Source organism: Pongo abelii, chromosome 7, assembly GCF_028885655.2.
Source record: "Pongo abelii isolate AG06213 chromosome 7, NHGRI_mPonAbe1-v2.0_pri, whole genome shotgun sequence".
Classification (NCBI taxonomy): domain Eukaryota; kingdom Metazoa; phylum Chordata; class Mammalia; order Primates; family Hominidae; genus Pongo; species Pongo abelii.
Genome location: NC_071992.2, coordinates 55,783,556 through 55,927,734, shown reverse-complemented (window position 1 = coordinate 55,927,734; position 144,179 = coordinate 55,783,556).

Genomic DNA, 144,179 nt, shown 5'->3' with positions numbered 1-144,179 from the left:
GCCGCCACTCCCAGTCCCCGGAGACCCTGCCGCCGCCCCTGGCGCCTGTGCCCATCCCTCTGCCCCTCCCAGACCTCTGGCCTTCCACCACTAGCCTCCCCCAGCCCACCTGGACTTCCCCGGCCTCTGACAACAAGGCCAGCCCCCAGGCCCACCAGCCTCCTGATCGTCTTCGTTCTTGGGCCTCTTCCCCTTCTGTGGGGCTGTCTGAACCTCCCCTCCCCCACCCGATTTTTCCCCCGCCCCCGGGGCAGGCGCAGAATAAATGTCTGTATGAAGTTAAAAATTAAAAATAAAAAAAAAGCTAAAAACAACTGAAAGTCCTTTGCTTTTGAATGTGCGCTTACCTGGTTTTCTCTAGAGGCACCACTGTGAGGTGGCTCAAGCGCTTAGGCTCTGGAGTTAGACATCTGGGTTCCCATTCCAATTCCACCACTTACTAGCTTTGTCATATTGGACGCATAACTTTTTGGCGCTTCTACTTCTTGATCTTTCAAGTGTCATCAGAAGATAATTAGACACCCACACAATAGCAATGGGAGATTTTAACACCCCACCGTCAACATGAAACAGATCAACGAGACAGAAAGTTGGAAAGGATATCCAGGAACTGAACTTAGCTCTGCACCAAGCAGACCGAATAGACATCTACATTAACTCTCCACCCCAAATCAACAGAATATACATTCTTCTCAGCACCACATCACACTTATTCCAAAACTGACCACATAGTTGGAAGGAAAGCACTCCTCCGCAAATGCAAAAGAACAGAAATTACAACCAACGGTCTCTCAGACCACAGGGCAGTCAAACTGGACCTCAGGATGAAGAAACTCACTCAAAACCGCTCAACTACACGGAAACGGAGCAATCTGCTCCTGAGTGACTACTGGGTACATAGCGAAATGAAGACAGAATAAAGATGTTCTTTGAAACCAATGAGAACAAAGACACAACATACCAGAATCTCTGGGATACATTGAAAGCAGTGTGTAGCGGGAAACATAGCATTAAATGCCCACAAGAGAAAGCAGGAAAGATCTAAAATGGACACCCTCACGTCCCAATTCAAAGAACCAGGGAAGCAAGAGCAAACACAATGTCTGAATCAGTCAGTCAACTTCCAACAGGGCTCCAAGAGAGAATGAACCACCATGCCTCTTTAAATCCACGTTTCTATTTGGAATCTTCAATGAGAGATGAGACACTAAGCAGCTAGTTTTGGTGGAATGGCTGATTTTGTCAATGTTTTCGGTGTGTGAGTGTGTGTGTGTGTGTGTATGTATAGATAACTAAATTAAACTGATAATCTGGATGCTTACATTGCCATTCATTTAATTTGTGTATGTGAGCCCACGCACACGTATATACACACACACTAACACTTCCAGAACACTGACTTAGTGAAGAACTGGATTTCCAGTGTGTCAGACAAATTTCAGAAAGCGCTGAAGAAGGGCATTTCTGATGGATTTCACCGTTCCTGGAATTTTACTTTCCTTTATAACTTCGAGTTCTTCTCTGGAGATTTAATAGATAAAAGTCTTTTGCAGTGTACGTTATTTCATTTTATTTTTATAATTTATTTAAATTCTCATTTTAAATTGACAAATAAAAATGATATATATTTATGGTGTACAACATGATGTTTCGTATATGTATACATTGTGGAATGACACAAAAATCAAGCTAATTAACACATTCGTTTCCTCACATACTGATTTTATGGTGATGAGAACATGTTTCAAATCTACTCTGATAGCACATTTCAAGTATACAGTCCATAGTTACCCACTGTAGTTGCCGTGCTGTTCAACATATCTCTAGAACTATTCGTATCTGAAATTTTGTATCATTAGACTAACATCTCCCAATCCCTCCCCGGCCCCTGCCTCGGGTAAGCAGCGTTCTGCTCTCTACGACTCTGAGTTCCACTTTTTTACATTGCACATAGAAGTGAGATCGTGCAGTATTTGTATTCCTGTGTTTGCTTTTTAAAACTTTATGATGTATTGATGTATTTTTTCAGACAGTGTCGGAGTCTGTCACCAAGGCTGGAGTACAGTGACACAAACACGGCTCACCACGGCCTCCACCTCCCGGGGTCAAGAGATCCTCCCACTTCAGCCTCCTGAGTAGCTAGGACTACAGGCGTCCAACACCACACCTGGCTAATTTTTGTATTTTTTGTAGAGATGGTTGATCTCCAACTCCTGGGCTCAACTCTTCCTCCTCCCTTCTCCTCCCAAAGTCCTGGGATTACAGGCCTGAGCCACTGTGTCTGGCCTTTGCTTTATTTCACACAGTAGAACATCCTCTAGGCTCATTCATGTTGCTAATGATAAGATTTCTTTCTTTTTCAAGGCTGAATAGGATTCTATTGGATATATATACCTATATAGATAGATAGATAGATAGATAGATATACATTTATTATTATTGTTTTGGGGGGGATATGGTTTCGCTCGTGTTCCCCGGGCTGGAGTGCAGTGGCATGATTTCGGCTCACTACAACCTCTGCCTCCCAGGCTGAAGTGATTCTCCTGCCTGAGCTGAGATTAAAGGCATGTCCCATGATGTGCGGCCAATTTTGTGTTTCTAGGCGAGATGGGTTTTCACCATGTTGGCCAGGCTGGTCTCGAACTCCAACAATTCTACTTCAACTATTTATTGGATACAAATATTTATGTGTGAGAAACAAGATTTTCAAGAGTGAAAGATTTAAAAACGACTTAATTGTACATCAGTAAGAGGCTGGCTAACTAAATCAGAGTACGTTCATCCTTACAGAAGAATACTATGCAGCTAGAACAAAACCAAATGGAGGAAACTCTTCCAAATGGTAACTTGGAATGATGTTCAAGACTTATTGTAAAATAAGTTTACAGTAAGGTGTAAGGTACCTTATGGCAAAATTCTCTCAGAAATGTGTGTGTGGATTTCAAGTCATCCCAGTCCTAGAACATTGTGCTCTTTAGAGATGCCATACCTGTCTTTCCCTTTGTAATATCAAAGCAGTAATATCTTCTCTGGAGGCTTGTTGGGTGAATTGAATGGAAGAAAGTTAAGGAGGTACCAGAACCATTGCTGTTTCCCCTCCATAGCCCTGCCACCCACTAAAGAAAGTTGGATGAGATTACTTAATGATTTCCCATTAAGTTGTATTTCCAAATATCATGATTACCATTTGAATGTAGTTGGTATGGAGCTTCGTGAGTGTGTGCTTCGTTTATTATGCATCACGTTCAGCTCCTTGTTATTTGCCTCCTAGTTATCATAGTAAAACTCTACTCCTCTATTCCGAGGAGCCCCTACCATCCGTATCGTCACTTTCCGGCCTAGCACTCTTCATGCTCGTTCGTTTAAAGCATTCTACATTGGGCAAATGAATCTTGGAAGGCAAAAGCAACTGAATTTAGCGAGTTTGTGGAGGCGTTCCCACCGATCAGCCAGGTGGAGTTCCACACACCCGATGACTGCACAACTCCTATAAGGCAGCAATATGCTGCAAACCCAGACGGCCACTCTTCTCACCCCTCGTCCCTTTGCTGTTCTGGATAATGAGGTCAATAGTCACCTAGGCAACTTGCAAAACTAACTGAAATGGAGAAAGGCCTTCCGGCTGGTGACTAGCCGAGGTCCACCTGGCCCCAATAAGCTGCTGAACAAGAAGGGCTGCCAGAAATTTCCCCCTAGGGAATTTGGTGGAGACGAAGACCTGCTCACTGGACAACGGTTCCTCCCAGGATACCCCCAAGCTGAAGAAGCGGGCTCTGAGCCACCCCCTTTCACCCTCCTTTTCCCCACCCTGGCCTGCTGAAGGTGCGCGTCAGGATGCGGACTACTGAGCCCTAAAGAAATAAGTCCTTCCACTTTGACCCCACGGAGGATTGCCTGTGCGGATCTTCAACGAGTCTACCAGTGTCTAGACACGGGAGCAGTTCTGTCTGGCACAGCAGCTCCCTCAAGGAAGACAAGAGTGAGGAGAAAGGAAACTCAAGTCTGACCATTCTGTCCTGGGAGACAAGAGGAGGATCTCATCTCTCATCTTTCCAAGCAAGGCAACGAGGCTTTCTCTCATCTTTCCAAGCAAGGCAACGAGACTTTCTCTCATCTTTCCAAGCAAGGCAAGGAGACTTTCTCTCATGAGGAAACAAAAAGAAGTTGGAAGGAACGAAACCAGCCTGGAAGGTGAATTCCTAAGGATTGCTCATTGAAACTGACAAAATGGCCCTTGTTTGATGAGAGGAATGAGCAGAGCATTGATGTGGTCAAAAAGGACTCGAGTGAGACTTTCCCAGCATGTTTCTACCAAAGCTTTGTCTAAGTTTCGCAAAACACTCTCCTAATAAGCATATGTTTGGCTCTTCAGAAAGTCAACATGCAAAATGCCTTGAGCGTCCCATAACACTGATGCCATGATGTTGCCTTTGGTCTGCCCTCCTTTTCCTTTGACTGGACCACTGCCATCTCTTGGTAGCCATCGCTTTGATGACGCTTTGTCTTCAGGATCATATTGGCAAAGCCATGTTCCAAATTCCGGTTACAATTTGTCAAAGAGATGCCTCAGGATCGTGATCCCTCCTGTTGAAAATTTCCACTGATAGCTCTCGTCGTCACTGCAGCTGATCTGGGCACAATGGTTTTCACAGCCACTGCAGGATTCATCTTCCACATCTTCTCATCTCTTCTTGAAACAAGCCATACCTCCGTAAAGAGTTGATTTCTTTGGGCTAGTGTCCTTAGAAGCTTTTCTTCAAACATCAATGATTTCTTCATTCTTCCACCCAAGCTTCACCGTCAATTGGATGCTTGCTCTCGCTGCAATTTTAGCGGAATTCAAGTTGCACTGATAGGAGGCCTTTTCAGTGGATGTCTCATCCTTCTTAGTGCCTCCAATGAGATCCAGTTCAGAAAGGTTGTAAGAAGTTAGTACATGTTTATTTTAGTGAAAACGAATTGAAATCCATGCATAGATTTCTCACCATGTACATTTTCTATGAACTTTCGGAAGACCCCCTGTACTGAATATTGCCCAAATCCTGGGAGAGAAGTGGATGCGGTCCACTTCCTGTCTTCAGTTTGCCCACAGTGGAGGAGTGCACAGAGCAGGGAAAGGCAACCCCAGAGAGAGGCATGCCCTCCAGCATGCAGCAGACTGCTGGCCCAGTCCTGGCTCCATGGGTTGCTGTGTGGGCCCAGCAAGCTGACCAACCTCCCTGAACCTTAATTTAATCCTAGGTAGCCCAATTCCACTCGCTATTATAGGACTGCTGTGCAGGGACAGTCAATTAACTTAAGAAAAGGAACCTAGCTCCAAGGTTGGCAACCGGGAATTCCAGTTGATTCCATGGGCGGACCCCCTGAGGAATTCCCAAGCTGAAGTCTCGTGGAAGATGAGGTTCAGTGTGACTAGACTGAAGCACCAATCCAATGAAGGGGAAGTCCCACCCACTCTGCCCTGTGCCTGTATAAAGGTGAGGCGGGGCGGCCGCGCCACTCATTGAAGCCGCCAGTTGGGAGAGGAGCAGAGCCAGGCCGGTGCTCCCGAAGGCAGCAAGATGTTGCCAGCCACAGCTCCCTGCTGGTTCCCACCTGCATAGCCAGAAGCTAAGAAGGTGGCCGAGGAGGCGGCCCACGAGGCAAGCCGCCATTTGGGAGAGGAGCAGAGCCAGGTCGGTGTTCCCGAAGGCAGCAAGATGTTGCGAGCCACAGCTCCCTGCTGGTTCCCACCTGCATGCCCAGAAGCCAAGAAGGTGGCCGAGGAGGCGGCCCTCGAGGCAAGCCGCCAGTTGGGAGAGGAGCAGAGCCAGGCCGGTGCTCCCGAAGGCAGCAAGACGTTGCGAGCCACAGCTCCCTGCTGGTTCCCACCTGCATACCCAGAAGCTAAGAAGGTGGCCGAGGAGGCGCCCAACGAGGCAAGCCGCCATTTGGGAGTGGAGCAGAGCCAGGTCGGTGTTCCCGAAGGCAGCAAGATGTTGCGAGCCACAGCTCCCTGCTGGTTCCCTCCTGCATACCCAGAAGCCAAGAAGGTGGCCGAGGAGGCGGCCCTCGAGGCTCCAGAATTCCCACTGCCCTCTCATCAGCCTGCCCAGAGCTTCGGGCTCTGCGTGCCCCAGATGCACAACCAGGCCTCAGCACTCGTGGACATCCGGGCGGAGCCCCAGAATAGGGGTCCGGCGGTGCCCCCAGCGTGGCCCAAGATGGCGACGGAGGCGTGGTACTTCCCCGCGCAGAGGGGGTCGGCCTGCTGCTTGCCAGCCGCCCCAAGGCTGACAGAGAGGCCCTGTGGAGTCCGCATCTCAGCCCCCAGGGAGAGGAAGAGGATCGCCCACTTTCCCAGCCCCTGCTTGGTCGCAGGTCGCACCGATGCCAAGAGAACCCGGGTGGCCGGCAGCAGCCAACGCTCCAATGGCTCCAGGGTCGGCACACAGCCACGGAAGACTGGTCGCAACAGACGGGGGAGGGCATGCAAGACCTCCACCACACTCAGCTCTAAGCGAATCGTCCGTCGTCCATCCTTACCGACTTGGAAGAAACCCATTCTCCTCCGAAGGTCTCGCTGCCAAGTCCCCACCGTCATCCGCCGAGGCTATCTCCAACTGTTCACCAAAGAGTGTCTCAAGTTCTGCGCCTCCAAGCAGGAGGCCGAGGAGAAGGCGCTGAACGAGGAGAAGGTGGCCTACGACTGCAGCCCCAACAAGAACATGTACCTGAATGTGGTCCTGAACACCCTCAAGAGACTGAAGGGCCTGACCCCCAGCTCCATGCCGGGCCTCAGCAGGGCCACCCTGTACAGCCGCCTCCAGGAGTTCCTGCTCACCCAGGACCAGCTCAAGGAGAACGGCTACCCCTTCCCGCACCCCGAGCGGCCCGGAGGCGCCGTCCTCTTCATTGGCCAGGGGAAGGGGCCCGGCGACTCCTCCTGCAGGGTCTGCTGCCGTTGTGGCACCGACTACCTGGTGTCCTCCTCGGGCCGCTGTCTACGCGACCAGTTGTGTTATTATCACTGGGGGCGGGTCCGCTCCAGCCAAGTGGCTGGAGGTCGGGTTAGCCAGTACACCTGCTGTGCAGGTGCTTCTGGCTCAGTGGGCTGCCAGGTGGCAAAGCAGCACGTGCGGGACGGCCGCAAGGAGAGCCTCCATGGCTTCGTGAAGACCTTCAAGAAAGAGTTTTCCACAGACGCTTATCCAGGAATCTACGCCTTGGACTGTGAGATGTGCTACACCACGCATGGCCTGGAGCTGACCCGCGTCACCGTGGTGGACGCCGACATGCAAGTGGTGTACGACACCTTCGTCAAGCCCGACAACGAGATCGTGGACTACAACACCAGGTTTTCCGGAGTGACCGAGGCCGACGTCGCCAAGACGAGCGTCACGTTGCCCGAAGTCCAAGCCATCCTGCTGAGCTTTTTCAGCGCCCAAACCATCCTCATCGGGCACAGCCTGGAGAGCGATCTGCTGGCCCTCAAGCTGATCCACAGCACCGTGGTGGACACGGCCGTGCTCTTCCCGCACTACCTGGGTTTCCCCTACAAGCGTTCCCTCAGGAATCTCGCGGCCGACTACCTGGGACAGATCATCCAGGACAGCCAGGACGGCCACAACTCCAGTGAGGACGCAAACGCCTGCCTGCAGCTGGCGATGTGGAAGGTTCGACAGCACGCCCAGATCCAGCCACGCCACCGGTCCGCCTCTCCCGCCGCCCTGGCCTGTCCTGAGCCCCAGGCCTCTTCCCAAACTGCCATCGATCCCGAGAGCTAGCCCTGTCCACCTCGCCGCAAAGCGAAAGAAACTGGAGCAGCCGGCGGCAGGAGAGGGCCAAAAGCCAAGACTAACCCCGACCCCGGACTACCAGTCCCCCGGAGTCCCTGCCGTGGGCCGTCGTCCCTGTCCCCATCCCTCTGCCCCTCCCAGACCTCTGTCCTTCCACCAATGGGCTCCCCGAGGCCCCAGCCGCCACTCCCAGTCCCCGGAGACCCTGCCGCCGCCCCTGGCGCCTGTGCCCATCCCTCTGCCCCTCCCAGACCTCTGGCCTTCCACCACTAGCCTCCCCCAGCCCACCTGGACTTCCCCGGCCTCTGACAACAAGGCCAGCCCCCAGGCCCACCAGCCTCCTGATCGTCTTCGTTCTTGGGCCTCTTCCCCTTCTGTGGGGCTGTCTGAACCTCCCCTCCCCCACCCGATTTTTCCCCCGCCCCCGGGGCAGGCGCAGAATAAATGTCTGTATGAAGTTAAAAATTAAAAATAAAAAAAAAGCTAAAAACAACTGAAAGTCCTTTGCTTTTGAATGTGCGCTTACCTGGTTTTCTCTAGAGGCACCACTGTGAGGTGGCTCAAGCGCTTAGGCTCTGGAGTTAGACATCTGGGTTCCCATTCCAATTCCACCACTTACTAGCTTTGTCATATTGGACGCATAACTTTTTGGCGCTTCTACTTCTTGATCTTTCAAGTGTCATCAGAAGATAATTAGACACCCACACAATAGCAATGGGAGATTTTAACACCCCACCGTCAACATGAAACAGATCAACGAGACAGAAAGTTGGAAAGGATATCCAGGAACTGAACTTAGCTCTGCACCAAGCAGACCGAATAGACATCTACATTAACTCTCCACCCCAAATCAACAGAATATACATTCTTCTCAGCACCACATCACACTTATTCCAAAACTGACCACATAGTTGGAAGGAAAGCACTCCTCCGCAAATGCAAAAGAACAGAAATTACAACCAACTGTCTCTCAGACCACAGGGCAGTCAAACTGGACCTCAGCATGAAGAAACTCACTCAAAACCGCTCAACTACACGGAAACGGAGCAATCTGCTCCTGAGTGACTACTGGGTACATAGCGAAATGAAGACAGAATAAAGATGTTCTTTGAAACCAATGAGAACAAAGACACAACATACCAGAATCTCTGGGATACATTGAAAGCAGTGTGTAGCGGGAAACATAGCATTAAATGCCCACAAGAGAAAGCAGGAAAGATCTAAAATGGACACCCTCACGTCCCAATTCAAAGAACCAGGGAAGCAAGAGCAAACACAATGTCTGAATCAGTCAGTCAACTTCCAACAGGGCTCCAAGAGAGAATGAACCACCATGCCTCTTTAAATCCACGTTTCTATTTGGAATCTTCAATGAGAGATGAGACACTAAGCAGCTAGTTTTGGTGGAATGGCTGATTTTGTCAATGTTTTCGGTGTGTGAGTGTGTGTGTGTGTGTGTGTATGTATAGATAACTAAATTAAACTGATAATCTGGATGCTTACATTGCCATTCATTTAATTTGTGTATGTGAGCCCACGCACACGTATATACACACACACTAACACTTCCAGAACACTGACTTAGTGAAGAACTGGATTTCCAGTGTGTCAGACAAATTTCAGAAAGCGCTGAAGAAGGGCATTTCTGATGGATTTCACCGTTCCTGGAATTTTACTTTCCTTTATAACTTCGAGTTCTTCTCTGGAGATTTAATAGATAAAAGTCTTTTGCAGTGTACGTTATTTCATTTTATTTTTATAATTTATTTAAATTCTCATTTTAAATTGACAAATAAAAATGATATATATTTATGGTGTACAACATGATGTTTCGTATATGTATACATTGTGGAATGACACAAAAATCAAGCTAATTAACACATTCGTTTCCTCACATACTGATTTTATGGTGATGAGAACATGTTTCAAATCTACTCTGATAGCACATTTCAAGTATACAGTCCATAGTTACCCACTGTAGTTGCCGTGCTGTTCAACATATCTCTAGAACTATTCGTATCTGAAATTTTGTATCATTAGACTAACATCTCCCAATCCCTCCCCGGCCCCTGCCTCGGGTAAGCAGCGTTCTGCTCTCTACGACTCTGAGTTCCACTTTTTTACATTGCACATAGAAGTGAGATCGTGCAGTATTTGTATTCCTGTGTTTGCTTTTTAAAACTTTATGATGTATTGATGTATTTTTTCAGACAGTGTCGGAGTCTGTCACCAAGGCTGGAGTACAGTGACACAAACACGGCTCACCACGGCCTCCACCTCCCGGGGTCAAGAGATCCTCCCACTTCAGCCTCCTGAGTAGCTAGGACTACAGGCGTCCAACACCACACCTGGCTAATTTTTGTATTTTTTGTAGAGATGGTTGATCTCCAACTCCTGGGCTCAACTCTTCCTCCTCCCTTCTCCTCCCAAAGTCCTGGGATTACAGGCCTGAGCCACTGTGTCTGGCCTTTGCTTTATTTCACACAGTAGAACATCCTCTAGGCTCATTCATGTTGCTAATGATAAGATTTCTTTCTTTTTCAAGGCTGAATAGGATTCTATTGGATATATATACCTATATAGATAGATAGATAGATAGATAGATATACATTTATTATTATTGTTTTGGGGGGGATATGGTTTCGCTCGTGTTCCCCGGGCTGGAGTGCAGTGACATGATTTCGGCTCACTACAACCTCTGCCTCCCAGGCTGAAGTGATTCTCCTGCCTGAGCTGAGATTAAAGGCATGTCCCATGATGTGCGGCCAATTTTGTGTTTCTAGGCGAGATGGGTTTTCACCATGTTGGCCAGGCTGGTCTCGAACTCCAACAATTCTACTTCAACTATTTATTGGATACAAATATTTATGTGTGAGAAACAAGATTTTCAAGAGTGAAAGATTTAAAAACGACTTAATTGTACATCAGTAAGAGGCTGGCTAACTAAATCAGAGTACGTTCATCCTTACAGAAGAATACTATGCAGCTAGAACAAAACCAAATGGAGGAAACTCTTCCAAATGGTAACTTGGAATGATGTTCAAGACTTATTGTAAAATAAGTTTACAGTAAGGTGTAAGGTACCTTATGGCAAAATTCTCTCAGAAATGTGTGTGTGGATTTCAAGTCATCCCAGTCCTAGAACATTGTGCTCTTTAGAGATGCCATACCTGTCTTTCCCTTTGTAATATCAAAGCAGTAATATCTTCTCTGGAGGCTTGTTGGGTGAATTGAATGGAAGAAAGTTAAGGAGGTACCAGAACCATTGCTGTTTCCCCTCCATAGCCCTGCCACCCACTAAAGAAAGTTGGATGAGATTACTTAATGATTTCCCATTAAGTTGTATTTCCAAATATCATGATTACCATTTGAATGTAGTTGGTTTGGAGATTCGTGAGTGTGTGCTTCGTTTATTATGCATCACGTTCAGCTCCTTGTTATTTGCCTCCTAGTTATCATAGTAAAACTCTACTCCTCTATTCCGAGGAGCCCCTACCATCCGTATCGTCACTTTCCGGCCTAGCACTCTTCATGCTCTTTCGTTTAAAGCATTCTACATTGGGCAAATGAATCTTGGAAGGCAAAAGCAACTGAATTTAGCGAGTTTGTGGAGGCGTTCCCACCGATCAGCCAGGTGGAGTTCCACACACCCGATGACTGCACAACTCCTATAAGGCAGCAATATGCTGCAAACCCAGACGGCCACTCTTCTCACCCCTCGTCCCTTTGCTGTTCTGGATAATGAGGTCAATAGTCACCTAGGCAACTTGCAAAACTAACTGAAATGGAGAAATTCCTTCCGGCTGGTGACTAGCCGAGGTCCACCTGGCCCCAATAAGCTGCTGAACAAGAAGGGCTGCCAGAAATTTCCCCCTAGGGAATTTGGTGGAGACGAAGACCTGCTCACTGGACAACGGTTCCTCCCAGGATACCCCCAAGCTGAAGAAGCGGGCTCTGAGCCACCCCCTTTCACCCTCCTTTTCCCCACCCTGGCCTGCTGAAGGTGCGCGTCAGGATGCGGACTACTGAGCCCTAAAGAAATAAGTCCTTCCACTTTGACCCCACGGAGGATTGCCTGTGCGGATCTTCAACGAGTCTACCAGTGTCTAGACACGGGAGCAGTTCTGTCTGGCACAGCAGCTCCCTCAAGGAAGACAAGAGTGAGGAGAAAGGAAACTCAAGTCTGACCATTCTGTCCTGGGAGACAAGAGGAGGATCTCATCTCTCATCTTTCCAAGCAAGGCAACGAGGCTTTCTCTCATCTTTCCAAGCAAGGCAACGAGACTTTCTCTCATCTTTCCAAGCAAGGCAAGGAGACTTTCTCTCATGAGGAAACAAAAAGAAGTTGGAAGGAACGAAACCAGCCTGGAAGGTGAATTCCTAAGGATTGCCCATTGAAACTGACAAAATGGCCCTTGTTTGATGAGAGGAATGAGCAGAGCATTGATGTGGTCAAAAAGGACTCGAGTGAGACTTTCCCAGCATGTTTCTACCAAAGCTTTGTCTAAGTTTCGCAAAACACTCTCCTAATAAGCAGATGTTTGGCTCTTCAGAAAGTCAACATGCAAAATGCCTTGAGCGTCCCATAACACTGATGCCATGATGTTGCCTTTGGTCTGCCCTCCTTTTCCTTTGACTGGACCACTGCCATCTCTTGGTAGCCATCGCTTTGATGACGCTTTGTCTTCAGGATCATATTGGCAAAGCCATGTTCCAAATTCCGGTTACAATTTGTCAAAGAGATGCCTCAGGATCGTGATCTCTCCTGTTGAAAATTTCCACTGATAGCTCTCGTCGTCACTGCAGCTGATCTGGGCACAATGGTTTTCACAGCCACTGCAGGATTCATCTTCCACATCTTCTCATCTCTTCTTGAAACAAGCCATACCTCCGTAAAGAGTTGATTTCTTTGGGCTAGTGTCCTTAGAAGCTTTTCTTCAAACATCAATGATTTCTTCATTCTTCCACCCAAGCTTCACCGTCAATTGGATGCTTGCTCTCGCTGCAATTTTAGCGGAATTCAAGTTGCACTGATAGGAGGCCTTTTCAGTGGATGTCTCATCCTTCTTAGTGCCTCCAATGAGATCCAGTTCAGAAAGGTTGTGAGAAGTTAGTACATGTTTATTTTAGTGAAAACGAATTGAAATCCATGCATAGATTTCTCACCATGTACATTTTCTATGAACTTTCGGAAGACCCCCTGTACTGAATATTGCCCAAATCCTGGGAGAGAAGTGGATGCGGTCCACTTCCTGTCTTCAGTTTGCCCACAGTGGAGGAGTGCACAGAGCAGGGAAAGGCAACCCCAGAGAGAGGCATGCCCTCCAGCATGCAGCAGACTGCTGGCCCAGTCCTGGCTCCATGGGTTGCTGTGTGGGCCCAGCAAGCTGACCAACCTCCCTGAACCTTAATTTAATCCTAGGTAGCCCAATTCCACTCGCTATTATAGGACTGCTGTGCAGGGACAGTCAATTAACTTAAGAAAAGGAACCTAGCTCCAAGGTTGGCAACCGGGAATTCCAGTTGATTCCATGGGCGGACCCCCTGAGGAATTCCCAAGCTGAAGTCTCGTGGAAGATGAGGTTCAGTGTGACTAGACTGAAGCACCAATCCAATGAAGGGGAAGTCCCACCCACTCTGCCCTGTGCCTGTATAAAGGTGAGGCGGGGCGGCCGCACCACTCATTGAAGCCGCCAGTTGGGAGAGGAGCAGAGCCAGGCCGGTGCTCCCGAAGGCAGCAAGATGTTGCGAGCCACAGCTCCCTGCTGGTTCCCACCTGCATACCCAGAAGCTAAGAAGGTGGCCGAGGAGGCGGCCCACGAGGCAAGCCGCCATTTGGGAGAGGAGCAGAGCCAGGTCGGTGTTCCCGAAGGCAGCAAGATGTTGCGAGCCACAGCTCCCTGCTGGTTCCCACCTGCATGCCCAGAAGCCAAGAAGGTGGCCGAGGAGGCGGCCCTCGAGGCAAGCCGCCAGTTGGGAGAGGAGCAGAGCCAGGCCGGTGCTCCCGAAGGCAGCAAGACGTTGCGAGCCACAGCTCCCTGCTGGTTCCCACCTGCATACCCAGAAGCTAAGAAGGTGGCCGAGGAGGCGCCCCACGAGGCAAGCCGCCATTTGGGAGTGGAGCAGAGCCAGGTCGGTGTTCCCGAAGGCAGCAAGATGTTGCGAGCCACAGCTCCCTGCTGGTTCCCTCCTGCATACCCAGAAGCCAAGAAGGTGGCCGAGGAGGCGGCCCTCGAGGCTCCAGAATTCCCACTGCCCTCTCATCAGCCTGCCCAGAGCTTCGGGCTCTGCGTGCCCCAGATGCACAACCAGGCCTCAGCACTCGTGGACATCCGGGCGGAGCCCCAGAATAGGGGTCCGGCGGTGCCCCCAGCATGGCCCAAGATGGCGACGGAGGCGTGGTACTTCCCCGCGCAGAGTGGGTCGGCCTGCTGCTTGCCAGCCGCCCCAAGGCTGACAGAGAGGCCCTGTGGAGTCCGCATCTCAGCCCCCAGGGAGAGGAAGAGGATCGCCCACTTTCCCAGCCCCTGCTTGGTCGCAGGTCGCACCGATGCCAAGAGAACCCGGGTGGCCGGCAGCAGCCAACGCTCCAATGGCTCCAGGGTCGGCACACAGCCACGGAAGACTGGTCGCAACAGACGGGGGAGGGCATGCAAGACCTCCACCACACTGAGCTCTAAGCGAATCGTCCGTCGTCCATCCTTACCGACTTGGAAGAAACCCATTATCCTCCGAAGGTCTCGCTGCCAAGTCCCCACCGTCATCCGCCGAGGCTATCTCCAACTGTTCACCAAAGAGTGTCTCAAGTTCTGCGCCTCCAAGCAGGAGGCCGAGGAGAAGGCGCTGAATGAGGAGAAGGTGGCCTACGACTGCAGCCCCAACAAGAACATGTACCTGAATGTGGTCCTGAACACCCTCAAGAGACTGAAGGGCCTGACCCCCAGCTCCATGCCGGGCCTCAGCAGGGCCGCCCTGTACAGCCGCCTCCAGGAGTTCCTGCTCACCCAGGACCAGCTCAAGGAGAACGGCTACCCCTTCCCGCACCCCGAGCGGCCCGGAGGCGCCGTCCTCTTCACTGGCCAGGGGAAGGGGCCCGGCGACTCCTCCTGCAGGGTCTGCTGCCGTTGTGGCACCGACTACCTGGTGTCCTCCTCGGGCCGCTGTCTACGCGACCAGTTGTGTTATTATCACTGGGGGCGGGTCCGCTCCAGCCAAGTGGCTGCAGGCCGGGTTAGCCAGTACACCTGCTGTGCAGCTGCTCCTGGCTCAGTGGGCTGCCAGGTGGCAAAGCAGCACGTGCGGGACGGCCGCAAGGAGAGCCTCCATGGCTTCGTGAAGACCTTCAAGAAAGAGTTTTCCACAGACGCTTATCCAGGAATCTACGCCTTGGACTGTGAGATGTGCTACACCACGCATGGCCTGGAGCTGACCCGCGTCACCGTGGTGGACGCCGACATGCAAGTGGTGTACGACACCTTCGTCAAGCCCGACAACGAGATCGTGGACTACAACACCAGGTTTTCCGGAGTGACCGAGGCCGACGTCGCCAAGACGAGCGTCACGTTGCCCGAAGTCCAAGCCATCCTGCTGAGCTTTTTCAGCGCCCAAACCATCCTCATCGGGCACAGCCTGGAGAGCGATCTGCTGGCCCTCAAGCTGATCCACAGCACCGTGGTGGACACGGCCGTGCTCTTCCCGCACTACCTGGGTTTCCCCTACAAGCGTTCCCTCAGGAATCTCGCGGCCGACTACCTGGGACAGATCATCCAGGACAGCCAGGACGGCCACAACTCCAGCGAGGACGCAAACGCCTGCCTGCAGCTGGCGATGTGGAAGGTTCGACAGCACGCCCAGATCCAGCCACGCCACCGGTCCGCCTCTCCCGCCGCCCTGGCCTGTCCTGAGCCCCAGGCCTCTTCCCAAACTGCCATCGATCCCGAGAGCTAGCCCTGTCCACCTCGCCGCAAAGCGAAAGAAACTGGAGCAGCCGGCGGCAGGAGAGGGCCAAAAGCCAAGACTAACCCCGACCCCGGACTCCCAGTCCCCCGGAGTCCCTGCCGCGGGCCGTCGTCCCTGTCCCCATCCCTCTGCCCCTCCCAGACCTCTGTCCTTCCACCAATGGGCTCCCCGAGGCCCCAGCCGCCACTCCCAGTCCCCGGAGACCCTGCCGCCGCCCCTGGCGCCTGTGCCCATCCCTCTGCCCCTCCCAGACCTCTGGCCTTCCACCACTAGCCTCCCCCAGCCCACCTGGACTTCCCCGGCCTCTGACAACAAGGCCAGCCCCCAGGCCCACCAGCCTCCTGATCGTCTTCGTTCTTGGGCCTCTTCCCCTTCTGTGGGGCTGTCTGAACCTCCCCTCCCCCACCCGATTTTTCCCCCGCCCCCGGGGCAGGCGCAGAATAAATGTCTGTATGAAGTTAAAAATTAAAAATAAAAAAAAAGCTAAAAACAACTGAAAGTCCTTTGCTTTTGAATGTGCGCTTACCTGGTTTTCTCTAGAGGCACCACTGTGAGGTGGCTCAAGCCCTTAGGCTCTGGAGTTAGACATCTGGGTTCCCATTCCAATTCCACCACTTACTAGCTTTGTCATATTGGACGCATAACTTTTTTCCGCTTCTACTTCTTGATCTTTCAAGTGTCATCAGAAGATAATTAGACACCCACACAATAGCAATGGGAGATTTTAACACCCCACCGTCAACATGAAACAGATCAACGAGACAGAAAGTTGGAAAGGATATCCAGGAACTGAACTTAGCTCTGCACCAAGCAGACCGAATAGACATCTACATTAACTCTCCACCCCAAATCAACAGAATATACATTCTTCTCAGCACCACATCACACTTATTCCAAAACTGACCACATAGTTGGAAGGAAAGCACTCCTCCGCAAATGCAAAAGAACAGAAATTACAACCAACTGTCTCTCAGACCACAGGGCAGTCAAACTGGACCTCAGGATGAAGAAACTCACTCAAAACCGCTCAACTACACGGAAACGGAGCAATCTGCTCCTGAGTGACTACTGGGTACATAGCGAAATGAAGACAGAATAAAGATGTTCTTTGAAACCAATGAGAACAAAGACACAACATACCAGAATCTCTGGGATACATTGAAAGCAGTGTGTAGCGGGAAACATAGCATTAAATGCCCACAAGAGAAAGCAGGAAAGATCTAAAATGGACACCCTCACGTCCCAATTCAAAGAACCAGGGAAGCAAGAGCAAACACAATGTCTGAATCAGTCAGTCAACTTCCAACAGGGCTCCAAGAGAGAATGAACCACCATGCCTCTTTAAATCCACGTTTCTATTTGGAATCTTCAATGAGAGATGAGACACTAAGCAGCTAGTTTTGGTGGAATGGCTGATTTTGTCAATGTTTTCGGTGTGTGAGTGTGTGTGTGTGTGTGTATGTATAGATAACTAAATTAAACTGATAATCTGGATGCTTACATTGCCATTCATTTAATTTGTGTATGTGAGCCCACGCACACGTATATACACACACACTAACACTTCCAGAACACTGACTTAGTGAAGAACTGGATTTCCAGTGTGTCAGACAAATTTCAGAAAGCGCTGAAGAAGGGCATTTCTGATGGATTTCACCGTTCCTGGAATTTTACTTTCCTTTATAACTTCGAGTTCTTCTCTGGAGATTTAATAGATAAAAGTCTTTTGCAGTGTACGTTATTTCATTTTATTTTTATAATTTATTTAAATTCTCATTTTAAATTGACAAATAAAAATGATATATATTTATGGTGTACAACATGATGTTTCATATATGTATACATTGTGGAATGACACAAAAATCAAGCTAATTAACACATTCGTTTCCTCACATACTGATTTTATGGTGATGAGAACATGTTTCAAATCTACTCTGATAGCACATTTCAAGTATACAGTCCATAGTTACCCACTGTAGTTGCCGTGCTGTTCAACATTTCTCTAGAACTATTCGTATCTGAAATTTTGTATCATTAGACTAACATCTCCCAATCCCTCCCCGGCCCCTGCCTCGGGTAAGCAGCGTTCTGCTCTCTACGACTCTGAGTTCCACTTTTTTACATTGCACATAGAAGTGAGATCGTGCAGTATTTGTATTCCTGTGTTTGCTTTTTAAAACTTTATGATGTATTGATGTATTTTTTCAGACAGTGTCGGAGTCTGTCACCAAGGCTGGAGTACAGTGACACAAACACGGCTCACCACGGCCTCCACCTCCCGGGGTCAAGGGATCCTCCCACTTCAGCCTCCTGAGTAGCTAGGACTACAGGCGTCCAACACCACACCTGGCTAATTTTTGTATTTTTTGTAGAGATGGTTGATCTCCAACTCCTGGGCTCAACTCTTCCTCCTCCCTTCTCCTCCCAAAGTCCTGGGATTACAGGCCTGAGCCACTGTGTCTGGCCTTTGCTTTATTTCACACAGTAGAACATCCTCTAGGCTCATTCATGTTGCTAATGATAAGATTTCTTTCTTTTTCAAGGCTGAATAGGATTCTATTGGATATATATACCTATATATATAGATAGATAGATAGATAGATATACATTTATTTTTATTGTTTTGGGGGGGATATGGTTTCGCTCGTGTTCCCCGGGCTGGAGTGCAGTGGCATGATTTCGGCTCACTACAACCTCTGCCTCCCAGGCTGAAGTGATTCTCCTGCCTGAGCTGAGATTAAAGGCATATCCCATGATGTGCGGCCAATTTTGTGTTTCTAGGCGAGATGGGTTTTCACCATGTTGGCCAGGCTGGTCTCGAACTCCAACAATTCTACTTCAACTATTTATTGGATACAAATATTTATGTGTGAGAAACAAGATTTTCAAGAGTGAAAGATTTAAAAACGACTTAATTGTACATCAGTAAGAGGCTGGCTAACTAAATCAGAGTACGTTCATCCTTACAGAAGAATACTATGCAGCTAGAACAAAACCAAATGGAGGAAACTCTTCCAAATGGTAACTTGGAATGATGTTCAAGACTTATTGTAAAATAAGTTTACAGTAAGGTGTAAGGTACCTTATGGCAAAATTCTCTCAGAAATGTGTGTGTGGATTTCAAGTCATCCCAGTCCTAGAACATTGTGCTCTTTAGAGATGCCATACCTGTCTTTCCCTTTGTAATATCAAAGCAGTAATATCTTCTCTGGAGGCTTGTTGGGTGAATTTAATGGAAGAAAGTTAAGGAGGTACCAGAACCATTGCTGTTTCCCCTCCATAGCCCTGCCACCCACTAAAGAAAGTTGGATGAGATTACTTAATGATTTCCCATTAAGTTGTATTTCCAAATATCATGATTACCATTTGAATGTAGTTGGTTTGGAGCTTCGTGAGTGTGTGCTTCGTTTATTATGCATCACGTTCAGCTCCTTGTTATTTGCCTCCTAGTTATCATAGTAAAACTCTACTCCTCTATTCCGAGGAGCCCCTACCATCCGTATCGTCACTTTCCGGCCTAGCACTCTTCATGCTCGTTCGTTTAAAGCATTCTACATTGGGCAAATGAATCTTGGAAGGCAAAAGCTACTGAATTTAGCGAGTTTGTGGAGGCGTTCCCACCGATCAGCCAGGTGGAGTTCCACACACCCGATGACTGCACAACTCCTATAAGGCAGCAATATGCTGCAAACCCAGACGGCCACTCTTCTCACCCCTCGTCCCTTTGCTGTTCTGGATAATGAGGTCAATAGTCACCTAGGCAACTTGCAAAACTAATTGAAATGGAGAAAGTCCTTCCGGCTGGTGACTAGCCGAGGTCCACCTGGCCCCAATAAGCTGCTGAACAAGAAGGGCTGCCAGAAATTTCCCCCTAGGGAATTTGGTGGAGACGAAGACCTGCTCACTGGACAACGGTTCCTCCCAGGATACCCCCAAGCTGAAGAAGCGGGCTCTGAGCCACCCCCTTTCACCCTCCTTTTCCCCACCCTGGCCTGCTGAAGGTGCGCGTCAGGATGCGGACTACTGAGCCCTAAAGAAATAAGTCCTTCCACTTTGACCCCACGGAGGATTGCCTGTGCGGATCTTCAACGAGTCTAACAGTGTCTAGACACGGGAGCAGTTCTGTCTGGCACAGCAGCTCCCTCAAGGAAGACAAGAGTGAGGAGAAAGGAAACTCAAGTCTGACCATTCTGTCCTGGGAGACAAGAGGAGGATCTCATCTCTCATCTTTCCAAGCAAGGCAACGAGGCTTTCTCTCATCTTTCCAAGCAAGGCAACGAGACTTTCTCTCATCTTTCCAAGCAAGGCAAGGAGACTTTCTCTCATGAGGAAACAAAAAGAAGTTGGAAGGAACGAAACCAGCCTGGAAGGTGAATTCCTAAGGATTGCCCATTGAAACTGACAAAATGGCCCTTGTTTGATGAGAGGAATGAGCAGAGCATTGATGTGGTCAAAAAGGACTCGAGTGAGACTTTCCCAGCATGTTTCTACCAAAGCTTTGTCTAAGTTTCGCAAAACACTCTCCTAATAAGCAGATGTTTGGCTCTTCAGAAAGTCAACATGCAAAATGCCTTGAGCGTCCCATAACACTGATGCCATGATGTTGCCTTTGGTCTGCCCTCCTTTTCCTTTGACTGGACCACTGCCATCTCTTGGTAGCCATCGCTTTGATGACGCTTTGTCTTCAGGATCATATTGGCAAAGCCATGTTCCAAATTCCGGTTACAATTTGTCAAAGAGATGCCTCAGGATCGTGATCTCTCCTGTTGAAAATTTCCACTGATAGCTCTCGTCGTCACTGCAGCTGATCTGGGCACAATGGTTTTCACAGCCACTGCAGGATTCATCTTCCACATCTTCTCATCTCTTCTTGAAACAAGCCATACCTCCGTAAAGAGTTGATTTCTTTGGGCTAGTGTCCTTAGAAGCTTTTCTTCAAACATCAATGATTTCTTCATTCTTCCACCCAAGCTTCACCGTCAATTGGATGCTTGCTCTCGCTGCAATTTTAGCGGAATTCAAGTTGCACTGATAGGAGGCCTTTTCAGTGGATGTCTCATCCTTCTTAGTGCCTCCAATGAGATCCAGTTCAGAAAGGTTGTGAGAAGTTAGTACATGTTTATTTTAGTGAAAACGAATTGAAATCCATGCATAGATTTCTCACCATGTACATTTTCTATGAACTTTCGGAAGACCCCCTGTACTGAATATTGCCCAAATCCTGGGAGAGAAGTGGATGCGGTCCACTTCCTGTCTTCAGTTTGCCCACAGTGGAGGAGTGCACAGAGCAGGGAAAGGCAACCCCAGAGAGAGGCATGCCCTCCAGCATGCAGCAGACTGCTGGCCCAGTCCTGGCTCCATGGGTTGCTGTGTGGGCCCAGCAAGCTGACCAACCTCCCTGAACCTTAATTTAATCCTAGGTAGCCCAATTCCACTCGCTATTATAGGACTGCTGTGCAGGGACAGTCAATTAACTTAAGAAAAGGAACCTAGCTCCAAGGTTGGCAACCGGGAATTCCAGTTGATTCCATGGGCGGACCCCCTGAGGAATTCCCAAGCTGAAGTCTCGTGGAAGATGAGGTTCAGTGTGACTAGACTGAAGCACCAATCCAATGAAGGGGAAGTCCCACCCACTCTGCCCTGTGCCTGTATAAAGGTGAGGCGGGGCGGCCGCACCACTCATTGAAGCCGCCAGTTGGGAGAGGAGCAGAGCCAGGCCGGTGCTCCCGAAGGCAGCAAGATGTTGCGAGCCACAGCTCCCTGCTGGTTCCCACCTGCATACCCAGAAGCTAAGAAGGTGGCCGAGGAGGCGGCCCACGAGGCAAGCCGCCATTTGGGAGAGGAGCAGAGCCAGGTCGGTGTTCCCGAAGGCAGCAAGATGTTGCGAGCCACAGCTCCCTGCTGGTTCCCACCTGCATGCCCAGAAGCCAAGAAGGTGGCCGAGGAGGCGGCCCTCGAGGCAAGCCGCCAGTTGGGAGAGGAGCAGAGCCAGGCCGGTGCTCCCGAAGGCAGCAAGACGTTGCGAGCCACAGCTCCCTGCTGGTTCCCACCTGCATACCCAGAAGCTAAGAAGGTGGCCGAGGAGGCGCCCCACGAGGCAAGCCGCCATTTGGGAGTGGAGCAGAGCCAGGTCGGTGTTCCCGAAGGCAGCAAGATGTTGCGAGCCACAGCTCCCTGCTGGTTCCCTCCTGCATACCCAGAAGCCAAGAAGGTGGCCGAGGAGGCGGCCCTCGAGGCTCCAGAATTCCCACTGCCCTCTCATCAGCCTGCCCAGAGCTTCGGGCTCTGCGTGCCCCAGATGCACAACCAGGCCTCAGCACTCGTGGACATCCGGGCGGAGCCCCAGAATAGGGGTCCGGCGGTGCCCCCAGCATGGCCCAAGATGGCGACGGAGGCGTGGTACTTCCCCGCGCAGAGTGGGTCGGCCTGCTGCTTGCCAGCCGCCCCAAGGCTGACAGAGAGGCCCTGTGGAGTCCGCATCTCAGCCCCCAGGGAGAGGAAGAGGATCGCCCACTTTCCCAGCCCCTGCTTGGTCGCAGGTCGCACCGATGCCAAGAGAACCCGGGTGGCCGGCAGCAGCCAACGCTCCAGTGGCTCCAGGGTCGGCACACAGCCACGGAAGACTGGTCGCAACAGACGGGGGAGGGCATGCAAGACCTCCACCACACTCAGCTCTAAGCGAATCGTCCGTCGTCCATCCTTACCGACTTGGAAGAAACCCATTATCCTCCGAAGGTCTCGCTGCCAAGTCCCCACCGTCATCCGCCGAGGCTATCTCCAACTGTTCACCAAAGAGTGTCTCAAGTTCTGCGCCTCCAAGCAGGAGGCCGAGGAGAAGGCGCTGAACGAGGAGAAGGTGGCCTACGACTGCAGCCCCAACAAGAACATGTACCTGAATGTGGTCCTGAACACCCTCAAGAGACTGAAGGGCCTGACCCCCAGCTCCATGCCGGGCCTCAGCAGGGCCGCCCTGTACAGCCGCCTCCAGGAGTTCCTGCTCACCCAGGACCAGCTCAAGGAGAACGGCTACCCCTTCCCGCACCCCGAGCGGCCCGGAGGCGCCGTCCTCTTCACTGGCCAGGGGAAGGGGCCCGGCGACTCCTCCTGCAGGGTCTGCTGCCGTTGTGGCACCGACTACCTGGTGTCCTCCTCGGGCCGCTGTCTACGCGACCAGTTGTGTTATTATCACTGGGGGCGGGTCCGCTCCAGCCAAGTGGCTGCAGGCCGGGTTAGCCAGTACACCTGCTGTGCAGCTGCTCCTGGCTCAGTGGGCTGCCAGGTGGCAAAGCAGCACGTGCGGGACGGCCGCAAGGAGAGCCTCCATGGCTTCGTGAAGACCTTCAAGAAAGAGTTTTCCACAGACGCTTATCCAGGAATCTACGCCTTGGACTGTGAGATGTGCTACACCACGCATGGCCTGGAGCTGACCCGCGTCACCGTGGTGGACGCCGACATGCAAGTGGTGTACGACACCTTCGTCAAGCCCGACAACGAGATCGTGGACTACAACACCAGGTTTTCCGGAGTGACCGAGGCCGACGTCGCCAAGACGAGCGTCACGTTGCCCGAAGTCCAAGCCATCCTGCTGAGCTTTTTCAGCGCCCAAACCATCCTCATCGGGCACAGCCTGGAGAGCGATCTGCTGGCCCTCAAGCTGATCCACAGCACCGTGGTGGACACGGCCGTGCTCTTCCCGCACTACCTGGGTTTCCCCTACAAGCGTTCCCTCAGGAATCTCGCGGCCGACTACCTGGGACAGATCATCCAGGACAGCCAGGACGGCCACAACTCCAGCGAGGACGCAAACGCCTGCCTGCAGCTGGCGATGTGGAAGGTTCGACAGCACGCCCAGATCCAGCCACGCCACCGGTCCGCCTCTCCCGCCGCCCTGGCCTGTCCTGAGCCCCAGGCCTCTTCCCAAACTGCCATCGATCCCGAGAGCTAGCCCTGTCCACCTCGCCGCAAAGCGAAAGAAACTGGAGCAGCCGGCGGCAGGAGAGGGCCAAAAGCCAAGACTAACCCCGACCCCGGACTCCCAGTCCCCCGGAGTCCCTGCCGCGGGCCGTCGTCCCTGTCCCCATCCCTCTGCCCCTCCCAGACCTCTGTCCTTCCACCAATGGGCTCCCCGAGGCCCCAGCCGCCACTCCCAGTCCCCGGAGACCCTGCCGCCGCCCCTGGCGCCTGTGCCCATCCCTCTGCCCCTCCCAGACCTCTGGCCTTCCACCACTAGCCTCCCCCAGCCCACCTGGACTTCCCCGGCCTCTGACAACAAGGCCAGCCCCCAGGCCCACCAGCCTCCTGATCGTCTTCGTTCTTGGGCCTCTTCCCCTTCTGTGGGGCTGTCTGAACCTCCCCTCCCCCACCCGATTTTTCCCCCGCCCCCGGGGCAGGCGCAGAATAAATGTCTGTATGAAGTTAAAAATTAAAAATAAAAAAAAAGCTAAAAACAACTGAAAGTCCTTTGCTTTTGAATGTGCGCTTACCTGGTTTTCTCTAGAGGCACCACTGTGAGGTGGCTCAAGCCCTTAGGCTCTGGAGTTAGACATCTGGGTTCCCATTCCAATTCCACCACTTACTAGCTTTGTCATATTGGACGCATAACTTTTTGGCGCTTCTACTTCTTGATCTTTCAAGTGTCATCAGAAGATAATTAGACACCCACACAATAGCAATGGGAGATTTTAACACCCCACCGTCAACATGAAACAGATCAACGAGACAGAAAGTTGGAAAGGATATCCAGGAACTGAACTTAGCTCTGCACCAAGCAGACCGAATAGACATCTACATTAACTCTCCACCCCAAATCAACAGAATATACATTCTTCTCAGCACCACATCACACTTATTCCAAAACTGACCACATAGTTGGAAGGAAAGCACTCCTCCGCAAATGCAAAAGAACAGAAATTACAACCAACTGTCTCTCAGACCACAGGGCAGTCAAACTGGACCTCAGGATGAAGAAACTCACTCAAAACCGCTCAACTACACGGAAACGGAGCAATCTGCTCCTGAGTGACTACTGGGTACATAGCGAAATGAAGACAGAATAAAGATGTTCTTTGAAACCAATGAGAACAAAGACACAACATACCAGAATCTCTGGGATACATTGAAAGCAGTGTGTAGCGGGAAACATAGCATTAAATGCCCACAAGAGAAAGCAGGAAAGATCTAAAATGGACACCCTCACGTCCCAATTCAAAGAACCAGGGAAGCAAGAGCAAACACAATGTCTGAATCAGTCAGTCAACTTCCAACAGGGCTCCAAGAGAGAATGAACCACCATGCCTCTTTAAATCCACGTTTCTATTTGGAATCTTCAATGAGAGATGAGACACTAAGCAGCTAGTTTTGGTGGAATGGCTGATTTTGTCAATGTTTTCGGTGTGTGAGTGTGTGTGTGTGTGTGTATGTATAGATAACTAAATTAAACTGATAATCTGGATGCTTACATTGCCATTCATTTAATTTGTGTATGTGAGCCCACGCACACGTATATACACACACACTAACACTTCCAGAACACTGACTTAGTGAAGAACTGGATTTCCAGTGTGTCAGACAAATTTCAGAAAGCGCTGAAGAAGGGCATTTCTGATGGATTTCACCGTTCCTGGAATTTTACTTTCCTTTATAACTTCGAGTTCTTCTCTGGAGATTTAATAGATAAAAGTCTTTTGCAGTGTACATTATTTCATTTTATTTTTATAATTTATTTAAATTCTCATTTTAAATTGACAAATAAAAATGATATATATTTATGGTGTACAACATGATGTTTCGTATATGTATACATTGTGGAATGACACAAAAATCAAGCTAATTAACACATTCGTTTCCTCACATACTGATTTTATGGTGATGAGAACATGTTTCAAATCTACTCTGATAGCACATTTCAAGTATACAGTCCATAGTTACCCACTGTAGTTGCCATGCTGTTCAACATATCTCTAGAACTATTCGTATCTGAAATTTTGTATCATTAGACTAACATCTCCCAATCCCTCCCCGGCCCCTGCCTCGGGTAAGCAGCGTTCTGCTCTCTACGACTCTGAGTTCCACTTTTTTACATTGCACATAGAAGTGAGATCGTGCAGTATTTGTATTCCTGTGTTTGCTTTTTAAAACTTTATGATGTATTGATGTATTTTTTCAGACAGTGTCGGAGTCTGTCACCAAGGCTGGAGTACAGTGACACAAACACGGCTCACCACGGCCTCCACCTCCCGGGGTCAAGAGATCCTCCCACTTCAGCCTCCTGAGTAGCTAGGACTACAGGCGTCCAACACCACACCTGGCTAATTTTTGTATTTTTTGTAGAGATGGTTGATCTCCAACTCCTGGGCTCAACTCTTCCTCCTCCCTTCTCCTCCCAAAGTCCTGGGATTACAGGCCTGAGCCACTGTGTCTGGCCTTTGCTTTATTTCACACAGTAGAACATCCTCTAGGCTCATTCATGTTGCTAATGATAAGATTTCTTTCTTTTTCAAGGCTGAATAGGATTCTATTGGATATATATACCTATATATATAGATAGATAGATAGATAGATATACATTTATTATTATTGTTTTGGGGGGGATATGGTTTCGCTCGTGTTCCCCGGGCTGGAGTGCAGTGGCATGATTTCGGCTCACTACAACCTCTGCCTCCCAGGCTGAAGTGATTCTCCTGCCTGAGCTGAGATTAAAGGCATGTCCCATGATGTGCGGCCAATTTTGTGTTTCTAGGCGAGATGGGTTTTCACCATGTTGGCCAGGCTGGTCTCGAACTCCAACAATTCTACTTCAACTATTTATTGGATACAAATATTTATGTGTGAGAAACAAGATTTTCAAGAGTGAAAGATTTAAAAACGACTTAATTGTACATCAGTAAGAGGCTGGCTAACTAAATCAGAGTACGTTCATCCTTACAGAAGAATACTATGCAGCTAGAACAAAACCAAATGGAGGAAACTCTTCCAAATGGTAACTTGGAATGATGTTCAAGACTTATTGTAAAATAAGTTTACAGTAAGGTGTAAGGTACCTTATGGCAAAATTCTCTCAGAAATGTGTGTGTGGATTTCAAGTCATCCCAGTCCTAGAACATTGTGCTCTTTAGAGATGCCATACCTGTCTTTCCCTTTGTAATATCAAAGCAGTAATATCTTCTCTGGAGGCTTGTTGGGTGAATTGAATGGAAGAAAGTTAAGGAGGTACCAGAACCATTGCTGTTTCCCCTCCATAGCCCTGCCACCCACTAAAGAAAGTTGGATGAGATTACTTAATGATTTCCCATTAAGTTGTATTTCCAAATATCATGATTACCATTTGAATGTAGTTGGTATGGAGCTTCGTGAGTGTGTGCTTCGTTTATTATGCATCACGTTCAGCTCCTTGTTATTTGCCTCCTAGTTATCATAGTAAAACTCTACTCCTCTATTCCGAGGAGCCCCTACCATCCGTATCGTCACTTTCCGGCCTAGCACTCTTCATGCTCGTTCGTTTAAAGCATTCTACATTGGGCAAATGAATCTTGGAAGGCAAAAGCAACTGAATTTAGCGAGTTTGTGGAGGCGTTCCCACCGGTCAGCCAGGTGGAGTTCCACACACCCGATGACTGCACAACTCCTATAAGGCAGCAATATGCTGCAAACCCAGACGGCCACTCTTCTCACCCCTCGTCCCTTTGCTGTTCTGGATAATGAGGTCAATAGTCACCTAGGCAACTTGCAAAACTAACTGAAATGGAGAAAGGCCTTCCGGCTGGTGACTAGCCGAGGTCCACCTGGCCCCAATAAGCTGCTGAACAAGAAGGGCTGCCAGAAATTTCCCCCTAGGGAATTTGGTGGAGACGAAGACCTGCTCACTGGACAACGGTTCCTCCCAGGATACCCCCAAGCTGAAGAAGCGGGCTCTGAGCCACCCCCTTTCACCCTCCTTTTCCCCACCCTGGCCTGCTGAAGGTGCGCGTCAGGATGCGGACTACTGAGCCCTAAAGAAATAAGTCCTTCCACTTTGACCCCACGGAGGATTGCCTGTGCGGATCTTCAACGAGTCTACCAGTGTCTAGACACGGGAGCAGTTCTGTCTGGCACAGCAGCTCCCTCAAGGAAGACAAGAGTGAGGAGAAAGGAAACTCAAGTCTGACCATTCTGTCCTGGGAGACAAGAGGAGGATCTCATCTCTCATCTTTCCAAGCAAGGCAACGAGGCTTTCTCTCATCTTTCCAAGCAAGGCAACGAGACTTTCTCTCATCTTTCCAAGCAAGGCAAGGAGACTTTCTCTCATGAGGAAACAAAAAGAAGTTGGAAGGAACGAAACCAGCCTGGAAGGTGAATTCCTAAGGATTGCTCATTGAAACTGACAAAATGGCCCTTGTTTGATGAGAGGAATGAGCAGAGCATTGATGTGGTCAAAAAGGACTCGAGTGAGACTTTCCCAGCATGTTTCTACCAAAGCTTTGTCTAAGTTTCGCAAAACACTCTCCTAATAAGCAGATGTTTGGCTCTTCAGAAAGTCAACATGCAAAATGCCTTGAGCGTCCCATAACACTGATGCCATGATGTTGCCTTTGGTCTGCCCTCCTTTTCCTTTGACTGGACCACTGCCATCTCTTGGTAGCCATCGCTTTGATGACGCTTTGTCTTCAGGATCATATTGGCAAAGCCATGTTCCAAATTCCGGTTACAATTTGTCAAAGAGATGCCTCAGGATCGTGATCCCTCCTGTTGAAAATTTCCACTGATAGCTCTCGTCGTCACTGCAGCTGATCTGGGCACAATGGTTTTCACAGCCACTGCAGGATTCATCTTCCACATCTTCTCATCTCTTCTTGAAACAAGCCATACCTCCGTAAAGAGTTGATTTCTTTGGGCTAGTGTCCTTAGAAGCTTTTCTTCAAACATCAATGATTTCTTCATTCTTCCACCCAAGCTTCACCGTCAATTGGATGCTTGCTCTCGCTGCAATTTTAGCGGAATTCAAGTTGCACTGATAGGAGGCCTTTTCAGTGGATGTCTCATCCTTCTTAGTGCCTCCAATGAGATCCAGTTCAGAAAGGTTGTAAGAAGTTAGTACATGTTTATTTTAGTGAAAACGAATTGAAATCCATGCATAGATTTCTCACCATGTACATTTTCTATGAACTTTCGGAAGACCCCCTGTACTGAATATTGCCCAAATCCTGGGAGAGAAGTGGATGCGGTCCACTTCCTGTCTTCAGTTTGCCCACAGTGGAGGAGTGCACAGAGCAGGGAAAGGCAACCCCAGAGAGAGGCATGCCCTCCAGCATGCAGCAGACTGCTGGCCCAGTCCTGGCTCCATGGGTTGCTGTGTGGGCCCAGCAAGCTGACCAACCTCCCTGAACCTTAATTTAATCCTAGGTAGCCCAATTCCACTCGCTATTATAGGACTGCTGTGCAGGGACAGTCAATTAACTTAAGAAAAGGAACCTAGCTCCAAGGTTGGCAACCGGGAATTCCAGTTGATTCCATGGGCGGACCCCCTGAGGAATTCCCAAGCTGAAGTCTCGTGGAAGATGAGGTTCAGTGTGACTAGACTGAAGCACCAATCCAATGAAGGGGAAGTCCCACCCACTCTGCCCTGTGCCTGTATAAAGGTGAGGCGGGGCGGCCGCGCCACTCATTGAAGCCGCCAGTTGGGAGAGGAGCAGAGCCAGGCCGGTGCTCCCGAAGGCAGCAAGACGTTGCGAGCCACAGCTCCCTGCTGGTTCCCACCTGCATACCCAGAAGCTAAGAAGGTGGCCGAGGAGGCGGCCCACGAGGCAAGCCGCCATTTGGGAGTGGAGCAGAGCCAGGTCGGTGTTCCCGAAGGCAGCAAGATGTTGCGAGCCACAGCTCCCTGCTGGTTCCCTCCTGCATACCCAGAAGCCAAGAAGGTGGCCGAGGAGGCGGCCCTCGAGGCTCCAGAATTCCCACTGCCCTCTCATCAGCCTGCCCAGAGCTTCGGGCTCTGCGTGCCCCAGATGCACAACCAGGCCTCAGCACTCGTGGACATCCGGGCGGAGCCCCAGAATAGGGGTCCGGCGGTGCCCCCAGCGTGGCCCAAGATGGCGACGGAGGCGTGGTACTTCCCCGCGCAGAGGGGGTCGGCCTGCTGCTTGCCAGCCGCCCCAAGGCTGACAGAGAGGCCCTGTGGAGTCCGCATCTCAGCCCCCAGGGAGAGGAAGAGGATCGCCCACTTTCCCAGCCCCTGCTTGGTCGCAGGTCGCACCGATGCCAAGAGAACCCGGGTGGCCGGCAGCAGCCAACGCTCCAATGGCTCCAGGGTCGGCACACAGCCACGGAAGACTGGTCGCAACAGACGGGGGAGGGCATGCAAGACCTCCACCACACTCAGCTCTAAGCGAATCGTCCGTCGTCCATCCTTACCGACTTGGAAGAAACCCATTATCCTCCGAAGGTCTCGCTGCCAAGTCCCCACCGTCATCCGCCGAGGCTATCTCCAACTGTTCACCAAAGAGTGTCTCAAGTTCTGCGCCTCCAAGCAGGAGGCCGAGGAGAAGGCGCTGAACGAGGAGAAGGTGGCCTACGACTGCAGCCCCAACAAGAACATGTACCTGAATGTGGTCCTGAACACCCTCAAGAGACTGAAGGGCCTGACCCCCAGCTCCATGCCGGGCCTCAGCAGGGCCGCCCTGTACAGCCGCCTCCAGGAGTTCCTGCTCACCCAGGACCAGCTCAAGGAGAACGGCTACCCCTTCCCGCACCCCGAGCGGCCCGGAGGCGCCGTCCTCTTCACTGGCCAGGGGAAGGGGCCCGGCGACTCCTCCTGCAGGGTCTGCTGCCGTTGTGGCACCGACTACCTGGTGTCCTCCTCGGGCCGCTGTCTACGCGACCAGTTGTGTTATTATCACTGGGGGCGGGTCCGCTCCAGCCAAGTGGCTGCAGGCCGGGTTAGCCAGTACACCTGCTGTGCAGCTGCTCCTGGCTCAGTGGGCTGCCAGGTGGCAAAGCAGCACGTGCGGGACGGCCGCAAGGAGAGCCTCCATGGCTTCGTGAAGACCTTCAAGAAAGAGTTTTCCACAGACGCTTATCCAGGAATCTACGCCTTGGACTGTGAGATGTGCTACACCACGCATGGCCTGGAGCTGACCCGCGTCACCGTGGTGGACGCCGACATGCAAGTGGTGTACGACACCTTCGTCAAGCCCGACAACGAGATCGTGGACTACAACACCAGGTTTTCCGGAGTGACCGAGGCCGACGTCGCCAAGACGAGCGTCACGTTGCCCGAAGTCCAAGCCATCCTGCTGAGCTTTTTCAGCGCCCAAACCATCCTCATCGGGCACAGCCTGGAGAGCGATCTGCTGGCCCTCAAGCTGATCCACAGCACCGTGGTGGACACGGCCGTGCTCTTCCCGCACTACCTGGGTTTCCCCTACAAGCGTTCCCTCAGGAATCTCGCGGCCGACTACCTGGGACAGATCATCCAGGACAGCCAGGACGGCCACAACTCCAGCGAGGACGCAAACGCCTGCCTGCAGCTGGCGATGTGGAAGGTTCGACAGCGCGCCCAGATCCAGCCACGCCACCGGTCCGCCTCTCCCGCCGCCCTGGCCTGTCCTGAGCCCCAGGCCTCTTCCCAAACTGCCATCGATCCCGAGAGCTAGCCCTGTCCACCTCGCCGCAAAGCGAAAGAAACTGGAGCAGCCGGCGGCAGGAGAGGGCCAAAAGCCAAGACTAACCCCGACCCCGGACTCCCAGTCCCCCGGAGTCCCTGCCGCGGGCCGTCGTCCCTGTCCCCATCCCTCTGCCCCTCCCAGACCTCTGTCCTTCCACCAATGGGCTCCCCGAGGCCCCAGCCGCCACTCCCAGTCCCCGGAGACCCTGCCGCCGCCCCTGGCGCCTGTGCCCATCCCTCTGCCCCTCCCAGACCTCTGGCCTTCCACCACTAGCCTCCCCCAGCCCACCTGGACTTCCCCGGCCTCTGACAACAAGGCCAGCCCCCAGGCCCACCAGCCTCCTGATCGTCTTCGTTCTTGGGCCTCTTCCCCTTCTGTGGGGCTGTCTGAACCTCCCCTCCCCCACCCGATTTTTCCCCCGCCCCCGGGGCAGGCGCAGAATAAATGTCTGTATGAAGTTAAAAATTAAAAATAAAAAAAAAGCTAAAAACAACTGAAAGTCCTTTGCTTTTGAATGTGCGCTTACCTGGTTTTCTCTAGAGGCACCACTGTGAGGTGGCTCAAGCCCTTAGGCTCTGGAGTTAGACATCTGGGTTCCCATTCCAATTCCACCACTTACTAGCTTTGTCATATTGGACGCATAACTTTTTGGCGCTTCTACTTCTTGATCTTTCAAGTGTCATCAGAAGATAATTAGACACCCACACAATAGCAATGGGAGATTTTAACACCCCACCGTCAACATGAAACAGATCAACGAGACAGAAAGTTGGAAAGGATATCCAGGAACTGAACTTAGCTCTGCACCAAGCAGACCGAATAGACATCTACATTAACTCTCCACCCCAAATCAACAGAATATACATTCTTCTCAGCACCACATCACACTTATTCCAAAACTGACCACATAGTTGGAAGGAAAGCACTCCTCCGCAAATGCAAAAGAACAGAAATTACAACCAACTGTCTCTCAGACCACAGGGCAGTCAAACTGGACCTCAGGATGAAGAAACTCACTCAAAACCGCTCAACTACACGGAAACGGAGCAATCTGCTCCTGAGTGACTACTGGGTACATAGCGAAATGAAGACAGAATAAAGATGTTCTTTGAAACCAATGAGAACAAAGACACAACATACCAGAATCTCTGGGATACATTGAAAGCAGTGTGTAGCGGGAAACATAGCATTAAATGCCCACAAGAGAAAGCAGGAAAGATCTAAAATGGACACCCTCACGTCCCAATTCAAAGAACCAGGGAAGCAAGAGCAAACACAATGTCTGAATCAGTCAGTCAACTTCCAACAGGGCTCCAAGAGAGAATGAACCACCATGCCTCTTTAAATCCACGTTTCTATTTGGAATCTTCAATGAGAGATGAGACACTAAGCAGCTAGTTTTGGTGGAATGGCTGATTTTGTCAATGTTTTCGGTGTGTGAGTGTGTGTGTGTGTGTGTATGTATAGATAACTAAATTAAACTGATAATCTGGATGCTTACATTGCCATTCATTTAATTTGTGTATGTGAGCCCACGCACACGTATATACACACACACTAACACTTCCAGAACACTGACTTAGTGAAGAACTGGATTTCCAGTGTGTCAGACAAATTTCAGAAAGCGCTGAAGAAGGGCATTTCTGATGGATTTCACCGTTCCTGGAATTTTACTTTCCTTTATAACTTCGAGTTCTTCTCTGGAGATTTAATAGATAAAAGTCTTTTGCAGTGTACGTTATTTCATTTTATTTTTATAATTTATTTAAATTCTCATTTTAAATTGACAAATAAAAATGATATATATTTATGGTGTACAACATGATGTTTCGTATATGTATACATTGTGGAATGACACAAAAATCAAGCTAATTAACACATTCGTTTCCTCACATACTGATTTTATGGTGATGAGAACATGTTTCAAATCTACTCTGATAGCACATTTCAAGTATACAGTCCATAGTTACCCACTGTAGTTGCCGTGCTGTTCAACATATCTCTAGAACTATTCGTATCTGAAATTTTGTATCATTAGACTAACATCTCCCAATCCCTCCCCGGCCCCTGCCTCGGGTAAGCAGCGTTCTGCTCTCTACGACTCTGAGTTCCACTTTTTTACATTGCACATAGAAGTGAGATCGTGCAGTATTTGTATTCCTGTGTTTGCTTTTTAAAACTTTATGATGTATTGATGTATTTTTTCAGACAGTGTCGGAGTCTGTCACCAAGGCTGGAGTACAGTGACACAAACACGGCTCACCACGGCCTCCACCTCCCGGGGTCAAGAGATCCTCCCACTTCAGCCTCCTGAGTAGCTAGGACTACAGGCGTCCAACACCACACCTGGCTAATTTTTGTATTTTTTGTAGAGATGGTTGATCTCCAACTCCTGGGCTCAACTCTTCCTCCTCCCTTCTCCTCCCAAAGTCCTGGGATTACAGGCCTGAGCCACTGTGTCTGGCCTTTGCTTTATTTCACACAGTAGAACATCCTCTAGGCTCATTCATGTTGCTAATGATAAGATTTCTTTCTTTTTCAAGGCTGAATAGGATTCTATTGGATATATATACCTATATATATAGATAGATAGATAGATAGATATACATTTATTATTATTGTTTTGGGGGGGATATGGTTTCGCTCGTGTTCCCCGGGCTGGAGTGCAGTGGCATGATTTCGGCTCACTACAACCTCTGCCTCCCAGGCTGAAGTGATTCTCCTGCCTGAGCTGAGATTAAAGGCATGTCCCATGATGTGCGGCCAATTTTGTGTTTCTAGGCGAGATGGGTTTTCACCATGTTGGCCAGGCTGGTCTCGAACTCCAACAATTCTACTTCAACTATTTATTGGATACAAATATTTATGTGTGAGAAACAAGATTTTCAAGAGTGAAAGATTTAAAAACGACTTAATTGTACATCAGTAAGAGGCTGGCTAACTAAATCAGAGTACGTTCATCCTTACAGAAGAATACTATGCAGCTAGAACAAAACCAAATGGAGGAAACTCTTCCAAATGGTAACTTGGAATGATGTTCAAGACTTATTGTAAAAGAAGTTTACAGTAAGGTGTAAGGTACCTTATGGCAAAATTCTCTCAGAAATGTGTGTGTGGATTTCAAGTCATCCCAGTCCTAGAACATTGTGCTCTTTAGAGATGCCATACCTGTCTTTCCCTTTGTAATATCAAAGCAGTAATATCTTCTCTGGAGGCTTGTTGGGTGAATTGAATGGAAGAAAGTTAAGGAGGTACCAGAACCATTGCTGTTTCCCCTCCATAGCCCTGCCACCCACTAAAGAAAGTTGGATGAGATTACTTAATGATTTCCCATTAAGTTGTATTTCCAAATATCATGATTACCATTTGAATGTAGTTGGTATGGAGCTTCGTGAGTGTGTGCTTCGTTTATTATGCATCACGTTCAGCTCCTTGTTATTTGCCTCCTAGTTATCATAGTAAAACTCTACTCCTCTATTCCGAGGAGCCCCTACCATCCGTATCGTCACTTTCCGGCCTAGCACTCTTCATGCTCGTTCGTTTAAAGCATTCTACATTGGGCAAATGAATCTTGGAAGGCAAAAGCAACTGAATTTAGCGAGTTTGTGGAGGCGTTCCCACCGGTCAGCCAGGTGGAGTTCCACACACCCGATGACTGCACAACTCCTATAAGGCAGCAATATGCTGCAAACCCAGACGGCCACTCTTCTCACCCCTCGTCCCTTTGCTGTTCTGGATAATGAGGTCAATAGTCACCTAGGCAACTTGCAAAACTAACTGAAATGGAGAAAGGCCTTCCGGCTGGTGACTAGCCGAGGTCCACCTGGCCCCAATAAGCTGCTGAACAAGAAGGGCTGCCAGAAATTTCCCCCTAGGGAATTTGGTGGAGACGAAGACCTGCTCACTGGACAACGGTTCCTCCCAGGATACCCCCAAGCTGAAGAAGCGGGCTCTGAGCCACCCCCTTTCACCCTCCTTTTCCCCACCCTGGCCTGCTGAAGGTGCGCGTCAGGATGCGGACTACTGAGCCCTAAAGAAATAAGTCCTTCCACTTTGACCCCACGGAGGATTGCCTGTGCGGATCTTCAACGAGTCTACCAGTGTCTAGACACGGGAGCAGTTCTGTCTGGCACAGCAGCTCCCTCAAGGAAGACAAGAGTGAGGAGAAAGGAAACTCAAGTCTGACCATTCTGTCCTGGGAGACAAGAGGAGGATCTCATCTCTCATCTTTCCAAGCAAGGCAACGAGGCTTTCTCTCATCTTTCCAAGCAAGGCAACGAGACTTTCTCTCATCTTTCCAAGCAAGGCAAGGAGACTTTCTCTCATGAGGAAACAAAAAGAAGTTGGAAGGAACGAAACCAGCCTGGAAGGTGAATTCCTAAGGATTGCTCATTGAAACTGACAAAATGGCCCTTGTTTGATGAGAGGAATGAGCAGAGCATTGATGTGGTCAAAAAGGACTCGAGTGAGACTTTCCCAGCATGTTTCTACCAAAGCTTTGTCTAAGTTTCGCAAAACACTCTCCTAATAAGCAGATGTTTGGCTCTTCAGAAAGTCAACATGCAAAATGCCTTGAGCGTCCCATAACACTGATGCCATGATGTTGCCTTTGGTCTGCCCTCCTTTTCCTTTGACTGGACCACTGCCATCTCTTGGTAGCCATCGCTTTGATGACGCTTTGTCTTCAGGATCATATTGGCAAAGCCATGTTCCAAATTCCGGTTACAATTTGTCAAAGAGATGCCTCAGGATCGTGATCCCTCCTGTTGAAAATTTCCACTGATAGCTCTCGTCGTCACTGCAGCTGATCTGGGCACAATGGTTTTCACAGCCACTGCAGGATTCATCTTCCACATCTTCTCATCTCTTCTTGAAACAAGCCATACCTCCGTAAAGAGTTGATTTCTTTGGGCTAGTGTCCTTAGAAGCTTTTCTTCAAACATCAATGATTTCTTCATTCTTCCACCCAAGCTTCACCGTCAATTGGATGCTTGCTCTCGCTGCAATTTTAGCGGAATTCAAGTTGCACTGATAGGAGGCCTTTTCAGTGGATGTCTCATCCTTCTTAGTGCCTCCAATGAGATCCAGTTCAGAAAGGTTGTAAGAAGTTAGTACATGTTTATTTTAGTGAAAACGAATTGAAATCCATGCATAGATTTCTCACCATGTACATTTTCTATGAACTTTCGGAAGACCCCCTGTACTGAATATTGCCCAAATCCTGGGAGAGAAGTGGATGCGGTCCACTTCCTGTCTTCAGTTTGCCCACAGTGGAGGAGTGCACAGAGCAGGGAAAGGCAACCCCAGAGAGAGGCATGCCCTCCAGCATGCAGCAGACTGCTGGCCCAGTCCTGGCTCCATGGGTTGCTGTGTGGGCCCAGCAAGCTGACCAACCTCCCTGAACCTTAATTTAATCCTAGGTAGCCCAATTCCACTCGCTATTATAGGACTGCTGTGCAGGGACAGTCAATTAACTTAAGAAAAGGAACCTAGCTCCAAGGTTGGCAACCGGGAATTCCAGTTGATTCCATGGGCGGACCCCCTGAGGAATTCCCAAGCTGAAGTCTCGTGGAAGATGAGGTTCAGTGTGACTAGACTGAAGCACCAATCCAATGAAGGGGAAGTCCCACCCACTCTGCCCTGTGCCTGTATAAAGGTGAGGCGGGGCGGCCGCGCCACTCATTGAAGCCGCCAGTTGGGAGAGGAGAAGAGCCAGGCCGGTGCTCCCGAAGGCAGCAAGACGTTGCGAGCCACAGCTCCCTGCTGGTTCCCACCTGCATACCCAGAAGCTAAGAAGGTGGCCGAGGAGGCGGCCCACGAGGCAAGCCGCCATTTGGGAGTGGAGCAGAGCCAGGTCGGTGTTCCCGAAGGCAGCAAGATGTTGCGAGCCACAGCTCCCTGCTGGTTCCCTCCTGCATACCCAGAAGCCAAGAAGGTGGCCGAGGAGGCGGCCCTCGAGGCTCCAGAATTCCCACTGCCCTCTCATCAGCCTGCCCAGAGCTTCGGGCTCTGCGTGCCCCAGATGCACAACCAGGCCTCAGCACTCGTGGACATCCGGGCGGAGCCCCAGAATAGGGGTCCGGCGGTGCCCCCAGCGTGGCCCAAGATGGCGACGGAGGCGTGGTACTTCCCCGCGCAGAGGGGGTCGGCCTGCTGCTTGCCAGCCGCCCCAAGGCTGACAGAGAGGCCCTGTGGAGTCCGCATCTCAGCCCCCAGGGAGAGGAAGAGGATCGCCCACTTTCCCAGCCCCTGCTTGGTCGCAGGTCGCACCGATGCCAAGAGAACCCGGGTGGCCGGCAGCAGCCAACGCTCCAATGGCTCCAGGGTCGGCACACAGCCACGGAAGACTGGTCGCAGCAGACGGGGGAGGGCATGCAAGACCTCCACCACACTCAGCTCTAAACGAATCGTCCGTCGTCCATCCTTACCGACTTGGAAGAAACCCATTATCCTCCGAAGGTCTCGCTGCCAAGTCCACACCGTCATCCGCCGAGGCTATCTCCAACTGTTCACCAAAGAGTGTCTCAAGTTCTGCGCCTCCAAGCAGGAGGCCGAGGAGAAGGCGCTGAACGAGGAGAAGGTGGCCTACGACTGCAGCCCCAACAAGAACATGTACCTGAATGTGGTCCTGAACACCCTCAAGAGACTGAAGGGCCTGACCCCCAGCTCCATGCCGGGCCTCAGCAGGGCCGCCCTGTACAGCCGCCTCCAGGAGTTCCTGCTCACCCAGGACCAGCTCAAGGAGAACGGCTACCCCTTCCCGCACCCCGAGCAGCCCGGAGGCGCCGTCCTCTTCACTGGCCAGGGGAAGGGGCCCGGCGACTCCTCCTGCAGGGTCTGCTGCCGTTGTGGCACCGACTACCTGGTGTCCTCCTCGGGCCGCTGTCTACGCGACCAGTTGTGTTATTATCACTGGGGGCGGGTCCGCTCCAGCCAAGTGGCTGCAGGCCGGGTTAGCCAGTACACCTGCTGTGCAGCTGCTCCTGGCTCAGTGGGCTGCCAGGTGGCAAAGCAGCACGTGCGGGATGGCCGCAAGGAGAGCCTCCATGGCTTCGTGAAGACCTTCAAGAAAGAGTTTTCCACAGACGCTTATCCAGGAATCTACGCCTTGGACTGTGAGATGTGCTACACCACGCATGGCCTGGAGCTGACCCGCGTCACCGTGGTGGACGCCGACATGCAAGTGGTGTACGACACCTTCGTCAAGCCCGACAACGAGATCGTGGACTACAACACCAGGTTTTCCGGAGTGACCGAGGCCGACGTCGCCAAGACGAGCGTCACGTTGCCCGAAGTCCAAGCCATCCTGCTGAGCTTTTTCAGCGCCCAAACCATCCTCATCGGGCACAGCCTGGAGAGCGATCTGCTGGCCCTCAAGCTGATCCACAGCACCGTGGTGGACACGGCCGTGCTCTTCCCGCACTACCTGGGTTTCCCCTACAAGCGTTCCCTCAGGAATCTCGCGGCCGACTACCTGGGACAGATCATCCAGGACAGCCAGGACGGCCACAACTCCAGCGAGGACGCAAACGCCTGCCTGCAGCTGGCGATGTGGAAGGTTCGACAGCGCGCCCAGATCCAGCCACGCCACCGGTCCGCCTCTCCCGCCGCCCTGGCCTGTCCTGAGCCCCAGGCCTCTTCCCAAACTGCCATCGATCCCGAGAGCTAGCCCTGTCCACCTCGCCGCAAAGCGAAAGAAACTGGAGCAGCCGGCGGCAGGAGAGGGCCAAAAGCCAAGACTAACCCCGACCCCGGACTCCCAGTCCCCCGGAGTCCCTGCCGCGGGCCGTCGTCCCTGTCCCCATCCCTCTGCCCCTCCCAGACCTCTGTCCTTCCACCAATGGGCTCCCCGAGGCCCCAGCCGCCACTCCCAGTCCCCGGAGACCCTGCCGCCGCCCCTGGCGCCTGTGCCCATCCCTCTGCCCCTCCCAGACCTCTGGCCTTCCACCACTAGCCTCCCCCAGCCCACCTGGACTTCCCCGGCCTCTGACAACAAGGCCAGCCCCCAGGCCCACCAGCCTCCTGATCGTCTTCGTTCTTGGGCCTCTTCCCCTTCTGTGGGGCTGTCTGAACCTCCCCTCCCCCACCCGATTTTTCCCCCGCCCCCGGGGCAGGCGCAGAATAAATGTCTGTATGAAGTTAAAAATTAAAAATAAAAAAAAAGCTAAAAACAACTGAAAGTCCTTTGCTTTTGAATGTGCGCTTACCTGGTTTTCTCTAGAGGCACCACTGTGAGGTGGCTCAAGCCCTTAGGCTCTGGAGTTAGACATCTGGGTTCCCATTCCAATTCCACCACTTACTAGCTTTGTCATATTGGACGCATAACTTTTTGGCGCTTCTACTTCTTGATCTTTCAAGTGTCATCAGAAGATAATTAGACACCCACACAATAGCAATGGGAGATTTTAACACCCCACCGTCAACATGAAACAGATCAACGAGACAGAAAGTTGGAAAGGATATCCAGGAACTGAACTTAGCTCTGCACCAAGCAGACCGAATAGACATCTACATTAACTCTCCACCCCAAATCAACAGAATATACATTCTTCTCAGCACCACATCACACTTATTCCAAAACTGACCACATAGTTGGAAGGAAAGCACTCCTCCGCAAATGCAAAAGAACAGAAATTACAACCAACTGTCTCTCAGACCACAGGGCAGTCAAACTGGACCTCAGGATGAAGAAACTCACTCAAAACCGCTCAACTACACGGAAACGGAGCAATCTGCTCCTGAGTGACTACTGGGTACATAGCGAAATGAAGACAGAATAAAGATGTTCTTTGAAACCAATGAGAACAAAGACACAACATACCAGAATCTCTGGGATACATTGAAAGCAGTGTGTAGCGGGAAACATAGCATTAAATGCCCACAAGAGAAAGCAGGAAAGATCTAAAATGGACACCCTCACGTCCCAATTCAAAGAACCAGGGAAGCAAGAGCAAACACAATGTCTGAATCAGTCAGTCAACTTCCAACAGGGCTCCAAGAGAGAATGAACCACCATGCCTCTTTAAATCCACGTTTCTATTTGGAATCTTCAATGAGAGATGAGACACTAAGCAGCTAGTTTTGGTGGAATGGCTGATTTTGTCAATGTTTTCGGTGTGTGAGTGTGTGTGTGTGTGTGTATGTATAGATAACTAAATTAAACTGATAATCTGGATGCTTACATTGCCATTCATTTAATTTGTGTATGTGAGCCCACGCACACGTATATACACACACACTAACACTTCCAGAACACTGACTTAGTGAAGAACTGGATTTCCAGTGTGTCAGACAAATTTCAGAAAGCGCTGAAGAAGGGCATTTCTGATAGATTTCACCGTTCCTGGAATTTTACTTTCCTTTATAACTTCGAGTTCTTCTCTGGAGATTTAATAGATAAAAGTCTTTTGCAGTGTACGTTATTTCATTTTATTTTTATAATTTATTTAAATTCTCATTTTAAATTGACAAATAAAAATGATATATATTTATGGTGTACAACATGATGTTTCGTATATGTATACATTGTGGAATGACACAAAAATCAAGCTAATTAACACATTCGTTTCCTCACATACTGATTTTATGGTGATGAGAACATGTTTCAAATCTACTCTGATAGCACATTTCAAGTATACAGTCCATAGTTACCCACTGTAGTTGCCGTGCTGTTCAACATATCTCTAGAACTATTCGTATCTGAAATTTTGTATCATTAGACTAACATCTCCCAATCCCTCCCCGGCCCCTGCCTCGGGTAAGCAGCGTTCTGCTCTCTACGACTCTGAGTTCCACTTTTTTACATTGCACATAGAAGTGAGATCGTGCAGTATTTGTATTTCTGTGTTTGCTTTTTAATACTTTATGATGTATTGATGTATTTTTTCAGACAGTGTCGGAGTCTGTCACCAAGGCTGGAGTACAGTGACACAAACACGGCTCACCACGGCCTCCACCTCCCGGGGTCAAGGGATCCTCCCACTTGAGCCTCCTGAGTAGCTAGGACTACAGGCGTCCAACACCACACCTGGCTAATTTTTGTATTTTTTGTAGAGATGGTTGATCTCCAACTCCTGGGCTCAACTCTTCCTCCTCCCTTCTCCTCCCAAAGTCCTGGGATTACAGGCCTGAGCCACTGTGTCTGGCCTTTGCTTTATTTCACACAGTAGAACATCCTCTAGGCTCATTCATGTTGCTAATGATAAGATTTCTTTCTTTTTCAAGGCTGAATAGGATTCTATTGGATATATATACCTATATAGATAGATAGATAGATAGATAGATATACATTTATTATTATTGTTTTGGGGGGGATATGGTTTCGCTCGTGTTCCCCGGGCTGGAGTGCAGTGGCATGATTTCGGCTCACTACAACCTCTGCCTCCCAGGCTGAAGTGATTCTCCTGCCTGAGCTGAGATTAAAGGCATGTCCCATGATGTGCGGCCAATTTTGTGTTTCTAGGCGAGATGGGTTTTCACCATGTTGGCCAGGCTGGTCTCGAACTCCAACAATTCTACTTCAACTATTTATTGGATACAAATATTTATGTGTGAGAAACAAGATTTTCAAGAGTGAAAGATTTAAAAACGACTTAATTGTACATCAGTAAGAGGCTGGCTAACTAAATCAGAGTACGTTCATCCTTACAGAAGAATACTATGCAGCTAGAACAAAACCAAATGGAGGAAACTCTTCCAAATGGTAACTTGGAATGATGTTCAAGACTTATTGTAAAATAAGTTTACAGTAAGGTGTAAGGTACCTTATGGCAAAATTCTCTCAGAAATGTGTGTGTGGATTTCAAGTCATCCCAGTCCTAGAACATTGTGCTCTTTAGAGATGCCATACCTGTCTTTCCCTTTGTAATATCAAAGCAGTAATATCTTCTCTGGAGGCTTGTTGGGTGAATTGAATGGAAGAAAGTTAAGGAGGTACCAGAACCATTGCTGTTTCCCCTCCATAGCCCTGCCACCCACTAAAGAAAGTTGGATGAGATTACTTAATGATTTCCCATTAAGTTGTATTTCCAAATATCATGATTACCATTTGAATGTAGTTGGTATGGAGCTTCGTGAGTGTGTGCTTCGTTTATTATGCATCACGTTCAGCTCCTTGTTATTTGCCTCCTAGTTATCATAGTAAAACTCTACTCCTCTATTCCGAGGAGCCCCTACCATCCGTATCGTCACTTTCCGGCCTAGCACTCTTCATGCTCGTTCGTTTAAAGCATTCTACATTGGGCAAATGAATCTTGGAAGGCAAAAGCAACTGAATTTAGCGAGTTTGTGGAGGCGTTCCCACCGATCAGCCAGGTGGAGTTCCACACACCCGATGACTGCACAACTCCTATAAGGCAGCAATATGCTGCAAACCCAGACGGCCACTCTTCTCACCCCTCGTCCCTTTGCTGTTCTGGATAATGAGGTCAATAGTCACCTAGGCAACTTGCAAAACTAACTGAAATGGAGAAAGGCCTTCCGGCTGGTGACTAGCCGAGGTCCACCTGGCCCCAATAAGCTGCTGAACAAGAAGGGCTGCCAGAAATTTCCCCCTAGGGAATTTGGTGGAGACGAAGACCTGCTCACTGGACAACGGTTCCTCCCAGGATACCCCCAAGCTGAAGAAGCGGGCTCTGAGCCACCCCCTTTCACCCTCCTTTTCCCCACCCTGGCCTGCTGAAGGTGCGCGTCAGGATGCGGACTACTGAGCCCTAAAGAAATAAGTCCTTCCACTTTGACCCCACGGAGGATTGCCTGTGCGGATCTTCAACGAGTCTACCAGTGTCTAGACACGGGAGCAGTTCTGTCTGGCACAGCAGCTCCCTCAAGGAAGACAAGAGTGAGGAGAAAGGAAACTCAAGTCTGACCATTCTGTCCTGGGAGACAAGAGGAGGATCTCATCTCTCATCTTTCCAAGCAAGGCAACGAGGCTTTCTCTCATCTTTCCAAGCAAGGCAACGAGACTTTCTCTCATCTTTCCAAGCAAGGCAAGGAGACTTTCTCTCATGAGGAAACAAAAAGAAGTTGGAAGGAACGAAACCAGCCTGGAAGGTGAATTCCTAAGGATTGCCCATTGAAACTGACAAAATGGCCCTTGTTTGATGAGAGGAATGAGCAGAGCATTGATGTGGTCAAAAAGGACTCGAGTGAGACTTTCCCAGCATGTTTCTACCAAAGCTTTGTCTAAGTTTCGCAAAACACTCTCCTAATAAGCAGATGTTTGGCTCTTCAGAAAGTCAACATGCAAAATGCCTTGAGCGTCCCATAACACTGATGCCATGATGTTGCCTTTTGTCTGCCCTCCTTTTCCTTTGACTGGACCACTGCCATCTCTTGGTAGCCATCGCTTTGATGACGCTTTGTCTTCAGGATCATATTGGCAAAGCCATGTTCCAAATTCCGGTTACAATTTGTCAAAGAGATGCCTCAGGATCGTGATCCCTCCTGTTGAAAATTTCCACTGATAGCTCTCGTCGTCACTGCAGCTGATCTGGGCACAATGGTTTTCACAGCCACTGCAGGATTCATCTTCCACATCTTCTCATCTCTTCTTGAAACAAGCCATACCTCCGTAAAGAGTTGATTTCTTTGGACTAGTGTCCTTAGAAGCTTTTCTTCAAACATCAATGATTTCTTCATTCTTCCACCCAAGCTTCACCGTCAATTGGATGCTTGCTCTCGCTGCAATTTTAGCGGAATTCAAGTTGCACTGATAGGAGGCCTTTTCAGTGGATGTCTCATCCTTCTTAGTGCCTCCAATGAGATCCAGTTCAGAAAGGTTGTGAGAAGTTAGTACATGTTTATTTTAGTGAAAACGAATTGAAATCCATGCATAGATTTCTCACCATGTACATTTTCTATGAACTTTCGGAAGACCCCCTGTACTGAATATTGCCCAAATCCTGGGAGAGAAGTGGATGCGGTCCACTTCCTGTCTTCAGTTTTCCCACAGTGGAGGAGTGCACAGAGCAGGGAAAGGCAACCCCAGAGAGAGGCATGCCCTCCAGCATGCAGCAGACTGCTGGCCCAGTCCTGGCTCCATGGGTTGCTGTGTGGGCCCAGCAAGCTGACCAACCTCCCTGAACCTTAATTTAATCCTAGGTAGCCCAATTCCACTCGCTATTATAGGACTGCTGTGCAGGGACAGTCAATTAACTTAAGAAAAGGAACCTAGCTCCAAGGTTGGCAACCGGGAATTCCAGTTGATTCCATGGGCGGACCCCCTGAGGAATTCCCAAGCTGAAGTCTCGTGGAAGATGAGGTTCAGTGTGACTAGACTGAAGCACCAATCCAATGAAGGGGAAGTCCCACCCACTCTGCCCTGTGCCTGTATAAATGTGAGGCGGGGCGGCCGCACCACTCATTGAAGCCGCCAGTTGGGAGAGGAGCAGAGCCAGGCCGGTGCTCCCGAAGGCAGCAAGATGTTGCGAGCCACAGCTCCCTGCTGGTTCCCACCTGCATACCCAGAAGCTAAGAAGGTGGCCGAGGAGGCGGCCCACGAGGCAAGCCGCCATTTGGGAGAGGAGCAGAGCCAGGTCGGTGTTCCCGAAGGCAGCAAGATGTTGCGAGCCACAGCTCCCTGCTGGTTCCCACCTGCATGCCCGGAAGCCAAGAAGGTGGCCGAGGAGGCGGCCCTCGAGGCAAGCCGCCAGTTGGGAGAGGAGCAGAGCCAGGCCGGTGCTCCCGAAGGCAGCAAGACGTTGCGAGCCACAGCTCCCTGCTGGTTCCCTCCTGCATACCCAGAAGCCAAGAAGGTGGCCGAGGAGGCGGCCCTCGAGGCTCCAGAATTCCCACTGCCCTCTCATCAGCCTGCCCAGAGCTTCGGGCTCTGCGTGCCCCAGATGCACAACCAGGCCTCAGCACTCGTGGACATCCGGGCGGAGCCCCAGAATAGGGGTCCGGCGGTGCCCCCAGCATGGCCCAAGATGGCGACGGAGGCGTGGTACTTCCCCGCGCAGAGTGGGTCGGCCTGCTGCTTGCCAGCCGCCCCAAGGCTGACAGAGAGGCCCTGTGGAGTCCGCATCTCAGCCCCCAGGGAGAGGAAGAGGATCGCCCACTTTCCCAGCCCCTGCTTGGTCGCAGGTCGCACCGATGCCAAGAGAACCCGGGTGGCCGGCAGCAGCCAACGCTCCAATGGCTCCAGGGTCGGCACACAGCCACGGAAGACTGGTCGCAACAGACGGGGGAGGGCATGCAAGACCTCCACCACACTCAGCTCTAAGCGAATCGTCCGTCGTCCATCCTTACCGACTTGGAAGAAACCCATTATCCTCCGAAGGTCTCGCTGTCAAGTCCCCACCGTCATCCGCCGAGGCTATCTCCAACTGTTCACCAAAGAGTGTCTCAAGTTCTGCGCCTCCAAGCAGGAGGCCGAGGAGAAGGCGCTGAACGAGGAGAAGGTGGCCTACGACTGCAGCCCCAACAAGAACATGTACCTGAATGTGGTCCTGAACACCCTCAAGAGACTGAAGGGCCTGACCCCCAGCTCCATGCCGGGCCTCAGCAGGGCCACCCTGTACAGCCGCCTCCAGGAGTTCCTGCTCACCCAGGACCAGCTCAAGGAGAACGGCTACCCCTTCCCGCACCCCGAGCGGCCCGGAGGCGCCGTCCTCTTCACTGGCCAGGGGAAGGGGCCCGGCGACTCCTCCTGCAGGGTCTGCTGCCGTTGTGGCACCGACTACCTGGTGTCCTCCTCGGGCCGCTGTCTACGCGACCAGTTGTGTTATTATCACTGGGGGCGGGTCCGCTCCAGCCAAGTGGCTGCAGGCCGGGTTAGCCAGTACACCTGCTGTGCAGCTGCTCCTGGCTCAGTGGGCTGCCAGGTGGCAAAGCAGCACGTGCGGGACGGCCGCAAGGAGAGCCTCCATGGCTTCGTGAAGACCTTCAAGAAAGAGTTTTCCACAGACGCTTATCCAGGAATCTACGCCTTGGACTGTGAGATGTGCTACACCACGCATGGCCTGGAGCTGACCCGCGTCACCGTGGTGGACGCCGACATGCAAGTGGTGTACGACACCTTCGTCAAGCCCGACAACGAGATCGTGGACTACAACACCAGGTTTTCCGGAGTGACCGAGGCCGACGTCGCCAAGACGAGCGTCACGTTGCCCGAAGTCCAAGCCATCCTGCTGAGCTTTTTCAGCGCCCAAACCATCCTCATCGGGCACAGCCTGGAGAGCGATCTGCTGGCCCTCAAGCTGATCCACAGCACCGTGGTGGACACGGCCGTGCTCTTCCCGCACTACCTGGGTTTCCCCTACAAGCGTTCCCTCAGGAATCTCGCGGCCGACTACCTGGGACAGATCATCCAGGACAGCCAGGACGGCCACAACTCCAGCGAGGACGCAAACGCCTGCCTGCAGCTGGCGATGTGGAAGGTTCGACAGCGCGCCCAGATCCAGCCCCGCCACCGGTCCGCCTCTCCCGCCGCCCTGGCCTGTCCTGAGCCCCAGGCCTCTTCCCAAACTGCCATCGATCCCGAGAGCTAGCCCTGTCCACCTCGCCGCAAAGCGAAAGAAACTGGAGCAGCCGGCGGCAGGAGAGGGCCAAAAGCCAAGACTAACCCCGACCCCGGACTCCCAGTCCCCCGGAGTCCCTGCCGCGGGCCGTCGTCCCTGTCCCCATCCCTCTGCCCCTCCCAGACCTCTGTCCTTCCACCAATGGGCTCCCCGAGGCCCCAGCCGCCACTCCCAGTCCCCGGAGACCCTGCCGCCGCCCCTGGCGCCTGTGCCCATCCCTCTGCCCCTCCCAGACCTCTGGCCTTCCACCACTAGCCTCCCCCAGCCCACCTGGACTTCCCCGGCCTCTGACAACAAGGCCAGCCCCCAGGCCCACCAGCCTCCTGATCGTCTTCGTTCTTGGGCCTCTTCCCCTTCTGTGGGGCTGTCTGAACCTCCCCTCCCCCACCCGATTTTTCCCCCGCCCCCGGGGCAGGCGCAGAATAAATGTCTGTATGAAGTTAAAAATTAAAAATAAAAAAAAAGCTAAAAACAACTGAAAGTCCTTTGCTTTTGAATGTGCGCTTACCTGGTTTTCTCTAGAGGCACCACTGTGAGGTGGCTCAAGCGCTTAGGCTCTGGAGTTAGACATCTGGGTTCCCATTCCAATTCCACCACTTACTAGCTTTGTCATATTGGACGCATAACTTTTTTGCGCTTCTACTTCTTGATCTTTCAAGTGTCATCAGAAGATAATTAGACACCCACACAATAGCAATGGGAGATTTTAACACCCCACCGTCAACATGAAACAGATCAACGAGACAGAAAGTTGGAAAGGATATCCAGGAACTGAACTTAGCTCTGCACCAAGCAGACCGAATAGACATCTACATTAACTCTCCACCCCAAATCAACAGAATATACATTCTTCTCAGCACCACATCACACTTATTCCAAAACTGACCACATAGTTGGAAGGAAAGCACTCCTCCGCAAATGCAAAAGAACAGAAATTACAACCAACTGTCTCTCAGACCACAGGGCAGTCAAACTGGACCTCAGGATGAAGAAACTCACTCAAAACCGCTCAACTACACGGAAACGGAGCAATCTGCTCCTGAGTGACTACTGGGTACATAGCGAAATGAAGACAGAATAAAGATGTTCTTTGAAACCAATGAGAACAAAGACACAACATACCAGAATCTCTGGGATACATTGAAAGCAGTGTGTAGCGGGAAACATAGCATTAAATGCCCACAAGAGAAAGCAGGAAAGATCTAAAATGGACACCCTCACGTCCCAATTCAAAGAACCAGGGAAGCAAGAGCAAACACAATGTCTGAATCAGTCAGTCAACTTCCAACAGGGCTCCAAGAGAGAATGAACCACCATGCCTCTTTAAATCCACGTTTCTATTTGGAATCTTCAATGAGAGATGAGACACTAAGCAGCTAGTTTTGGTGGAATGGCTGATTTTGTCAATGTTTTCGGTGTGTGAGTGTGTGTGTGTGTGTGTATGTATAGATAACTAAATTAAACTGATAATCTGGATGCTTACATTGCCATTCATTTAATTTGTGTATGTGAGCCCACGCACACGTATATACACACACACTAACACTTCCAGAACACTGACTTAGTGAAGAACTGGATTTCCAGTGTGTCAGACAAATTTCAGAAAGCGCTGAAGAAGGGCATTTCTGATGGATTTCACCGTTCCTGGAATTTTACTTTCCTTTATAACTTCGAGTTCTTCTCTGGAGATTTAATAGATAAAAGTCTTTTGCAGTGTACGTTATTTCATTTTATTTTTATAATTTATTTAAATTCTCATTTTAAATTGACAAATAAAAATGATATATATTTATGGTGTACAACATGATGTTTCGTATATGTATACATTGTGGAATGAAACAAAAATCAAGCTAATTAACACATTCGTTTCCTCACATACTGATTTTATGGTGATGAGAACATGTTTCAAATCTACTCTGATAGCACATTTCAAGTATACAGTCCATAGTTACCCACTGTAGTTGCCGTGCTGTTCAACATATCTCTAGAACTATTCGTATCTGAAATTTTGTATCATTAGACTAACATCTCCCAATCCCTCCCCGGCCCCTGCCTCGGGTAAGCAGCGTTCTGCTCTCTACGACTCTGAGTTCCACTTTTTTACATTGCACATAGAAGTGAGATCGTGCAGTATTTGTATTCCTGTGTTTGCTTTTTAAAACTTTATGATGTATTGATGTATTTTTTCAGACAGTGTCGGAGTCTGTCACCAAGGCTGGAGTACAGTGACACAAACACGGCTCACCACGGCCTCCACCTCCCGGGGTCAAGAGATCCTCCCACTTCAGCCTCCTGAGTAGCTAGGACTACAGGCGTCCAACACCACACCTGGCTAATTTTTGTATTTTTTGTAGAGATGGTTGATCTCCAACTCCTGGGCTCAACTCTTCCTCCTCCCTTCTCCTCCCAAAGTCCTGGGATTACAGGCCTGAGCCACTGTGTCTGGCCTTTGCTTTATTTCACACAGTAGAACATCCTCTAGGCTCATTCATGTTGCTAATGATAAGATTTCTTTCTTTTTCAAGGCTGAATAGGATTCTATTGGATATATATACCTATATAGATAGATAGATAGATAGATAGATATACATTTATTATTATTGTTTTGGGGGGGATATGGTTTCGCTCGTGTTCCCCGGGCTGGAGTGCAGTGGCATGATTTCGGCTCACTACAACCTCTGCCTCCCAGGCTGAAGTGATTCTCCTGCCTGAGCTGAGATTAAAGGCATGTCCCATGATGTGCGGCCAATTTTGTGTTTCTAGGCGAGATGGGTTTTCACCATGTTGGCCAGGCTGGTCTCGAACTCCAACAATTCTACTTCAACTATTTATTGGATACAAATATTTATGTGTGAGAAACAAGATTTTCAAGAGTGAAAGATTTAAAAACGACTTAATTGTACATCAGTAAGAGGCTGGCTAACTAAATCAGAGTACGTTCATCCTTACAGAAGAATACTATGCAGCTAGAACAAAACCAAATGGAGGAAACTCTTCCAAATGGTAACTTGGAATGATGTTCAAGACTTATTGTAAAATAAGTTTACAGTAAGGTGTAAGGTACCTTATGGCAAAATTCTCTCAGAAATGTGTGTGTGGATTTCAAGTCATCCCAGTCCTAGAACATTGTGCTCTTTAGAGATGCCATACCTGTCTTTCCCTTTGTAATATCAAAGCAGTAATATCTTCTCTGGAGGCTTGTTGGGTGAATTGAATGGAAGAAAGTTAAGGAGGTACCAGAACCATTGCTGTTTCCCCTCCATAGCCCTGCCACCCACTAAAGAAAGTTGGATGAGATTACTTAATGATTTCCCATTAAGTTGTATTTCCAAATATCATGATTACCATTTGAATGTAGTTGGTATGGAGCTTCGTGAGTGTGTGCTTCGTTTATTATGCATCACGTTCAGCTCCTTGTTATTTGCCTCCTAGTTATCATAGTAAAACTCTACTCCTCTATTCCGAGGAGCCCCTACCATCCGTATCGTCACTTTCCGGCCTAGCACTCTTCATGCTCGTTCGTTTAAAGCATTCTACATTGGGCAAATGAATCTTGGAAGGCAAAAGCAACTGAATTTAGCGAGTTTGTGGAGGCGTTCCCACCGATCAGCCAGGTGGAGTTCCACACACCCGATGACTGCACAACTCCTATAAGGCAGCAATATGCTGCAAACCCAGACGGCCACTCTTCTCACCCCTCGTCCCTTTGCTGTTCTGGATAATGAGGTCAATAGTCACCTAGGCAACTTGCAAAACTAACTGAAATGGAGAAAGGCCTTCCGGCTGGTGACTAGCCGAGGTCCACCTGGCCCCAATAAGCTGCTGAACAAGAAGGGCTGCCAGAAATTTCCCCCTAGGGAATTTGGTGGAGACGAAGACCTGCTCACTGGACAACGGTTCCTCCCAGGATACCCCCAAGCTGAAGAAGCGGGCTCTGAGCCACCCCCTTTCACCCTCCTTTTCCCCACCCTGGCCTGCTGAAGGTGCGCGTCAGGATGCGGACTACTGAGCCCTAAAGAAATAAGTCCTTCCACTTTGACTCCACGGAGGATTGCCTGTGCGGATCTTCAACGAGTCTACCAGTGTCTAGACACGGGAGCAGTTCTGTCTGGCACAGCAGCTCCCTCAAGGAAGACAAGAGTGAGGAGAAAGGAAACTCAAGTCTGACCATTCTGTCCTGGGAGACAAGAGGAGGATCTCATCTCTCATCTTTCCAAGCAAGGCAACGAGGCTTTCTCTCATCTTTCCAAGCAAGGCAACGAGACTTTCTCTCATCTTTCCAAGCAAGGCAAGGAGACTTTCTCTCATGAGGAAACAAAAAGAAGTTGGAAGGAACGAAACCAGCCTGGAAGGTGAATTCCTAAGGATTGCTCATTGAAACTGACAAAATGGCCCTTGTTTGATGAGAGGAATGAGCAGAGCATTGATGTGGTCAAAAAGGACTCGAGTGAGACTTTCCCAGCATGTTTCTACCAAAGCTTTGTCTAAGTTTCGCAAAACACTCTCCTAATAAGCATATGTTTGGCTCTTCAGAAAGTCAACATGCAAAATGCCTTGAGCGTCCCATAACACTGATGCCATGATGTTGCCTTTGGTCTGCCCTCCTTTTCCTTTGACTGGACCACTGCCATCTCTTGGTAGCCATCGCTTTGATGACGCTTTGTCTTCAGGATCATATTGGCAAAGCCATGTTCCAAATTCCGGTTACAATTTGTCAAAGAGATGCCTCAGGATCGTGATCCCTCCTGTTGAAAATTTCCACTGATAGCTCTCGTCGTCACTGCAGCTGATCTGGGCACAATGGTTTTCACAGCCACTGCAGGATTCATCTTCCACATCTTCTCATCTCTTCTTGAAACAAGCCATACCTCCGTAAAGAGTTGATTTCTTTGGGCTAGTGTCCTTAGAAGCTTTTCTTCAAACATCAATGATTTCTTCATTCTTCCACCCAAGCTTCACCGTCAATTGGATGCTTGCTCTCGCTGCAATTTTAGCGGAATTCAAGTTGCACTGATAGGAGGCCTTTTCAGTGGATGTCTCATCCTTCTTAGTGCCTCCAATGAGATCCAGTTCAGAAAGGTTGTAAGAAGTTAGTACATGTTTATTTTAGTGAAAACGAATTGAAATCCATGCATAGATTTCTCACCATGTACATTTTCTATGAACTTTCGGAAGACCCCCTGTACTGAATATTGCCCAAATCCTGGGAGAGAAGTGGATGCGGTCCACTTCCTGTCTTCAGTTTGCCCACAGTGGAGGAGTGCACAGAGCAGGGAAAGGCAACCCCAGAGAGAGGCATGCCCTCCAGCATGCAGCAGACTGCTGGCCCAGTCCTGGCTCCATGGGTTGCTGTGTGGGCCCAGCAAGCTGACCAACCTCCCTGAACCTTAATTTAATCCTAGGTAGCCCAATTCCACTCGCTATTATAGGACTGCTGTGCAGGGACAGTCAATTAACTTAAGAAAAGGAACCTAGCTCCAAGGTTGGCAACCGGGAATTCCAGTTGATTCCATGGGCGGACCCCCTGAGGAATTCCCAAGCTGAAGTCTCGTGGAAGATGAGGTTCAGTGTGACTAGACTGAAGCACCAATCCAATGAAGGGGAAGTCCCACCCACTCTGCCCTGTGCCTGTATAAAGGTGAGGCGGGGCGGCCGCGCCACTCATTGAAGCCGCCAGTTGGGAGAGGAGCAGAGCCAGGCCGGTGCTCCCGAAGGCAGCAAGATGTTGCCAGCCACAGCTCCCTGCTGGTTCCCACCTGCATACCCAGAAGCTAAGAAGGTGGCCGAGGAGGCGGCCCACGAGGCAAGCCGCCATTTGGGAGAGGAGCAGAGCCAGGTCGGTGTTCCCGAAGGCAGCAAGATGTTGCGAGCCACAGCTCCCTGCTGGTTCCCACCTGCATGCCCAGAAGCCAAGAAGGTGGCCGAGGAGGCGGCCCTCGAGGCAAGCCGCCAGTTGGGAGAGGAGCAGAGCCAGGCCGGTGCTCCCGAAGGCAGCAAGATGTTGCGAGCCACAGCTCCCTGCTGGTTCCCACCTGCATACCCAGAAGCTAAGAAGGTGGCCGAGGAGGCGCCCCACGAGGCAAGCCGCCATTTGGGAGTGGAGCAGAGCCAGGTCGGTGTTCCCGAAGGCAGCAAGATGTTGCGAGCCACAGCTCCCTGCTGGTTCCCTCCTGCATACCCAGAAGCCAAGAAGGTGGCCGAGGAGGCGGCCCTCGAGGCTCCAGAATTCCCACTGCCCTCTCATCAGCCTGCCCAGAGCTTCGGGCTCTGCGTGCCCCAGATGCACAACCAGGCCTCAGCACTCGTGGACATCCGGGCGGAGCCCCAGAATAGGGGTCCGGCGGTGCCCCCAGCGTGGCCCAAGATGGCGACGGAGGCGTGGTACTTCCCCGCGCAGAGGGGGTCGGCCTGCTGCTTGCCAGCAGCCCCAAGGCTGACAGAGAGGCCCTGTGGAGTCCGCATCTCAGCCCCCAGGGAGAGGAAGAGGATCGCCCACTTTCCCAGCCCCTGCTTGGTCGCAGGTCGCACCGATGCCAAGAGAACCCGGGTGGCCGGCAGCAGCCAACGCTCCAATGGCTCCAGGGTCGGCACACAGCCACGGAAGACTGGTCGCAACAGACGGGGGAGGGCATGCAAGACCTCCACCACACTCAGCTCTAAGCGAATCGTCCGTCGTCCATCCTTACCGACTTGGAAGAAACCCATTATCCTCCGAAGGTCTCGCTGCCAAGTCCCCACCGTCATCCGCCGAGGCTATCTCCAACTGTTCACCAAAGAGTGTCTCAAGTTCTGCGCCTCCAAGCAGGAGGCCGAGGAGAAGGCGCTGAACGAGGAGAAGGTGGCCTACGACTGCAGCCCCAACAAGAACATGTACCTGAATGTGGTCCTGAACACCCTCAAGAGACTGAAGGGCCTGACCCCCAGCTCCATACCGGGCCTCAGCAGGGCCGCCCTGTACAGCCGCCTCCAGGAGTTCCTGCTCACCCAGGACCAGCTCAAGGAGAACGGCTACCCCTTCCCGCACCCCGAGCGGCCCGGAGGCGCCGTCCTCTTCACTGGCCAGGGGAAGGGGCCCGGCGACTCCTCCTGCAGGGTCTGCTGCCGTTGTGGCACCGACTACCTGGTGTCCTCCTCGGGCCGCTGTCTACGCGACCAGTTGTGTTATTATCACTGGGGGCGGGTCCGCTCCAGCCAAGTGGCTGCAGGCCGGGTTAGCCAGTACACCTGCTGTGCAGCTGCTCCTGGCTCAGTGGGCTGCCAGGTGGCAAAGCAGCACGTGCGGGACGGCCGCAAGGAGAGCCTCCATGGCTTCGTGAAGACCTTCAAGAAAGAGTTTTCCACAGACGCTTATCCAGGAATCTACGCCTTGGACTGTGAGATGTGCTACACCACGCATGGCCTGGAGCTGACCCGCGTCACCGTGGTGGACGCCGACATGCAAGTGGTGTACGACACCTTCGTCAAGCCCGACAACGAGATCGTGGACTACAACACCAGGTTTTCCGGAGTGACCGAGGCCGACGTCGCCAAGACGAGCGTCACGTTGCCCGAAGTCCAAGCCATCCTGCTGAGCTTTTTCAGCGCCCAAACCATCCTCATCGGGCACAGCCTGGAGAGCGATCTGCTGGCCCTCAAGCTGATCCACAGCACCGTGGTGGACACGGCCGTGCTCTTCCCGCACTACCTGGGTTTCCCCTACAAGCGTTCCCTCAGGAATCTCGCGGCCGACTACCTGGGACAGATCATCCAGGACAGCCAGGACGGCCACAACTCCAGCGAGGACGCAAACGCCTGCCTGCAGCTGGCGATGTGGAAGGTTCGACAGCGCGCCCAGATCCAGCCACGCCACCGGTCCGCCTCTCCCGCCGCCCTGGCCTGTCTTGAGCCCCAGGCCTCTTCCCAAACTGCCATCGATCCCGAGAGCTAGCCCTGTCCACCTCGCCGCAAAGCGAAAGAAACTGGAGCAGCCGGCGGCAGGAGAGGGCCAAAAGCCAAGACTAACCCCGACCCCGGACTCCCAGTCCCCCGGAGTCCCTGCTGCGGGCCGTCGTCCCTGTCCCCATCCCTCTGCCCCTCCCAGACCTCTGTCCTTCCACCAATGGGCTCCCCGAGGCCCCAGCCGCCACTCCCAGTCCCCGGAGACCCTGCCGCCGCCCCTGGCGCCTGTGCCCATCCCTCTGCCCCTCCCAGACCTCTGGCCTTCCACCACTAGCCTCCCCCATCCCACCTGGACTTCCCCGGCCTCTGACAACAAGGCCAGCCCCCAGGCCCACCAGCCTCCTGATCGTCTTCGTTCTTGGGCCTCTTCCCCTTCTGTGGGGCTGTCTGAACCTCCCCTCCCCCACCCGATTTTTCCCCCGCCCCCGGGGCAGGCGCAGAATAAATGTCTGTATGAAGTTAAAAATTAAAAATAAAAAAAAGCTAAAAACAACTGAAAGTCCTTTGCTTTTGAATGTGCGCTTACCTGGTTTTCTCTAGAGGCACCACTGTGAGGTGGCTCAAGCGCTTAGGCTCTGGAGTTAGACATCTGGGTTCCCATTCCAATTCCACCACTTACTAGCTTTGTCATATTGGACGCATAACTTTTTTGCGCTTCTACTTCTTGATCTTTCAAGTGTCATCAGAAGATAATTAGACACCCACACAATAGCAATGGGAGATTTTAACACCCCACCGTCAACATAAAACAGATCAACGAGACAGAAAGTTGAAAACGATATCCAGGGACTGAACTTAGCTCTGCACCAAGCAGACCGAATAGACATCTACATTAACTCTCCACCCCAAATCAACAGAATATACATTCTTCTCAGCACCACATCACACTTATTCCAAAACTGACCACATAGTTGGAAGGAAAGCACTCCTCCGCAAATACAAAAGAACAGAAATTACAACCAACTGTCTCTCAGACCACAGGGCAGTCAAACTGGACCTCAGGATGAAGAAACTCACTCAAAACCGCTCAACTGCACGGAAACGGAGCAATCTGCTCCTGAGTGACTACTGGGTACATAGCGAAATGAAGACAGAATAAAGATGTTCTTTGAAACCAATGAGAACAAAGACACAACATACCAGAATCTCTGGGATACATTGAAAGCAGTGTGAAGAGGGAAACATAGCATTAAATGCCCACAAGAGAAAGCAGGAAAGATCTAAAATGGACACCCTCACGTCCCAATTCAAAGAACCAGGGAAGCAAGAGCAAACACAATGTCTGAATCAGTCAGTCAACTTCCAACAGGGCTCCAAGAGAGAATGAACCACCATGCCTCTTTAAATCCACGTTTCTATTTGGAATCTTCAATGAGAGATGAGACACTAAGCAGCTAGTTTTGGTGGAATGGCTGATTTTGTCAATGTTTTCGGTGTGTGAGTGTGTGTGTGTGTGTGTATGTATAGATAACTAAATTAAACTGATAATCTGGATGCTTACATTTCCATTCATTGAATTTGTGTATGTGAGCCCACGCACACGTATATACACACACACTCACACTTCCAGAACACTGACTTAGTGAAGAACTGGATTTCCAGTGTGTCAGACAAATTTCAGAAAGCGCTGAAGAAGGGCATTTCTGATGGATTTCACCGTTCCTGGAATTTTACTTTCCTTTATAACTTAGAGTTCTTCTCTGGAGATTTAATGGATAAAAGTCTTTTGCAGTGTACGTTATTTCATTTTATTTTTATAATTTATTTAAATTGTCATTTTAAATTGACAAATAAAAATGATATATATTTATGGTGTACAACATGATGTTTCATATATGTATACATTGTGGAATGACACAAAAATCAAGCTAATTACCACATTCGTTTCCTCACATACTGATTTTATGGTGATGAGAACATGTTTCAAATCTACTCTGATAGCACATTTCAAGTATACATTACATAGTTACCCACTGTCGTTGCCGTGCTGTTCAACATATCTCTAGAACTATTCGTATCTGAAATTTTGTATCATTAGACTAACATCTCCCAATCCCTCCCCGGCCCCTGCCTCGGGTAAGCAGCGTTCTGCTCTCTACGACTCTGAGTTCCACTTTTTTACATTGCACATAGAAGTGAGATCGTGCAGTATTTGTATTTCTGTGTTTGCTTTTTAAAACTTTATGATGTATTGATGTATTTTTTCAGACAGCGTCGGAGTCTGTCACCAAGGCTGGAGTACAGTGACACAAACATGGCTCACCACGGCCTCCACCTCCCGGGGTCAAGAGATCCTCCCACTTCAGCCTCCTGAGTAGCTAGGACTACAGGCGTCCAACACCACACCTGGCTAATTTTTGTATTTTTTGTAGAGATGGTTGATCTCCAACTCCTGGGCTCAACTCTTCCTCCTCCCTTCTCCTCCCAAAGTCCTGGGATTACAGGCCTGAGCCACTGTGTCTGGCCTTTGCTTTATTTCACACAGTAGAACATCCTCTAGGCTCATTCATGTTGCTAACGATAAGATTTCTTTCTTTTTCAAGGCTGAATAGGATTCTATTGGATATATGTACCTATATATATAGATAGATAGATAGATAGACATACATTTATTATTATTGTTTTGGGGGGGATATGGTTTCGCTCGTGTTCCCCAGGCTGGAGTGCAGTGGCATGATTTCGGCTCACTACAACCTCTGCCTCCCAGGCTGAAGTGATTCTCCTGCCTCAGCTGAGATTAAAGGCATGTCCCATCATGTGCGGCCAATTTTGTGTTTCTAGGAGAGATGGGTTTTCACCATGTTGGCCAGGCTGGTCTCGAACTCCAACAATTCTACTTCAACTATTTATTGGATACAAATATTTATGTGTGAGGAACAAGATTTTCAAGAGTGAAAGATTTAAAAACGACTTAATTGTACATCAGTAAGAGGCTGGCTAACTAAATCAGAGTACGTTCATCCTTACAGAAGAATACTATGCAGCTAGAACAAAACCAAATGGAGGAAACTCTTCCAAATGGTAACTTGGAATGATGTTCAAGACTTATTGTAAAATAAGTTTACAGTAAGGTGTAAGGTACCTTATGGCAAAATTCTCTCAGAAATGTGTGTGTGGATTTCAAGTCATCCCAGTCCTAGAACATTGTGCTCTTTAGAGATGCCATACCTGTCTTTCCCTTTGTAATATCAAAGCAGTAATATCTTCTCTGGAGGCTTGTTGGGTGAATTTAATGGAAGAAATTTAAGGAGGTACCAGAACCATTGCTGTTTCCCCTCCATAGCCCTGCCACCCACTAAAGAAAGTTGGATGAGATTACTTAATGATTTCCCATTAAGTTGTATTTCCAAATATCATGATTACCATTTGAATGTAGTTGGTATGGAGCTTCGTGAGTGTGTGCTTCGTTTATTATGCATCACGTTCAGCTCCTTGTTATTTGCCTCCTAGTTATCATAGTAAAACTCTACTCCTCTACTCCGAGGAGCCCCTACCATCCGTATCGTCACTTTCCGGCCCAGCACTCTTCATGCTCGTTCGTTTAAAGCATTCTACATTGTGTAAATGAATCTTGGAAGGCAAAGGCTACTGAATTTAGCGAGTTTGTGGAGGCGTTCCCACCGATCAGCCAGGTGGAGTTCCACACACCCGATGACTGCACAACTCCTAAAAGGCAGCAATATGCTGCAAACCCAGACGGCCACTCTTCTCACCCCTCGTCCCTTTGCTGTTCTGGATAATGAGGTCAATAGTCACCTAGGCAACTTGCAAAACTAACTGAAATGGAGAAAGGCCTTCCGGCTGGTGACTAGCCGAGGTCCACCTGGCCCCAATAAGCTGCTGAACAAGAAGGGCTGCCAGAAATTTCCCCCTAGGGAATTTGGTGGAGACGAAGACCTGCTCACTGGACAACGGTTCCTCCCAGGATACCCCCAAGCTGAAGAAGCGGGCTCTGAGCCACCCCCTTTCACCCTCCTTTTCCCCACCCTGGCCTGCTGAAGGTGCGCGTCAGGATGCGGACTACTGAGCCCCAAAGAAATAAGTCCTTCCACTTTGACCCCACGGAGGATTGCCTGTGCGGATCTTCAACGAGTCTACCAGTGTCTAGACACGGGAGCAGTTCTGTCTGGCACAGCAGCTCCCTCAAGGAAGACAAGAGTGAGGAGAAAGGAAACTCAAGTCTGACCATTCTGTCCTGGGAGACAAGAGGAGGATCTCATCTCTCATCTTTCCAAGCAAGGCAACGAGACTTTCTCTCATCTTTCCAAGCAAGGCAAGGAGACTTTTTCTCATGAGGAAACAAAAAGAAGTTGGAAGGAACGAAACCAGCCTGGAAGGTGAATTCCTAAGGATTGCCCATTGAAACTGACAAAATGGCCCTTGTTTGATGAGAGGAATGAGCAGAGCATTGATGTGGTCAAAAAGGACTCGAGTGAGACTTTCCCAGCATGTTTCTACCAAAGCTTTGTCTAAGTTTCGCAAAACACTCTCCTAATAAGCAGATGTTTGGCTCTTCAGAAAGTCAACATGCAAAATGCCTTGAGCGTCCCATAACACTGATGCCATGATGTTGCCTTTGGTCTGCCCTCCTTTTCCTTTGACTGGACCACTGCCATCTCTTGGTAGCCATCGCTTTGATGACGCTTTGTCTTCAGGATCATATTGGCAAAGCCGTGTTCCAAATTCCGGTTACAATTTGTCAAAGAGGTGCCCCAGGATCGTGATCCCTCCTGTTGAAAATTTCCACTGATAGCTCTCGTCGTCACTGCAGCTGATCTGGGCACAATGGTTTTCACAGCCACTGCAGGATTCATCTTCCACATCTTCTCATCTCTTCTTGAAACAAGCCATACCTCCGTAAAGAGTTGATTTCTTTGGGCTAGTGTCCTTAGAAGCTTTTCTTCAAACATCAATGATTTCTTCATTCTTCCACCCAAGCTTCACCGTCAATTGGATGTTTGCTCTTGCTGCAATTTTAGCGGAATTCAAGTTGCACTGATAGGAGGCCTTTTCAGTGGATGTCTCATCCTTCTTAGTGCCTCCAATGAGATCCAGTTCAGAAAGGCTGTAAGAAGTTAGTACATGTTTATTTTAGTGAAAACGAATTGAAATCCATGCATAGATTTCTCACCTTGTACATTTTCTATGAACTTTCGGAAGACCCCCTGTACTGAATATTGCCCAAATCCTGGGAGAGAAGTGGATGCGGTCCACTTCCTGTCTTCAGTTTGCCCACAGTGGAGGAGTGCACAGAGCAGGGAAAGGCAACCCCAGAGAGAGGCATGCCCTCCAGCATGCAGCAGACTGCTGGCCCAGTCCTGGCTCCATGGGTTGCTGTGTGGGCCCAGCAAGCTGACCAACCTCCCTGAACCTTAATTTAATCCTAGGTAGCCCAATTCCACTCGCTATTATAGGACTGCTGTGCAGGGACAGTCAATTAACTTAAGAAAAGGAACCTAGCTCCAAGGTTGGCAACCGGGAATTCCAGTTGATTCCATGGGCGGACCCCCTGAGGAATTCCCAAGCTGAAGTCTCGTGGAAGATGAGGTTCAGTGTGACTAGACTGAAGCACCAATCCAATGAAGGGGAAGTCCCACCCACTCTGCCCTGTGCCTGTATAAAGGTGAGGCGGGGCGGCCGCGCCACTCATTGAAGCCGCCAGTTGGGAGAGGAGCAGAGCCAGGCCGGTGCTCCCGAAGGCAGCAAGATGTTGCGAGCCACAGCTCCCTGCTGGTTCCCACCTGCATACCCAGAAGCTAAGAAGGTGGCCGAGGAGGCGGTCCACGAGGCAAGCCGCCAGTTGGGAGAGGAGCAGAGCCAGGTCGGTGTTCCCGAAGGCAGCAAGATGTTGCGAGCCACAGCTCCCTGCTGGTTCCCACCTGCATGCCCAGAAGCCAAGAAGGTGGCCGAGGAGGCGGCCCTCGAGGCTCCAGAATTCCCACTGCCCTCTCATCAGCCTGCCCAGAGCTTCGGGCTCTGCGTGCCCCAGATGCACAACCAGGCCTCAGCACTCGTGGACATCCGGGCGGAGCCCCAGAATAGGGGTCCGGCGGTGCCCCCAGCGTGGCCCAAGATCGCGACGGAGGCGTGGTACTTCCCCGCGCAGAGGGGGTCGGCCTGCTGCTTGCCAGCAGCCCCAAGGCTGACAGAGAGGCCCTGTGGAGTCCGCATCTCAGCCCCCAGGGAGAGGAAGAGGATCGCCCACTTTCCCAGCCCCTGCTTGGTCGCAGGTCGCACCGATGCCAAGAGAACCCGGGTGGCCGGCAGCAGCCAACGCTCCAATGGCTCCGGGGTCGGCACACAGCCACGGAAGACTGGTCGCAACAGACGGGGGAGGGCATGCAAGACCTCCACCACACTCAGCTCTAAGCGAATCGTCCGTCGTCCATCCTTACCGACTTGGAAGAAACCCATTATCCTCCGAAGGTCTCGCTGCCAAGTCCCCACCGTCATCCGCCGAGGCTATCTCCAACTGTTCACCAAAGAGTGTCTCAAGTTCTGCGCCTCCAAGCAGGAGGCCGAGGAGAAGGCGCTGAACGAGGAGAAGGTGGCCTACGACTGCAGCCCCAACAAGAACATGTACCTGAATGTGGTCCTGAACACCCTCAAGAGACTGAAGGGCCTGACCCCCAGCTCCATACCGGGCCTCAGCAGGGCCGCCCTGTACAGCCGCCTCCAGGAGTTCCTGCTCACCCAGGACCAGCTCAAGGAGAACGGCTACCCCTTCCCGCACCCCGAGCGGCCCGGAGGCGCCGTCCTCTTCACTGGCCAGGGGAAGGGGCCCGGCGACTCCTCCTGCAGGGTCTGCTGCCGTTGTGGCACCGACTACCTGGTGTCCTCCTCGGGCCGCTGTCTACGCGACCAGTTGTGTTATTATCACTGGGGGCGGGTCCGCTCCAGCCAAGTGGCTGCAGGCCGGGTTAGCCAGTACACCTGCTGTGCAGCTGCTCCTGGCTCAGTGGGCTGCCAGGTGGCAAAGCAGCACGTGCGGGACGGCCGCAAGGAGAGCCTCCATGGCTTCGTGAAGACCTTCAAGAAAGAGTTTTCCACAGACGCTTATCCAGGAATCTACGCCTTGGACTGTGAGATGTGCTACACCACGCATGGCCTGGAGCTGACCCGCGTCACCGTGGTGGACGCCGACATGCAAGTGGTGTACGACACCTTCGTCAAGCCCGACAACGAGATCGTGGACTACAACACCAGGTTTTCCGGAGTGACCGAGGCCGACGTCGCCAAGACGAGCGTCACGTTGCCCGAAGTCCAAGCCATCCTGCTGAGCTTTTTCAGCGCCCAAACCATCCTCATCGGGCACAGCCTGGAGAGCGATCTGCTGGCCCTCAAGCTGATCCACAGCACCGTGGTGGACACGGCCGTGCTCTTCCCGCACTACCTGGGTTTCCCCTACAAGCGTTCCCTCAGGAATCTCGCGGCCGACTACCTGGGACAGATCATCCAGGACAGCCAGGACGGCCACAACTCCAGCGAGGACGCAAACGCCTGCCTGCAGCTGGCGATGTGGAAGGTTCGACAGCGCGCCCAGATCCAGCCACGCCACCGGTCCGCCTCTCCCGCCGCCCTGGCCTGTCCTGAGCCCCAGGCCTCTTCCCAAACTGCCATCGATCCCGAGAGCTAGCCCTGTCCACCTCGCCGCAAAGCGAAAGAAACTGGAGCAGCCGGCGGCAGGAGAGGGCCAAAAGCCAAGACTAACCCCGACCCCGGACTCCCAGTCCCCCGGAGTCCCTGCCGCGGGCCGTCGTCCCTGTCCCCATCCCTCTGCCCCTCCCAGACCTCTGTCCTTCCACCAATGGGCTCCCCGAGGCCCCAGCCGCCACTCCCAGTCCCCGGAGACCCTGCCGCCAACCCTGGCGCCTGTGCCCATCCCTCTGCCCCTCCCAGACCTCTGGCCTTCCACCACTAGCCTCCCCCAGCCCACCTGGACTTCCCCGGCCTCTGACAACAAGGCCAGCCCCCAGGCCCACCAGCCTCCTGATCGTCTTCGTTCTTGGGCCTCTTCCCCTTCTGTGGGGCTGTCTGAACCTCCCCTCCCCCACCCGATTTTTCCCCCGCCCCCGGGGCAGGCGCAGAATAAATGTCTGTATGAAGTTAAAAATTAAAAATAAAAAAAAAGCTAAAAACAACTGAAAGTCCTTTGCTTTTGCATGTGCGCTTACCTGGTTTTCTCTAGAGGCACCACTGTGAGGTGGCTCAAGCGCTTAGGCTCTGGAGTTAGACATCTGGGTTCCCATTCCAATTCCACCACTTACTAGCTTTGTCATATTGGACGCATAACTTTTTTGCGCTTCTACTTCTTGATCTTTCAAGTGTCATCAGAAGATAATTAGACACCCACACAATAGCAATGGGAGATTTTAACACCCCACCGTCAACATGAAACAGATCAACGAGACAGAAAGTTGAAAAGGATATCCAGGGACTGAACTTAGCTCTGCACCAAGCAGACCGAATAGACATCTACATTAACTCTCCACCCCAAATCAACAGAATATACATTCTTCTCAGCACCACATCACACTTATTCCAAAACTGACCACATAGTTGGAAGGAAAGCACTCCTCCGCAAATACAAAAGAACAGAAATTACAACCAACCGTCTCTCAGACCACAGGGCAGTCAAACTGGACCTCAGGATGAAGAAACTCACTCAAAACCGCTCAACTGCACGGAAACGGAGCAATCTGCTCCTGAGTGACTACTGGGTACATAGCGAAATGAAGACAGAATAAAGATGTTCTTTGAAACCAATGAGAACAAAGACACAACATACCAGAATCTCTGGGATACATTGAAAGCAGTGTGTAGAGGGAAACATAGCATTAAATGCCCACAAGAGAAAGCAGGAAAGATCTAAAATGGACACCCTCACGTCCCAATTCAAAGAACCAGGGAAGCAAGAGCAAACACAATGTCTGAATCAGTCAGTCAACTTCCAACAGGGCTCCAAGAGAGAATGAACCACCATGCCTCTTTAAATCCACGTTTCTATTTGGAATCTTCAATGAGAGATGAGACACTAAGCAGCTAGTTTTGGTGGAATGGCTGATTTTGTCAATGTTTTCGGTGTGTGAGTGTGTGTGTGTGTGTGTATGTATAGATAACTAAATTAAACTGATAATCTGGATGCTTACATTTCCATTCATTTAATTTGTGTATGTGAGCCCACGCACACGTATATACACACACACTAACACTTCCAGAACACTGACTTAGTGAAGAACTGGATTTCCAGTGTGTCAGACAAATTTCAGAAAGCGCTGAAGAAGGGCATTTCTGATGGATTTCACCGTTCCTGGAATTTTACTTTCCTTTATAACTTCGAGTTCTTCTCTGGAGATTTAATAGATAAAAGTCTTTTGCAGTGTACGTTATTTCATTTTATTTTTATAATTTATTTAAATTGTCATTTTAAATTGACAAATAAAAATGATATATATTTATGGTGTACAACATGATGTTTCGTATATGTATACATTGTGGAATGACACAAAAATCAAGCTAATTAACACATTCGTTTCCTCACATACTGATTTTATGGTGATGAGAACATGTTTCAAATCTACTCTGATAGCACATTTCAAGTATACAGTCCATAGTTACCCACTGTCGTTGCCGTGCTGTTCAACATATCTCTAGAACTATTCGTATCTGAAATTTTGTATCATTAGACTAACATCTCCCAATCCCTCCCCGGCCCCTGCCTCGGGTAAGCAGCGTTCTGCTCTCTACGACTCTGAGTTCCACTTTTTTACATTGCACATAGAAGTGAGATCGTGCAGTATTTGTATTTCTGTGTTTGCTTTTTAAAACTTTATGATGTATTGATGTATTTTTTCAGACAGTGTCGGAGTCTGTCACCAAGGCTGGAGTACAGTGACACAAACACGGCTCACCACGGCCTCCACCTCCCGGGGTCAAGAGATCCTCCCACTTCAGCCTCCTGAGTAGCTAGGACTACAGGCGTCCAACACCACACCTGGCTAATTTTTGTATTTTTTGTAGAGATGGTTGATCTCCAACTCCTGGGCTCAACTCTTCCTCCTCCCTTCTCCTCCCAAAGTCCTGGGATTACAGGCCTGAGCCACTGTGTCTGGCCTTTGCTTTATTTCACACAGTAGAACATCCTCTAGGCTCATTCATGTTGCTAACGATAAGATTTCTTTCTTTTTCAAGGCTGAATAGGATTCTATTGGATATATGTACCTATATAGATAGATAGATAGATAGATAGACATTTATTATTATTGTTTTGGGGGGGATATGGTTTCGCTCGTGTTCCCCAGGCTGGAGTGCAGTGGCAAGATTTCGGCTCACCACAACCTCTGCCTCCCAGGCTGAAGTGATTCTCCTGCCTCAGCTGAGATTAAAGGCATGTCCCATCATGTGCGGCCAATTTTGTGTTTCTAGGAGAGATGGGTTTTCACCATGTTGGCCAGGCTGGTCTCGAACTCCAACAATTCTACTTCAACTATTTATTGGATACAAATATTTATGTGTGAGAAACAAGATTTTCAAGAGTGAAAGATTTAAAAACGACTTAATTGTACATCAGTAAGAGGCTGGCTAACTAAATCAGAGTACGTTCATCCTTACAGAAGAATACTATGCAGCTAGAACAAAACCAAATGGAGGAAACTCTTCCAAATGGTAACTTGGAATGATGTTCAAGACTTATTGTAAAATAAGTTTACAGTAAGGTGTAAGGTACCTTATGGCAAAATTGTCTCAGAAATGTGTGTGTGTGGATTTCAAGTCATCCCAGTCCTAGAACATTGTGCTCTTTAGAGATGCCATACCTGTCTTTCCCTTTGTAATATCAAAGCAGTAATATCTTCTCTGGAGGCTTGTTGGGTGAATTTAATGGAAGAAAGTTAAGGAGGTACCAGAACCATTGCTGTTTCCCCTCCATAGCCCTGCCACCCACTAAAGAAAGTTGGATGAGATTACTTAATGATTTCCCATTAAGTTGTATTTCCAAATATCATGATTACCATTTGAATGTAGTTGGTATGGAGCTTCGTGAGTGTGTGCTTCGTTTATTATGCATCACGTTCAGCTCCTTGTTATTTGCCTCCTAGTTATCATAGTAAAACTCTACTCCTCTACTCCGAGGAGCCCCTACCATCCGTATCGTCACTTTCCGGCCCAGCACTCTTCATGCTCGTTCGTTTAAAGCATTCTACATTGGGCAAATGAATCTTGGAAGGCAAAAGCTACTGAATTTAGCGAGTTTGTGGAGGCGTTCCCACCGATCAGCCAGGTGGAGTTCCACACACCCGATGACTGCACAACTCCTATAAGGCAGCAATATGCTGCAAACCCAGACGGCCACTCTTCTCACCCCTCGTCCCTTTGCTGTTCTGGATAATGAGGTCAATAGTCACCTAGGCAACTTGCAAAACTAACTGAAATGGAGAAAGGCCTTCCGGCTGGTGACTAGCCGAGGTCCACCTGGCCCCAATAAGCTGCTGAACAAGAAGGGCTGCCAGAAATTTCCCCCTAGGGAATTTGGTGGAGACGAAGACCTGCTCACTGGACAACGGTTCCTCCCAGGATACCCCCAAGCTGAAGAAGCGGGCTCTGAGCCACCCCCTTTCACCCTCCTTTTCCCCACCCTGGCCTGCTGAAGGCGCGCGTCAGGATGCGGACTACTGAGCCCCAAAGAAATAAGTCCTTCCACTTTGACCCCACGGAGGATTGCCTGTGCGGATCTTCAACGAGTCTACCAGTGTCTAGACACGGGAGCAGTTCTGTCTGGCACAGCAGCTCCCTCAAGGAAGACAAGAGTGAGGAGAAAGGAAACTCAAGTCTGACCATTCTGTCCTGGGAGACAAGAGGAGGATCTCATCTCTCATCTTTCCAAGCAAGGCAACGAGACTTTCTCTCATCTTTCCAAGCAAGGCAAGGAGACTTTTTCTCATGAGGAAACAAAAAGAAGTTGGAAGGAACGAAACCAGCCTGGTAGGTGAATTCCTAAGGATTGCCCATTGAAACTGACAAAATGGCCCTTGTTTGATGAGAGGAATGAGCAGAGCATTGATGTGGTCAAAAAGGACTCGAGTGAGACTTTCCCAGCATGTTTCTACCAAAGCTTTGTCTAAGTTTCGCAAAACACTCTCCTAATAAGCAGATGTTTGGCTCTTCAGAAAGTCAACATGCAAAATGCCTTGAGCGTCCCATAACACTGATGCCATGATGTTGCCTTTGGTCTGCCCTCCTTTTCCTTTGACTGGACCACTGCCATCTCTTGGTAGCCATCGCTTTGATGACGCTTTGTCTTCAGGATCATATTGGCAAAGCCGTGTTCCAAATTCCGGTTACAATTTGTCAAAGAGGTGCCCCAGGATCGTGATCCCTCCTGTTGAAAATTTCCACTGATAGCTCTCGTCGTCACTGCAGCTGATCTGGGCACAATGGTTTTCACAGCCACTGCAGGATTCATCTTCCACATCTTCTCATCTCTTCTTGAAACAAGCCATATCTCCGTAAAGAGTTGATTTCTTTGGGCTAGTGTCCTTAGAAGCTTTTCTTCAAACATCAATGATTTCTTCATTCTTCCACCCAAGCTTCACCATCAATTGGATGTTTGCTCTTGCTGCAATTTTAGCGGAATTCAAGTTGCACTGATAGGAGGCCTTTTCAGTGGATGTCTCATCCTTCTTAGTGCCTCCAATGAGATCCAGTTCAGAAAGGCTGTAAGAAGTTAGTACATGTTTATTTTAGTGAAAACGAATTGAAATCCATGCATAGATTTCTCACCATGTACATTTTCTATGAACTTTCGGAAGACCCCCTGTACTGAATATTGCCCAAATCCTGGGAGAGAAGTGGATGCGGTCCACTTCCTGTCTTCAGTTTGCCCACAGTGGAGGAGTGCACAGAGCAGGGAAAGGCAACCCCAGAGAGAGGCATGCCCTCCAGCATGCAGCAGACTGCTGGCCCAGTCCTGGCTCCATGGGTTGCTGTGTGGGCCCAGCAAGCTGACCAACCTCCCTGAACCTTAATTTAATCCTAGGTAGCCCAATTCCACTCGCTATTATAGGACTGCTGTGCAGGGACAGTCAATTAACTTAAGAAAAGGAACCTAGCTCCAAGGTTGGCAACCGGGAATTCCAGTTGATTCCATGGGCGGACCCCCTGAGGAATTCCCAAGCTGAAGTCTCGTGGAAGATGAGGTTCAGTGTGACTAGACTGAAGCACCAATCCAATGAAGGGGAAGTCCCACCCACTCTGCCCTGTGCCTGTATAAAGGTGAGGCGGGGCGGCCGCGCCACTCATTGAAGCCGCCAGTTGGGAGAGGAGCAGAGCCAGGCCGGTGCTCCCGAAGGCAGCAAGATGTTGCGAGCCACAGCTCCCTGCTGGTTCCCACCTGCATACCCAGAAGCTAAGAAGGTGGCCGAGGAGGCGGTCCACGAGGCAAGCCGCCAGTTGGGAGAGGAGCAGAGCCAGGTCGGTGTTCCCGAAGGCAGCAAGATGTTGCGAGCCACAGCTCCCTGCTGGTTCCCACCTGCATGCCCAGAAGCCAAGAAGGTGGCCGAGGAGGCGGCCCTCGAGGCAAGCCGCCAGTTGGGAGAGGAGCAGAGCCAGGCCGGTGCTCCCGAAGGCAGCAAGATGTTGCGAGCCACAGCTCCCTGCTGGTTCCCACCTGCATACCCAGAAGCTAAGAAGGTGGCCGAGGAGGCGCCCCACGAGGCAAGCCGCCATTTGGGAGTGGAGCAGAGCCAGGTCGGTGTTCCCGAAGGCAGCAAGATGTTGCGAGCCACAGCTCCCTGCTGGTTCCCTCCTGCATACCCAGAAGCCAAGAAGGTGGCCGAGGAGGCGGCCCTCGAGGCTCCAGAATTCCCACTGCCCTCTCATCAGCCTGCCCAGAGCTTCGGGCTCTGCGGGCCCCAGATGCACAACCAGGCCTCAGCACTCGTGGACATCCGGGCGGAGCCCCAGAATAGGGGTCCGGCGGTGCCCCCAGCGTGGCCCAAGATGGCGACGGAGGCGTGGTACTTCCCCGCGCAGAGGGGGTCGGCCTGCTGCTTGCCAGCCGCCCCAAGGCTGACAGAGAGGCCCTGTGGAGTCCGCATCTCAGCCCCCAGGGAGAGGAAGAGGATCGCCCACTTTCCCAGCCCCTGCTTGGTCGCAGGTCGCACCGATGCCAAGAGAACCCGGGTGGCCGGCAGCAGCCAACGCTCCAATGGCTCCAGGGTCGGCACACAGCCACGGAAGACTGGTCGCAACAGACGGGGGAGGGCATGCAAGACCTCCACCACACTCAGCTCTAAGCGAATCGTCCGTCGTCCATCCTTACCGACTTGGAAGAAACCCATTATCCTCCGAAGGTCTCGCTGCCAAGTCCCCACCGTCATCCGCCGAGGCTATCTCCAACTGTTCACCAAAGAGTGTCTCAAGTTCTGCGCCTCCAAGCAGGAGGCCGAGGAGAAGGCGCTGAACGAGGAGAAGGTGGCCTACGACTGCAGCCCCAACAAGAACATGTACCTGAATGTGGTCCTGAACACCCTCAAGAGACTGAAGGGCCTGACCCCCAGCTCCATACCGGGCCTCAGCAGGGCCGCCCTGTACAGCCGCCTCCAGGAGTTCCTGCTCACCCAGGACCAGCTCAAGGAGAACGGCTACCCCTTCCCGCACCCCGAGCGGCCCGGAGGCGCCGTCCTCTTCACTGGCCAGGGGAAGGGGCCCGGCGACTCCTCCTGCAGGGTCTGCTGCCGTTGTGGCACCGACTACCTGGTGTCCTCCTCGGGCCGCTGTCTACGCGACCAGTTGTGTTATTATCACTGGGGGCGGGTCCGCTCCAGCCAAGTGGCTGCAGGCCGGGTTAGCCAGTACACCTGCTGTGCAGCTGCTCCTGGCTCAGTGGGCTGCCAGGTGGCAAAGCAGCACGTGCGGGACGGCCGCAAGGAGAGCCTCCATGGCTTCGTGAAGACCTTCAAGAAAGAGTTTTCCACAGACGCTTATCCAGGAATCTACGCCTTGGACTGTGAGATGTGCTACACCACGCATGGCCTGGAGCTGACCCGCGTCACCGTGGTGGACGCCGACATGCAAGTGGTGTACGACACCTTCGTCAAGCCCGACAACGAGATCGTGGACTACAACACCAGGTTTTCCGGAGTGACCGAGGCCGACGTCGCCAAGACGAGCGTCACGTTGCCCGAAGTCCAAGCCATCCTGCTGAGCTTTTTCAGCGCCCAAACCATCCTCATCGGGCACAGCCTGGAGAGCGATCTGCTGGCCCTCAAGCTGATCCACAGCACCGTGGTGGACACGGCCGTGCTCTTCCCGCACTACCTGGGTTTCCCCTACAAGCGTTCCCTCAGGAATCTCGCGGCCGACTACCTGGGACAGATCATCCAGGACAGCCAGGACGGCCACAACTCCAGCGAGGACGCAAACGCCTGCCTGCAGCTGGCGATGTGGAAGGTTCGACAGCGCGCCCAGATCCAGCCACGCCACCGGTCCGCCTCTCCCGCCGCCCTGGCCTGTCCTGAGCCCCAGGCCTCTTCCCAAACTGCCATCGATCCCGAGAGCTAGCCCTGTCCACCTCGCCGCAAAGCGAAAGAAACTGGAGCAGCCGGCGGCAGGAGAGGGACAAAAGCCAAGACTAACCCCGACCCCGGACTCCCAGTCCCCCGGAGTCCCTGCCGCGGGCCGTCGTCCCTGTCCCCATCCCTCTGCCCCTCCCAGACCTCTGTCCTTCCACCAATGGGCTCCCCGAGGCCCCAGCCGCCACTCCCAGTCCCCGGAGACCCTGCCGCCACCCCTGGCGCCTGTGCCCATCCCTCTGCCCCTCCCAGACCTCTGGCCTTCCACCACTAGCCTCCCCCAGCCCACCTGGACTTCCCCGGCCTCTGACAACAAGGCCAGCCCCCAGGCCCACCAGCCTCCTGATCGTCTTCGTTCTTGGGCCTCTTCCCCTTCTGTGGGGCTGTCTGAACCTCCCCTCCCCCACCCGATTTTTCCCCCGCCCCCGGGGCAGGCGCAGAATAAATGTCTGTATGAAGTTAAAAATTAAAAATAAAAAAAAAGCTAAAAACAACTGAAAGTCCTTTGCTTTTGAATGTGCGCTTACCTGGTTTTCTCTAGAGGCACCACTGTGAGGTGGCTCAAGCCCTTAGGCTCTGGAGTTAGACATCTGGGTTCCCATTCCAATTCCACCACTTACTAGCTTTGTCATATTGGACGCATAACTTTTTTGCGCTTCTACTTCTTGATCTTTCAAGTGTCATCAGAAGATAATTAGACACCCACACAATAGCAATGGGAGATTTTAACACCCCACCGTCAACATGAAACAGATCAACGAGACAGAAAGTTGAAAAGGATATCCAGGAACTGAACTTAGCTCTGCACCAAGCAGACCGAATAGACATCTACATTAACTCTCCACCCCAAATCAACAGAATATACATTCTTCTCAGCACCACATCACACTTATTCCAAAACTGACCACATAGTTGGAAGGAAAGCACTCCTCCGCAAATGCAAAAGAACAGAAATTACAACCAACCGTCTCTCAGACCACAGGGCAGTCAAACTGGACCTCAGGATGAAGAAACTCACTCAAAACCGCTCAACTACACGGAAACGGAGCAATCTGCTCCTGAGTGACTACTGGGTACATAGCGAAATGAAGACAGAATAAAGATGTTCTTTGAAACCAATGAGAACAAAGACACAACATACCAGAATCTCTGGGATACATTGAAAGCAGTGTGTAGAGGGAAACATAGCATTAAATGCCCACAAGAGAAAGCAGGAAAGATCTAAAATGGACACCCTCACGTCCCAATTCAAAGAACCAGGGAAGCAAGAGCAAACACAATGTCTGAATCAGTCAGTCAACTTCCAACAGGGCTCCAAGAGAGAATGAACCACCATGCCTCTTTAAATCCACGTTTCTATTTGGAATCTTCAATGAGAGATGAGACACTAAGCAGCTAGTTTTGGTGGAATGGCTGATTTTGTCAATGTTTTCGGTGTGTGAGTGTGTGTGTGTGTGTGTATGTATAGATAACTAAATTAAACTGATAATCTGGATGCTTACATTGCCATTCATTTAATTTGTGTATGTGAGCCCACGCACACGTATATACACACACACTAACACTTCCAGAACACTGACTTAGTGAAGAACTGGATTTCCAGTGTGTCAGACAAATTTCAGAAAGCGCTGAAGAAGGGCATTTCTGATGGATTTCACCGTTCCTGGAATTTTACTTTCCTTTATAACTTCGAGTTCTTCTCTGGAGATTTAATAGATAAAAGTCTTTTGCAGCGTACGTTATTTCATTTTATTTTTATAATTTATTTAAATTGTCATTTTAAATTGACAAATAAAAATGATATATATTTATGGTGTACAACATGATGTTTCGTATATGTATACATTGTGGAATGACACAAAAATCAAGCTAATTAACACATTCGTTTCCTCACATACTGATTTTATGGTGATGAGAACATGTTTCAAATCTACTCTGATAGCACATTTCAAGTATACAGTCCATAGTTACCCACTGTAGTTGCCGTGCTGTTCAACATATCTCTAGAACTATTCGTATCTGAAATTTTGTATCATTAGACTAACATCTCCCAATCCCTCCCCGGCCCCTGCCTCGGGTAAGCAGCGTTCTGCTCTCTACGACTCTGAGTTCCACTTTTTTACATTGCACATAGAAGTGAGATCGTGCAGTATTTGTATTTCTGTGTTTGCTTTTTAAAACTTTATGATGTATTGATGTATTTTTTCAGACAGTGTCGGAGTCTGTCACCAAGGCTGGAGTACAGTGACACAAACACGGCTCACCACGGCCTCCACCTCCCGGGGTCAAGAGATCCTCCCACTTCAGCCTCCTGAGTAGCTAGGACTACAGGCGTCCAACACCACACCTGGCTAATTTTTGTATTTTTTGTAGAGATGGTTGATCTCCAACTCCTGGGCTCAACTCTTCCTCCTCCCTTCTCCTCCCAAAGTCCTGGGATTACAGGCCTGAGCCACTGTGTCTGGCCTTTGCTTTATTTCACACAGTAGAACATCCTCTAGGCTCATTCATGTTGCTAACGATAAGATTTCTTTCTTTTTCAAGGCTGAATAGGATTCTATTGGATATATGTACCTATATATATAGATAGATAGATAGATATACATTTATTATTATTGTTTTGGGGGGGATATGGTTTCGCTCGTGTTCCCCAGGCTGGAGTGCAGTGGCAAGATTTCGGCTCACCACAACCTCTGCCTCCCAGGCTGAAGTGATTCTCCTGCCTCAGCTGAGATTAAAGGCATGTCCCATCATGTGCGGCCAATTTTGTGTTTCTAGGAGAGATGGGTTTTCACCATGTTGGCCAGGCTGGTCTCGAACTCCAACAATTCTACTTCAACTATTTATTGGATACAAATATTTATGTGTGAGAAACAAGATTTTCAAGAGTGAAAGATTTAAAAACGACTTAATTGTACATCAGTAAGAGGCTGGCTAACTAAATCAGAGTACGTTCATCCTTACAGAAGAATACTATGCAGCTAGAACAAAACCAAATGGAGGAAACTCTTCCAAATGGTAACTTGGAATGATGTTCAAGACTTATTGTAAAATAAGTTTACAGTAAGGTGTAAGGTACCTTATGGCAAAATTGTCTCAGAAATGTGTGTGTGTGGATTTCAAGTCATCCCAGTCCTAGAACATTGTGCTCTTTAGAGATGCCATACCTGTCTTTCCCTTTGTAATATCAAAGCAGTAATATCTTCTCTGGAGGCTTGTTGGGTGAATTTAATGGAAGAAAGTTAAGGAGGTACCAGAACCATTGCTGTTTCCCCTCCATAGCCCTGCCACCCACTAAAGAAAGTTGGATGAGATTACTTAATGATTTCCCATTAAGTTGTATTTCCAAATATCATGATTACCATTTGAATGTAGTTGGTATGGAGCTTCGTGAGTGTGTGCTTCGTTTATTATGCATCACGTTCAGCTCCTTGTTATTTGCCTCCTAGTTATCATAGTAAAACTCTACTCCTCTACTCCGAGGAGCCCCTACCATCCGTATCGTCACTTTCCGGCCCAGCACTCTTCATGCTCGTTCGTTTAAAGCATTCTACATTGGGCAAATGAATCTTGGAAGGCAAAAGCTACTGAATTTAGCGAGTTTGTGGAGGCGTTCCCACCGATCAGCCAGGTGGAGTTCCACACACCCGATGACTGCACAACTCCTATAAGGCAGCAATATGCTGCAAACCCAGACGGCCACTCTTCTCACCCCTCGTCCCTTTGCTGTTCTGGATAATGAGGTCAATAGTCACCTAGGCAACTTGCAAAACTAACTGAAATGGAGAAAGGCCTTCCGGCTGGTGACTAGCCGAGGTCCACCTGGCCCCAATAAGCTGCTGAACAAGAAGGGCTGCCAGAAATTTCCCCCTAGGGAATTTGGTGGAGACGAAGACCTGCTCACTGGACAACGGTTCCTCCCAGGATACCCCCAAGCTGAAGAAGCGGGCTCTGAGCCACCCCCTTTCACCCTCCTTTTCCCCACCCTGGCCTGCTGAAGGTGCGCGTCAGGATGCGGACTACTGAGCCCCAAAGAAATAAGTCCTTCCACTTTGACCCCACGGAGGATTGCCTGTGCGGATCTTCAACGAGTCTACCAGTGTCTAGACACGGGAGCAGTTCTGTCTGGCACAGCAGCTCCCTCAAGGAAGACAAGAGTGAGGAGAAAGGAAACTCAAGTCTGACCATTCTGTCCTGGGAGACAAGAGGAGGATCTCATCTCTCATCTTTCCAAGCAAGGCAACGAGACTTTCTCTCATCTTTCCAAGCAAGGCAAGGAGACTTTTTCTCATGAGGAAACAAAAAGAAGTTGGAAGGAACGAAACCAGCCTGGTAGGTGAATTCCTAAGGATTGCCCATTGAAACTCACAAAATGGCCCTTGTTTGATGAGAGGAATGAGCAGAGCATTGATGTGGTCAAAAAGGACTCGAGTGAGACTTTCCCAGCATGTTTCTACCAAAGCTTTGTCTAAGTTTCGCAAAACACTCTCCTAATAAGCAGATGTTTGGCTCTTCAGAAAGTCAACATGCAAAATGCCTTGAGCGTCCCATAACACTGATGCCATGATGTTGCCTTTGGTCTGCCCTCCTTTTCCTTTGACTGGACCACTGCCATCTCTTGGTAGCCATCGCTTTGATGACGCTTTGTCTTCAGGATCATATTGGCAAAGCCGTGTTCCAAATTCCGGTTACAATTTGTCAAACAGGTGCCCCAGGATCGTGATCCCTCCTGTTGAAAATTTCCACTGATAGCTCTCGTCGTCACTGCAGCTGATCTGGGCACAATGGTTTTCACAGCCACTGCAGGATTCATCTTCCACATCTTCTCATCTCTTCTTGAAACAAGCCATACCTCCGAAAAGAGTTGATTTCTTTGGGCTAGTGTCCTTAGAAGCTTTTCTTCAAACATCAATGATTTCTTCATTCTTCCACCCAAGCTTCACCGTCAATTGGATGTTTGCTCTTGCTGCAATTTTAGCGGAATTCAAGTTGCACTGATAGGAGGCCTTTTCAGTGGATGTCTCATCCTTCTTAGTGCCTCCAATGAGATCCAGTTCAGAAAGGTTGTAAGAAGTTAGTACATGTTTATTTTAGTGAAAACGAATTGAAATCCATGCATAGATTTCTCACCATGTACATTTTCTATGAACTTTCGGAAGACCCCCTGTACTGAATATTGCCCAAATCCTGGGAGAGAAGTGGATGCGGTCCACTTCCTGTCTTCAGTTTGCCCACAGTGGAGGAGTGCACAGAGCAGGGAAAGGCAACCCGAGAGAGGGGCATGCCCTCCAGCATGCAGCAGACTGCTGGCCCAGTCCTGGCTCCATGGGTTGCTGTGTGGGCCCAGCAAGCTGACCAACCTCCCTGAACCTTAATTTAATCCTAGGTAGCCCAATTCCACTCGCTATTATAGGACTGCTGTGCAGGGACAGTCAATTAACTTAAGAAAAGGAACCTAGCTCCAAGGTTGGCAACCGGGAATTCCAGTTGATTCCATGGGCGGACCCCCTGAGGAATTCCCAAGCTGAAGTCTCGTGGAAGATGAGGTTCAGTGTGACTAGACTGAAGCACCAATCCAATGAAGGGGAAGTCCCACCCACTCTGCCCTGTGCCTGTATAAAGGTGAGGCGGGGCGGCCGCGCCACACATTGAAGCCGCCAGTTGGGAGAGGAGCAGAGCCAGGCCGGTGCTCCCGAAGGCAGCAAGATGTTGCGAGCCACAGCTCCCTGCTGGTTCCCACCTGCATACCCAGAAGCTAAGAAGGTGGCCGAGGAGGCGGCCCACGAGGCAAGCCGCCATTTGGGAGAGGAGCAGAGCCAGGTCGGTGTTCCCGAAGGCAGCAAGATGTTGCGAGCCACAGCTCCCTGCTGGTTCCCAGCTGCATGCCCAGAAGCCAAGAAGGTGGCCGAGGAGGCGGCCCTCGAGGCAAGCCGCCAGTTGGGAGAGGAGCAGAGCCAGGCCGGTGCTCCCGAAGGCAGCAAGATGTTGCGAGCCACAGCTCCCTGCTGGTTCCCACCTGCATACCCAGAAGCTAAGAAGGTGGCCGAGGAGGCGCCCCACGAGGCAAGCCGCCATTTGGGAGTGGAGCAGAGCCAGGTCGGTGTTCCCGAAGGCAGCAAGATGTTGCGAGCCACAGCTCCCTGCTGGTTCCCTCCTGCATACCCAGAAGCCAAGAAGGTGGCCGAGGAGGCGGCCCTCGAGGCTCCAGAATTCCCACTGCCCTCTCATCAGCCTGCCCAGAGCTTCGGGCTCTGCGGGCCCCAGATGCACAACCAGGCCTCAGCACTCGTGGACATCCGGGCGGAGCCCCAGAATAGGGGTCCGGCGGTGCCCCCAGCGTGGCCCAAGATGGCGACGGAGGCGTGGTACTTCCCCGCGCAGAGGGGGTCGGCCTGCTGCTTGCCAGCCGCCCCAAGGCTGACAGAGAGGCCCTGTGGAGTCCGCATCTCAGCCCCCAGGGAGAGGAAGAGGATCGCCCACTTTCCCAGCCCCTGCTTGGTCGCAGGTCGCACCGATGCCAAGAGAACCCGGGTGGCCGGCAGCAGCCAACGCTCCAATGGCTCCAGGGTCGGCACACAGCCACGGAAGACTGGTCGCAACAGACGGGGGAGGGCATGCAAGACCTCCACCACACTCAGCTCTAAGCGAATCGTCCGTCGTCCATCCTTACCGACTTGGAAGAAACCCATTATCCTCCGAAGGTCTCGCTGCCAAGTCCCCACCGTCATCCGCCGAGGCTATCTCCAACTGTTCACCAAAGAGTGTCTCAAGTTCTGCGCCTCCAAGCAGGAGGCCGAGGAGAAGGCGCTGAACGAGGAGAAGGTGGCCTACGACTGCAGCCCCAACAAGAACATGTACCTGAATGTGGTCCTGAACACCCTCAAGAGACTGAAGGGCCTGACCCCCAGCTCCATGCCGGGCCTCAGCAGGGCCGCCCTGTACAGCCGCCTCCAGGAGTTCCTGCTCACCCAGGACCAGCTCAAGGAGAACGGCTACCCCTTCCCGCACCCCGAGCGGCCCGGAGGCGCCGTCCTCTTCACTGGCCAGGGGAAGGGGCCCGGCGACTCCTCCTGCAGGGTCTGCTGCCGTTGTGGCACCGACTACCTGGTGTCCTCCTCGGGCCGCTGTCTACGCGACCAGTTGTGTTATTATCACTGGGGGCGGGTCCGCTCCAGCCAAGTGGCTGCAGGCCGGGTTAGCCAGTACACCTGCTGTGCAGCTGCTCCTGGCTCAGTGGGCTGCCAGGTGGCAAAGCAGCACGTGCGGGACGGCCGCAAGGAGAGCCTCCATGGCTTCGTGAAGACCTTCAAGAAAGAGTTTTCCACAGACGCTTATCCAGGAATCTACGCCTTGGACTGTGAGATGTGCTACACCACGCATGGCCTGGAGCTGACCCGCGTCACCGTGGTGGACGCCGACATGCAAGTGGTGTACGACACCTTCGTCAAGCCCGACAACGAGATCGTGGACTACAACACCAGGTTTTCCGGAGTGACCGAGGCCGACGTCGCCAAGACGAGCGTCACGTTGCCCGAAGTCCAAGCCATCCTGCTGAGCTTTTTCAGCGCCCAAACCATTCTCATCGGGCACAGCCTGGAGAGCGATCTGCTGGCCCTCAAGCTGATCCACAGCACCGTGGTGGACACGGCCGTGCTCTTCCCGCACTACCTGGGTTTCCCCTACAAGCGTTCCCTCAGGAATCTCGCGGCCGACTACCTGGGACAGATCATCCAGGACAGCCAGGACGGCCACAACTCCAGCGAGGACGCAAACGCCTGCCTGCAGCTGGCGATGTGGAAGGTTCGACAGCGCGCCCAGATCCAGCCACGCCACCGGTCCGCCTCTCCCGCCGCCCTGGCCTGTCCTGAGCCCCAGGCCTCTTCCCAAACTGCCATCGATCCCGAGAGCTAGCCCTGTCCACCTCGCCGCAAAGCGAAAGAAACTGGAGCAGCCGGCGGCAGGAGAGGGACAAAAGCCAAGACTAACCCCGACCCCGGACTCCCAGTCCCCCGGAGTCCCTGCCGCGGGCCGTCGTCCCTGTCCCCATCCCTCTGCCCCTCCCAGACCTCTGTCCTTCCACCAATGGGCTCCCCGAGGCCCCAGCCGCCACTCCCAGTCCCCGGAGACCCTGCCGCCACCCCTGGCGCCTGTGCCCATCCCTCTGCCCCTCCCAGACCTCTGGCCTTCCACCACTAGCCTCCCCCAGCCCACCTGGACTTCCCCGGCCTCTGACAACAAGGCCAGCCCCCAGGCCCACCAGCCTCCTGATCGTCTTCGTTCTTGGGCCTCTTCCCCTTCTGTGGGGCTGTCTGAACCTCCCCTCCCCCACCCGATTTTTCCCCCGCCCCCGGGGCAGGCGCAGAATAAATGTCTGTATGAAGTTAAAAATTAAAAATAAAAAAAAAGCTAAAAACAACTGAAAGTCCTTTGCTTTTGAATGTGCGCTTACCTGGTTTTCTCTAGAGGCACCACTGTGAGGTGGCTCAAGCCCTTAGGCTCTGGAGTTAGACATCTGGGTTCCCATTCCAATTCCACCACTTACTAGCTTTGTCATATTGGACGCATAACTTTTTTGCGCTTCTACTTCTTGATCTTTCAAGTGTCATCAGAAGATAATTAGACACCCACACAATAGCAATGGGAGATTTTAACACCCCACCGTCAACATGAAACAGATCAACGAGACAGAAAGTTGAAAAGGATATCCAGGAACTGAACTTAGCTCTGCACCAAGCAGACCGAATAGACATCTACATTAACTCTCCACCCCAAATCAACAGAATATACATTCTTCTCAGCACCACATCACACTTATTCCAAAACTGACCACATAGTTGGAAGGAAAGCACTCCTCCGCAAATGCAAAAGAACAGAAATTACAACCAACCGTCTCTCAGACCACAGGGCAGTCAAACTGGACCTCAGGATGAAGAAACTCACTCAAAACCGCTCAACTACACGGAAACGGAGCAATCTGCTCCTGAGTGACTACTGGGTACATAGCGAAATGAAGACAGAATAAAGATGTTCTTTGAAACCAATGAGAACAGAGACACAACATACCAGAATCTCTGGGATACATTGAAAGCAGTGTGAAGAGGGAATCATAGCATTAAATGCCCACAAGAGAAAGCAGGAAAGATCTAAAATGGACACCCTCACGTCCCAATTCAAAGAACCAGGGAAGCAAGAGCAAACACAATGTCTGAATCAGTCAGTCAACTTCCAACAGGGCTCCAAGAGAGAATGAACCACCATGCCTCTTTAAATCCACGTTTCTATTTGGAATCTTCAATGAGAGATGAGACACTAAGCAGCTAGTTTTGGTGGAATGGCTGATTTTGTCAATGTTTTCGGTGTGTGAGTGTGTGTGTGTGTGTGTATGTATAGATAACTAAATTAAACTGATAATCTGGATGCTTACATTTCCATTCATTGAATTTGTGTATGTGAGCCCACGCACACGTATATACACACACACTCACACTTCCAGAACACTGACTTAGTGAAGAACTGGATTTCCAGTGTGTCAGACAAATTTCAGAAAGCGCTGAAGAAGGGCATTTCTGATGGATTTCACCGTTCCTGGAATTTTACTTTCCTTTATAACTTAGAGTTCTTCTCTGGAGATTTAATGGATAAAAGTCTTTTGCAGTGTACGTTATTTCATTTTATTTTTATAATTTATTTAAATTGTCATTTTAAATTGACAAATAAAAATGATATATATTTATGGTGTACAACATGATGTTTCATATATGTATACATTGTGGAATGACACAAAAATCAAGCTAATTAACACATTCGTTTCCTCACATACTGATTTTATGGTGATGAGAACATGTTTCAAATCTACTCTGATAGCACATTTCAAGTATACAGTACATAGTTACCCACTGTCGTTGCCGTGCTGTTCAACATATCTCTAGAACTATTCGTATCTGAAATTTTGTATCATTAGACTAACATCTCCCAATCCCTCCCCGGCCCCTGCCTCGGGTAAGCAGCGTTCTGCTCTCTACGACTCTGAGTTCCACTTTTTTACATTGCACATAGAAGTGAGATCGTGCAGTATTTGTATTTCTGTGTTTGCTTTTTAAAACTTTATGATGTATTGATGTATTTTTTCAGACAGCGTCGGAGTCTGTCACCAAGGCTGGAGTACAGTGACACAAACACGGCTCACCACGGCCTCCACCTCCCGGGGTCAAGAGATCCTCCCACTTCAGCCTCCTGAGTAGCTAGGACTACAGGCGTCCAACACCACACCTGGCTAATTTTTGTATTTTTTGTAGAGATGGTTGATCTCCAACTCCTGGGCTCAACTCTTCCTCCTCCCTTCTCCTCCCAAAGTCCTGGGATTACAGGCCTGAGCCACTGTGTCTGGCCTTTGCTTTATTTCACACAGTAGAACATCCTCTAGGCTCATTCATGTTGCTAACGATAAGATTTCTTTCTTTTTCAAGGCTGAATAGGATTCTATTGGATATATGTACCTATATATATAGATAGATAGATAGATAGACATACATTTATTATTATTGTTTTGGGGGGGATATGGTTTCGCTCGTGTTCCCCAGGCTGGAGTGCAGTGGCATGATTTCGGCTCACTACAACCTCTGCCTCCCAGGCTGAAGTGATTCTCCTGCCTCAGCTGAGATTAAAGGCATGTCCCATCATGTGCGGCCAATTTTGTGTTTCTAGGAGAGATGGGTTTTCACCATGTTGGCCAGGCTGGTCTCGAACTCCAACAATTCTACTTCAACTATTTATTGGATACAAATATTTATGTGTGAGGAACAAGATTTTCAAGAGTGAAAGATTTAAAAACGACTTAATTGTACATCAGTAAGAGGCTGGCTAACTAAATCAGAGTACGTTCATCCTTACAGAAGAATACTATGCAGCTAGAACAAAACCAAATGGAGGAAACTCTTCCAAATGGTAACTTGGAATGATGTTCAAGACTTATTGTAAAATAAGTTTACAGTAAGGTGTAAGGTACCTTATGGCAAAATTCTCTCAGAAATGTGTGTGTGGATTTCAAGTCATCCCAGTCCTAGAACATTGTGCTCTTTAGAGATGCCATACCTGTCTTTCCCTTTGTAATATCAAAGCAGTAATATCTTCTCTGGAGGCTTGTTGGGTGAATTTAATGGAAGAAAGTTAAGGAGGTACCAGAACCATTGCTGTTTCCCCTCCATAGCCCTGCCACCCACTAAAGAAAGTTGGATGAGATTACTTAATGATTTCCCATTAAGTTGTATTTCCAAATATCATGATTACCATTTGAATGTAGTTGGTATGGAGCTTCGTGAGTGTGTGCTTCGTTTATTATGCATCACGTTCAGCTCCTTGTTATTTGCCTCCTAGTTATCATAGTAAAACTCTACTCCTCTACTCCGAGGAGCCCCTACCATCCGTATCGTCACTTTCCGGCCCAGCACTCTTCATGCTCGTTCGTTTAAAGCATTCTACATTGTGTAAATGAATCTTGGAAGGCAAAGGCTACTGAATTTAGCGAGTTTGTGGAGGCGTTCCCACCGATCAGCCAGGTGGAGTTCCACACACCCGATGACTGCACAACTCCTAAAAGGCAGCAATATGCTGCAAACCCAGACGGCCACTCTTCTCACCCCTCGTCCCTTTGCTGTTCTGGATAATGAGGTCAATAGTCACCTAGGCAACTTGCAAAACTAACTGAAATGCAGAAAGGCCTTCCGGCTGGTGACTAGCCGAGGTCCACCTGGCCCCAATAAGCTGCTGAACAAGAAGGGCTGCCAGAAATTTCCCCCTAGGGAATTTGGTGGAGACGAAGACCTGCTCACTGGACAACGGTTCCTCCCAGGATACCCCCAAGCTGAAGAAGCGGGCTCTGAGCCACCCCCTTTCACCCTCCTTTTCCCCACCCTGGCCTGCTGAAGGTGCGCGTCAGGATGCGGACTACTGAGCCCCAAAGAAATAAGTCCTTCCACTTTGACCCCACGGAGGATTGCCTGTGCGGATCTTCAACGAGTCTACCAGTGTCTAGACACGGGAGCAGTTCTGTCTGGCACAGCAGCTCCCTCAAGGAAGACAAGAGTGAGGAGAAAGGAAACTCAAGTCTGACCATTCTGTCCTGGGAGACAAGAGGAGGATCTCATCTCTCATCTTTCCAAGCAAGGCAACGAGACTTTCTCTCATCTTTCCAAGCAAGGCAAGGAGACTTTTTCTCATGAGGAAACAAAAAGAAGTTGGAAGGAACGAAACCAGCCTGGAAGGTGAATTCCTAAGGATTGCCCATTGAAACTGACAAAATGGCCCTTGTTTGATGAGAGGAATGAGCAGAGCATTGATGTGGTCAAAAAGGACTCGAGTGAGACTTTCCCAGCATGTTTCTACCAAAGCTTTGTCTAAGTTTCGCAAAACACTCTCCTAATAAGCAGATGTTTGGCTCTTCAGAAAGTCAACATGCAAAATGCCTTGAGCGTCCCATAACACTGATGCCATGAAGTTGCCTTTGGTCTGCCCTCCTTTTCCTTTGACTGGACCACTGCCATCTCTTGGTAGCCATCGCTTTGATGACGCTTTGTCTTCGGGATCATATTGGCAAAGCCGTGTTCCAAATTCCGGTTACAATTTCTCAAAGAGGTGCCCCAGGATCGTGATCCCTCCTGTTGAAAATTTCCACTGATAGCTCTCGTCGTCACTGCAGCTGATCTGGGCACAATGGTTTTCACAGCCACTGCAGGATTCATCTTCCACATCTTCTCATCTCTTCTTGAAACAAGCCATATCTCCGTAAAGAGTTGATTTCTTTGGGCTAGTGTCCTTAGAAGCTTTTCTTCAAACATCAATGATTTCTTCATTCTTCCACCCAAGCTTCACCGTCAATTGGATGTTTGCTCTTGCTGCAATTTTAGCGGAATTCAAGTTGCACTGATAGGAGGCCTTTTCAGTGGATGTCTCATCCTTCTTAGTGCCTCCAATGAGATCCAGTTCAGAAAGGCTGTAAGAAGTTAGTACATGTTTATTTTAGTGAAAACGAATTGAAATCCATGCATAGATTTCTCACCTTGTACATTTTCTATGAACTTTCGGAAGACCCCCTGTACTGAATATTGCCCAAATCCTGGGAGAGAAGTGGATGCGGTCCACTTCCTGTCTTCAGTTTGCCCACAGTGGAGGAGTGCACAGAGCAGGGAAAGGCAACCCCAGAGAGAGGCATGCCCTCCAGCATGCAGCAGACTGCTGGCCCAGTCCTGGCTCCATGGGTTGCTGTGTGGGCCCAGCAAGCTGACCAACCTCCCTGAACCTTAATTTAATCCTAGGTAGCCCAATTCCACTCGCTATTATAGGACTGCTGTGCAGGGACGGTCAATTAACTTAAGAAAAGGAACCTAGCTCCAAGGTTGGCAACCGGGAATTCCAGTTGATTCCATGGGCGGACCCCCTGAGGAATTCCCAAGCTGAAGTCTCGTGGAAGATGAGGTTCAGTGTGACTAGACTGAAGCACCAATCCAATGAAGGGGAAGTCCCACCCACTCTGCCCTGTGCCTGTATAAAGGTGAGGCGGGGCGGCCGCGCCACTCATTGAAGCCGCCAGTTGGGAGAGGAGCAGAGCCAGGCCGGTGCTCCCGAAGGCAGCAAGATGTTGCGAGCCACAGCTCCCTGCTGGTTCCCACCTGCATACCCAGAAGCTAAGAAGGTGGCCGAGGAGGCGGTCCACGAGGCAAGCCGCCAGTTGGGAGAGGAGCAGAGCCAGGTCGGTGTTCCCGAAGGCAGCAAGATGTTGCGAGCCACAGCTCCCTGCTGGTTCCCACCTGCATGCCCAGAAGCCAAGAAGGTGGCCGAGGAGGCGGCCCTCGAGGCTCCAGAATTCCCACTGCCCTCTCATCAGCCTGCCCAGAGCTTCGGGCTCTGCGTGCCCCAGATGCACAACCAGGCCTCAGCACTCGTGGACATCCGGGCGGAGCCCCAGAATAGGGGTCCGGCGGTGCCCCCAGCGTGGCCCAAGATCGCGACGGAGGCGTGGTACTTCCCCGCGCAGAGGGGGTCGGCCTGCTGCTTGCCAGCAGCCCCAAGGCTGACAGAGAGGCCCTGTGGAGTCCGCATCTCAGCCCCCAGGGAGAGGAAGAGGATCGCCCACTTTCCCAGCCCCTGCTTGGTCGCAGGTCGCACCGATGCCAAGAGAACCCGGGTGGCCGGCAGCAGCCAACGCTCCAATGGCTCCGGGGTCGGCACACAGCCACGGAAGACTGGTCGCAACAGACGGGGGAGGGCATGCAAGACCTCCACCACACTCAGCTCTAAGCGAATCGTCCGTCGTCCATCCTTACCGACTTGGAAGAAACCCATTATCCTCCGAAGGTCTCGCTGCCAAGTCCCCACCGTCATCCGCCGAGGCTATCTCCAACTGTTCACCAAAGAGTGTCTCAAGTTCTGCGCCTCCAAGCAGGAGGCCGAGGAGAAGGCGCTGAACGAGGAGAAGGTGGCCTACGACTGCAGCCCCAACAAGAACATGTACCTGAATGTGGTCCTGAACACCCTCAAGAGACTGAAGGGCCTGACCCCCAGCTCCATACCGGGCCTCAGCAGGGCCGCCCTGTACAGCCGCCTCCAGGAGTTCCTGCTCACCCAGGACCAGCTCAAGGAGAACGGCTACCCCTTCCCGCACCCCGAGCGGCCCGGAGGCGCCGTCCTCTTCACTGGCCAGGGGAAGGGGCCCGGCGACTCCTCCTGCAGGGTCTGCTGCCGTTGTGGCACCGACTACCTGGTGTCCTCCTCGGGCCGCTGTCTACGCGACCAGTTGTGTTATTATCACTGGGGGCGGGTCCGCTCCAGCCAAGTGGCTGCAGGCCGGGTTAGCCAGTACACCTGCTGTGCAGCTGCTCCTGGCTCAGTGGGCTGCCAGGTGGCAAAGCAGCACGTGCGGGACGGCCGCAAGGAGAGCCTCCATGGCTTCGTGAAGACCTTCAAGAAAGAGTTTTCCACAGACGCTTATCCAGGAATCTACGCCTTGGACTGTGAGATGTGCTACACCACGCATGGCCTGGAGCTGACCCGCGTCACCGTGGTGGACGCCGACATGCAAGTGGTGTACGACACCTTCGTCAAGCCCGACAACGAGATCGTGGACTACAACACCAGGTTTTCCGGAGTGACCGAGGCCGACGTCGCCAAGACGAGCGTCACGTTGCCCGAAGTCCAAGCCATCCTGCTGAGCTTTTTCAGCGCCCAAACCATCCTCATCGGGCACAGCCTGGAGAGCGATCTGCTGGCCCTCAAGCTGATCCACAGCACCGTGGTGGACACGGCCGTGCTCTTCCCGCACTACCTGGGTTTCCCCTACAAGCGTTCCCTCAGGAATCTCGCGGCCGACTACCTGGGACAGATCATCCAGGACAGCCAGGACGGCCACAACTCCAGCGAGGACGCAAACGCCTGCCTGCAGCTGGCGATGTGGAAGGTTCGACAGCGCGCCCAGATCCAGCCACGCCACCGGTCCGCCTCTCCCGCCGCCCTGGCCTGTCCTGAGCCCCAGGCCTCTTCCCAAACTGCCATCGATCCCGAGAGCTAGCCCTGTCCACCTCGCCGCAAAGCGAAAGAAACTGGAGCAGCCGGCGGCAGGAGAGGGCCAAAAGCCAAGACTAACCCCGACCCCGGACTCCCAGTCCCCCGGAGTCCCTGCCGCGGGCCGTCGTCCCTGTCCCCATCCCTCTGCCCCTCCCAGACCTCTGTCCTTCCACCAATGGGCTCCCCGAGGCCCCAGCCGCCACTCCCAGTCCCCGGAGACCCTGCCGCCAACCCTGGCGCCTGTGCCCATCCCTCTGCCCCTCCCAGACCTCTGGCCTTCCACCACTAGCCTCCCCCAGCCCACCTGGACTTCCCCGGCCTCTGACAACAAGGCCAGCCCCCAGGCCCACCAGCCTCCTGATCGTCTTCGTTCTTGGGCCTCTTCCCCTTCTGTGGGGCTGTCTGAACCTCCCCTCCCCCACCCGATTTTTCCCCCGCCCCCGGGGCAGGCGCAGAATAAATGTCTGTATGAAGTTAAAAATTAAAAATAAAAAAAAAGCTAAAAACAACTGAAAGTCCTTTGCTTTTGCATGTGCGCTTACCTGGTTTTCTCTAGAGGCACCACTGTGAGGTGGCTCAAGCGCTTAGGCTCTGGAGTTAGACATCTGGGTTCCCATTCCAATTCCACCACTTACTAGCTTTGTCATATTGGACGCATAACTTTTTTGCGCTTCTACTTCTTGATCTTTCAAGTGTCATCAGAAGATAATTAGACACCCACACAATAGCAATGGGAGATTTTAACACCCCACCGTCAACATGAAACAGATCAACGAGACAGAAAGTTGAAAAGGATATCCAGGGACTGAACTTAGCTCTGCACCAAGCAGACCGAATAGACATCTACATTAACTCTCCACCCCAAATCAACAGAATATACATTCTTCTCAGCACCACATCACACTTATTCCAAAACTGACCACATAGTTGGAAGGAAAGCACTCCTCCGCAAATACAAAAGAACAGAAATTACAACCAACCGTCTCTCAGACCACAGGGCAGTCAAACTGGACCTCAGGATGAAGAAACTCACTCAAAACCGCTCAACTGCACGGAAACGGAGCAATCTGCTCCTGAGTGACTACTGGGTACATAGCGAAATGAAGACAGAATAAAGATGTTCTTTGAAACCAATGAGAACAAAGACACAACATACCAGAATCTCTGGGATACATTGAAAGCAGTGTGTAGAGGGAAACATAGCATTAAATGCCCACAAGAGAAAGCAGGAAAGATCTAAAATGGACACCCTCACGTCCCAATTCAAAGAACCAGGGAAGCAAGAGCAAACACAATGTCTGAATCAGTCAGTCAACTTCCAACAGGGCTCCAAGAGAGAATGAACCACCATGCCTCTTTAAATCCACGTTTCTATTTGGAATCTTCAATGAGAGATGAGACACTAAGCAGCTAGTTTTGGTGGAATGGCTGATTTTGTCAATGTTTTCGGTGTGTGAGTGTGTGTGTGTGTGTGTATGTATAGATAACTAAATTAAACTGATAATCTGGATGCTTACATTTCCATTCATTTAATTTGTGTATGTGAGCCCACGCACACGTATATACACACACACTAACACTTCCAGAACACTGACTTAGTGAAGAACTGGATTTCCAGTGTGTCAGACAAATTTCAGAAAGCGCTGAAGAAGGGCATTTCTGATGGATTTCACCGTTCCTGGAATTTTACTTTCCTTTATAACTTCGAGTTCTTCTCTGGAGATTTAATAGATAAAAGTCTTTTGCAGTGTACGTTATTTCATTTTATTTTTATAATTTATTTAAATTGTCATTTTAAATTGACAAATAAAAATGATATATATTTATGGTGTACAACATGATGTTTCGTATATGTATACATTGTGGAATGACACAAAAATCAAGCTAATTAACACATTCGTTTCCTCACATACTGATTTTATGGTGATGAGAACATGTTTCAAATCTACTCTGATAGCACATTTCAAGTATACAGTCCATAGTTACCCACTGTCGTTGCCGTGCTGTTCAACATATCTCTAGAACTATTCGTATCTGAAATTTTGTATCATTAGACTAACATCTCCCAATCCCTCCCCGGCCCCTGCCTCGGGTAAGCAGCGTTCTGCTCTCTACGACTCTGAGTTCCACTTTTTTACATTGCACATAGAAGTGAGATCGTGCAGTATTTGTATTTCTGTGTTTGCTTTTTAAAACTTTATGATGTATTGATGTATTTTTTCAGACAGTGTCGGAGTCTGTCACCAAGGCTGGAGTACAGTGACACAAACACGGCTCACCACGGCCTCCACCTCCCGGGGTCAAGAGATCCTCCCACTTCAGCCTCCTGAGTAGCTAGGACTACAGGCGTCCAACACCACACCTGGCTAATTTTTGTATTTTTTGTAGAGATGGTTGATCTCCAACTCCTGGGCTCAACTCTTCCTCCTCCCTTCTCCTCCCAAAGTCCTGGGATTACAGGCCTGAGCCACTGTGTCTGGCCTTTGCTTTATTTCACACAGTAGAACATCCTCTAGGCTCATTCATGTTGCTAACGATAAGATTTCTTTCTTTTTCAAGGCTGAATAGGATTCTATTGGATATATGTACCTATATAGATAGATAGATAGATAGATAGACATTTATTATTATTGTTTTGGGGGGGATATGGTTTCGCTCGTGTTCCCCAGGCTGGAGTGCAGTGGCAAGATTTCGGCTCACCACAACCTCTGCCTCCCAGGCTGAAGTGATTCTCCTGCCTCAGCTGAGATTAAAGGCATGTCCCATCATGTGCGGCCAATTTTGTGTTTCTAGGAGAGATGGGTTTTCACCATGTTGGCCAGGCTGGTCTCGAACTCCAACAATTCTACTTCAACTATTTATTGGATACAAATATTTATGTGTGAGAAACAAGATTTTCAAGAGTGAAAGATTTAAAAACGACTTAATTGTACATCAGTAAGAGGCTGGCTAACTAAATCAGAGTACGTTCATCCTTACAGAAGAATACTATGCAGCTAGAACAAAACCAAATGGAGGAAACTCTTCCAAATGGTAACTTGGAATGATGTTCAAGACTTATTGTAAAATAAGTTTACAGTAAGGTGTAAGGTACCTTATGGCAAAATTGTCTCAGAAATGTGTGTGTGTGGATTTCAAGTCATCCCAGTCCTAGAACATTGTGCTCTTTAGAGATGCCATACCTGTCTTTCCCTTTGTAATATCAAAGCAGTAATATCTTCTCTGGAGGCTTGTTGGGTGAATTTAATGGAAGAAAGTTAAGGAGGTACCAGAACCATTGCTGTTTCCCCTCCATAGCCCTGCCACCCACTAAAGAAAGTTGGATGAGATTACTTAATGATTTCCCATTAAGTTGTATTTCCAAATATCATGATTACCATTTGAATGTAGTTGGTATGGAGCTTCGTGAGTGTGTGCTTCGTTTATTATGCATCACGTTCAGCTCCTTGTTATTTGCCTCCTAGTTATCATAGTAAAACTCTACTCCTCTACTCCGAGGAGCCCCTACCATCCGTATCGTCACTTTCCGGCCCAGCACTCTTCATGCTCGTTCGTTTAAAGCATTCTACATTGGGCAAATGAATCTTGGAAGGCAAAAGCTACTGAATTTAGCGAGTTTGTGGAGGCGTTCCCACCGATCAGCCAGGTGGAGTTCCACACACCCGATGACTGCACAACTCCTATAAGGCAGCAATATGCTGCAAACCCAGACGGCCACTCTTCTCACCCCTCGTCCCTTTGCTGTTCTGGATAATGAGGTCAATAGTCACCTAGGCAACTTGCAAAACTAACTGAAATGGAGAAAGGCCTTCCGGCTGGTGACTAGCCGAGGTCCACCTGGCCCCAATAAGCTGCTGAACAAGAAGGGCTGCCAGAAATTTCCCCCTAGGGAATTTGGTGGAGACGAAGACCTGCTCACTGGACAACGGTTCCTCCCAGGATACCCCCAAGCTGAAGAAGCGGGCTCTGAGCCACCCCCTTTCACCCTCCTTTTCCCCACCCTGGCCTGCTGAAGGCGCGCGTCAGGATGCGGACTACTGAGCCCCAAAGAAATAAGTCCTTCCACTTTGACCCCACGGAGGATTGCCTGTGCGGATCTTCAACGAGTCTACCAGTGTCTAGACACGGGAGCAGTTCTGTCTGGCACAGCAGCTCCCTCAAGGAAGACAAGAGTGAGGAGAAAGGAAACTCAAGTCTGACCATTCTGTCCTGGGAGACAAGAGGAGGATCTCATCTCTCATCTTTCCAAGCAAGGCAACGAGACTTTCTCTCATCTTTCCAAGCAAGGCAAGGAGACTTTTTCTCATGAGGAAACAAAAAGAAGTTGGAAGGAACGAAACCAGCCTGGTAGGTGAATTCCTAAGGATTGCCCATTGAAACTGACAAAATGGCCCTTGTTTGATGAGAGGAATGAGCAGAGCATTGATGTGGTCAAAAAGGACTCGAGTGAGACTTTCCCAGCATGTTTCTACCAAAGCTTTGTCTAAGTTTCGCAAAACACTCTCCTAATAAGCAGATGTTTGGCTCTTCAGAAAGTCAACATGCAAAATGCCTTGAGCGTCCCATAACACTGATGCCATGATGTTGCCTTTGGTCTGCCCTCCTTTTCCTTTGACTGGACCACTGCCATCTCTTGGTAGCCATCGCTTTGATGACGCTTTGTCTTCAGGATCATATTGGCAAAGCCGTGTTCCAAATTCCGGTTACAATTTGTCAAAGAGGTGCCCCAGGATCGTGATCCCTCCTGTTGAAAATTTCCACTGATAGCTCTCGTCGTCACTGCAGCTGATCTGGGCACAATGGTTTTCACAGCCACTGCAGGATTCATCTTCCACATCTTCTCATCTCTTCTTGAAACAAGCCATATCTCCGTAAAGAGTTGATTTCTTTGGGCTAGTGTCCTTAGAAGCTTTTCTTCAAACATCAATGATTTCTTCATTCTTCCACCCAAGCTTCACCATCAATTGGATGTTTGCTCTTGCTGCAATTTTAGCGGAATTCAAGTTGCACTGATAGGAGGCCTTTTCAGTGGATGTCTCATCCTTCTTAGTGCCTCCAATGAGATCCAGTTCAGAAAGGCTGTAAGAAGTTAGTACATGTTTATTTTAGTGAAAACGAATTGAAATCCATGCATAGATTTCTCACCATGTACATTTTCTATGAACTTTCGGAAGACCCCCTGTACTGAATATTGCCCAAATCCTGGGAGAGAAGTGGATGCGGTCCACTTCCTGTCTTCAGTTTGCCCACAGTGGAGGAGTGCACAGAGCAGGGAAAGGCAACCCCAGAGAGAGGCATGCCCTCCAGCATGCAGCAGACTGCTGGCCCAGTCCTGGCTCCATGGGTTGCTGTGTGGGCCCAGCAAGCTGACCAACCTCCCTGAACCTTAATTTAATCCTAGGTAGCCCAATTCCACTCGCTATTATAGGACTGCTGTGCAGGGACAGTCAATTAACTTAAGAAAAGGAACCTAGCTCCAAGGTTGGCAACCGGGAATTCCAGTTGATTCCATGGGCGGACCCCCTGAGGAATTCCCAAGCTGAAGTCTCGTGGAAGATGAGGTTCAGTGTGACTAGACTGAAGCACCAATCCAATGAAGGGGAAGTCCCACCCACTCTGCCCTGTGCCTGTATAAAGGTGAGGCGGGGCGGCCGCGCCACTCATTGAAGCCGCCAGTTGGGAGAGGAGCAGAGCCAGGCCGGTGCTCCCGAAGGCAGCAAGATGTTGCGAGCCACAGCTCCCTGCTGGTTCCCACCTGCATACCCAGAAGCTAAGAAGGTGGCCGAGGAGGCGGTCCACGAGGCAAGCCGCCAGTTGGGAGAGGAGCAGAGCCAGGTCGGTGTTCCCGAAGGCAGCAAGATGTTGCGAGCCACAGCTCCCTGCTGGTTCCCACCTGCATGCCCAGAAGCCAAGAAGGTGGCCGAGGAGGCGGCCCTCGAGGCAAGCCGCCAGTTGGGAGAGGAGCAGAGCCAGGCCGGTGCTCCCGAAGGCAGCAAGATGTTGCGAGCCACAGCTCCCTGCTGGTTCCCACCTGCATACCCAGAAGCTAAGAAGGTGGCCGAGGAGGCGCCCCACGAGGCAAGCCGCCATTTGGGAGTGGAGCAGAGCCAGGTCGGTGTTCCCGAAGGCAGCAAGATGTTGCGAGCCACAGCTCCCTGCTGGTTCCCTCCTGCATACCCAGAAGCCAAGAAGGTGGCCGAGGAGGCGGCCCTCGAGGCTCCAGAATTCCCACTGCCCTCTCATCAGCCTGCCCAGAGCTTCGGGCTCTGCGGGCCCCAGATGCACAACCAGGCCTCAGCACTCGTGGACATCCGGGCGGAGCCCCAGAATAGGGGTCCGGCGGTGCCCCCAGCGTGGCCCAAGATGGCGACGGAGGCGTGGTACTTCCCCGCGCAGAGGGGGTCGGCCTGCTGCTTGCCAGCCGCCCCAAGGCTGACAGAGAGGCCCTGTGGAGTCCGCATCTCAGCCCCCAGGGAGAGGAAGAGGATCGCCCACTTTCCCAGCCCCTGCTTGGTCGCAGGTCGCACCGATGCCAAGAGAACCCGGGTGGCCGGCAGCAGCCAACGCTCCAATGGCTCCAGGGTCGGCACACAGCCACGGAAGACTGGTCGCAACAGACGGGGGAGGGCATGCAAGACCTCCACCACACTCAGCTCTAAGCGAATCGTCCGTCGTCCATCCTTACCGACTTGGAAGAAACCCATTATCCTCCGAAGGTCTCGCTGCCAAGTCCCCACCGTCATCCGCCGAGGCTATCTCCAACTGTTCACCAAAGAGTGTCTCAAGTTCTGCGCCTCCAAGCAGGAGGCCGAGGAGAAGGCGCTGAACGAGGAGAAGGTGGCCTACGACTGCAGCCCCAACAAGAACATGTACCTGAATGTGGTCCTGAACACCCTCAAGAGACTGAAGGGCCTGACCCCCAGCTCCATGCCGGGCCTCAGCAGGGCCGCCCTGTACAGCCGCCTCCAGGAGTTCCTGCTCACCCAGGACCAGCTCAAGGAGAACGGCTACCCCTTCCCGCACCCCGAGCGGCCCGGAGGCGCCGTCCTCTTCACTGGCCAGGGGAAGGGGCCCGGCGACTCCTCCTGCAGGGTCTGCTGCCGTTGTGGCACCGACTACCTGGTGTCCTCCTCGGGCCGCTGTCTACGCGACCAGTTGTGTTATTATCACTGGGGGCGGGTCCGCTCCAGCCAAGTGGCTGCAGGCCGGGTTAGCCAGTACACCTGCTGTGCAGCTGCTCCTGGCTCAGTGGGCTGCCAGGTGGCAAAGCAGCACGTGCGGGACGGCCGCAAGGAGAGCCTCCATGGCTTCGTGAAGACCTTCAAGAAAGAGTTTTCCACAGACGCTTATCCAGGAATCTACGCCTTGGACTGTGAGATGTGCTACACCACGCATGGCCTGGAGCTGACCCGCGTCACCGTGGTGGACGCCGACATGCAAGTGGTGTACGACACCTTCGTCAAGCCCGACAACGAGATCGTGGACTACAACACCAGGTTTTCCGGAGTGACCGAGGCCGACGTCGCCAAGACGAGCGTCACGTTGCCCGAAGTCCAAGCCATCCTGCTGAGCTTTTTCAGCGCCCAAACCATCCTCATCGGGCACAGCCTGGAGAGCGATCTGCTGGCCCTCAAGCTGATCCACAGCACCGTGGTGGACACGGCCGTGCTCTTCCCGCACTACCTGGGTTTCCCCTACAAGCGTTCCCTCAGGAATCTCGCGGCCGACTACCTGGGACAGATCATCCAGGACAGCCAGGACGGCCACAACTCCAGCGAGGACGCAAACGCCTGCCTGCAGCTGGCGATGTGGAAGGTTCGACAGCGCGCCCAGATCCAGCCACGCCACCGGTCCGCCTCTCCCGCCGCCCTGGCCTGTCCTGAGCCCCAGGCCTCTTCCCAAACTGCCATCGATCCCGAGAGCTAGCCCTGTCCACCTCGCCGCAAAGCGAAAGAAACTGGAGCAGCCGGCGGCAGGAGAGGGACAAAAGCCAAGACTAACCCCGACCCCGGACTCCCAGTCCCCCGGAGTCCCTGCCGCGGGCCGTCGTCCCTGTCCCCATCCCTCTGCCCCTCCCAGACCTCTGTCCTTCCACCAATGGGCTCCCCGAGGCCCCAGCCGCCACTCCCAGTCCCCGGAGACCCTGCCGCCACCCCTGGCGCCTGTGCCCATCCCTCTGCCCCTCCCAGACCTCTGGCCTTCCACCACTAGCCTCCCCCAGCCCACCTGGACTTCCCCGGCCTCTGACAACAAGGCCAGCCCCCAGGCCCACCAGCCTCCTGATCGTCTTCGTTCTTGGGCCTCTTCCCCTTCTGTGGGGCTGTCTGAACCTCCCCTCCCCCACCCGATTTTTCCCCCGCCCCCGGGGCAGGCGCAGAATAAATGTCTGTATGAAGTTAAAAATTAAAAATAAAAAAAAAGCTAAAAACAACTGAAAGTCCTTTGCTTTTGAATGTGCGCTTACCTGGTTTTCTCTAGAGGCACCACTGTGAGGTGGCTCAAGCCCTTAGGCTCTGGAGTTAGACATCTGGGTTCCCATTCCAATTCCACCACTTACTAGCTTTGTCATATTGGACGCATAACTTTTTTGCGCTTCTACTTCTTGATCTTTCAAGTGTCATCAGAAGATAATTAGACACCCACACAATAGCAATGGGAGATTTTAACACCCCACCGTCAACATGAAACAGATCAACGAGACAGAAAGTTGAAAAGGATATCCAGGAACTGAACTTAGCTCTGCACCAAGCAGACCGAATAGACATCTACATTAACTCTCCACCCCAAATCAACAGAATATACATTCTTCTCAGCACCACATCACACTTATTCCAAAACTGACCACATAGTTGGAAGGAAAGCACTCCTCCGCAAATGCAAAAGAACAGAAATTACAACCAACCGTCTCTCAGACCACAGGGCAGTCAAACTGGACCTCAGGATGAAGAAACTCACTCAAAACCGCTCAACTACACGGAAACGGAGCAATCTGCTCCTGAGTGACTACTGGGTACATAGCGAAATGAAGACAGAATAAAGATGTTCTTTGAAACCAATGAGAACAAAGACACAACATACCAGAATCTCTGGGATACATTGAAAGCAGTGTGTAGAGGGAAACATAGCATTAAATGCCCACAAGAGAAAGCAGGAAAGATCTAAAATGGACACCCTCACGTCCCAATTCAAAGAACCAGGGAAGCAAGAGCAAACACAATGTCTGAATCAGTCAGTCAACTTCCAACAGGGCTCCAAGAGAGAATGAACCACCATGCCTCTTTAAATCCACGTTTCTATTTGGAATCTTCAATGAGAGATGAGACACTAAGCAGCTAGTTTTGGTGGAATGGCTGATTTTGTCAATGTTTTCGGTGTGTGAGTGTGTGTGTGTGTGTGTATGTATAGATAACTAAATTAAACTGATAATCTGGATGCTTACATTGCCATTCATTTAATTTGTGTATGTGAGCCCACGCACACGTATATACACACACACTAACACTTCCAGAACACTGACTTAGTGAAGAACTGGATTTCCAGTGTGTCAGACAAATTTCAGAAAGCGCTGAAGAAGGGCATTTCTGATGGATTTCACCGTTCCTGGAATTTTACTTTCCTTTATAACTTCGAGTTCTTCTCTGGAGATTTAATAGATAAAAGTCTTTTGCAGCGTACGTTATTTCATTTTATTTTTATAATTTATTTAAATTGTCATTTTAAATTGACAAATAAAAATGATATATATTTATGGTGTACAACATGATGTTTCGTATATGTATACATTGTGGAATGACACAAAAATCAAGCTAATTAACACATTCGTTTCCTCACATACTGATTTTATGGTGATGAGAACATGTTTCAAATCTACTCTGATAGCACATTTCAAGTATACAGTCCATAGTTACCCACTGTAGTTGCCGTGCTGTTCAACATATCTCTAGAACTATTCGTATCTGAAATTTTGTATCATTAGACTAACATCTCCCAATCCCTCCCCGGCCCCTGCCTCGGGTAAGCAGCGTTCTGCTCTCTACGACTCTGAGTTCCACTTTTTTACATTGCACATAGAAGTGAGATCGTGCAGTATTTGTATTTCTGTGTTTGCTTTTTAAAACTTTATGATGTATTGATGTATTTTTTCAGACAGTGTCGGAGTCTGTCACCAAGGCTGGAGTACAGTGACACAAACACGGCTCACCACGGCCTCCACCTCCCGGGGTCAAGAGATCCTCCCACTTCAGCCTCCTGAGTAGCTAGGACTACAGGCGTCCAACACCACACCTGGCTAATTTTTGTATTTTTTGTAGAGATGGTTGATCTCCAACTCCTGGGCTCAACTCTTCCTCCTCCCTTCTCCTCCCAAAGTCCTGGGATTACAGGCCTGAGCCACTGTGTCTGGCCTTTGCTTTATTTCACACAGTAGAACATCCTCTAGGCTCATTCATGTTGCTAACGATAAGATTTCTTTCTTTTTCAAGGCTGAATAGGATTCTATTGGATATATGTACCTATATATATAGATAGATAGATAGATATACATTTATTATTATTGTTTTGGGGGGGATATGGTTTCGCTCGTGTTCCCCAGGCTGGAGTGCAGTGGCAAGATTTCGGCTCACCACAACCTCTGCCTCCCAGGCTGAAGTGATTCTCCTGCCTCAGCTGAGATTAAAGGCATGTCCCATCATGTGCGGCCAATTTTGTGTTTCTAGGAGAGATGGGTTTTCACCATGTTGGCCAGGCTGGTCTCGAACTCCAACAATTCTACTTCAACTATTTATTGGATACAAATATTTATGTGTGAGAAACAAGATTTTCAAGAGTGAAAGATTTAAAAACGACTTAATTGTACATCAGTAAGAGGCTGGCTAACTAAATCAGAGTACGTTCATCCTTACAGAAGAATACTATGCAGCTAGAACAAAACCAAATGGAGGAAACTCTTCCAAATGGTAACTTGGAATGATGTTCAAGACTTATTGTAAAATAAGTTTACAGTAAGGTGTAAGGTACCTTATGGCAAAATTGTCTCAGAAATGTGTGTGTGTGGATTTCAAGTCATCCCAGTCCTAGAACATTGTGCTCTTTAGAGATGCCATACCTGTCTTTCCCTTTGTAATATCAAAGCAGTAATATCTTCTCTGGAGGCTTGTTGGGTGAATTTAATGGAAGAAAGTTAAGGAGGTACCAGAACCATTGCTGTTTCCCCTCCATAGCCCTGCCACCCACTAAAGAAAGTTGGATGAGATTACTTAATGATTTCCCATTAAGTTGTATTTCCAAATATCATGATTACCATTTGAATGTAGTTGGTATGGAGCTTCGTGAGTGTGTGCTTCGTTTATTATGCATCACGTTCAGCTCCTTGTTATTTGCCTCCTAGTTATCATAGTAAAACTCTACTCCTCTACTCCGAGGAGCCCCTACCATCCGTATCGTCACTTTCCGGCCCAGCACTCTTCATGCTCGTTCGTTTAAAGCATTCTACATTGGGCAAATGAATCTTGGAAGGCAAAAGCTACTGAATTTAGCGAGTTTGTGGAGGCGTTCCCACCGATCAGCCAGGTGGAGTTCCACACACCCGATGACTGCACAACTCCTATAAGGCAGCAATATGCTGCAAACCCAGACGGCCACTCTTCTCACCCCTCGTCCCTTTGCTGTTCTGGATAATGAGGTCAATAGTCACCTAGGCAACTTGCAAAACTAACTGAAATGGAGAAAGGCCTTCCGGCTGGTGACTAGCCGAGGTCCACCTGGCCCCAATAAGCTGCTGAACAAGAAGGGCTGCCAGAAATTTCCCCCTAGGGAATTTGGTGGAGACGAAGACCTGCTCACTGGACAACGGTTCCTCCCAGGATACCCCCAAGCTGAAGAAGCGGGCTCTGAGCCACCCCCTTTCACCCTCCTTTTCCCCACCCTGGCCTGCTGAAGGTGCGCGTCAGGATGCGGACTACTGAGCCCCAAAGAAATAAGTCCTTCCACTTTGACCCCACGGAGGATTGCCTGTGCGGATCTTCAACGAGTCTACCAGTGTCTAGACACGGGAGCAGTTCTGTCTGGCACAGCAGCTCCCTCAAGGAAGACAAGAGTGAGGAGAAAGGAAACTCAAGTCTGACCATTCTGTCCTGGGAGACAAGAGGAGGATCTCATCTCTCATCTTTCCAAGCAAGGCAACGAGACTTTCTCTCATCTTTCCAAGCAAGGCAAGGAGACTTTTTCTCATGAGGAAACAAAAAGAAGTTGGAAGGAACGAAACCAGCCTGGTAGGTGAATTCCTAAGGATTGCCCATTGAAACTCACAAAATGGCCCTTGTTTGATGAGAGGAATGAGCAGAGCATTGATGTGGTCAAAAAGGACTCGAGTGAGACTTTCCCAGCATGTTTCTACCAAAGCTTTGTCTAAGTTTCGCAAAACACTCTCCTAATAAGCAGATGTTTGGCTCTTCAGAAAGTCAACATGCAAAATGCCTTGAGCGTCCCATAACACTGATGCCATGATGTTGCCTTTGGTCTGCCCTCCTTTTCCTTTGACTGGACCACTGCCATCTCTTGGTAGCCATCGCTTTGATGACGCTTTGTCTTCAGGATCATATTGGCAAAGCCGTGTTCCAAATTCCGGTTACAATTTGTCAAACAGGTGCCCCAGGATCGTGATCCCTCCTGTTGAAAATTTCCACTGATAGCTCTCGTCGTCACTGCAGCTGATCTGGGCACAATGGTTTTCACAGCCACTGCAGGATTCATCTTCCACATCTTCTCATCTCTTCTTGAAACAAGCCATACCTCCGAAAAGAGTTGATTTCTTTGGGCTAGTGTCCTTAGAAGCTTTTCTTCAAACATCAATGATTTCTTCATTCTTCCACCCAAGCTTCACCGTCAATTGGATGTTTGCTCTTGCTGCAATTTTAGCGGAATTCAAGTTGCACTGATAGGAGGCCTTTTCAGTGGATGTCTCATCCTTCTTAGTGCCTCCAATGAGATCCAGTTCAGAAAGGTTGTAAGAAGTTAGTACATGTTTATTTTAGTGAAAACGAATTGAAATCCATGCATAGATTTCTCACCATGTACATTTTCTATGAACTTTCGGAAGACCCCCTGTACTGAATATTGCCCAAATCCTGGGAGAGAAGTGGATGCGGTCCACTTCCTGTCTTCAGTTTGCCCACAGTGGAGGAGTGCACAGAGCAGGGAAAGGCAACCCGAGAGAGGGGCATGCCCTCCAGCATGCAGCAGACTGCTGGCCCAGTCCTGGCTCCATGGGTTGCTGTGTGGGCCCAGCAAGCTGACCAACCTCCCTGAACCTTAATTTAATCCTAGGTAGCCCAATTCCACTCGCTATTATAGGACTGCTGTGCAGGGACAGTCAATTAACTTAAGAAAAGGAACCTAGCTCCAAGGTTGGCAACCGGGAATTCCAGTTGATTCCATGGGCGGACCCCCTGAGGAATTCCCAAGCTGAAGTCTCGTGGAAGATGAGGTTCAGTGTGACTAGACTGAAGCACCAATCCAATGAAGGGGAAGTCCCACCCACTCTGCCCTGTGCCTGTATAAAGGTGAGGCGGGGCGGCCGCGCCACACATTGAAGCCGCCAGTTGGGAGAGGAGCAGAGCCAGGCCGGTGCTCCCGAAGGCAGCAAGATGTTGCGAGCCACAGCTCCCTGCTGGTTCCCACCTGCATACCCAGAAGCTAAGAAGGTGGCCGAGGAGGCGGCCCACGAGGCAAGCCGCCATTTGGGAGAGGAGCAGAGCCAGGTCGGTGTTCCCGAAGGCAGCAAGATGTTGCGAGCCACAGCTCCCTGCTGGTTCCCAGCTGCATGCCCAGAAGCCAAGAAGGTGGCCGAGGAGGCGGCCCTCGAGGCAAGCCGCCAGTTGGGAGAGGAGCAGAGCCAGGCCGGTGCTCCCGAAGGCAGCAAGATGTTGCGAGCCACAGCTCCCTGCTGGTTCCCACCTGCATACCCAGAAGCTAAGAAGGTGGCCGAGGAGGCGCCCCACGAGGCAAGCCGCCATTTGGGAGTGGAGCAGAGCCAGGTCGGTGTTCCCGAAGGCAGCAAGATGTTGCGAGCCACAGCTCCCTGCTGGTTCCCTCCTGCATACCCAGAAGCCAAGAAGGTGGCCGAGGAGGCGGCCCTCGAGGCTCCAGAATTCCCACTGCCCTCTCATCAGCCTGCCCAGAGCTTCGGGCTCTGCGGGCCCCAGATGCACAACCAGGCCTCAGCACTCGTGGACATCCGGGCGGAGCCCCAGAATAGGGGTCCGGCGGTGCCCCCAGCGTGGCCCAAGATGGCGACGGAGGCGTGGTACTTCCCCGCGCAGAGGGGGTCGGCCTGCTGCTTGCCAGCCGCCCCAAGGCTGACAGAGAGGCCCTGTGGAGTCCGCATCTCAGCCCCCAGGGAGAGGAAGAGGATCGCCCACTTTCCCAGCCCCTGCTTGGTCGCAGGTCGCACCGATGCCAAGAGAACCCGGGTGGCCGGCAGCAGCCAACGCTCCAATGGCTCCAGGGTCGGCACACAGCCACGGAAGACTGGTCGCAACAGACGGGGGAGGGCATGCAAGACCTCCACCACACTCAGCTCTAAGCGAATCGTCCGTCGTCCATCCTTACCGACTTGGAAGAAACCCATTATCCTCCGAAGGTCTCGCTGCCAAGTCCCCACCGTCATCCGCCGAGGCTATCTCCAACTGTTCACCAAAGAGTGTCTCAAGTTCTGCGCCTCCAAGCAGGAGGCCGAGGAGAAGGCGCTGAACGAGGAGAAGGTGGCCTACGACTGCAGCCCCAACAAGAACATGTACCTGAATGTGGTCCTGAACACCCTCAAGAGACTGAAGGGCCTGACCCCCAGCTCCATGCCGGGCCTCAGCAGGGCCGCCCTGTACAGCCGCCTCCAGGAGTTCCTGCTCACCCAGGACCAGCTCAAGGAGAACGGCTACCCCTTCCCGCACCCCGAGCGGCCCGGAGGCGCCGTCCTCTTCACTGGCCAGGGGAAGGGGCCCGGCGACTCCTCCTGCAGGGTCTGCTGCCGTTGTGGCACCGACTACCTGGTGTCCTCCTCGGGCCGCTGTCTACGCGACCAGTTGTGTTATTATCACTGGGGGCGGGTCCGCTCCAGCCAAGTGGCTGCAGGCCGGGTTAGCCAGTACACCTGCTGTGCAGCTGCTCCTGGCTCAGTGGGCTGCCAGGTGGCAAAGCAGCACGTGCGGGACGGCCGCAAGGAGAGCCTCCATGGCTTCGTGAAGACCTTCAAGAAAGAGTTTTCCACAGACGCTTATCCAGGAATCTACGCCTTGGACTGTGAGATGTGCTACACCACGCATGGCCTGGAGCTGACCCGCGTCACCGTGGTGGACGCCGACATGCAAGTGGTGTACGACACCTTCGTCAAGCCCGACAACGAGATCGTGGACTACAACACCAGGTTTTCCGGAGTGACCGAGGCCGACGTCGCCAAGACGAGCGTCACGTTGCCCGAAGTCCAAGCCATCCTGCTGAGCTTTTTCAGCGCCCAAACCATTCTCATCGGGCACAGCCTGGAGAGCGATCTGCTGGCCCTCAAGCTGATCCACAGCACCGTGGTGGACACGGCCGTGCTCTTCCCGCACTACCTGGGTTTCCCCTACAAGCGTTCCCTCAGGAATCTCGCGGCCGACTACCTGGGACAGATCATCCAGGACAGCCAGGACGGCCACAACTCCAGCGAGGACGCAAACGCCTGCCTGCAGCTGGCGATGTGGAAGGTTCGACAGCGCGCCCAGATCCAGCCACGCCACCGGTCCGCCTCTCCCGCCGCCCTGGCCTGTCCTGAGCCCCAGGCCTCTTCCCAAACTGCCATCGATCCCGAGAGCTAGCCCTGTCCACCTCGCCGCAAAGCGAAAGAAACTGGAGCAGCCGGCGGCAGGAGAGGGACAAAAGCCAAGACTAACCCCGACCCCGGACTCCCAGTCCCCCGGAGTCCCTGCCGCGGGCCGTCGTCCCTGTCCCCATCCCTCTGCCCCTCCCAGACCTCTGTCCTTCCACCAATGGGCTCCCCGAGGCCCCAGCCGCCACTCCCAGTCCCCGGAGACCCTGCCGCCACCCCTGGCGCCTGTGCCCATCCCTCTGCCCCTCCCAGACCTCTGGCCTTCCACCACTAGCCTCCCCCAGCCCACCTGGACTTCCCCGGCCTCTGACAACAAGGCCAGCCCCCAGGCCCACCAGCCTCCTGATCGTCTTCGTTCTTGGGCCTCTTCCCCTTCTGTGGGGCTGTCTGAACCTCCCCTCCCCCACCCGATTTTTCCCCCGCCCCCGGGGCAGGCGCAGAATAAATGTCTGTATGAAGTTAAAAATTAAAAATAAAAAAAAAGCTAAAAACAACTGAAAGTCCTTTGCTTTTGAATGTGCGCTTACCTGGTTTTCTCTAGAGGCACCACTGTGAGGTGGCTCAAGCCCTTAGGCTCTGGAGTTAGACATCTGGGTTCCCATTCCAATTCCACCACTTACTAGCTTTGTCATATTGGACGCATAACTTTTTTGCGCTTCTACTTCTTGATCTTTCAAGTGTCATCAGAAGATAATTAGACACCCACACAATAGCAATGGGAGATTTTAACACCCCACCGTCAACATGAAACAGATCAACGAGACAGAAAGTTGAAAAGGATATCCAGGAACTGAACTTAGCTCTGCACCAAGCAGACCGAATAGACATCTACATTAACTCTCCACCCCAAATCAACAGAATATACATTCTTCTCAGCACCACATCACACTTATTCCAAAACTGACCACATAGTTGGAAGGAAAGCACTCCTCCGCAAATGCAAAAGAACAGAAATTACAACCAACCGTCTCTCAGACCACAGGGCAGTCAAACTGGACCTCAGGATGAAGAAACTCACTCAAAACCGCTCAACTACACGGAAACGGAGCAATCTGCTCCTGAGTGACTACTGGGTACATAGCGAAATGAAGACAGAATAAAGATGTTCTTTGAAACCAATGAGAACAAAGACACAACATACCAGAATCTCTGGGATACATTGAAAGCAGTGTGAAGAGGGAATCATAGCATTAAATGCCCACAAGAGAAAGCAGGAAAGATCTAAAATGGACACCCTCACGTCCCAATTCAAAGAACCAGGGAAGCAAGAGCAAACACAATGTCTGAATCAGTCAGTCAACTTCCAACAGGGCTCCAAGAGAGAATGAACCACCATGCCTCTTTAAATCCACGTTTCTATTTGGAATCTTCAATGAGAGATGAGACACTAAGCAGCTAGTTTTGGTGGAATGGCTGATTTTGTCAATGTTTTCGGTGTGTGAGTGTGTGTGTGTGTGTGTATGTATAGATAACTAAATTAAACTGATAATCTGGATGCTTACATTTCCATTCATTGAATTTGTGTATGTGAGCCCACGCACACGTATATACACACACACTCACACTTCCAGAACACTGACTTAGTGAAGAACTGGATTTCCAGTGTGTCAGACAAATTTCAGAAAGCGCTGAAGAAGGGCATTTCTGATGGATTTCACCGTTCCTGGAATTTTACTTTCCTTTATAACTTAGAGTTCTTCTCTGGAGATTTAATGGATAAAAGTCTTTTGCAGTGTACGTTATTTCATTTTATTTTTATAATTTATTTAAATTGTCATTTTAAATTGACAAATAAAAATGATATATATTTATGGTGTACAACATGATGTTTCATATATGTATACATTGTGGAATGACACAAAAATCAAGCTAATTAACACATTCGTTTCCTCACATACTGATTTTATGGTGATGAGAACATGTTTCAAATCTACTCTGATAGCACATTTCAAGTATACAGTACATAGTTACCCACTGTCGTTGCCGTGCTGTTCAACATATCTCTAGAACTATTCGTATCTGAAATTTTGTATCATTAGACTAACATCTCCCAATCCCTCCCCGGCCCCTGCCTCGGGTAAGCAGCGTTCTGCTCTCTACGACTCTGAGTTCCACTTTTTTACATTGCACATAGAAGTGAGATCGTGCAGTATTTGTATTTCTGTGTTTGCTTTTTAAAACTTTATGATGTATTGATGTATTTTTTCAGACAGCGTCGGAGTCTGTCACCAAGGCTGGAGTACAGTGACACAAACACGGCTCACCACGGCCTCCACCTCCCGGGGTCAAGAGATCCTCCCACTTCAGCCTCCTGAGTAGCTAGGACTACAGGCGTCCAACACCACACCTGGCTAATTTTTGTATTTTTTGTAGAGATGGTTGATCTCCAACTCCTGGGCTCAACTCTTCCTCCTCCCTTCTCCTCCCAAAGTCCTGGGATTACAGGCCTGAGCCACTGTGTCTGGCCTTTGCTTTATTTCACACAGTAGAACATCCTCTAGGCTCATTCATGTTGCTAACGATAAGATTTCTTTCTTTTTCAAGGCTGAATAGGATTCTATTGGATATATGTACCTATATATATAGATAGATAGATAGATAGACATACATTTATTATTATTGTTTTGGGGGGGATATGGTTTCGCTCGTGTTCCCCAGGCTGGAGTGCAGTGGCATGATTTCGGCTCACTACAACCTCTGCCTCCCAGGCTGAAGTGATTCTCCTGCCTCAGCTGAGATTAAAGGCATGTCCCATCATGTGCGGCCAATTTTGTGTTTCTAGGAGAGATGGGTTTTCACCATGTTGGCCAGGCTGGTCTCGAACTCCAACAATTCTACTTCAACTATTTATTGGATACAAATATTTATGTGTGAGGAACAAGATTTTCAAGAGTGAAAGATTTAAAAACGACTTAATTGTACATCAGTAAGAGGCTGGCTAACTAAATCAGAGTACGTTCATCCTTACAGAAGAATACTATGCAGCTAGAACAAAACCAAATGGAGGAAACTCTTCCAAATGGTAACTTGGAATGATGTTCAAGACTTATTGTAAAATAAGTTTACAGTAAGGTGTAAGGTACCTTATGGCAAAATTCTCTCAGAAATGTGTGTGTGGATTTCAAGTCATCCCAGTCCTAGAACATTGTGCTCTTTAGAGATGCCATACCTGTCTTTCCCTTTGTAATATCAAAGCAGTAATATCTTCTCTGGAGGCTTGTTGGGTGAATTTAATGGAAGAAAGTTAAGGAGGTACCAGAACCATTGCTGTTTCCCCTCCATAGCCCTGCCACCCACTAAAGAAAGTTGGATGAGATTACTTAATGATTTCCCATTAAGTTGTATTTCCAAATATCATGATTACCATTTGAATGTAGTTGGTATGGAGCTTCGTGAGTGTGTGCTTCGTTTATTATGCATCACGTTCAGCTCCTTGTTATTTGCCTCCTAGTTATCATAGTAAAACTCTACTCCTCTACTCCGAGGAGCCCCTACCATCCGTATCGTCACTTTCCGGCCCAGCACTCTTCATGCTCGTTCGTTTAAAGCATTCTACATTGTGTAAATGAATCTTGGAAGGCAAAGGCTACTGAATTTAGCGAGTTTGTGGAGGCGTTCCCACCGATCAGCCAGGTGGAGTTCCACACACCCGATGACTGCACAACTCCTAAAAGGCAGCAATATGCTGCAAACCCAGACGGCCACTCTTCTCACCCCTCGTCCCTTTGCTGTTCTGGATAATGAGGTCAATAGTCACCTAGGCAACTTGCAAAACTAACTGAAATGCAGAAAGGCCTTCCGGCTGGTGACTAGCCGAGGTCCACCTGGCCCCAATAAGCTGCTGAACAAGAAGGGCTGCCAGAAATTTCCCCCTAGGGAATTTGGTGGAGACGAAGACCTGCTCACTGGACAACGGTTCCTCCCAGGATACCCCCAAGCTGAAGAAGCGGGCTCTGAGCCACCCCCTTTCACCCTCCTTTTCCCCACCCTGGCCTGCTGAAGGTGCGCGTCAGGATGCGGACTACTGAGCCCCAAAGAAATAAGTCCTTCCACTTTGACCCCACGGAGGATTGCCTGTGCGGATCTTCAACGAGTCTACCAGTGTCTAGACACGGGAGCAGTTCTGTCTGGCACAGCAGCTCCCTCAAGGAAGACAAGAGTGAGGAGAAAGGAAACTCAAGTCTGACCATTCTGTCCTGGGAGACAAGAGGAGGATCTCATCTCTCATCTTTCCAAGCAAGGCAACGAGACTTTCTCTCATCTTTCCAAGCAAGGCAAGGAGACTTTTTCTCATGAGGAAACAAAAAGAAGTTGGAAGGAACGAAACCAGCCTGGAAGGTGAATTCCTAAGGATTGCCCATTGAAACTGACAAAATGGCCCTTGTTTGATGAGAGGAATGAGCAGAGCATTGATGTGGTCAAAAAGGACTCGAGTGAGACTTTCCCAGCATGTTTCTACCAAAGCTTTGTCTAAGTTTCGCAAAACACTCTCCTAATAAGCAGATGTTTGGCTCTTCAGAAAGTCAACATGCAAAATGCCTTGAGCGTCCCATAACACTGATGCCATGAAGTTGCCTTTGGTCTGCCCTCCTTTTCCTTTGACTGGACCACTGCCATCTCTTGGTAGCCATCGCTTTGATGACGCTTTGTCTTCGGGATCATATTGGCAAAGCCGTGTTCCAAATTCCGGTTACAATTTCTCAAAGAGGTGCCCCAGGATCGTGATCCCTCCTGTTGAAAATTTCCACTGATAGCTCTCGTCGTCACTGCAGCTGATCTGGGCACAATGGTTTTCACAGCCACTGCAGGATTCATCTTCCACATCTTCTCATCTCTTCTTGAAACAAGCCATATCTCCGTAAAGAGTTGATTTCTTTGGGCTAGTGTCCTTAGAAGCTTTTCTTCAAACATCAATGATTTCTTCATTCTTCCACCCAAGCTTCACCGTCAATTGGATGTTTGCTCTTGCTGCAATTTTAGCGGAATTCAAGTTGCACTGATAGGAGGCCTTTTCAGTGGATGTCTCATCCTTCTTAGTGCCTCCAATGAGATCCAGTTCAGAAAGGCTGTAAGAAGTTAGTACATGTTTATTTTAGTGAAAACGAATTGAAATCCATGCATAGATTTCTCACCATGTACATTTTCTATGAACTTTCGGAAGACCCCCTGTACTGAATATTGCCCAAATCCTGGGAGAGAAGTGGATGCGGTCCACTTCCTGTCTTCAGTTTGCCCACAGTGGAGGAGTGCACAGAGCAGGGAAAGGCAACCCCAGAGAGAGGCATGCCCTCCAGCATGCAGCAGACTGCTGGCCCAGTCCTGGCTCCATGGGTTGCTGTGTGGGCCCAGCAAGCTGACCAACCTCCCTGAACCTTAATTTAATCCTAGGTAGCCCAATTCCACTCGCTATTATAGGACTGCTGTGCAGGGACAGTCAATTAACTTAAGAAAAGGAACCTAGCTCCAAGGTTGGCAACCGGGAATTCCAGTTGATTCCATGGGCGGACCCCCTGAGGAATTCCCAAGCTGAAGTCTCGTGGAAGATGAGGTTCAGTGTGACTAGACTGAAGCACCAATCCAATGAAGGGGAAGTCCCACCCACTCTGCCCTGTGCCTGTATAAAGGTGAGGCGGGGCGGCCGCGCCACTCATTGAAGCCGCCAGTTGGGAGAGGAGCAGAGCCAGGCCGGTGCTCCCGAAGGCAGCAAGATGTTGCGAGCCACAGCTCCCTGCTGGTTCCCACCTGCATACCCAGAAGCTAAGAAGGTGGCCGAGGAGGCGGCCCACGAGGCAAGCCGCCATTTGGGAGAGGAGCAGAGCCAGGTCGGTGTTCCCGAAGGCAGCAAGATGTTGCGAGCCACAGCTCCCTGCTGGTTCCCAGCTGCATGCCCAGAAGCCAAGAAGGTGGCCGAGGAGGCGGCCCTCGAGGCAAGCCGCCAGTTGGGAGAGGAGCAGAGCCAGGCCGGTGCTCCCGAAGGCAGCAAGATGTTGCGAGCCACAGCTCCCTGCTGGTTCCCACCTGCATACCCAGAAGCTAAGAAGGTGGCCGAGGAGGCGCCCCACGAGGCAAGCCGCCATTTGGGAGTGGAGCAGAGCCAGGTCGGTGTTCCCGAAGGCAGCAAGATGTTGCGAGCCACAGCTCCCTGCTGGTTCCCTCCTGCATACCCAGAAGCCAAGAAGGTGGCCGAGGAGGCGGCCCTCGAGGCTCCAGAATTCCCACTGCCCTCTCATCAGCCTGCCCAGAGCTTCGGGCTCTGCGGGCCCCAGATGCACAACCAGGCCTCAGCACTCGTGGACATCCGGGCGGAGCCCCAGAATAGGGGTCCGGCGGTGCCCCCAGCGTGGCCCAAGATGGCGACGGAGGCGTGGTACTTCCCCGCGCAGAGGGGGTCGGCCTGCTGCTTGCCAGCCGCCCCAAGGCTGACAGAGAGGCCCTGTGGAGTCCGCATCTCAGCCCCCAGGGAGAGGAAGAGGATCGCCCACTTTCCCAGCCCCTGCTTGGTCGCAGGTCGCACCGATGCCAAGAGAACCCGGGTGGCCGGCAGCAGCCAACGCTCCAATGGCTCCAGGGTCGGCACACAGCCACGGAAGACTGGTCGCAACAGACGGGGGAGGGCATGCAAGACCTCCACCACACTCAGCTCTAAGCGAATCGTCCGTCGTCCATCCTTACCGACTTGGAAGAAACCCATTATCCTCCGAAGGTCTCGCTGCCAAGTCCCCACCGTCATCCGCCGAGGCTATCTCCAACTGTTCACCAAAGAGTGTCTCAAGTTCTGCGCCTCCAAGCAGGAGGCCGAGGAGAAGGCGCTGAACGAGGAGAAGGTGGCCTACGACTGCAGCCCCAACAAGAACATGTACCTGAATGTGGTCCTGAACACCCTCAAGAGACTGAAGGGCCTGACCCCCAGCTCCATGCCGGGCCTCAGCAGGGCCGCCCTGTACAGCCGCCTCCAGGAGTTCCTGCTCACCCAGGACCAGCTCAAGGAGAACGGCTACCCCTTCCCGCACCCCGAGCGGCCCGGAGGCGCCGTCCTCTTCACTGGCCAGGGGAAGGGGCCCGGCGACTCCTCCTGCAGGGTCTGCTGCCGTTGTGGCACCGACTACCTGGTGTCCTCCTCGGGCCGCTGTCTACGCGACCAGTTGTGTTATTATCACTGGGGGCGGGTCCGCTCCAGCCAAGTGGCTGCAGGCCGGGTTCGCCAGTACACCTGCTGTGCAGCTGCTCCTGGCTCAGTGGGCTGCCAGGTGGCAAAGCAGCACGTGCGGGACGGCCGCAAGGAGAGCCTCCATGGCTTCGTGAAGACCTTCAAGAAAGAGTTTTCCACAGACGCTTATCCAGGAATCTACGCCTTGGACTGTGAGATGTGCTACACCACGCATGGCCTGGAGCTGACCCGCGTCACCGTGGTGGACGCCGACATGCAAGTGGTGTACGACACCTTCGTCAAGCCCGACAACGAGATCGTGGACTACAACACCAGGTTTTCCGGAGTGACCGAGGCCGACGTCGCCAAGACGAGCGTCACGTTGCCCGAAGTCCAAGCCATCCTGCTGAGCTTTTTCAGCGCCCAAACCATCCTCATCGGGCACAGCCTGGAGAGCGATCTGCTGGCCCTCAAGCTGATCCACAGCACCGTGGTGGACACGGCCGTGCTCTTCCCGCACTACCTGGGTTTCCCCTACAAGCGTTCCCTCAGGAATCTCGCGGCCGACTACCTGGGACAGATCATCCAGGACAGCCAGGACGGCCACAACTCCAGCGAGGACGCAAACGCCTGCCTGCAGCTGGCGATGTGGAAGGTTCGACAGCGCGCCCAGATCCAGCCACGCCACCGGTCCGCCTCTCCCGCCGCCCTGGCCTGTCCTGAGCCCCAGGCCTCTTCCCAAACTGCCATCGATCCCGAGAGCTAGCCCTGTCCACCTCGCCGCAAAGCGAAAGAAACTGGAGCAGCCGGCGGCAGGAGAGGGACAAAAGCCAAGACTAACCCCGACCCCGGACTCCCAGTCCCCCGGAGTCCCTGCCGCGGGCCGTCGTCCCTGTCCCCATCCCTCTGCCCCTCCCAGACCTCTGTCCTTCCACCAATGGGCTCCCCGAGGCCCCAGCCGCCACTCCCAGTCCCCGGAGACCCTGCCGCCACCCCTGGCGCCTGTGCCCATCCCTCTGCCCCTCCCAGACCTCTGGCCTTCCACCACTAGCCTCCCCCAGCCCACCTGGACTTCCCCGGCCTCTGACAACAAGGCCAGCCCCCAGGCCCACCAGCCTCCTGATCGTCTTCGTTCTTGGGCCTCTTCCCCTTCTGTGGGGCTGTCTGAACCTCCCCTCCCCCACCAGATTTTTCCCCCGCCCCCGGGGCAGGCGCAGAATAAATGTCTGTATGAAGTTAAAAATTAAAAATAAAAAAAAAGCTAAAAACAACTGAAAGTCCTTTGCTTTTGAATGTGCGCTTACCTGGTTTTCTCTAGAGGCACCACTGTGAGGTGGCTCAAGCCCTTAGGCTCTGGAGTTAGACATCTGGGTTCCCATTCCAATTCCACCACTTACTAGCTTTGTCATATTGGACGCATAACTTTTTTGCGCTTCTACTTCTTGATCTTTCAAGTGTCATCAGAAGATAATTAGACACCCACACAATAGCAATGGGAGATTTTAACACCCCACCGTCAACATGAAACAGATCAACGAGACAGAAAGTTGAAAAGGATATCCAGGAACTGAACTTAGCTCTGCACCAAGCAGACCGAATAGACATCTACATTAACTCTCCACCCCAAATCAACAGAATATACATTCTTCTCAGCACCACATCACACTTATTCCAAAACTGACCACATAGTTGGAAGGAAAGCACTCCTCCGCAAATGCAAAAGAACAGAAATTACAACCAACCGTCTCTCAGACCACAGGGCAGTCAAACTGGACCTCAGGATGAAGAAACTCACTCAAAACCGCTCAACTACACGGAAACGGAGCAATCTGCTCCTGAGTGACTACTGGGTACATAGCGAAATGAAGACAGAATAAAGATGTTCTTTGAAACCAATGAGAACAAAGACACAACATACCAGAATCTCTGGGATACATTGAAAGCAGTGTGTAGAGGGAAACATAGCATTAAATGCCCACAAGAGAAAGCAGGAAAGATCTAAAATGGACACCCTCACGTCCCAATTCAAAGAACCAGGGAAGCAAGAGCAAACACAATGTCTGAATCAGTCAGTCAACTTCCAACAGGGCTCCAAGAGAGAATGAACCACCATGCCTCTTTAAATCCACGTTTCTATTTGGAATCTTCAATGAGAGATGAGACACTAAGCAGCTAGTTTTGGTGGAATGGCTGATTTTGTCAATGTTTTCGGTGTGTGAGTGTGTGTGTGTGTGTGTATGTATAGATAACTAAATTAAACTGATAATCTGGATGCTTACATTTCCATTCATTTAATTTGTGTATGTGAGCCCACGCACACGTATATACACACACACTAACACTTCCAGAACACTGACTTAGTGAAGAACTGGATTTCCAGTGTGTCAGACAAATTTCAGAAAGCGCTGAAGAAGGGCATTTCTGATGGATTTCACCGTTCCTGGAATTTTACTTTCCTTTATAACTTCGAGTTCTTCTCTGGAGATTTAATAGATAAAAGTCTTTTGCAGTGTACGTTATTTCATTTTATTTTTATAATTTATTTAAATTGTCATTTTAAATTGACAAATAAAAATGATATATATTTATGGTGTACAACATGATGTTTCGTATATGTATACATTGTGGAATGACACAAAAATCAAGCTAATTAACACATTCGTTTCCTCACATACTGATTTTATGGTGATGAGAACATGTTTCAAATCTACTCTGATAGCACATTTCAAGTATACAGTCCATAGTTACCCACTGTAGTTGCCGTGCTGTTCAACATATCTCTAGAACTATTCGTATCTGAAATTTTGTATCATTAGACTAACATCTCCCAATCCCTCCCCGTCCCCTGCCTCGGGTAAGCAGCGTTCTGCTCTCTACGACTCTGAGTTCCACTTTTTTACATTGCACATAGAAGTGAGATCGTGCAGTATTTGTATTTCTGTGTTTGCTTTTTAAAACTTTATGATGTATTGATGTATTTTTTCAGACAGTGTCGGAGTCTGTCACCAAGGCTGGAGTACAGTGACACAAACACGGCTCACCACGGCCTCCACCTCCCGGGGTCAAGAGATCCTCCCACTTCAGCCTCCTGAGTAGCTAGGACTACAGGCGTCCAACACCACACCTGGCTAATTTTTGTATTTTTTGTAGAGATGGTTGATCTCCAACTCCTGGGCTCAACTCTTCCTCCTCCCTTCTCCTCCCAAAGTCCTGGGATTACAGGCCTGAGCCACTGTGTCTGGCCTTTGCTTTATTTCACACAGTAGAACATCCTCTAGGCTCATTCATGTTGCTAACGATAAGATTTCTTTCTTTTTCAAGGCTGAATAGGATTCTATTGGATATATGTACCTATATATATAGATAGATAGATAGATATACATTTATTATTATTGTTTTGGGGGGGATATGGTTTCGCTCGTGTTCCCCAGGCTGGAGTGCAGTGGCAAGATTTCGGCTCACCACAACCTCTGCCTCCCAGGCTGAAGTGATTCTCCTGCCTCAGCTGAGATTAAAGGCATGTCCCATCATGTGCGGCCAATTTTGTGTTTCTAGGAGAGATGGGTTTTCACCATGTTGGCCAGGCTGGTCTCGAACTCCAACAATTCTACTTCAACTATTTATTGGATACAAATATTTATGTGTGAGAAACAAGATTTTCAAGAGTGAAAGATTTAAAAACGACTTAATTGTACATCAGTAAGAGGCTGGCTAACTAAATCAGAGTACGTTCATCCTTACAGAAGAATACTATGCAGCTAGAACAAAACCAAATGGAGGAAACTCTTCCAAATGGTAACTTGGAATGATGTTCAAGACTTATTGTAAAATAAGTTTACAGTAAGGTGTAAGGTACCTTATGGCAAAATTGTCTCAGAAATGTGTGTGTGTGGATTTCAAGTCATCCCAGTCCTAGAACATTGTGCTCTTTAGAGATGCCATACCTGTCTTTCCCTTTGTAATATCAAAGCAGTAATATCTTCTCTGGAGGCTTGTTGGGTGAATTTAATGGAAGAAAGTTAAGGAGGTACCAGAACCATTGCTGTTTCCCCTCCATAGCCCTGCCACCCACTAAAGAAAGTTGGATGAGATTACTTAATGATTTCCCATTAAGTTGTATTTCCAAATATCATGATTACCATTTGAATGTAGTTGGTATGGAGCTTCGTGAGTGTGTGCTTCGTTTATTATGCATCACGTTCAGCTCCTTGTTATTTGCCTCCTAGTTATCATAGTAAAACTCTACTCCTCTACTCCGAGGAGCCCCTACCATCCGTATCGTCACTTTCCGGCCCAGCACTCTTCATGCTCGTTCGTTTAAAGCATTCTACATTGGGCAAATGAATCTTGGAAGGAAAAAGCTACTGAATTTAGCGAGTTTGTGGAGGCGTTCCCACCGATCAGCCAGGTGGAGTTCCACACACCCGATGACTGCACAACTCCTATAAGGCAGCAATATGCTGCAAACCCAGACGGCCACTCTTCTCACCCCTCGTCCCTTTGCTGTTCTGGATAATGAGGTCAATAGTCACCTAGGCAACTTGCAAAACTAACTGAAATGGAGAAAGGCCTTCCGGCTGGTGACTAGCCGAGGTCCACCTGGCCCCAATAAGCTGCTGAACAAGAAGGGCTGCCAGAAATTTCCCCCTAGGGAATTTGGTGGAGACGAAGACCTGCTCACTGGACAACGGTTCCTCCCAGGATACCCCCAAGCTGAAGAAGCGGGCTCTGAGCCACCCCCTTTCACCCTCCTTTTCCCCACCCTGGCCTGCTGAAGGCGCGCGTCAGGATGCGGACTACTGAGCCCCAAAGAAATAAGTCCTTCCACTTTGACCCCACGGAGGATTGCCTGTGCGGATCTTCAACGAGTCTACCAGTGTCTAGACACGGGAGCAGTTCTGTCTGGCACAGCAGCTCCCTCAAGGAAGACAAGAGTGAGGAGAAAGGAAACTCAAGTCTGACCATTCTGTCCTGGGAGACAAGAGGAGGATCTCATCTCTCATCTTTCCAAGCAAGGCAACGAGACTTTCTCTCATCTTTCCAAGCAAGGCAAGGAGACTTTTTCTCATGAGGAAACAAAAAGAAGTTGGAAGGAACGAAACCAGCCTGGAAGGTGAATTCCTAAGGATTGCCCATTGAAACTCACAAAATGGCCCTTGTTTGATGAGAGGAATGAGCAGAGCATTGATGTGGTCAAAAAGGACTCGAGTGAGACTTTCCCAGCATGTTTCTACCAAAGCTTTGTCTAAGTTTCGCAAAACACTCTCCTAATAAGCAGATGTTTGGCTCTTCAGAAAGTCAACATGCAAAATGCCTTGAGCGTCCCATAACACTGATGCCATGATGTTGCCTTTGGTCTGCCCTCCTTTTCCTTTGACTGGACCACTGCCATCTCTTGGTAGCCATCGCTTTGATGACGCTTTGTCTTCAGGATCATATTGGCAAAGCCGTGTTCCAAATTCCGGTTACAATTTGTCAAACAGGTGCCCCAGGATCGTGATCCCTCCTGTTGAAAATTTCCACTGATAGCTCTCGTCGTCACTGCAGCTGATCTGGGCACAATGGTTTTCACAGCCACTGCAGGATTCATCTTCCACATCTTCTCATCTCTTCTTGAAACAAGCCATACCTCCGAAAAGAGTTGATTTCTTTGGGCTAGTGTCCTTAGAAGCTTTTCTTCAAACATCAATGATTTCTTCATTCTTCCACCCAAGCTTCACCGTCAATTGGATGTTTGCTCTTGCTGCAATTTTAGCGGAATTCAAGTTGCACTGATAGGAGGCCTTTTCAGTGGATGTCTCATCCTTCTTAGTGCCTCCAATGAGATCCAGTTCAGAAAGGTTGTAAGAAGTTAGTACATGTTTATTTTAGTGAAAACGAATTGAAATCCATGCATAGATTTCTCACCATGTACATTTTCTATGAACTTTCGGAAGACCCCCTGTACTGAATATTGCCCAAATCCTGGGAGAGAAGTGGATGCGGTCCACTTCCTGTCTTCAGTTTGCCCACAGTGGAGGAGTGCACAGAGCAGGGAAAGGCAACCCGAGAGAGGGGCATGCCCTCCAGCATGCAGCAGACTGCTGGCCCAGTCCTGGCTCCATGGGTTGCTGTGTGGGCCCAGCAAGCTGACCAACCTCCCTGAACCTTAATTTAATCCTAGGTAGCCCAATTCCACTCGCTATTATAGGACTGCTGTGCAGGGACAGTCAATTAACTTAAGAAAAGGAACCTAGCTCCAAGGTTGGCAACCGGGAATTCCAGTTGATTCCATGGGCGGACCCCCTGAGGAATTCCCAAGCTGAAGTCTCGTGGAAGATGAGGTTCAGTGTGACTAGACTGAAGCACCAATCCAATGAAGGGGAAGTCCCACCCACTCTGCCCTGTGCCTGTATAAAGGTGAGGCGGGGCGGCCGCGCCACACATTGAAGCCGCCAGTTGGGAGAGGAGCAGAGCCAGGCCGGTGCTCCCGAAGGCAGCAAGATGTTGCGAGCCACAGCTCCCTGCTGGTTCCCACCTGCATACCCAGAAGCTAAGAAGGTGGCCGAGGAGGCGGCCCACGAGGCAAGCCGCCATTTGGGAGAGGAGCAGAGCCAGGTCGGTGTTCCCGAAGGCAGCAAGATGTTGCGAGCCACAGCTCCCTGCTGGTTCCCAGCTGCATGCCCAGAAGCCAAGAAGGTGGCCGAGGAGGCGGCCCTCGAGGCAAGCCGCCAGTTGGGAGAGGAGCAGAGCCAGGCCGGTGCTCCCGAAGGCAGCAAGATGTTGCGAGCCACAGCTCCCTGCTGGTTCCCACCTGCATACCCAGAAGCTAAGAAGGTGGCCGAGGAGGCGCCCCACGAGGCAAGCCGCCATTTGGGAGTGGAGCAGAGCCAGGTCGGTGTTCCCGAAGGCAGCAAGATGTTGCGAGCCACAGCTCCCTGCTGGTTCCCTCCTGCATACCCAGAAGCCAAGAAGGTGGCCGAGGAGGCGGCCCTCGAGGCTCCAGAATTCCCACTGCCCTCTCATCAGCCTGCCCAGAGCTTCGGGCTCTGCGGGCCCCAGATGCACAACCAGGCCTCAGCACTCGTGGACATCCGGGCGGAGCCCCAGAATAGGGGTCCGGCGGTGCCCCCAGCGTGGCCCAAGATGGCGACGGAGGCGTGGTACTTCCCCGCGCAGAGGGGGTCGGCCTGCTGCTTGCCAGCCGCCCCAAGGCTGACAGAGAGGCCCTGTGGAGTCCGCATCTCAGCCCCCAGGGAGAGGAAGAGGATCGCCCACTTTCCCAGCCCCTGCTTGGTCGCAGGTCGCACCGATGCCAAGAGAACCCGGGTGGCCGGCAGCAGCCAACGCTCCAATGGCTCCAGGGTCGGCACACAGCCACGGAAGACTGGTCGCAACAGACGGGGGAGGGCATGCAAGACCTCCACCACACTCAGCTCTAAGCGAATCGTCCGTCGTCCATCCTTACCGACTTGGAAGAAACCCATTATCCTCCGAAGGTCTCGCTGCCAAGTCCCCACCGTCATCCGCCGAGGCTATCTCCAACTGTTCACCAAAGAGTGTCTCAAGTTCTGCGCCTCCAAGCAGGAGGCCGAGGAGAAGGCGCTGAACGAGGAGAAGGTGGCCTACGACTGCAGCCCCAACAAGAACATGTACCTGAATGTGGTCCTGAACACCCTCAAGAGACTGAAGGGCCTGACCCCCAGCTCCATGCCGGGCCTCAGCAGGGCCGCCCTGTACAGCCGCCTCCAGGAGTTCCTGCTCACCCAGGACCAGCTCAAGGAGAACGGCTACCCCTTCCCGCACCCCGAGCGGCCCGGAGGCGCCGTCCTCTTCACTGGCCAGGGGAAGGGGCCCGGCGACTCCTCCTGCAGGGTCTGCTGCCGTTGTGGCACCGACTACCTGGTGTCCTCCTCGGGCCGCTGTCTACGCGACCAGTTGTGTTATTATCACTGGGGGCGGGTCCGCTCCAGCCAAGTGGCTGCAGGCCGGGTTCGCCAGTACACCTGCTGTGCAGCTGCTCCTGGCTCAGTGGGCTGCCAGGTGGCAAAGCAGCACGTGCGGGACGGCCGCAAGGAGAGCCTCCATGGCTTCGTGAAGACCTTCAAGAAAGAGTTTTCCACAGACGCTTATCCAGGAATCTACGCCTTGGACTGTGAGATGTGCTACACCACGCATGGCCTGGAGCTGACCCGCGTCACCGTGGTGGACGCCGACATGCAAGTGGTGTACGACACCTTCGTCAAGCCCGACAACGAGATCGTGGACTACAACACCAGGTTTTCCGGAGTGACCGAGGCCGACGTCGCCAAGACGAGCGTCACGTTGCCCGAAGTCCAAGCCATCCTGCTGAGCTTTTTCAGCGCCCAAACCATCCTCATCGGGCACAGCCTGGAGAGCGATCTGCTGGCCCTCAAGCTGATCCACAGCACCGTGGTGGACACGGCCGTGCTCTTCCCGCACTACCTGGGTTTCCCCTACAAGCGTTCCCTCAGGAATCTCGCGGCCGACTACCTGGGACAGATCATCCAGGACAGCCAGGACGGCCACAACTCCAGCGAGGACGCAAACGCCTGCCTGCAGCTGGCGATGTGGAAGGTTCGACAGCGCGCCCAGATCCAGCCACGCCACCGGTCCGCCTCTCCCGCCGCCCTGGCCTGTCCTGAGCCCCAGGCCTCTTCCCAAACTGCCATCGATCCCGAGAGCTAGCCCTGTCCACCTCGCCGCAAAGCGAAAGAAACTGGAGCAGCCGGCGGCAGGAGAGGGACAAAAGTCAAGACTAACCCCGACCCCGGACTCCCAGTCCCCCGGAGTCCCTGCCGCGGGCCGTCGTCCCTGTCCCCATCCCTCTGCCCCTCCCAGACCTCTGTCCTTCCACCAATGGGCTCCCCGAGGCCCCAGCCGCCACTCCCAGTCCCCGGAGACCCTGCCGCCACCCCTGGCGCCTGTGCCCATCCCTCTGCCCCTCCCAGACCTCTGGCCTTCCACCACTAGCCTCCCCCAGCCCACCTGGACTTCCCCGGCCTCTGACAACAAGGCCAGCCCCCAGGCCCACCAGCCTCCTGATCGTCTTCGTTCTTGGGCCTCTTCCCCTTCTGTGGGGCTGTCTGAACCTCCCCTCCCCCACCAGATTTTTCCCCCGCCCCCGGGGCAGGCGCAGAATAAATGTCTGTATGAAGTTAAAAATTAAAAATAAAAAAAAAGCTAAAAACAACTGAAAGTCCTTTGCTTTTGAATGTGCGCTTACCTGGTTTTCTCTAGAGGCACCACTGTGAGGTGGCTCAAGCCCTTAGGCTCTGGAGTTAGACATCTGGGTTCCCATTCCAATTCCACCACTTACTAGCTTTGTCATATTGGACGCATAACTTTTTTGCGCTTCTACTTCTTGATCTTTCAAGTGTCATCAGAAGATAATTAGACACCCACACAATAGCAATGGGAGATTTTAACACCCCACCGTCAACATGAAACAGATCAACGAGACAGAAAGTTGAAAAGGATATCCAGGAACTGAACTTAGCTCTGCACCAAGCAGACCGAATAGACATCTACATTAACTCTCCACCCCAAATCAACAGAATATACATTCTTCTCAGCACCACATCACACTTATTCCAAAACTGACCACATAGTTGGAAGGAAAGCACTCCTCCGCAAATGCAAAAGAACAGAAATTACAACCAACCGTCTCTCAGACCACAGGGCAGTCAAACTGGACCTCAGGATGAAGAAACTCACTCAAAACCGCTCAACTACACGGAAACGGAGCAATCTGCTCCTGAGTGACTACTGGGTACATAGCGAAATGAAGACAGAATAAAGATGTTCTTTGAAACCAATGAGAACAAAGACACAACATACCAGAATCTCTGGGATACATTGAAAGCAGTGTGTAGAGGGAAACATAGCATTAAATGCCCACAAGAGAAAGCAGGAAAGATCTAAAATGGACACCCTCACGTCCCAATTCAAAGAACCAGGGAAGCAAGAGCAAACACAATGTCTGAATCAGTCAGTCAACTTCCAACAGGGCTCCAAGAGAGAATGAACCACCATGCCTCTTTAAATCCACGTTTCTATTTGGAATCTTCAATGAGAGATGAGACACTAAGCAGCTAGTTTTGGTGGAATGGCTGATTTTGTCAATGTTTTCGGTGTGTGAGTGTGTGTGTGTGTGTGTATGTATAGATAACTAAATTAAACTGATAATCTGGATGCTTACATTTCCATTCATTTAATTTGTGTATGTGAGCCCACGCACACGTATATACACACACACTAACACTTCCAGAACACTGACTTAGTGAAGAACTGGATTTCCAGTGTGTCAGACAAATTTCAGAAAGCGCTGAAGAAGGGCATTTCTGATGGATTTCACCGTTCCTGGAATTTTACTTTCCTTTATAACTTCGAGTTCTTCTCTGGAGATTTAATAGATAAAAGTCTTTTGCAGTGTACGTTATTTCATTTTATTTTTATAATTTATTTAAATTGTCATTTTAAATTGACAAATAAAAATGATATATATTTATGGTGTACAACATGATGTTTCGTATATGTATACATTGTGGAATGACACAAAAATCAAGCTAATTAACACATTCGTTTCCTCACATACTGATTTTATGGTGATGAGAACATGTTTCAAATCTACTCTGATAGCACATTTCAAGTATACAGTCCATAGTTACCCACTGTAGTTGCCGTGCTGTTCAACATATCTCTAGAACTATTCGTATCTGAAATTTTGTATCATTAGACTAACATCTCCCAATCCCTCCCCGTCCCCTGCCTCGGGTAAGCAGCGTTCTGCTCTCTACGACTCTGAGTTCCACTTTTTTACATTGCACATAGAAGTGAGATCGTGCAGTATTTGTATTTCTGTGTTTGCTTTTTAAAACTTTATGATGTATTGATGTATTTTTTCAGACAGTGTCGGAGTCTGTCACCAAGGCTGGAGTACAGTGACACAAACACGGCTCACCACGGCCTCCACCTCCCGGGGTCAAGAGATCCTCCCACTTCAGCCTCCTGAGTAGCTAGGACTACAGGCGTCCAACACCACACCTGGCTAATTTTTGTATTTTTTGTAGAGATGGTTGATCTCCAACTCCTGGGCTCAACTCTTCCTCCTCCCTTCTCCTCCCAAAGTCCTGGGATTACAGGCCTGAGCCACTGTGTCTGGCCTTTGCTTTATTTCACACAGTAGAACATCCTCTAGGCTCATTCATGTTGCTAACGATAAGATTTCTTTCTTTTTCAAGGCTGAATAGGATTCTATTGGATATATGTACCTATATATATAGATAGATAGATAGATATACATTTATTATTATTGTTTTGGGGGGGATATGGTTTCGCTCGTGTTCCCCAGGCTGGAGTGCAGTGGCAAGATTTCGGCTCACCACAACCTCTGCCTCCCAGGCTGAAGTGATTCTCCTGCCTCAGCTGAGATTAAAGGCATGTCCCATCATGTGCGGCCAATTTTGTGTTTCTAGGAGAGATGGGTTTTCACCATGTTGGCCAGGCTGGTCTCGAACTCCAACAATTCTACTTCAACTATTTATTGGATACAAATATTTATGTGTGAGAAACAAGATTTTCAAGAGTGAAAGATTTAAAAACGACTTAATTGTACATCAGTAAGAGGCTGGCTAACTAAATCAGAGTACGTTCATCCTTACAGAAGAATACTATGCAGCTAGAACAAAACCAAATGGAGGAAACTCTTCCAAATGGTAACTTGGAATGATGTTCAAGACTTATTGTAAAATAAGTTTACAGTAAGGTGTAAGGTACCTTATGGCAAAATTGTCTCAGAAATGTGTGTGTGTGGATTTCAAGTCATCCCAGTCCTAGAACATTGTGCTCTTTAGAGATGCCATACCTGTCTTTCCCTTTGTAATATCAAAGCAGTAATATCTTCTCTGGAGGCTTGTTGGGTGAATTTAATGGAAGAAAGTTAAGGAGGTACCAGAACCATTGCTGTTTCCCCTCCATAGCCCTGCCACCCACTAAAGAAAGTTGGATGAGATTACTTAATGATTTCCCATTAAGTTGTATTTCCAAATATCATGATTACCATTTGAATGTAGTTGGTATGGAGCTTCGTGAGTGTGTGCTTCGTTTATTATGCATCACGTTCAGCTCCTTGTTATTTGCCTCCTAGTTATCATAGTAAAACTCTACTCCTCTACTCCGAGGAGCCCCTACCATCCGTATCGTCACTTTCCGGCCCAGCACTCTTCATGCTCGTTCGTTTAAAGCATTCTACATTGGGCAAATGAATCTTGGAAGGAAAAAGCTACTGAATTTAGCGAGTTTGTGGAGGCGTTCCCACCGATCAGCCAGGTGGAGTTCCACACACCCGATGACTGCACAACTCCTATAAGGCAGCAATATGCTGCAAACCCAGACGGCCACTCTTCTCACCCCTCGTCCCTTTGCTGTTCTGGATAATGAGGTCAATAGTCACCTAGGCAACTTGCAAAACTAACTGAAATGGAGAAAGGCCTTCCGGCTGGTGACTAGCCGAGGTCCACCTGGCCCCAATAAGCTGCTGAACAAGAAGGGCTGCCAGAAATTTCCCCCTAGGGAATTTGGTGGAGACGAAGACCTGCTCACTGGACAACGGTTCCTCCCAGGATACCCCCAAGCTGAAGAAGCGGGCTCTGAGCCACCCCCTTTCACCCTCCTTTTCCCCACCCTGGCCTGCTGAAGGCGCGCGTCAGGATGCGGACTACTGAGCCCCAAAGAAATAAGTCCTTCCACTTTGACCCCACGGAGGATTGCCTGTGCGGATCTTCAACGAGTCTACCAGTGTCTAGACACGGGAGCAGTTCTGTCTGGCACAGCAGCTCCCTCAAGGAAGACAAGAGTGAGGAGAAAGGAAACTCAAGTCTGACCATTCTGTCCTGGGAGACAAGAGGAGGATCTCATCTCTCATCTTTCCAAGCAAGGCAACGAGACTTTCTCTCATCTTTCCAAGCAAGGCAAGGAGACTTTTTCTCATGAGGAAACAAAAAGAAGTTGGAAGGAACGAAACCAGCCTGGAAGGTGAATTCCTAAGGATTGCCCATTGAAACTCACAAAATGGCCCTTGTTTGATGAGAGGAATGAGCAGAGCATTGATGTGGTCAAAAAGGACTCGAGTGAGACTTTCCCAGCATGTTTCTACCAAAGCTTTGTCTAAGTTTCGCAAAACACTCTCCTAATAAGCAGATGTTTGGCTCTTCAGAAAGTCAACATGCAAAATGCCTTGAGCGTCCCATAACACTGATGCCATGATGTTGCCTTTGGTCTGCCCTCCTTTTCCTTTGACTGGACCACTGCCATCTCTTGGTAGCCATCGCTTTGATGACGCTTTGTCTTCAGGATCATATTGGCAAAGCCGTGTTCCAAATTCCGGTTACAATTTGTCAAACAGGTGCCCCAGGATCGTGATCCCTCCTGTTGAAAATTTCCACTGATAGCTCTCGTCGTCACTGCAGCTGATCTGGGCACAATGGTTTTCACAGCCACTGCAGGATTCATCTTCCACATCTTCTCATCTCTTCTTGAAACAAGCCATACCTCCGAAAAGAGTTGATTTCTTTGGGCTAGTGTCCTTAGAAGCTTTTCTTCAAACATCAATGATTTCTTCATTCTTCCACCCAAGCTTCACCGTCAATTGGATGTTTGCTCTTGCTGCAATTTTAGCGGAATTCAAGTTGCACTGATAGGAGGCCTTTTCAGTGGATGTCTCATCCTTCTTAGTGCCTCCAATGAGATCCAGTTCAGAAAGGTTGTAAGAAGTTAGTACATGTTTATTTTAGTGAAAACGAATTGAAATCCATGCATAGATTTCTCACCATGTACATTTTCTATGAACTTTCGGAAGACCCCCTGTACTGAATATTGCCCAAATCCTGGGAGAGAAGTGGATGCGGTCCACTTCCTGTCTTCAGTTTGCCCACAGTGGAGGAGTGCACAGAGCAGGGAAAGGCAACCCGAGAGAGGGGCATGCCCTCCAGCATGCAGCAGACTGCTGGCCCAGTCCTGGCTCCATGGGTTGCTGTGTGGGCCCAGCAAGCTGACCAACCTCCCTGAACCTTAATTTAATCCTAGGTAGCCCAATTCCACTCGCTATTATAGGACTGCTGTGCAGGGACAGTCAATTAACTTAAGAAAAGGAACCTAGCTCCAAGGTTGGCAACCGGGAATTCCAGTTGATTCCATGGGCGGACCCCCTGAGGAATTCCCAAGCTGAAGTCTCGTGGAAGATGAGGTTCAGTGTGACTAGACTGAAGCACCAATCCAATGAAGGGGAAGTCCCACCCACTCTGCCCTGTGCCTGTATAAAGGTGAGGCGGGGCGGCCGCGCCACACATTGAAGCCGCCAGTTGGGAGAGGAGCAGAGCCAGGCCGGTGCTCCCGAAGGCAGCAAGATGTTGCGAGCCACAGCTCCCTGCTGGTTCCCACCTGCATACCCAGAAGCTAAGAAGGTGGCCGAGGAGGCGGCCCACGAGGCAAGCCGCCATTTGGGAGAGGAGCAGAGCCAGGTCGGTGTTCCCGAAGGCAGCAAGATGTTGCGAGCCACAGCTCCCTGCTGGTTCCCAGCTGCATGCCCAGAAGCCAAGAAGGTGGCCGAGGAGGCGGCCCTCGAGGCAAGCCGCCAGTTGGGAGAGGAGCAGAGCCAGGCCGGTGCTCCCGAAGGCAGCAAGATGTTGCGAGCCACAGCTCCCTGCTGGTTCCCACCTGCATACCCAGAAGCTAAGAAGGTGGCCGAGGAGGCGCCCCACGAGGCAAGCCGCCATTTGGGAGTGGAGCAGAGCCAGGTCGGTGTTCCCGAAGGCAGCAAGATGTTGCGAGCCACAGCTCCCTGCTGGTTCCCTCCTGCATACCCAGAAGCCAAGAAGGTGGCCGAGGAGGCGGCCCTCGAGGCTCCAGAATTCCCACTGCCCTCTCATCAGCCTGCCCAGAGCTTCGGGCTCTGCGGGCCCCAGATGCACAACCAGGCCTCAGCACTCGTGGACATCCGGGCGGAGCCCCAGAATAGGGGTCCGGCGGTGCCCCCAGCGTGGCCCAAGATGGCGACGGAGGCGTGGTACTTCCCCGCGCAGAGGGGGTCGGCCTGCTGCTTGCCAGCCGCCCCAAGGCTGACAGAGAGGCCCTGTGGAGTCCGCATCTCAGCCCCCAGGGAGAGGAAGAGGATCGCCCACTTTCCCAGCCCCTGCTTGGTCGCAGGTCGCACCGATGCCAAGAGAACCCGGGTGGCCGGCAGCAGCCAACGCTCCAATGGCTCCAGGGTCGGCACACAGCCACGGAAGACTGGTCGCAACAGACGGGGGAGGGCATGCAAGACCTCCACCACACTCAGCTCTAAGCGAATCGTCCGTCGTCCATCCTTACCGACTTGGAAGAAACCCATTATCCTCCGAAGGTCTCGCTGCCAAGTCCCCACCGTCATCCGCCGAGGCTATCTCCAACTGTTCACCAAAGAGTGTCTCAAGTTCTGCGCCTCCAAGCAGGAGGCCGAGGAGAAGGCGCTGAACGAGGAGAAGGTGGCCTACGACTGCAGCCCCAACAAGAACATGTACCTGAATGTGGTCCTGAACACCCTCAAGAGACTGAAGGGCCTGACCCCCAGCTCCATGCCGGGCCTCAGCAGGGCCGCCCTGTACAGCCGCCTCCAGGAGTTCCTGCTCACCCAGGACCAGCTCAAGGAGAACGGCTACCCCTTCCCGCACCCCGAGCGGCCCGGAGGCGCCGTCCTCTTCACTGGCCAGGGGAAGGGGCCCGGCGACTCCTCCTGCAGGGTCTGCTGCCGTTGTGGCACCGACTACCTGGTGTCCTCCTCGGGCCGCTGTCTACGCGACCAGTTGTGTTATTATCACTGGGGGCGGGTCCGCTCCAGCCAAGTGGCTGCAGGCCGGGTTAGCCAGTACACCTGCTGTGCAGCTGCTCCTGGCTCAGTGGGCTGCCAGGTGGCAAAGCAGCACGTGCGGGACGGCCGCAAGGAGAGCCTCCATGGCTTCGTGAAGACCTTCAAGAAAGAGTTTTCCACAGACGCTTATCCAGGAATCTACGCCTTGGACTGTGAGATGTGCTACACCACGCATGGCCTGGAGCTGACCCGCGTCACCGTGGTGGACGCCGACATGCAAGTGGTGTACGACACCTTCGTCAAGCCCGACAACGAGATCGTGGACTACAACACCAGGTTTTCCGGAGTGACCGAGGCCGACGTCGCCAAGACGAGCGTCACGTTGCCCGAAGTCCAAGCCATCCTGCTGAGCTTTTTCAGCGCCCAAACCATCCTCATCGGGCACAGCCTGGAGAGCGATCTGCTGGCCCTCAAGCTGATCCACAGCACCGTGGTGGACACGGCCGTGCTCTTCCCGCACTACCTGGGTTTCCCCTACAAGCGTTCCCTCAGGAATCTCGCGGCCGACTACCTGGGACAGATCATCCAGGACAGCCAGGACGGCCACAACTCCAGCGAGGACGCAAACGCCTGCCTGCAGCTGGCGATGTGGAAGGTTCGACAGCGCGCCCAGATCCAGCCACGCCACCGGTCCGCCTCTCCCGCCGCCCTGGCCTGTCCTGAGCCCCAGGCCTCTTCCCAAACTGCCATCGATCCCGAGAGCTAGCCCTGTCCACCTCGCCGCAAAGCGAAAGAAACTGGAGCAGCCGGCGGCAGGAGAGGGCCAAAAGCCAAGACTAACCCCGACCCCGGACTCCCAGTCCCCCGGAGTCCCTGCCGCGGGCCGTCGTCCCTGTCCCCATCCCTCTGCCCCTCCCAGACCTCTGTCCTTCCACCAATGGGCTCCCCGAGGCCCCAGCCGCCACTCCCAGTCCCCGGAGACCCTGCCGCCACCCCTGGCGCCTGTGCCCATCCCTCTGCCCCTCCCAGACCTCTGGCCTTCCACCACTAGACTCCCCCAGCCCACCTGGACTTCCCCGGCCTCTGACAACAAGGCCAGCCCCCAGGCCCACCAGCCTCCTGATCGTCTTCGTTCTTGGGCCTCTTCCCCTTCTGTGGGGCTGTCTGAACCTCCCCTCCCCCACCCGATTTTTCCCCCGCCCCCGGGGCAGGCGCAGAATAAATGTCTGTATGAAGTTAAAAATTAAAAATAAAAAAAAAGCTAAAAACAACTGAAAGTCCTTTGCTTTTGAATGTGCGCTTACCTGGTTTTCTCTAGAGGCACCACTGTGAGGTGGCTTAAGCCCTTAGGCTCTGGAGTTAGACATCTGGGTTCCCATTCCAATTCCACCACTTACTAGCTTTGTCATATTGGACGCATAACTTTTTTGCGCTTCTACTTCTTGATCTTTCAAGTGTCATCAGAAGATAATTAGACACCCACACAATAGCAATGGGAGATTTTAACACCCCACCGTCAACATGAAACAGATCAACGAGACAGAAAGTTGAAAAGGATATCCAGGAACTGAACTTAGCTCTGCACCAAGCAGACCGAATAGACATCTACATTAACTCTCCACCCCAAATCAACAGAATATACATTCTTCTCAGCACCACATCACACTTATTCCAAAACTGACCACATAGTTGGAAGGAAAGCACTCCTCCGCAAATGCAAAAGAACAGAAATTACAACCAACCGTCTCTCAGACCACAGGGCAGTCAAACTGGACCTCAGGATGAAGAAACTCACTCAAAACCGCTCAACTACACGGAAACGGAGCAATCTGCTCCTGAGTGACTACTGGGTACATAGCGAAATGAAGACAGAATAAAGATGTTCTTTGAAACCAATGAGAACAGAGACACAACATACCAGAATCTCTGGGATACATTGAAAGCAGTGTGAAGAGGGAATCATAGCATTAAATGCCCACAAGAGAAAGCAGGAAAGATCTAAAATGGACACCCTCACGTCCCAATTCAAAGAACCAGGGAAGCAAGAGCAAACACAATGTCTGAATCAGTCAGTCAACTTCCAACAGGGCTCCAAGAGAGAATGAACCACCATGCCTCTTTAAATCCACGTTTCTATTTGGAATCTTCAATGAGAGATGAGACACTAAGCAGCTAGTTTTGGTGGAATGGCTGATTTTGTCAATGTTTTCGGTGTGTGAGTGTGTGTGTGTGTGTGTATGTATAGATAACTAAATTAAACTGATAATCTGGATGCTTACATTTCCATTCATTGAATTTGTGTATGTGAGCCCACGCACACGTATATACACACACACTCACACTTCCAGAACACTGACTTAGTGAAGAACTGGATTTCCAGTGTGTCAGACAAATTTCAGAAAGCGCTGAAGAAGGGCATTTCTGATGGATTTCACCGTTCCTGGAATTTTACTTTCCTTTATAACTTAGAGTTCTTCTCTGGAGATTTAATGGATAAAAGTCTTTTGCAGTGTACGTTATTTCATTTTATTTTTATAATTTATTTAAATTGTCATTTTAAATTGACAAATAAAAATGATATATATTTATGGTGTACAACATGATGTTTCATATATGTATACATTGTGGAATGACACAAAAATCAAGCTAATTAACACATTCGTTTCCTCACATACTGATTTTATGGTGATGAGAACATGTTTCAAATCTACTCTGATAGCACATTTCAAGTATACAGTACATAGTTACCCACTGTCGTTGCCGTGCTGTTCAACATATCTCTAGAACTATTCGTATCTGAAATTTTGTATCATTAGACTAACATCTCCCAATCCCTCCCCGGCCCCTGCCTCGGGTAAGCAGCGTTCTGCTCTCTACGACTCTGAGTTCCACTTTTTTACATTGCACATAGAAGTGAGATCGTGCAGTATTTGTATTTCTGTGTTTGCTTTTTAAAACTTTATGATGTATTGATGTATTTTTTCAGACAGCGTCGGAGTCTGTCACCAAGGCTGGAGTACAGTGACACAAACACGGCTCACCACGGCCTCCACCTCCCGGGGTCAAGAGATCCTCCCACTTCAGCCTCCTGAGTAGCTAGGACTACAGGCGTCCAACACCACACCTGGCTAATTTTTGTATTTTTTGTAGAGATGGTTGATCTCCAACTCCTGGGCTCAACTCTTCCTCCTCCCTTCTCCTCCCAAAGTCCTGGGATTACAGGCCTGAGCCACTGTGTCTGGCCTTTGCTTTATTTCACACAGTAGAACATCCTCTAGGCTCATTCATGTTGCTAACGATAAGATTTCTTTCTTTTTCAAGGCTGAATAGGATTCTATTGGATATATGTACCTATATATATAGATAGATAGATAGATAGACATACATTTATTATTATTGTTTTGGGGGGGATATGGTTTCGCTCGTGTTCCCCAGGCTGGAGTGCAGTGGCATGATTTCGGCTCACTACAACCTCTGCCTCCCAGGCTGAAGTGATTCTCCTGCCTCAGCTGAGATTAAAGGCATGTCCCATCATGTGCGGCCAATTTTGTGTTTCTAGGAGAGATGGGTTTTCACCATGTTGGCCAGGCTGGTCTCGAACTCCAACAATTCTACTTCAACTATTTATTGGATACAAATATTTATGTGTGAGGAACAAGATTTTCAAGAGTGAAAGATTTAAAAACGACTTAATTGTACATCAGTAAGAGGCTGGCTAACTAAATCAGAGTACGTTCATCCTTACAGAAGAATACTATGCAGCTAGAACAAAACCAAATGGAGGAAACTCTTCCAAATGGTAACTTGGAATGATGTTCAAGACTTATTGTAAAATAAGTTTACAGTAAGGTGTAAGGTACCTTATGGCAAAATTCTCTCAGAAATGTGTGTGTGGATTTCAAGTCATCCCAGTCCTAGAACATTGTGCTCTTTAGAGATGCCATACCTGTCTTTCCCTTTGTAATATCAAAGCAGTAATATCTTCTCTGGAGGCTTGTTGGGTGAATTGAATGGAAGAAAGTTAAGGAGGTACCAGAACCATTGCTGTTTCCCCTCCATAGCCCTGCCACCCACTAAAGAAAGTTGGATGAGATTACTTAATGATTTCCCATTAAGTTGTATTTCCAAATATCATGATTACCATTTGAATGTAGTTGGTATGGAGCTTCGTGAGTGTGTGCTTCGTTTATTATGCATCACGTTCAGCTCCTTGTTATTTGCCTCCTAGTTATCATAGTAAAACTCTACTCCTCTACTCCGAGGAGCCCCTACCATCCGTATCGTCACTTTCCGGCCCAGCACTCTTCATGCTCGTTCGTTTAAAGCATTCTACATTGTGTAAATGAATCTTGGAAGGCAAAGGCTACTGAATTTAGCGAGTTTGTGGAGGCGTTCCCACCGATCAGCCAGGTGGAGTTCCACACACCCGATGACTGCACAACTCCTAAAAGGCAGCAATATGCTGCAAACCCAGACGGCCACTCTTCTCACCCCTCGTCCCTTTGCTGTTCTGGATAATGAGGTCAATAGTCACCTAGGCAACTTGCAAAACTAACTGAAATGCAGAAAGGCCTTCCGGCTGGTGACTAGCCGAGGTCCACCTGGCCCCAATAAGCTGCTGAACAAGAAGGGCTGCCAGAAATTTCCCCCTAGGGAATTTGGTGGAGACGAAGACCTGCTCACTGGACAACGGTTCCTCCCAGGATACCCCCAAGCTGAAGAAGCGGGCTCTGAGCCACCCCCTTTCACCCTCCTTTTCCCCACCCTGGCCTGCTGAAGGTGCGCGTCAGGATGCGGACTACTGAGCCCCAAAGAAATAAGTCCTTCCACTTTGACCCCACGGAGGATTGCCTGTGCGGATCTTCAACGAGTCTACCAGTGTCTAGACACGGGAGCAGTTCTGTCTGGCACAGCAGCTCCCTCAAGGAAGACAAGAGTGAGGAGAAAGGAAACTCAAGTCTGACCATTCTGTCCTGGGAGACAAGAGGAGGATCTCATCTCTCATCTTTCCAAGCAAGGCAACGAGACTTTCTCTCATCTTTCCAAGCAAGGCAAGGAGACTTTTTCTCATGAGGAAACAAAAAGAAGTTGGAAGGAACGAAACCAGCCTGGAAGGTGAATTCCTAAGGATTGCCCATTGAAACTGACAAAATGGCCCTTGTTTGATGAGAGGAATGAGCAGAGCATTGATGTGGTCAAAAAGGACTCGAGTGAGACTTTCCCAGCATGTTTCTACCAAAGCTTTGTCTAAGTTTCGCAAAACACTCTCCTAATAAGCAGATGTTTGGCTCTTCAGAAAGTCAACATGCAAAATGCCTTGAGCGTCCCATAACACTGATGCCATGATGTTGCCTTTGGTCTGCCCTCCTTTTCCTTTGACTGGACCACTGCCATCTCTTGGTAGCCATCGCTTTGATGACGCTTTGTCTTCGGGATCATATTGGCAAAGCCGTGTTCCAAATTCCGGTTACAATTTCTCAAAGAGGTGCCCCAGGATCGTGATCCCTCCTGTTGAAAATTTCCACTGATAGCTCTCGTCGTCACTGCAGCTGATCTGGGCACAATGGTTTTCACAGCCACTGCAGGATTCATCTTCCACATCTTCTCATCTCTTCTTGAAACAAGCCATATCTCCGTAAAGAGTTGATTTCTTTGGGCTAGTGTCCTTAGAAGCTTTTCTTCAAACATCAATGATTTCTTCATTCTTCCACCCAAGCTTCACCGTCAATTGGATGTTTGCTCTTGCTGCAATTTTAGCGGAATTCAAGTTGCACTGATAGGAGGCCTTTTCAGTGGATGTCTCATCCTTCTTAGTGCCTCCAATGAGATCCAGTTCAGAAAGGCTGTAAGAAGTTAGTACATGTTTATTTTAGTGAAAACGAATTGAAATCCATGCATAGATTTCTCACCATGTACATTTTCTATGAACTTTCGGAAGACCCCCTGTACTGAATATTGCCCAAATCCTGGGAGAGAAGTGGATGCGGTCCACTTCCTGTCTTCAGTTTGCCCACAGTGGAGGAGTGCACAGAGCAGGGAAAGGCAACCCCAGAGAGAGGCATGCCCTCCAGCATGCAGCAGACTGCTGGCCCAGTCCTGGCTCCATGGGTTGCTGTGTGGGCCCAGCAAGCTGACCAACCTCCCTGAACCTTAATTTAATCCTAGGTAGCCCAATTCCACTCGCTATTATAGGACTGCTGTGCAGGGACAGTCAATTAACTTAAGAAAAGGAACCTAGCTCCAAGGTTGGCAACCGGGAATTCCAGTTGATTCCATGGGCGGACCCCCTGAGGAATTCCCAAGCTGAAGTCTCGTGGAAGATGAGGTTCAGTGTGACTAGACTGAAGCACCAATCCAATGAAGGGGAAGTCCCACCCACTCTGCCCTGTGCCTGTATAAAGGTGAGGCGGGGCGGCCGCGCCACTCATTGAAGCCGCCAGTTGGGAGAGGAGCAGAGCCAGGCCGGTGCTCCCGAAGGCAGCAAGATGTTGCGAGCCACAGCTCCCTGCTGGTTCCCACCTGCATACCCAGAAGCTAAGAAGGTGGCCGAGGAGGCGGCCCACGAGGCAAGCCGCCATTTGGGAGAGGAGCAGAGCCAGGTCGGTGTTCCCGAAGGCAGCAAGATGTTGCGAGCCACAGCTCCCTGCTGGTTCCCACCTGCATGCCCAGAAGCCAAGAAGGTGGCCGAGGAGGCGGCCCTCGAGGCTCCAGAATTCCCACTGCCCTCTCATCAGCCTGCCCAGAGCTTCGGGCTCTGCGTGCCCCAGATGCACAACCAGGCCTCAGCACTCGTGGACATCCGGGCGGAGCCCCAGAATAGGGGTCCGGCGGTGCCCCCAGCGTGGCCCAAGATGGCGACGGAGGCGTGGTACTTCCCCGCGCAGAGGGGGTCGGCCTGCTGCTTGCCAGCCGCCCCAAGGCTGACAGAGAGGCCCTGTGGAGTCCGCATCTCAGCCCCCAGGGAGAGGAAGAGGATCGCCCACTTTCCCAGCCCCTGCTTGGTCGCAGGTCGCACCGATGCCAAGAGAACCCGGGTGGCCGGCAGCAGCCAAAGCTCCAATGGCTCCGGGGTCGGCACACAGCCACGGAAGACTGGTCGCAACAGACGGGGGAGGGCATGCAAGACCTCCACCACACTCAGCTCTAAGCGAATCGTCCGTCGTCCATCCTTACCGACTTGGAAGAAACCCATTATCCTCCGAAGGTCTCGCTGCCAAGTCCCCACCGTCATCCGCCGAGGCTATCTCCAACTGTTCACCAAAGAGTGTCTCAAGTTCTGCGCCTCCAAGCAGGAGGCCGAGGAGAAGGCGCTGAACGAGGAGAAGGTGGCCTACGACTGCAGCCCCAACAAGAACATGTACCTGAATGTGGTCCTGAACACCCTCAAGAGACTGAAGGGCCTGACCCCCAGCTCCATGCCGGGCCTCAGCAGGGCCGCCCTGTACAGCCGCCTCCAGGAGTTCCTGCTCACCCAGGACCAGCTCAAGGAGAACGGCTACCCCTTCCCGCACCCCGAGCGGCCCGGAGGCGCCGTCCTCTTCACTGGCCAGGGGAAGGGGCCCGGCGACTCCTCCTGCAGGGTCTGCTGCCGTTGTGGCACCGACTACCTGGTGTCCTCCTCGGGCCGCTGTCTACGCGACCAGTTGTGTTATTATCACTGGGGGCGGGTCCGCTCCAGCCAAGTGGCTGCAGGCCGGGTTAGCCAGTACACCTGCTGTGCAGCTGCTCCTGGCTCAGTGGGCTGCCAGGTGGCAAAGCAGCACGTGCGGGACGGCCGCAAGGAGAGCCTCCATGGCTTCGTGAAGACCTTCAAGAAAGAGTTTTCCACAGACGCTTATCCAGGAATCTACGCCTTGGACTGTGAGATGTGCTACACCACGCATGGCCTGGAGCTGACCCGCGTCACCGTGGTGGACGCCGACATGCAAGTGGTGTACGACACCTTCGTCAAGCCCGACAACGAGATCGTGGACTACAACACCAGGTTTTCCGGAGTGACCGAGGCCGACGTCGCCAAGACGAGCGTCACGTTGCCCGAAGTCCAAGCCATCCTGCTGAGCTTTTTCAGCGCCCAAACCATCCTCATCGGGCACAGCCTGGAGAGCGATCTGCTGGCCCTCAAGCTGATCCACAGCACCGTGGTGGACACGGCCGTGCTCTTCCCGCACTACCTGGGTTTCCCCTACAAGCGTTCCCTCAGGAATCTCGCGGCCGACTACCTGGGACAGATCATCCAGGACAGCCAGGACGGCCACAACTCCAGCGAGGACGCAAACGCCTGCCTGCAGCTGGCGATGTGGAAGGTTCGACAGCGCGCCCAGATCCAGCCACGCCACCGGTCCGCCTCTCCCGCCGCCCTGGCCTGTCCTGAGCCCCAGGCCTCTTCCCAAACTGCCATCGATCCCGAGAGCTAGCCCTGTCCACCTCGCCGCAAAGCGAAAGAAACTGGAGCAGCCGGCGGCAGGAGAGGGCCAAAAGCCAAGACTAACCCCGACCCCGGACTCCCAGTCCCCCGGAGTCCCTGCCGCGGGCCGTCGTCCCTGTCCCCATCCCTCTGCCCCTCCCAGACCTCTGTCCTTCCACCAATGGGCTCCCCGAGGCCCCAGCCGCCACTCCCAGTCCCCGGAGACCCTGCCGCCGCCCCTGGCGCCTGTGCCCATCCCTCTGCCCCTCCCAGACCTCTGGCCTTCCACCACTAGCCTCCCCCAGCCCACCTGGACTTCCCCGGCCTCTGACAACAAGGCCAGCCCCCAGGCCCACCAGCCTCCTGATCGTCTTCGTTCTTGGGCCTCTTCCCCTTCTGTGGGGCTGTCTGAACCTCCCCTCCCCCACCCGATTTTTCCCCCGCCCCCGGGGCAGGCGCAGAATAAATGTCTGTATGAAGTTAAAAATTAAAAATAAAAAAAAAGCTAAAAACAACTGAAAGTCCTTTGCTTTTGAATGTGCGCTTACCTGGTTTTCTCTAGAGGCACCACTGTGAGGTGGCTCAAGCGCTTAGGCTCTGGAGTTAGACATCTGGGTTCCCATTCCAATTCCACCACTTACTAGCTTTGTCATATTGGACGCATAACTTTTTTGCGCTTCTACTTCTTGATCTTTCAAGTGTCATCAGAAGATAATTAGACACCCACACAATAGCAATGGGAGATTTTAACACCCCACCGTCAACATGAAACAGATCAACGAGACAGAAAGTTGAAAAGGATATCCAGGGACTGAACTTAGCTCTGCACCAAGCAGACCGAATAGACATCTACATTAACTCTCCACCCCAAATCAACAGAATATACATTCTTCTCAGCACCACATCACACTTATTCCAAAACTGACCACATAGTTGGAAGGAAAGCACTCCTCCGCAAATACAAAAGAACAGAAATTACAACCAACTGTCTCTCAGACCACAGGGCAGTCAAACTGGACCTCAGGATGAAGAAACTCACTCAAAACCGCTCAACTGCACGGAAACGGAGCAATCTGCTCCTGAGTGACTACTGGGTACGTAGCGAAATGAAGACAGAATAAAGATGTTCTTTGAAACCAATGAGAACAAAGACACAACATACCAGAATCTCTGGGATACATTGAAAGCAGTGTGTAGAGGGAAACATAGCATTAAATGCCCACAAGAGAAAGCAGGAAAGATCTAAAATGGACACCCTCACGTCCCAATTCAAAGAACCAGGGAAGCAAGAGCAAACACAATGTCTGAATCAGTCAGTCAACTTCCAACAGGGCTCCAAGAGAGAATGAACCACCATGCCTCTTTAAATCCACGTTTCTATTTGGAATCATCAATGAGAGATGAGACACTAAGCAGCTAGTTTTGGTGGAATGGCTGATTTTGTCAATGTTTTCGGTGTGTGAGTGTGTGTGTGTGTGTGTATGTATAGATAACTAAATTAAACTGATAATCTGGATGCTTACATTTCCATTCATTTAATTTGTGTATGTGAGCCCACGCACACGTATATACACACACACTCACACTTCCAGAACACTGACTTAGTGAAGAACTGGATTTCCAGTGTGTCAGACAAATTTCAGAAAGCGCTGAAGAAGGGCATTTCTGATGGATTTCACCGTTCCTGGAATTTTACTTTCCTTTATAACTTCGAGTTCTTCTCTGGAGATTTAATAGATAAAAGTCTTTTGCAGTGTACGTTATTTCATTTTATTTTTATAATTTATTTAAATTGTCATTTTAAATTGACAAATAAAAATGATATATATTTATGGTGTACAACACGATGTTTCATATATGCATACATTGTGGAATGACACAAAAATCAAGCTAATTAACACATTCGTTTCCTCACATACTGATTTTATGGTGATGAGAACATGTTTCAAATCTACTCTGATAGCACATTTCAAGTATACAGTACATAGTTACCCACTGTCGTTGCCGTGCTGTTCAACATATCTCTAGAACTATTCGTATCTGAAATTTTGTATCATTAGACTAACATCTCCCAATCCCTCCCCGGCCCCTGCCTCAGGTAAGCAGCGTTCTGCTCTCTACGACTCTGAGTTCCACTTTTTTACATTGCACATAGAAGTGAGATCGTGCAGTATTTGTATTTCTGTGTTTGCTTTTTAAAACTTTATGATGTATTGATGTATTTTTTCAGACAGCGTCGGAGTCTGTCACCAAGGCTGGAGTACAGTGACACAAACACGGCTCACCACGGCCTCCACCTCCCGGGGTCAAGAGATCCTCCCACTTCAGCCTCCTGAGTAGCTAGGACTACTGGCGTCCAACACCACACCTGGCTAATTTTTGTTTTTTTTGTAGAGATGATTGATCTCCAACTCCTGGGCTCAACTCTTCCTCCTCCCTTCTCCTCCCAAAGTCCTGGGATTACAGGCCTGAGCCACTGTGTCTGACCTTTGCTTTATTTCACACAGTAGAACATCCTCTAGGCTCATTCATGTTGCTAATGTTAAGATTTCTTTCTTTTTCAAGGCTGAATAGGATTCTATTGGATATATGTACCTATATATATAGATAGATAGATAGATATACATTTATTATTATTGTTTTGGGGGGGATATGGTTTCGCTCGTGTTCCCCAGGCTGGAGTGCAGTGGCATGATTTCGGCTCACTACAACCTCTGCCTCCCAGGCTGAAGTGATTCTCCTGCCTCAGCTGAGATTAAAGTCATGTCCCATCATGTGCGGCCAATTTTGTGTTTCTAGGAGAGATGGGTTTTCACCATGTTGGCCAGGCTGGTCTCGAACTCCAACAATTCTACTTCAACTATTTATTGGATACAAATATTTATGTGTGAGGAACAAGATTTTCAAGAGTGAAAGATTTAAAAACGACTTAATTGTACATCAGTAAGAGGCTGGCTAACTAAATCAGAGTACGTTCATCCTTACAGAAGAATACTATGCAGCTAGAACAAAACCAAATGGAGGAAACTCTTCCAAATGGTAACTTGGAATGATGTTCAAGACTTATTGTAAAATAAGTTTACAGTAAGGTGTAAGGTACCTTATGGCAAAATTCTCTCAGAAATGTGTGTGTGGATTTCAAGTCATCCCAGTCCTAGAACATTGTGCTCTTTAGAAATGCCATACCTGTCTTTCCCTTTGTAATATCAAAGCAGTAATATCTTCTCTGGAGGCTTGTTGGGTGAATTTAATGGAAGAAAGTTAAGGAGGTACCAGAACCATTGCTGTTTCCCCTCCATAGCCCTGCCACCCACTAAAGAAAGTTGGATGAGATTACTTAATGATTTCCCATTAAGTTGTATTTCCAAATATCATGATTACCATTTGAATGTAGTTGGTATGGAGCTTCGTGAGTGTGTGCTTCGTTTATTATGCATCACGTTCAGCTCCTTGTTATTTGCCTCCTAGTTATCATAGTAAAACTCTACTCCTCTACTCCGAGGAGCCCCTACCATCCGTATCGTCACTTTCCGGCCCAGCACTCTTCATGCTTGTTCGTTTAAAGCATTCTACATTGTGTAAATGAATCTTGGAAGGCAAAGGCTACTGAATTTAGCGAGTTTGTGGAGGCGTTCCCACCGATCAGCCAGGTGGAGTTCCACACACCCGATGACTGCACAACTCCTAAAAGGCAGCAATATGCTGCAAACCCAGACGGCCACTCTTCTCACCCCTCGTCCCTTTGCTGTTCTGGATAATGAGGTCAATAGTCACCTAGGCAACTTGCAAAACTAACTGAAATGGAGAAAGGCCTTCCGGCTGGTGACTAGCCGAGGTCCACCTGGCCCCAATAAGCTGCTGAACAAGAAGGGCTGCCAGAAATTTCCCCCTAGGGAATTTGGTGGAGACGAAGACCTGCTCACTGGACAACGGTTCCTCCCAGGATACCCCCAAGCTGAAGAAGCGGGCTCTGAGCCACCCCCTTTCACCCTCCTTTTCCCCACCCTGGCCTGCTGAAGGTGCGCGTCAGGATGCGGACTACTGAGCCCCAAAGAAATAAGTCCTTCCACTTTGACCCCACGGAGGATTGCCTGTGCGGATCTTCAACGAGTCTACCAGTGTCTAGACACGGGAGCAGTTCTGTCTGGCACAGCAGCTCCCTCAAGGAAGACAAGAGTGAGGAGAAAGGAAACTCAAGTCTGACCATTCTGTCCTGGGAGACAAGAGGAGGATCTCATCTCTCATCTTTCCAAGCAAGGCAACGAGACTTTCTCTCATCTTTCCAAGCAAGGCAAGGAGACTTTTTCTCATGAGGAAACAAAAAGAAGTTGGAAGGAACGAAACCAGCCTGGAAGGTGAATTCCTAAGGATTGCCCATTGAAACTGACAAAATGGCCCTTGTTTGATGAGAGGAATGAGCAGAGCATTGATGTGGTCAAAAAGGACTCGAGTGAGACTTTCCCAGCATGTTTCTACCAAAGCTTTGTCTAAGTTTCGCAAAACACTCTCCTAATAAGCAGATGTTTGGCTCTTCAGAAAGTCAACATGCAAAATGCCTTGAGCGTCCCATAACACTGATGCCATGATGTTGCCTTTGGTCTGCCCTCCTTTTCCTTTGACTGGACCACTGCCATCTCTTGGTAGCCATCGCTTTGATGACGCTTTGTCTTCAGGATCATATTGGCAAAGCCGTGTTCCAAATTCCGGTTACAATTTGTCAAAGAGGTGCCCCAGGATCGTGATCCCTCCTGTTGAAAATTTCCACTGATAGCTCTCGTCGTCACTGCAGCTGATCTGGGCACAATGGTTTTCACAGCCACTGCAGGATTCATCTTCCACATCTTCTCATCTCTTCTTGAAACAAGCCATACCTCCGTAAAGAGTTGATTTCTTTGGGCTAGTGTCCTTAGAAGCTTTTCTTCAAACATCAATGATTTCTTCATTCTTCCACCCAAGCTTCACCGTCAATTGGATGTTTGCTCTTGCTGCAATTTTAGCGGAATTCAAGTTGCACTGATAGGAGGCCTTTTCAGTGGATGTCTCATCCTTCTTAGTGCCTCCAATGAGATCCAGTTCAGAAAGGCTGTAAGAAGTTAGTACATGTTTATTTTAGTGAAAACGAATTGAAATCCATGCATAGATTTCTCACCATGTACATTTTCTATGAACTTTCGGAAGACCCCCTGTACTGAATATTGCCCAAATCCTGGGAGAGAAGTGGATGCGGTCCACTTCCTGTCTTCAGTTTGCCCACAGTGGAGGAGTGCACAGAGCAGGGAAAGGCAACCCCAGAGAGAGGCATGCCCTCCAGCATGCAGCAGACTGCTGGCCCAGTCCTGGCTCCATGGGTTGCTGTGTGGGCCCAGCAAGCTGACCAACCTCCCTGAACCTTAATTTAATCCTAGGTAGCCCAATTCCACTCGCTATTATAGGACTGCTGTGCAGGGACAGTCAATTAACTTAAGAAAAGGAACCTAGCTCCAAGGTTGGCAACCGGGAATTCCAGTTGATTCCATGGGCGGACCCCCTGAGGAATTCCCAAGCTGAAGTCTCGTGGAAGATGAGGTTCAGTGTGACTAGACTGAAGCACCAATCCAATGAAGGGGAAGTCCCACCCACTCTGCCCTGTGCCTGTATAAAGGTGAGGCGGGGCGGCCGCGCCACTCATTGAAGCCGCCAGTTGGGAGAGGAGCAGAGCCAGGCCGGTGCTCCCGAAGGCAGCAAGATGTTGCGAGCCACAGCTCCCTGCTGGTTCCCACCTGCATACCCAGAAGCTAAGAAGGTGGCCGAGGAGGCGGTCCACGAGGCAAGCCGCCAGTTGGGAGAGGAGCAGAGCCAGGTCGGTGTTCCCGAAGGCAGCAAGATGTTGCGAGCCACAGCTCCCTGCTGGTTCCCACCTGCATGCCCAGAAGCCAAGAAGGTGGCCGAGGAGGCGGCCCTCGAGGCAAGCCGCCAGTTGGGAGAGGAGCAGAGCCAGGCCGGTGCTCCCGAAGGCAGCAAGATGTTGCGAGCCACAGCTCCCTGCTGGTTCCCACCTGCATACCCAGAAGCTAAGAAGGTGGCCGAGGAGGCGCCCCACGAGGCAAGCCGCCATTTGGGAGTGGAGCAGAGCCAGGTCGGTGTTCCCGAAGGCAGCAAGATGTTGCGAGCCACAGCTCCCTGCTGGTTCCCTCCTGCATACCCAGAAGCCAAGAAGGTGGCCGAGGAGGCGGCCCTCGAGGCTCCAGAATTCCCACTGCCCTCTCATCAGCCTGCCCAGAGCTTCGGGCTCTGCGTGCCCCAGATGCACAACCAGGCCTCAGCACTCGTGGACATCCGGGCGGAGCCCCAGAATAGGGGTCCGGCGGTGCCCCCAGCGTGGCCCAAGATGGCGACGGAGGCGTGGTACTTCCCCGCGCAGAGGGGGTCGGCCTGCTGCTTGCCAGCAGCCCCAAGGCTGACAGAGAGGCCCTGTGGAGTCCGCATCTCAGCCCCCAGGGAGAGGAAGAGGATCGCCCACTTTCCCAGCCCCTGCTTGGTCGCAGGTCGCACCGATGCCAAGAGAACCCGGGTGGCCGGCAGCAGCCAACGCTCCAATGGCTCCGGGGTCGGCACACAGCCACGGAAGACTGGTCGCAACAGACGGGGGAGGGCATGCAAGACCTCCACCACACTCAGCTCTAAGCGAATCGTCCGTCGTCCATCCTTACCGACTTGGAAGAAACCCATTATCCTCCGAAGGTCTCGCTGCCAAGTCCCCACCGTCATCCGCCGAGGCTATCTCCAACTGTTCACCAAAGAGTGTCTCAAGTTCTGCGCCTCCAAGCAGGAGGCCGAGGAGAAGGCGCTGAACGAGGAGAAGGTGGCCTACGACTGCAGCCCCAACAAGAACATGTACCTGAATGTGGTCCTGAACACCCTCAAGAGACTGAAGGGCCTGACCCCCAGCTCCATACCGGGCCTCAGCAGGGCCGCCCTGTACAGCCGCCTCCAGGAGTTCCTGCTCACCCAGGACCAGCTCAAGGAGAACGGCTACCCCTTCCCGCACCCCGAGCGGCCCGGAGGCGCCGTCCTCTTCACTGGCCAGGGGAAGGGGCCCGGCGACTCCTCCTGCAGGGTCTGCTGCCGTTGTGGCACCGACTACCTGGTGTCCTCCTCGGGCCGCTGTCTACGCGACCAGTTGTGTTATTATCACTGGGGGCGGGTCCGCTCCAGCCAAGTGGCTGCAGGCCGGGTTAGCCAGTACACCTGCTGTGCAGCTGCTCCTGGCTCAGTGGGCTGCCAGGTGGCAAAGCAGCACGTGCGGGACGGCCGCAAGGAGAGCCTCCATGGCTTCGTGAAGACCTTCAAGAAAGAGTTTTCCACAGACGCTTATCCAGGAATCTACGCCTTGGACTGTGAGATGTGCTACACCACGCATGGCCTGGAGCTGACCCGCGTCACCGTGGTGGACGCCGACATGCAGGTGGTGTACGACACCTTCGTCAAGCCCGACAACGAGATCGTGGACTACAACACCAGGTTTTCCGGAGTGACCGAGGCCGACGTCGCCAAGACGAGCGTCACGTTGCCCGAAGTCCAAGCCATCCTGCTGAGCTTTTTCAGCGCCCAAACCATCCTCATCGGGCACAGCCTGGAGAGCGATCTGCTGGCCCTCAAGCTGATCCACAGCACCGTGGTGGACACGGCCGTGCTCTTCCCGCACTACCTGGGTTTCCCCTACAAGCGTTCCCTCAGGAATCTCGCGGCCGACTACCTGGGACAGATCATCCAGGACAGCCAGGACGGCCACAACTCCAGCGAGGACGCAAACGCCTGCCTGCAGCTGGCGATGTGGAAGGTTCGACAGCGCGCCCAGATCCAGCCACGCCACCGGTCCGCCTCTCCCGCCGCCCTGGCCTGTCCTGAGCCCCAGGCCTCTTCCCAAACTGCCATCGATCCCGAGAGCTAGCCCTGTCCACCTCGCCGCAAAGCGAAAGAAACTGGAGCAGCCGGCGGCAGGAGAGGGCCAAAAGCCAAGACTAACCCCGACCCCGGACTCCCAGTCCCCCGGAGTCCCTGCCGCGGGCCGTCGTCCCTGTCCCCATCCCTCTGCCCCTCCCAGACCTCTGTCCTTCCACCAATGGGCTCCCCGAGGCCCCAGCCGCCACTCCCAGTCCCCGGAGACCCTGCCGCCGCCCCTGGCGCCTGTGCCCATCCCTCTGCCCCTCCCAGACCTCTGGCCTTCCACCACTAGCCTCCCCCAGCCCACCTGGACTTCCCCGGCCTCTGACAACAAGGCCAGCCCCCAGGCCCACCAGCCTCCTGATCGTCTTCGTTCTTGGGCCTCTTCCCCTTCTGTGGGGCTGTCTGAACCTCCCCTCCCCCACCCGATTTTTCCCCCGCCCCCGGGGCAGGCGCAGAATAAATGTCTGTATGAAGTTAAAAATTAAAAATAAAAAAAAAAGCTAAAAACAACTGAAAGTCCTTTGCTTTTGAATGTGCGCTTACCTAGTTTTCTCTAGAGGCACCACTGTGAGGTGGCTCAAGCGCTTAGGCTCTGGAGTTAGACATCTGGGTTCCCATTCCAATTCCACCACTTACTAGCTTTGTCATATTGGACGCATAACTTTTTTGCGCTTCTACTTCTTGATCTTTCAAGTGTCATCAGAAGATAATTAGACACCCACACAATAGCAATGGGAGATTTTAACACCCCACCGTCAACATGAAACAGATCAACGAGACAGAAAGTTGAAAACGATATCCAGGGACTGAACTTAGCTCCGCACCAAGCAGACCGAATAGACATCTACATTAACTCTCCACCCCAAATCAACAGAATATACATTCTTCTCAGCACCACATCACACTTATTCCAAAACTGACCACATAGTTGGAAGGAAAGCACTCCTCCGCAAATACAAAAGAACAGAAATTACAACCAACTGTCTCTCAGACCACAGGGCAGTCAAACTGGACCTCAGGATGAAGAAACTCACTCAAAACCGCTCAACTGCACGGAAACGGAGCAATCTGCTCCTGAGTGACTACTGGGTACGTAGCGAAATGAAGACAGAATAAAGATGTTCTTTGAAACCAATGAGAACAAAGACACAACATACCAGAATCTCTGGGATACATTGAAAGCAGTGTGTAGAGGGAAACATAGCATTAAATGCCCACAAGAGAAAGCAGGAAAGATCTAAAATGGACACCCTCACGTCCCAATTCAAAGAACCAGGGAAGCAAGAGCAAACACAATGTCTGAATCAGTCAGTCAACTTCCAACAGGGCTCCAAGAGAGAATGAACCACCATGCCTCTTTAAATCCACGTTTCTATTTGGAATCATCAATGAGAGATGAGACACTAAGCAGCTAGTTTTGGTGGAATGGCTGATTTTGTCAATGTTTTCGGTGTGTGAGTGTGTGTGTGTGTGTGTATGTATAGATAACTAAATTAAACTGATAATCTGGATGCTTACATTTCCATTCATTTAATTTGTGTATGTGAGCCCACGCACACGTATATACACACACACTCACACTTCCAGAACACTGACTTAGTGAAGAACTGGATTTCCAGTGTGTCAGACAAATTTCAGAAAGCGCTGAAGAAGGGCATTTCTGATGGATTTCACCGTTCCTGGAATTTTACTTTCCTTTATAACTTCGAGTTCTTCTCTGGAGATTTAACAGATAAAAGTCTTTTGCAGTGTACGTTATTTCATTTTATTTTTATAATTTATTTAAATTGTCATTTTAAATTGACAAATAAAAATGATATATATTTATGGTGTACAACACGATGTTTCATATATGCATACATTGTGGAATGACACAAAAATCAAGCTAATTAACACATTCGTTTCCTCACATACTGATTTTATGGTGATGAGAACATGTTTCAAATCTACTCTGATAGCACATTTCAAGTATACAGTACATAGTTACCCACTGTCGTTGCCGTGCTGTTCAACATATCTCTAGAACTATTCGTATCTGAAATTTTGTATCATTAGACTAACATCTCCCAATCCCTCCCCGGCCCCTGCCTCAGGTAAGCAGCGTTCTGCTCTCTACGACTCTGAGTTCCACTTTTTTACATTGCACATAGAAGTGAGATCGTGCAGTATTTGTATTTCTGTGTTTGCTTTTTAAAACTTTATGATGTATTGATGTATTTTTTCAGACAGTGTCGGAGTCTGTCACCAAGGCTGGAGTACAGTGACACAAACACGGCTCACCACGGCCTCCACCTCCCGGGGTCAAGAGATCCTCCCACTTCAGCCTCCTGAGTAGCTAGGACTACTGGCGTCCAACACCACACCTGGCTAATTTTTGTTTTTTTTGTAGAGATGATTGATCTCCAACTCCTGGGCTCAACTCTTCCTCCTCCCTTCTCCTCCCAAAGTCCTGGGATTACAGGCCTGAGCCACTGTGTCTGACCTTTGCTTTATTTCACACAGTAGAACATCCTCTAGGCTCATTCATGTTGCTAATGTTAAGATTTCTTTCTTTTTCAAGGCTGAATAGGATTCTATTGGATATATGTACCTATATATATAGATAGATAGATAGATATACATTTATTATTATTTTATTGGGGGGGATATGGTTTCGCTCGTGTTCCCCAGGCTGGAGTGCAGTGGCATGATTTCGGCTCACTACAACCTCTGCCTCCCAGGCTGAAGTGATTCTCCTGCCTCAGCTGAGATTAAAGGCATGTCCCATCATGTGCGGCCAATTTTGTGTTTCTAGGAGAGATGGGTTTTCACCATGTTGGCCAGGCTGGTCTCGAACTCCAACAATTCTACTTCAACTATTTATTGGATACAAATATTTATGTGTGAGGAACAAGATTTTCAAGAGTGAAAGATTTAAAAACGACTTAATTGTACATCAGTAAGAGGCTGGCTAACTAAATCAGAGTACGTTCATCCTTACAGAAGAATACTATGCAGCTAGAACAAAACCAAATGGAGGAAACTCTTCCAAATGGTAACTTGGA